The sequence below is a fragment of the Hemitrygon akajei genome, chromosome 17 (genome assembly GCF_048418815.1).
Source record: "Hemitrygon akajei chromosome 17, sHemAka1.3, whole genome shotgun sequence".
NCBI lineage: Eukaryota > Metazoa > Chordata > Chondrichthyes > Myliobatiformes > Dasyatidae > Hemitrygon > Hemitrygon akajei.
The window spans coordinates 70,186,993-70,331,171 of NC_133140.1; the positions used below are offsets into that span (position 1 = coordinate 70,186,993).

A 144,179-nucleotide genomic window follows, 5' to 3' on the forward strand; every position below is an offset into this window, starting at 1 on the left:
CCTTCCAAGTTTAATTTTAGCACCTAAAAGATGTTCCACACTTAAGGATGAAAGAGAGTGAAAGAAAAAAGTAATACTTTTCAAACCTAACACTTTTAAAGATGTTTATAATTGGCACTTAATGCTAATAATTGGCACTCAATATTCACTTTATTCAGCATCTTCCATACTGAATCATGTGCCTACTGATGATACGTTCATGGTATTCTGCTGCTGTAGCCCACTTACTTCAAAGTTTGATGCATTGTGGGCTCAGAGATTCTCTTCCACCCACCTCTGTTGAAACGTGTGGCTACTTGAGTTACTGTGGCCTTCCTGTCAGCCTGAACCGATTTGGCCATTCTCCTCTGACCTCTCTCATTACAGGGCATTTTCACCCACAGAGCTGACACTCACTAAATTTTTGTTTGTGCCATTCTCTGTAAGCTCACGAGATCAACAGTTTCTGAGATACTTAAACCACCCCATCTAGCACCAACAATCATAGACCATAAAACCATGAGACATAGGAGCAGAACTTGGCCTTTCAGTCCATTAAGCCTGCTCAGCCATTCTATCATGGCTGATTTATTACCCTTCTCAACATCATTCTCCTGCCTTTTCTGGGTAACCTTTGACACCCAGACGAATCAAGAACCTATCAACCTTCCAATGACTTGTCCTCCACAACTGTTTGTAGCAATGAATTCCTCAGATTCACTACTCTTTGGCTAAAGTAATTCCTCCTCATTCTGTTCTAAGTGGACATCCTTCTATTCTAAAGCTGTGCTCTCTGATCATGGACTCCCCCACTAGAGGAAGCAACCTCTCCACATCTGATCTATCTAGGCCTTTCAATATTCAATAGGGTTTAAGGAGATCCCTCCCTCATTCTTCTAAACTCCATCAAGTATATGATTAGTGCCATCAAAAGCCCCTCATACATTAACGCTTTCATTCCCAGAATCATTTTTGTGAGCCTTCTCTGGACCCTCTCAAATGCTAGCACATTTATTCTTCGAAAAGGGATCCAAAACTGCTCACAATACTCCAAAAGCAGTCTGAGCAATACCTTATAAAGCCTCAGCATTACATCCTTACTTATATATTCTAGTCTTCTTGAAATGAATGATGTCAGTGTATTTTCCTTCCTTACCACTGACTCAACCTGCAAGCTAACCTTGTCATGGTCCAGATCAGTTCCCCATTAAATTTAGTTAGGTTACGATCTGGACCATTGACGCCTTGTTCCCTTCTAATTCTATTTCACGCATCCCTTGAACTTGGCAATCAAGGTAATCTACCCTCGACCCAAACCGGCAGCTTATAAGCCCCTGGCTTTAGCCGTTCGGGGCGAGAGTGTAAAGAAGCCTTTGCAAGTCGCCGCCGCTACGACAAGCCAGAGTGACCCAGCCTGCATCGGAGTACCAGCAATTCACCTTCCGTCACCAGAGTGATCCAGCCCACATCGGAGTACCAACAATTCACCTTCCGTCGCCAGAGTGACCCAGCCCGCATCGGAGTACCAGCAATTCACCTTCCCTCACCAGAGTGACCCAGCCCACATCGGAGTACCAGCAATTCACCTTCCGTCACCAGAGTGACCCAGCCCGCATCGGAGTACCAGCAATTCCCCTTCCATTACCAGAGTGACCCAGCCCACATCGGAGTACCAGCAATTCACCTTCCGTCGCCAGAGTGATCCAGCCCGCATCGGAGTACCAGCAATTCACCTTCCGTCACCAGAGTGATCCAGCCCGCATCGGAGTACCAGCAATTCACCTTCCGTCACCAGAGTGATCCAGCCCGCATCGGAGTACCAGCAATTCACCTTCCATTACCAGAGTGACCCAGCCCACATCGGAGTACCAGCAATTCACCTTCCGTCGCCAGAGTGATCCAGCCCGCATCGGAGTACCAGCAATTCACCTTCCGTCACCAGAGTGACCCAGCCCACATCGGAGTACCAGCAATTCACCTTCCATCGCCAGAGTGATCCAGCCCGCATCGGAGTACCAGCAATTCACCTTCCGTCACCAGAGTGATCCAGCCCACATCGGAGTGCCAGCAATTCACCTTCCGTCACCAGAGTGATCCAGCCCGCATCGGAGTGCCAGCAATTCACCTTCCGTCACCAGAGTGATCCAGCCCGCATCGGAGTACCAGCAATTCACCTTCCGTCGCCAGAGTGATCCAGCCCGCATCGGAGTACCAGCAATTCACCTTCCATCGCCAGAGTGACCCAGCCCGCATCGGAGTACCAGCAATTCACCTTCCATCACCAGAGTGGGTCCGGGCAAGGTCAATCTACCAGGGGTGAGCTGAAGGCTGAGTCCTGACTCGACATTTATACTCCTTGTCCATGTCTACCCTTCGAAGAATCCCGGCTCGGTGCCTGAGTGGAAGGTGGAATCCTGACTCGACATTCATGCCGCTTGTCTGTGTCTACCCCCTGAAGAAGAGCCCCGGTTCGGTGCCTGAATTGGAGGCGGAGTTCCGGCTCGATGTCATGCCCAGTGTCTGTGTCTACCCCCGAAGAAGAGTCCCGGCTCGATGCCTGATCTGAAGGAGGAGTCCTAGTTCAAGATTCCTTGTCCTGTGTTTTGGTGTCCACGTTTCTGGCTGCAGAGATCCATGGTATCCAAGTGTCTGGCGGCAGTGAATCAAGGTCCCAGTCTCCAAGTCCAAGGGCCATGGCTGTCCATGTTTCCTCCTGTCCAAGTCCAAGGTCCACGGCTGTCCGTGATCCCCCTGTCCAAGTCCAAGGTCCGCGGCTGTCCGTGTTCCCCCTGTCCAAGTCCAAGGTCCGCGGCTGTCCGTGTTCCCCCTGTCCAAGTCCAAGGTCCGCGGCTGTCCGTGTTCCCCCTGTCCAAGTCCAAGGTCCGCGGCTGTCCATGTTTCCTCCTGTCCAAGTCCAAGGTCCGCGGCTGTCCATGTTTCCTCCTGTCCAAGTCCAAGGTCCGCGGCTGTCCGTGTTCCCCCAGGGTCCAAGTCCAAGGTCCACGGCTGTCCATGTTTCCTCCTGTCCAAGTCCAAGGTCCGCGGCTGTCCGTGTTCCCCCTGTCCAAGTCCAAGGTCCGCGGCTGTCCATGTTCCCCCTGTCCAAGTCATGGCCGTGGCGATCCCAGTTCCCTGTTTCCAAGTTCCAGGTCCGTGGCGATCCAAGTCCCTAGTCCCCTAGTTTGAGGTTCGTGTTCCTCTTTGTCCTCAATTTCCCAATCTTCTGTGTAGCGAGTAATAAATGCTATTTTATTGTACCTAAGAAAGACGTGTTTGTGTCCTGCTTGTGGGTCCTCTCCCAGCACACTTGTCCCCACCTCGTGACAAACCTTTAGGGAATCCTCCACAAAGTCTCTCAAGTCCCTTTGCACTTCTGATGTTTGAATTTTGTCTCCATTTAGAAAATAGTCTACACCATTATTCCTTCAAAGTGCATGACCATATGCTTCCCTACTCTATATTCCATCTGCCACTTCTTTGCCCATTCTCCCAATCTGTCTAAGTCCTTCTGCAGATTCCCTGCTTCCTCAGCACTATTTGCCCCTCCATCTATCTTTGTATTGTCCATAAACTTGACTACTCCACTAGTCACTGGCAGCCTACCAGAAAAGGCCCCCCCCTTATTCCCACTCTTTGCCTCCTGCCAGTCACCCAATCTTCTATCCATGCTGTATCTTTCCTATGTTATGATCCCAGCCCCCTCCTTCCTGGGAATCACAAGATCACTATTAATTCGGGTCTTGGACCCAGGAAATGAGAGAGAATCCTCAGAAAGACAACGCAACAGATATGACCATTGTTTCTTGGAGACACCTTTGTGGATTACGATCCTAGGCTACGTGTACACCCTCGGGCCATGTGGGGTGGGGATTGCATCACCCCACCTTGATTGACATCTACAACCCTGCAAGTCAAGATAAAAGAGGGGCTGCAGGGGGCAGTCCCCTAGCGACGCACCAGAAGGAGACACCATCGCTCATCGCTCCCGTGATAACGGGAAGCTATTCGGAAGCCACGTGTGGTCCGTTTCCCCTGGCCTGGGGAACGGGTGGCTGATAACACCGAAAAGGACTTCGAACTGACAACGGGGAACCCACGTTCCCGATTCAACAGTTTGCGTCCAAAAAGACTGGCAAGTTTCTTTTCTCACCAAAAATCTCTCTCTCTCTCCAACAAGTGAAACCCAGCAGTCCCCAAAAGGCAAAAGCCTGCATGAACTGGCGAGACTTTTATATTTCCATCGGACAATATTTTTACCCCTAGACAAAACGATAGAGCCACTTCTTATTGATGATTATTACTATACCCGCGCTTTAGATTGAGTATTGATGACGTAGATTATCTGAATGTTTGTATTAACCTTACTTTTGTGCCCCTTTATACATAAAAACGTTTAAAAATAGTACCATCAGACTTCAGCAGACCTCTCTATCTTTGCTGGTAAGTGACCCAGTTACGGGGTTCGTAACACCTATAATACCATGGGTTCTTATCTTGTTAGGCAGCCTTGTGTGGCACATTGTCAAAGTGCTTCTGAAAGTCCAAGTGAACTACATCCACTGATTCTTCTTTATCTATCCTACTTGTATTACCTCAAAGTCATTCCACTTGGATCACATTTATTCCTTGCTCAAATGTTTGGTCTAAGCAACAACTGAACCTCTTGACCATGCCTTCATGCTTTTATGCACTGAGTTGCCGCCACATGATTGACTGATTAGATATTTGCATTAATGAGCAGATATACAGGTGTACCTAATAAAGCGGCCACTGAGTGTAGGGATATTAAAATAATCTTTTGACAAACTAAAATTGTGGAACAAGCAAGTTCATTCGTTTCTACCTTGGTTTAAACATTCTTATGTTGGTAGTTGCTAGGCTAACACTATCTATCTGCATTTTGTGTCCTTATCTTGAAGATCATGCACATTATAACAGAAGGTTTAAAGGGTGATAATGAGAAGCTGAGTAATTTCCTACTGGCATCATTTAAATCTGTCCCAGGACTGGACATTCATTGTGGCTCAGTTGGCAGCATTCGTGGTTTCTTTTTTTGTAATTTATTTTTTATTGAAGTTTATCATCAAATAAACCTTTCCATAAAATGTATTTCATATATTGCACATATATATCATATAGTCATATTTGCCACAAATTTCCACATAATATTTATCTGAGGTATACACTTATAGAAAAGAGAGGAAAGAAAGAACAAGCAAAAGGAGAAAACTATGTACAAGTAGGAAGTGATCCTTTTTTTTTTACAACATATTCATTGATTCGTGAGAATAAAATCTGGCCCAGGAGGTGTTATGAATCAACTTGTTCCAACTTATGATTAACAGATGCTGTTATATTCTCCATTTTGTAAATGTCCATTGTAATTTCCATCCATGCATTTAAACTTGGGCTCTCCTGTGATAACCATCTCCTGGTAAGAGTCTTTTTACCAGCCACCAGCAATATATTCATTAAATATTTATCTCTTTTCAACCATTCTTGAGGTATCTACCCAAAATATATGTTCACAGAAATGAAGGGAGTTTGGATGGAAAATCGTGATATTTTATTACGCCCTCTCAAAAATCCCATTATGATAGTAACCTCCCTGTTTGCTGGAAAAATTGTGGAAATCAAAATGCAAACCATTAATATATTTTCTGGGAATGCCCCGTTATCAAAGACTATTGGAGTGGGATACACAATGCCCTACAAGACATCTTTAAATGTGAAATACCCTTATAAAGTAAGAGCATTCTTGGTTCTAAATCAAAAGATTCAGCACTTTGGGAATGCTTCACAGTCAAAGATGCTGCATTTTGGATGAACATGGCCTTCACGAGTTGATACCTAAGATCATATAGTGACGTATTAATAAAGAGAAGTATTCCTTTGTATTTTGGACAAAAATATTCCTCATGTAATACTTCTAAGATGATCTACTCATACCTCCTTGCCACATTTTGGAATTTGCATGTGGAAATAGGCAGCAGCGTTACCACCAATGTAATAGTGATTTCAAGAATACTTCATTGGCTCAAGGGTCTGCAGCAAATGCTGGAATCTGGAGCAAAAATAAGTAGCTAGAGGAACTCATCACATCAGACAGCATCTGTAGAGAGAAGTGGACAGTTTGCATTTGGGTCAGGACTCTTCATGCGGACTGAAAAGAGTAAAGAGGAAATAACCAGTATAAATTGGGGGGAAGAGATGGGTGGAGCAAGAGCTAGCAAGCAATAGGTGGATCTGGGTGAGAAGGGTTGATGGGCAGATGATCAGATGTGGGAGGAAAGAGTGGAGATATCAACAGAGGTTAATGAACCCATCCGACAATCAGCTCTTCCTCACTTACATCCAACTATTGTTGCCATTTCAGGGACTGAACCTCCAGATCTCTCCAACATGAAGAAACTTCATTGCAGACCCAAATGACCCATCCCTTATTTTAAAACCATGACTGCTCGTTCTAGACTCTCATTCTGCTGATACCACCTTGTTGAAGCCTCCCAAGTATTTTATATGAGAACTTAATTTATATACTCAATGGGTTGCATTCCATTCTCCTAAACATGAAAGAATAGAGCTTAGATTATTCAGTCCCTTCAGATAGAATCAGAATCAAAATCAGGTTTATGATCATTGACATATGTCGTGAAATTTGCTGTTTTGCAAAATCACACAGTGCAAGACATAAAAATACTATAATTTACAAAGTAAATAAATACTGCAAAAGATGAATAATGAGGTAATATTCATGGGTTCATGGACCATTCAGAAATCTAATGGTGGAGGGGAAGAAGCTGTTCTTAAAAAACTGAGTGGGACTTCAAGTTCCTGTAACTCCTCCCTGATAGTAGTAATGTAGAAGAGGGCATGTCCCAGATGGTGAATGTCCTTCATGGCTGATTCTGCCTTCTTCAGGCACTGCCTCTTAATGATGTCCTCCATGGCAGGAAGGGTTGTACTCTGAATCACTCCCACTTCCCATAAACTTGTTGAATCTTACTTGCACTGCCATTATGGCAAATAAATTCTTTCTTAAACAAGGAGACGAAAATTCTGTACTATACTTCAGGTGAGCCTTACCAAGCTCTGTATAATTAAAGGGAGAAATCTGTAAGGTCACGCTCACCTGTGAGTGTTACTGATCCAGTGTTAAATGACCAATGGAAGATATCAGTTCCATGGAGAGTCAACAAAAAAAATCAGGACAAATCCACTGAGAAAGGCTTTTACTGACAGCTGCAAAGTGCTGGAGTGGCAGATAATCTCAGGAGGACCTTATGCTGTGGGCAGTCCAGATTACATACTTCAAAGTTGTCCCATGGCTTTAGACTTTACTTTGGAATAGGAGTGATATCAGAGATCCAGCCTTTTGTAGCATCTGCTCAAATAACCAGTGCACCTAAACTGGCATCATCCAGCATCCCAGCAACTTTCCCAGTTCCCCATTGCATGCATTACCTCCTTAGAATGGCACTTGTGCGTGGGTATAATAAGCAACTGAGCTTGTTATTGTGGAGTGAGAACCTGGAACTTGTCTATCCTCATATTGCACACTTTGCAGCAGGTAGCAATTAAACTTTGCATGCAAATAATACCATATTAAATTTCTCTGGTTAATTGCTTCCATCCTTCCTTCAAATACTTAAATGTGTTTTCAACTATTATCTTTGCAAAAATTAACTTCATTAGGCATGGTATGAGTAGGTAAGGAAAATCGCTCTTTAATGTTTCTTTTCAAATTATCTTGCCATTGTTTTTGATTTAGTAATATCACTCAGCACTGAACTTCTGCATCACATGCACTTCAGGTCCAGGCAGTCCAATCATTTTCTCATTCAAATTGATGAATAACAGCTTGACATCCAGGCTTGAAATCATCTATCTTATTTCTGTGGTACAAATTAATTACATTCTTCAGTCTTTGGAATGCTGATCTTGCGTGACTCATCAACTGCATCCACACAAACATGAAAAAGTGCCTGTTTCTCATATGTTTGAGAAATGGACTCTGCAACATGCTATCTGGTGACATTTACTCCATTTCGGAATCATCTGTTTCCAAATACTACATCGCTTGTGGACATTCCTTTTGAACCATCGCCGTTGAAGAAGTTCAGCAGCAGAGCTATACCCATGAGTGTGCCTGTCACTGTGAGTAAGGGCCGCTCCCTGAGAGACAAGTTGGATTGCCTTCACCTGCAGCTGGCCCAGTGCATGATGAGGAAATGCTACTGCTTGTTCTTGCAGAAACATGGCTTCAGGACAACATCCCATGCATGATCAATCATGCTACTCGGGGACTTATGCTGATATTGTTTTGTTACTGTATGTGCTATCATACTGCTCAGATGCAATTACTTCTTTTAACAAAACTTTGAATTGCAGGCTTTAATGCCTGAAATGGAAATGAATGTTCCTCTTCTATTCCTCTACAAGCCAGGCCACTGATGTATGCCTGCATCATGTTAGTCTGGTATCGAAGGATATGGAACTTTGGGGTATCTTTGATGGATGTTGTAATCCTGCTAACCTCTAAATTTGAGCAACTGAGATGGGAAAGGTGCGAGAACTGTCTGATCCAAGGGTTTTTGGATTTAACACACGTACATACATAAAACATATGAATTAGGAGGTGGAACAGTCTCCAAAGCAACATCTAATAGAGGGTTGACCCCGACCATCAGAGGGTCTCATATGTAAAATGCCAGAGGAACTCAGCAGGTCATGCAGTATCTGTGGAAAGAAATGAACAATTAATGTTTTGGGCTGAAATCCTGATGAAAGGCCTGAAACGTCAACTGTTTGTATGTGTTAAACATAGAAACACAGAAAATAGGTGCAGGAGTAGGCCAGTCGGCCCTTCGAGCCTGCACGGCCATTCAGTATGATCATGGCTGATCATCCAACTCAGAACCCTGTACCTGCTTTCTCTCCATACCCCTTGATCCCTTTAGCCACAAAGGCCATATCTAACTTCCTCTTAAATATAGCCAATGAACCGGCCTCAACTGTTTCCTGTGGCAGAGAATTCCACAGATTCACCACTCTCTTTCTGAAGAAGTTTTTCCTCATCTCCGTCCTAAAAGGCTTCCCCTTTATCCTTAAACTGTGACCCCTCATTCTTGACTTCCCCAACATCGGAAACAATCTTCCTGCATCTAGCCTGTCCAATCCCTCTGGAATGTAATTGTTACATTAGCTTAATTAGTTCAGCATGATATTGTGGGCCGAAAGGCCTGTACTTGTGTTGTACTGTTCTATGTTCTAAATCAAGGTGTCAAATCCAACAAAAAGCTCAAGGTCTACCAGACATCACATCCTGGTGCTAATGTGTGATTCACGATGTGGACTATCTACACTAGGCACCTAATGCTGAGAAACAGTAACAGTTACCCATCCCAGATGAAAATTCCAGCATTGAGGCTCCAATTATATTCAGCCAGCTCCGATGGCCAGACTGCATTATTTACAATGCCATATTATTACTCATGGCCAGACTTCCAAAATTAGCATTCTGCTCTGAACTCCATTATAGTAAGAGGTTCCCGAAGAATAAAGGACATTTTCAAAGCCTTCCTGAAAACTGCTTAACATTCTCACAGGCTTGCGAGAATCCCCAACCCATGAATGTTCAAAATGGAGGACAAGCTCCTGGGGTGCCCTTGGCAAGTGTCAGCATCTTTGCTGAAAAAACACAGCAGCCCAGCATAAATAATGGAAGGAGCACACCAACCATCAACTAGTTCCCGAGAGTATGGTTGACACCCAGTCAGCATCAACTACCTCAGAAACATCTACTGAACACAGCTGGAAAGGAAGTAGATCACTCTTCCCCTGCAGAATTGACTAGGAAGGAAGAAGTGTAGAGAATGACATTTATCTTTTTGGAATATACTGAATCACTTATACCTAAATAAATACATTCTGAGGTGTAAATTGTGTTATTATATAGACATGGCAGCCAATATGCACACAATAAGCTCCCACAAGCAGCAATTTTAGAAATATTAGAAATGCATCACCATTTGGTATGGGGGGGCTGCAGAAAGTTGTAAAATTTATTGGCTCTATTATGGGCACTACCCTCCCCAGCATCCAGGATGTCTTCAAGGATTGATGTCTCAAAAAGGCAACATCCATTATTAAGGACCCCCATCACGTGGGACATGCCCTCTTCTCAATCCTACCATCAGGGAGGAGGTACAGGAGGTACAGGCACACACTTAATGATTCCAAGAAAAACTTCCCTTCTGCCATCAGAATTCTGAATGAACACATAAGCACAACCTCACTACTTTGTTTGCACTACATATTTAAATTAATGTTGTGATATATATTCATCTTACTGCAATTCACAGGTTTTATTATTATGTTTTGCAATGTACTGCCGCTGCAGAACAACAAATTTCATTCCATATGCCGCGGATATTAAACCTGATGCTGATTCTGAAGTAAAAGCTGAGAAGACTGGAAGCGTTGAGCTGGAGAGGCAGAACCGGTGGGCAAAGGGAGCCAACATTTGAAGATGATGATAGTTCATGAAAATGAGCAAAAGATAGCAATGAGACGCAGAGGGAGAATGGGGAAAGGGAGTGAAGAACAAGAGGGAAGGTGGGATTCACCTGATTAATTAACAAATGGGAATGATGACGTAATGGAAAAGAGTGTGGCATAACCTAAAGATAGGTCTACAGGAATCAGAAGTGGGACAAACAGAAGCAGTGGGCCAGATTGACCTTGAATTTGAGTACAGTACACCATTTATAGGGCTACAATTAACCTTTTGACAGTTTGTGCCATCAAAGGCCTTTTATTATTGCTCCTAAATGACCCCATGATAAGAGACATCTAAAGAAATTAAAATGGATTAAAATAACCTCAAAAAATGAAATAATAAAAATAAATGTGATCTGGTGTAAAATCATTGTAAACACTTATATAGATTAAAATTTTAAAAAACAGTCTACTTTCCTTCATTTAATCTTTTCCATGAAGATCAAAAGAATAGGGCAAAATTCGATATGAGAGCCATCAGCGTCTTATGTGTGAGGGACACAGAATTACAGGGGCATCATCCATCCCAGGCTTGCCTGCTTCATACAATGAGGAACATGCCCTGAACTGCGTGTTGAATAGAAAGGTCAAATGCTGGAAAAAAAAGCACTAAATATGCTTTTTCTTATATGGTACCGAACTATCTGAAATGATCAAAGCAGTAAGTATTTGGCGATGCTCATCTTCTGAAGTTGTTGAATTCAGCATTGAGATTGGGAGGCTGCATTGTGCTGAGCTGGAGGCTGTTTCTCAAGATTATGTCGAACTTACTTGAAGCAGTGCAAAAGGCCAAGGACAAAAAAAAAAAGCAAATTGGCATGGGACTGATAATTAAAGAGAGTTCAACATTTAGGAATGTTTAAGTAATGTTGACTTGAGAAATAAATATTAACCACATGCTAATATCCTCTATATTTTATGTGTAGATTCAGGAGAAATTGTCAGGATTATTGGCACTACTGAAGATTTATTTTCTGAAGTCAGCCTTAGCCTTTTATATTTATACTTCTGTGTGGGTTGTGGATAATGCTGCCAAGACCAGCATTTATTGCCCATTGCTAACAACCTGGTCACCCCACTACAGGAAGGATGTGGGAGCTTTGGAAGGAGTACAAAAGAGGTGTGCCAGGTTGCTGCCTGGATTAGAGGGTATGACGTATAAGGAAAGGTTGGACAAACGTGTTTTTTCTCTGGAGTATCAGAATCTGAGTGGAGACCGGATAGAAGTTTATAAAATCATGAGTAGCATAGATAGGGTAGACAGTCAGAATCTATTCCCCAGGGTCGAAATGTCAAATACGTTTAAGATAAGGGGAAAAGATTAAGAGCAACATGCACAAAATGCTGCAGATCAAGCAGCATCCATGGTAGAGAATGAATGGTCAACGTTTCAGGCCAAGACCCTTCATCAGAATGTTGACTTTTTATTTCCCTTCCTGGATGCGGCCTGACTTGCTGAATTACTCCAACATTTTCTGCTCAAGATTTCCAGCAACTGCAGAATCTCTGGTGTCAAAAGTTTAAAGGAGACGTGTTGAACAAGTTTTTAATACAGGGAGTGGTAGGCTATCAGGGACAGTGGCAGAAGCACATACAATAACAGAGTTTAAGAAGTTTTTGATTGGATGCCTGAATTTTTTTGCTTTTAATTAGGTCCTTTCGGGTTTCTTGCTTTGTAGCTACCTGTGAGCAAGCAAATCTCGAGGCTGTATAATTTATACATTCGTTGATAATAAATTCATCTTGCATCTTGAATCTCCTGAGTTTGCAGCAAATTGAGGGATGCAAATCAAAAGCGTGCAAGAAAGATATAGTTTAATTTAGAATAGCTCTTTGGCACAGACATCGTGGACTAAAGAGCCTCTTCTTTGCTGTTCTATGTACATCTGTGTATGTGTATTATCTCAGACAGGCTGGCTTTAAGGCTGTTTTGGAGGAATCCCAAATCATTCAAAAATGTAATAGAGTCTTGGGCCCTTTGAGTCATACAGTGCAGAAACAGACCCTTCTGCCCAACTCACCCATGCTGACCAAGTTGCCCTCCTGTGCTAGTCCTACTTGTTTGCATTTGGGCCATATCACTTTAAATCTTTCTTTGTCCTGTACACAGAAATTTAAATCTCACATATTTTGGAGATGTGAAATGGACACATATTATTAAAGCTTTGAATAAACTGAATGATTAAGGGGCGGTACTAACAGTGAGTCATGTCTCTTGAGGAATTAAATATGACCCAAGTGGGCATAGCTTTAAGACGAGATAACATCATAAGACTATAAGACATAGAAGCAGAATTAGGCCATTTGGCTCATTGAGTCTGCTCTGCCATTTCATCATGGTTGATCCATTTTCCCTCTCAGCCCCAATCTCCTCCCTTCTCCTCGTATCCCTTCATGCCCCGACCAATCAAGAATCTATCAACCTCCGCCTTAAATATACATACAGGTTTTGCCTCCAGAGCTAAGTGTGGCAACAAATTCCACAGATTCACCACACTCTGGCTGAAGAAATTCCACCTCATCTCCATTCTAAAAGGGCGCCCCTTTATTCTGAGGCTGCGTCCTCTGGACTAGACTCTCCCACCATAGGAAATATCCTCTCCATATCCACTCTATCGAGGTCTTCCACCATTCGATTGGTTTCAATGAGGTCACCCCTCATTCTTCTGACTTCTAGTGAATACAGGCCCACAGCCAACAAAAGCTCTTCCTGTAGAGTTTATTTCTGTAATCAACTATATGATGTAGCAATCTGCATAAAACTAATTCATTGGATTTACTGGAATAATAGACATTGATTATTTGTCAGATATTGCTAACTTTTTTCACATTACCTGGCAAAGTAGAAGTAATTTATTATCATTTGGCATCAGTAGATCAATCTTATTGGACTGCTGTAATGCACAATGTTGGTGACACTTCGGAAGGTTTTATTATTCCAGATGATGTATTCTAAAAGAATGCAGCTTTAATAAACTGATTTGAAAATTAATGTAGGTAGACATTATAGTAGAGGTAATTGAATCAGTGAATGAATTGAAAAGTGACCTTTACTGTACAAGTGTGAAACAATTAATATTATTTCCCAATCCTCCTGGCATATAGTTTTGTTTTCTCAACTTTGAACCCTACTGTATACTGCTTAAAATAGTTAAATATTGAGTAAGTAAAATAACATTGCTTGTCATTGCTTCAAAATTGAATTCTTGTCTGGTACCCCACATTTTTCCTTTGAAATTCATTGAGTGACTTGTTATATACCTGAACACCTCTTGGCAATCATCAGTTTTTCAGTTTTTACAATATGGCACTTCTAGTCATGCAGGATTGTACTTTTAAATGAAATGATTTGGTCTTTTGGGTTAGAACCACATTTCATGATTATGGGAATAGTTGGGGCAGTGGAAATAATGAGGGTCCAGCACAATCACCAAATGGCCATCTGTAAGATTCGGTAATGTTGATAAAAACGTAAGACTGTACATGTGGAATCTGGAGCAATAGATGCTGAACGCACATAGTGGTTCAGACAGTATCTGTGGAGGGAAATAGACAGTTAATGTTTTGGGTCAAGACTTTCCATCTGGAGGTCTGCTGTCCATTTGGACTTTTTCCAACATTGGGAGAGTCTAGGACCAGAGGGCACAGTCTCAGAATGGATGAACCTTTAGAACAGAGATGAGGGGGAATTTCTTTAACCAGTGTGTGGTGAATCTGTGGAATTCCTTGCCACAGACAGCTAGGGAGGTCAAGTCATTGGGTGTATTTAAAGTGGGTGTTGATAGTGTTATGAATGTACCACAGCTCTGAGGGGCCGAAGGGTGCGGGGGTAGCCCCCTCCTTTGTGAGAATCGCAAGATCACTATTGAGTCAATTCAGGAGACACAGGAAATGAGAGAAAGACATGCAGAATCCACAAAAGGGTTAGAATGTGTCCTGGCCTCCGAAAGGCGGACCCACTGATACCGGCTATTGTCTCTTGGAGATGGACTTGTGTATTGCATCCTGTACGATGCAATCAAAGCCCCAGGCAATGAACCAAGGAGGAGGTTGGTGGAGGGATTGCATCATCCCCAACCTGATTGACACCTGAGACCTTGTGAGTCAGGATAAAAAGAGGGTCTGTGGGAACAGCCCCTCAGACGCACCAGAAGAAACGCTAGCGATCCCGTAATAGCGAAAGCCGGTGGAAGGCCATGTGCATCTGCTTCCATTTGCCCGGAATCGGTGACCTTTGCCACGGAAAAACGGTTTTTAGCTAACAACGGGGAACTCAACTCTCAACGACTCTTGAAGGATTGACATCATAAACAGAATGGGCAAGTTTTAACCTGTCTCTCTCTCTCTCTCCAACAATTGCCACACAGGGTCCCCGACGGTGGCAGCCTGTATGAACTGAATGAACTATATATTTCCATCAGACAATTCATTATTCCCTAGACAACGATACAGCTTATTTCTTATTGATTATTATTATACCCGCGCTTTTAGATTTAGTATTGACGACGTATATTATCTGTGTGTTTGCATTGATATTATTTTTGTGTATTTCTATCAATAAATACTGTTAAAAATAGTACCATCAGACTTCAACGGACCTCTCTATCTTTGCTGGTAAGTGACCCAGTTACGGGGTTCGTAACAATAGATTCTCGAATAGTAAAGGACATCAAAGGTTACAGGGAAAAGGCAGGAGAATGGGGTTGAGAGTGTAAATAGATCAGCCATAATTCAACAGTGGAGCAGATATAATGGGCTGAACGACCTAATTCTGCACCTATGTCTGATATGACAAGCCATTCAATCCTGGAATCATTCTCCATTGAACAGTCTCCAGTTTCAGCACATCCTTTCTAAGATAAGGAGCACAAAACTACTCACGATACTCCAAGTGAGGCCTCACCAGTGCTTTTAAAGTCTCAACATTACATGCATGTTTTTATATTCCAGTCCTCTAGACATGAATGCTAACATCACATTTGGCTTCCTCACTACAGACTCAACCAGCAAGTTAACCTTCAGGGAATCCTGCACAAGTACTCCCAAGTCCCTTTGTGCCTCAGTTTTTTTTTGTATTTTCTCTCCATTTAGAAAATAGTCATTTCTATTATTTCTTCTACCAAAGTGCATAACCATACATTTCCCAACACTGTATTCCATCTGCCATTTCTTTTCCCACTCTCCTAATCTGTCTAGCTCCTTCTGTAGCCTACTTCCTCAAAACTACCTGCCCCTCCACCTATCTTCATCTGCAAACATTGTAACAAAGCCATCAATCCCATCATCCAATCATTAACATACAATGTAAAAAGATTCAGTTCCAACACAGACCCCTGTAGAACACCTCGAGTCACCGGTGGCCAACCAGAAAAGGCTCCCTTTGTTCCCACTCTTTGCCCTCTGCCAATCTGTCACTGCTTTATCCATGCTAAAATCTTTCCTGTAATACCATGGGGTCATAGCTTGTTAGGCAGTCTCATATATGGCACTTTGTCAAAGGCCTACTGGAAATCCAAATACACAACAGCAACTAATTCTCTTTTGTCTGTCCTGCTTGTTATTTCTTTCAAATAATTCCAACAGATTTGTCAGGCAAGATTTTCCCTTGTGGAAACCATGCTGACTATGGCCTACTTTAATCATGTGCCTCCAATTGCCCCAAAACCACATCCTTAACAATCGACTCAACACCTTCCCAACTACTGAGTTCAGGCTAACTGGCCTATAATTTCCTTTCTTCTGCCTCTCTCCCTTCTTGAAGAGTGGAGTGACATTTGCAATTTACCAGTATTCCCGATCCATTTCAGAGTCTGGTAATTATTGAAAGATCATTACTAGTGCCTCCACAATCTCTTCAGCCACCTCTTTCAGAACCCTGGGATGTACACTATCTGGTCCAGGTGACTTAGCTACCTTCAGACCTTTATGTTTCCCCAGAATCTTCTCTATAGTAATGGTAACTTCACAAACTTCATGATCCCTGACAGCTGAAACTTCCACCATACTGTTAGTGTCTTCCACAGTAATGACTGATGCAAAATACATATTCAATTCATCTACTATTTCCTTGTCCCCATTACTACCTCTCCAGCATCATTTTCCAGTGCTCTGATATCGACTTGCACCTCACTTTAACACTTCATATATCTGATGAAACTTTTGGTATCCTTTTTAATATTATTGGCTAGCTTACTTTTGTTTTCTATCTTTACCTTCTTAATTACTTGTTTAGTTGCCTTCTGCTGGTATTTTAAAGCTTCCCAATCCTATAAATTCCCACGAATTTTTGCTCTATTATATGCCCTCTTTTTGGCTTCTAAGTTGGCTTTGACTTCTCTTGTTAGCATGGTTCTGTCATCTTGCCTTTAGAATACTTCCTCTCTGGGATGTATATATCCTGTGCCTTCCTAAATGTTTCCTGAAATTTCAGCCATTGCTGCTCTGCCATCATCCCTGCCAGTGTTCTTTTCTAATTAATTCTGGCCAACTCCTCTCTCACGCCCTTTATTCGACTGCAATACTGATATATCTGACTTTAGCTTCTCCTCAAATTTCAGTGCCAATTCAATCATATGATAATCACTTTCCCCTAAGGTTCTTTTACCTTAAGCTCTCTAATCAATTTTGCGTCATTGGACAACACCCAATCTAAAATAGCTGATCCCCTAGTGGACTCAACTACAAGCTGCTCTGAAAAGCCATTTGGTAGGCATTCTAGAAATCCTCCCCTCTTGGAATCCAGCACCAATTGGAATTTCCTAATCTACCCACATATTGAAATCCCCCATGAAAATTCTAACATTGCATTTTTGGCAAACATTTTCTATCTCCTGTTGCAATTTGTAGACCACATCCTTACTACTGCCTGGGGGGGGGGGGGGTCTGTATACAACTCCCACCAGGTCTTTTTACCCTTGCAGTTCCTTAGCTCTATCCACAATGATTCAACACCTTCAACACCTATGTCACCTCTTTCTAATGATAAGTTGAGAGGAGATTTGATAGAGGGAGACAAAATTATGGGGGGTATAGATAGGGTAAATGCAAGCAGGCTTTTTCCACTGAGGTTGGGCAGAACTACAGCCAGAGGTCATGGAGATATTTTTGGGGAACACAAGGAGAAACTTCATCTGAGTGTAATTAGCTGCCAGCACAAATTGTGTATGGAAGCTCAACTTGAATATTTAAGAGAAGTCTGGACAGGTACATGGACGGTACGGGTATAGGGGTCTATGGTATGGGTGCAGGTCGATGGGAGTAGGTAACTTAAATGGGTTGGTACAGACTAGATGGGCTGAAGGGTCTGTTTCTGTGTTGTAATTTTCTGTGATTCTATGACTCTAGGAGACGAGAGAGATTTAATAGGGACCGGTGGTAGCTTTTTCACCCAGGTTGACAGGTATATTAAATGCATTTGTCTAGGTACATCAATAGGATGATTTAGGGGGTTATTGGCCAAACATGGGCAAGTGGAACTAGCTGGGATAGTCAAATTGGTTGGTATGAACCAGTGGGGCCGAAGCGTCAGCTGCACGGCTCTATGATTGACCCAGCTCTTCTCACGAACTTGGAGTCGCTTTTAAAACCAGACTTGGAGAGAGGTTTCCGTCCTACGATACAGTATTGTTGTGTGCAACTCACAGTGAAATTAACGACTGCATTGTTACGGGATTGTAACTGCTTAATAAATGTGGTATGTAAATAGGTGAGGGGTTTGGTGTTTGGAGGCTGCAGCTGACAAAGGCTGGAATTGTACCCGGGGGATACGCACCGTTTCGGGTTCAGCAAGTCTTACAGCGTGGAGGCGGAACGAGGCGGGGCGAACAGAGGGAGTCGTGGCTCTTCGCTGCACCGTAGCAGGGCCAGGGCCCGGTATGGAGTCGAGGTTACAACCCGGGTGCGCTTTTTGCTTCCAATAACTCTGCGTATCGGCCGTTCCTGTCCCCGTTCAGCAGCGCACAGCCGTCCGAGTGCGCTCGGTGACAGTGGCCAGACCCATGGAGCCTGCAATCAAGTTAAAACCTGGTATGGGGCCGCTGTAGCAACCTATATCTGTTTATCCTCATGCGTTGACACAAACGCTTGAAAAGCCTTATCGTTTCGTATCGCGCGAGCTCCCTCCCCATCTAGGAACCTGTCCATTGAAGTGGCCCAGTGTTATTAATCCAGACCCCACGTGGCCGTGTGAGTTAATTTCCAGCCTCCCCCCGCCTTCATTGCAGGGGAGAACTCAAACCAGCGGGCTGAAATGACCCTGACATCTCCTCGGCTTTAGACGCAATGCACGGGGATGGGAGGGGGACTGGAAATTTTCAGTTAGATCCCCTGGTGACTTTAACGTGTTATTGTGGATCCAAATTAAATCTGGAGAGTTCACATATGTGTACTCCACTTTGTAAGGCAAATAAATGGTTGTTCATTTCAACATTCAAATAGTTACTGAAGCTACAAATGCACTACAACAAAGTTGCAGCAATTTTAATAAAGGCCTTTTAATCTTAAACTAATGTTAACCCAAACGCATGACGTTCTGCAGATGCTGGAAATCTAGAATAACACACACAATATGATGGGGGAACCTGTGATTTACAGTAAGTGTATACAGTTTGTGAACACTTTGTAATTACCTGGTTTTCTGCATTAATTATTTATAATATGTTGTCTGCTCTTCATCTAGGTCACAATAATAGACAAAACAATCTGCATAAACTAATAACACACAAACAATTGTACTTTATCTGTCTTTACTGAACATGTTGTTTAATTATTCACAGTCCAGGCTGGAAGAAGTATGTGAACCCTTGTATTTAATAACTGGTAAAATATTCGTCGGCAGCAATAACCTCTTTCAAATGTTTCCTGTAGCTGCTGCTGCTTAGACTTGCACAACAGCAAGGAGGAATCTTAGACCATTCCTCCAGTCAAAACTGTTTCAGTTCATCAATATTTTTTGGATATCTTGCATGAACAGCTTCAGGCCATGCCACAGCATCTCAATTGGGTTAAGGCCTGGACTCTGATTTGGCTATTCCAAAACACTAATTTTCCTCTTTTTTTAACCATTCTCTTGTTGATTTACTCTTGTGTTTCAGATCATTATCTTGTTGCATCATCCACCATCTATTAAGCTTCAGGGGATATGACCGCTACCCTGACATTCTCTTGTAAAAATGTCTTAATACAATTTTGTATTCATTGTTCCCTCAGATTATAAGCTGTTGAGGCCCTGAGGCAGCAAAGCAGACCAAAATCAAGATGTTCCTTCCACCATGCTTGGGGTGAGGATTTGGTGTGAAGTGCGGTGCCTGCCCATTTTCCTCAAAACGTAGTGGTGTGCATTTCTGCTGAAAAGTTCGACTTTGGTCTCATCTGTCCACAGAAGCATTGTAGAACATCCAGGTTGTCTTTTGCAAACTTGAGATGAGCAGCAATTTTTTTGTTTTTGGAGAGTGGTAGTTTCCTCCATGGTGTCCTTCCATGAACCATTGTTGTTCAGTGCTTTTCTTATAGTGGACAGGTGAGCAGCGACTTCAGCAAGTTCTGGAGATTTCTGCAGGTCTTTTGCTGTTACCCTTGGGTTCTTTTTCACCTCCTTCAGCATTTCCAGTTGTGCTTTTGGTGTGATCTTTGCAGCATGTCCACTCCTAGGGAGAGTAGCAACAGTGCTGAATTTCCTCCATTTGAAGACAATTTTTCTTACTGCGGACTGATGAACACTCAGTTCTTTAGAAATGCTTTTGTAGCTTTTATCAGCTTCATGCATCTCTATAGTTCTTCTTCGAAGGTCCTCTGAAAGTTGTTTTGATCGAGGCATGGTGCACATAAACAGATCTTTCTTGAGAAGAGCAGTCTCTGCCAGTAACCTGACTTTGTATGTTGTTTTTAGAGGGCAGGGCACCTCTACAACCCACACCTCCAATCTCATCTCATTGATTGGAACACCTAACTCCAAAAAGCTTTTATAGAAGGCTTTACCCAGAGGTTCAGACTTTTTTGAACCTAGACTGTGATCGTTTAAATGATGTACTCAGTATTGACGAGAAGTACAATTGTGTGTTATTAGTTTAGGCAGATTGTTGTTTGTCTATTATTGTGACTTAGATGAAGATCAGACCACATTTTGTGAGTAATTAATGCAAAAAACTAAGTAACGGCAAAGGGTTCACAAAGTTTTTCTTGCAACTGTACATGTGAGCACAATCCAGTCCAATGTTACTGTGTTGAGAATCGATTTTGTTCACTGAATAGGGACAGTCTGTCGGAAATTTTAACAGATGCCTCTCCTCACCAACCAGCGAGTCGTATTGCTGTTCCCAACTCCCTTTCCAACTGAAATAAATTCCACAGTAGCAAGCACAACATTTGCATAAAAAAAAATATAAAGCAATTTCTAGAACATGCCAGAAATTGGTTGGGATTGAAATCTGAGCACCTTTTTGTTTATGGTTTGATATTCCAAAACTAAGGGGCTCAGGTACACGGTAAGAGGGGGAGGAGGAGATGTAAAAGAGACCTGACAGGTAAATTTTTACATAGAGGGTCACATATCTAAAATGAGTTGCCAGATGAAGTGGTCAAAGCAGGTACAATTTGCAGCTTGGGATTTCCAGTCTAGGATCCACAGACCCCTTGCTTAATAGTATTGGTGCATAGCATAAAAAAGTTCTGAACCCTTGTTTTAAGAGGTATTTGGATAAGTACATGGAGGGGAGGGGCTTGCAGGGATGTGAGTGAACATGGGCCACTGGGACGAGCAGGGTAGTCAGCATGGACATTTTGGGCCGAAAGGCCTGTTTCTGTGCTATATTACTCTACGGCTGTATTCTCAGGAGTGAAGAAAGATGAGGATACAACCCACAAGCAATTCCTCAATATCTTTCATAAAAGATATTGAGAAGCAGCGGGTTGTGATGTTTAAATTCATTCAAATTGAATATGCATACACTTCACATTTTGCTGATCATTTTCATGCTTAATGCAAAAAGGAGGAATAAGCACAGAGTTTCAATAACTTATACAAAATAGCTAATTTGCATAACTCATAAATAAGGTCTTTTCACTTTTCAGTTCTGATAAAGGGTCTTTCATTTGAAACATAGGCTTTGTTATTCTTTCCACAGATGTTACCTGACCTGTTGAGTATTTTCGGTTTTCATTTAAGGTGTAGTAATTACTGCATAAGTTTGCATAAGTCATTTGTCTCTTTGTGCAGTCAGATAAATATAAACATTATTTCTTTTGAGGACTTTGTCGGCATTGCTTATGAAGTAGCAGCAGGGTTACTGAAAGCTGTTGACTAGACTTTTAAAACGTAAATTTTCAAAAATATCACCCAAAAGTGGAGGTTAATGGAAGTATAAGGAACACCTCTGGGATCTCACGGTAGTGTAGCGGTTAGTGCAACACTGTTACGGCTCGAGATGTTCAGGAGTTCGGAGTTTAATTCCGATGCCATCTGTAGGTCACTCTCCCTGTGGACACAAGGGTTTCCACTGGGTGTTCCGGTTTCCTCCCATGGTCCAAAGATGGTTAGTAGGTTATTGTAAATGGTCTTGTGATTAGGCTAGTGTTAAATCAGTGGATTGCTGGGCAGTGCCCCAGAAAGGCCTATTCTGCACTGTATCTCTAAGTAAAATAAAATCTCATTATGTTTAAACCATGTTTAACAAGCATACAGCATAGGATCATGTAGCACAAAGGGAGGACTTTTGCCCGTCTTGTTAGAGCAAGGGTTCCCAAACTGAGGTCCACAAACCTCTCGGTTGGTAGTGGGGGCCAATGGCATAAAATGATTAGGAATCCCTGCATTTGAGCATCAGTACCAAATTCTGTTTCACAAAAAACAAAACCTCTTGCTCTTTCTCCATGAGCCTGCTTTATTTTTAGTCTTTCGGTTATAAATCCAGTTTCCATTTGAACCTTACAGCAGAGTTTTCAAGGTACATGCAGCAAGCACAGACGTTGCAAGAAACTGTTCCTTTGAGTGATTGGTTTGCTGAATTGTGAACATTAGGTATCAGAAAGGAACAAAACATTTTACCTGTCAATAGATTCTATTTCCAGGGCTACTTCTACTTATTTTTTAAATGGCTTTTTTTATGAGGCATAGTCTTAAGTATGCAACCTTATTAAAATCAGACTTGTCTTCTGCCTCATTTGTCATGTTTTGTTTTCATGATGTACGATAGCTGTGAGCAATATGATACTTTAAAATATTTATGTACAGCAATAAAAGTGCTGGATATTAATGGTAAATCAAAGCATTGGCCGCACTATACACTTTTTAAATCCAAGGATTATGGCTGCGTGTTGCAGACAAGGGTCTGAATTTGTACTTACTCCTTAGTAAGAACTACTTTGAACAACTTACTGCAATAAATCTTGCCTAAACATTTTGGAATGCAGAAAGAGGTGATAAATGGATGCTTTGATTTCCAAGGTTTAAATATTCTAAGAAGAATATTTGTGGATAAAATTAAGACTTCCAGAGTTGCAAATTGAGCCAATAAAGTATCTGGACATCAGGAACATTAAGAGACAAGGATGGAAAGAAGTGCCATAGCTATGGATCAAACAACCATTTGAATTAGGATTAGGAGTAAATTACTCAGACCACGGAGCTTGCTGTACCATTGAAGTAGGTCATGAGTTTTAAATCTGCATTCTGGTCTATGCAGGATAACCTTCTGCTCTTTGTTTATCACAATCTATTCACCTCTGTCTAAAAATATTCAGAAACTCTGCTTCCACAGCCATTATGAGCACAGGAGTTCCAAAGACCCACACACCTCATAGAAAAATATTCACCTTCAGTGGTTGACCTAATGTTTTTGAATAGTGACCACCTGTATCTAGAAACTCCTGAAAGAGGAAATAACCACTCCACGTCCACCTTTTGCACCTTATGAGTCGAGTTCCCTCTCGGTCCACTAGAAGCAGCAGATTTGAGTGTTGACTATCCAACAAAATCTTCCCACCGCTGTCTGCAAGGAGCTTGTATGTTCTCCCTGTGACCACCTCTGGGTGCTCTGGTTTCCTCCCACATTCCAAAGGCGTTCAGATTAGTAGGTTAGTTGGTCATACAGATATAATTGGGCAGTGGGGGTTCATTGGGCCAGAAGGACCTGTTACTGTGCATATCTCTAAATAAAATTTTTAAAAAAACAATCCACCCATTACAAGTATTATTATTCATAACTGTTCTCTGAACTGCTTCCGTGCATTATATCCATAAATCAGGGAACCAGTAATGTGCACTGTACTTCAGATGTGATCTCAATAATCCTGTATGTATCTAAAATATACTCTTCCTATTGTATTCGATTATCTTTATAATGATAGCATTCAGTCAGTATGTTTAATTGTTGTAGTGGGAAACCAACTATTCATGAATCTTAGTCCAAGGAACTGTTTCCTTCCTTCAAGTCATTTATATAATTTGTAAGATGTTCAAAGTAAAATTTATTATCAAAGTACATATATATCACCACATACAATACTGAGATTTATTTTCCTGTGGGCATACTCAGCAAATCTATAAGATAGTAAGTATACCAGGATCAGTGAAAAATCAACCCAGAAGACAACAAGCTATGCAAATGTATACATAAATAAATAGCAATAAATAATGTCAACATGAGATAACAAGATAAAGAGTCCTTAAAGTGAGATCATTGGTTGTGGGAACATCTCAATAGATGGGCAAGTGAGTGTAGTTATCCCCTTTTGTTCAGTAACCTGATGGTTGAGGGGTAGTGACTGTTCTTGAACCTGGTGGTGTGAGTCTTGAGGCTATTGTACCTTCTAGCTAATGGCAGCAGTGAGAAATGAGCATAACCTGGCTGGTGGGGATCTCTGATGATGGATGCTGCTTTCCTATGACAATATTTCGTAAGGGTGTGCTTAATGGTTGGAAGGACTTTACCTGTGATGTGCGAGGCCGAATCCAGTATTGGGGTGCCAGTACTATTTCCTGTGGTGTACTGTACCTGTCAAAAGATTCAAAGTACATATACAGAATACGACTCTGAGATTTGTTATTGCATCTTGCCAAGCAATTTAAAACAAAATATGGAAAATTAAAAAGCTGCACTTGCTAGAAATCTGAAATTAAGTAAAACAGAAAAGGAAAACACCCTTGGTAAGAGAAACAGTTACATTTTTCATGTTGAAGATATTAGAACTGGAAAAGTGAGGCAAGACAAATTGTGAAAAAGTTGGGGAGGGATGGATAGGATAAAAACAATATCTCCACACTTGGTGATGTATTGTTTATGAAGTTTCCTTCTTGAGAGAAAGAGACAGAACAAGCAAAAGGACATGTAAAGGCTGCAAAGTGCATCTCAGATCTGTTGGAGTGCATTGAAACTCAAAAGAAAATGTTTGGAATGCTCAGGAGACTGAGCAGTGTCTGCAGGGAGAGCAAATATTGAATTAATGTTATAAATAAATAACCTTACTGCTCCAGTGAAGCTCAATGTTGTTTATCTCTACAACAGCTTCTGCCGGAACTGATGAGTATTTCTAATAATTTCTGTTTTATTTCAGATTTACAACATATACGTTGCTTTGCTTCAGAAGCTTGTAAGTTTGTATTACAATTTTCTTGAAGGCATAATAGACGAACTAATTAAATATGAGAGCAGAATCTTTTGTTCTTTATTAATTAGTAATTTAAAGTCAGCATCTGGAGCTATTATTAGATATATTCATGTTATTTAGAAAAAAATAAGAAGGCAAAGTCAACATAATTTTGTGTCATAATTATACAACCAGAAGACAGAGGAACAGAATCATGTCATTTGTCTCTGAGTCTTCTGCTATCCCATTATGCCTGATTTATTTTCCCTCTTAACCTTATTTTCCTGCCTTCTCCCCATAAACCTTGATGCTCTTACTACTCAAGCACATATCAATCTCCACTTTAAATATATCCAATGACTGGGCCTCCACAGCCTCTTGTGGCAATGAATTCCACAGATTCACCACCATCTGGCTAAAGAAATTCCTCTTCATCTCTGTTCTAAAGGGATGTTCTTCAGTTCTGAGGCACTGCCCTCTGGTCCGAGACTCCCCATTATAGAAAACAGTCTTTCTATGTTCACTCTATCTAGACCTTTCAATATTTGGTAGATTGAGAGACAGACAGAACAAGCAAAGGGACATTTCAAAGGCTGCAAAATGCAGCTTAGACCTGTTGGAGTGAGAGGAAACCAAAAATAAAATGTTTGGAATGCTCAGGAGACTGAGCAGTGTCTGTGGGGAGAGTAAATATTGAATTAATGTTATAAATGAATAACCTTACAGTAACCCTGCACTGTTCCAGTGAGGCTCAACATGAGCCTGAGAAATAGCTTCCATCTGGACACCATGCTGCATCTAGCACTCAATGATAAATTCAACAATTCCAGGTAACTCACTTCCTCTATGTATCAGACCTGATCAGCTCTACTGAAAGGTCATTCAGTTATAGTCTAATATTAATTCAGTATTTTCTTTCCCCACAGACACTGCTCTAGCTCTTGGGCATTTCCAACATTTTCTTTTTGGTTTCATCTCACTCCCAACAGGTCTGAGTTGCTCTTTGCAGCCTTTTATATGTCCCTTTGTTTGTTCTGATTGTCTGTCTCTCATCTACTGAATATTGAAAGGTCCAGATACAGAGAGACTGTTCCCTATAGTGGGGGAGTCTCGGATCAGAGCTCACTGCCTCAGAACTGAATGACATCCCTTTAGAACAGAAATGAAGAGAAATGTCTTTAGCCTGAGGGTGGTGAATCTGTGGAATTCATTACTACAGATGGCTGTGGAGGCCAAGTCATTGGGTATATTTAAAGTGCAGGTTGATAAGTCCTTTGTTAGTTAGGGCATCAAAGGTTACATGGAGAAGGCAGGAAAATAATGTTGAGAGGGATAATAAATGATGAGATGGCAGAATAGACTCAATGGGCTGAATGGCATATTCTTCTCCTTTGTCTTATGGTCTTATAATCATGTCAAAAAATTATGTTGCCTTTGCCTTATTAGTTTTTCTAAGTAACTTGAACATCTGTAATAATAGCTCCAGATGCTGACTTTAAATTACCAGAACAAAATATTCTGCTCTCATATTGAATTGTTATACTGATATGACGAGTGTGGTATAAACTTAATTGCTTCTGAAGCTAAGTAATGTAGATGTTGTAAATCTGAAATAAAACAGGAGTTAATAGAAATATTCATCAGTTCCGGCAGAAGCTCTGTAAAGATTAACAATGTTAATGATTCAAGTCAATGGCCATTCATCAAAACTAGTGCAAAGTCAAACAGATTTTATTCTATAAAGAAAGTGTGAGGACAGAAGGAAATAAAAAGATAAGATTTGGCTGGGGAGAGTGTCTGTTGGATGTCCGTCGATTTCAATGATAATGATAGGAAAACTTTTAAAGTGGAGAAGTCATTGCACAGTGGCAGTTCCACTCTCTCAACCTCAGAAACCTTATTCCAGTGGTATGAGTGATCATCACAACCGGAGACCTCCTTGGTTGTAGTGGATGGCCATGACGTCTTCAGTGTTAATGCCAAAAAAAATGGTGGAACCAGGTGAAAGGGGATAATAAAACCACTAGTTAGTACAAAAAAGTACTAGACTGTTTAATTAAAAGACAAATGGAATTGCCAGTAGGATAAAGATAAGTCTTTAATGTTTCAACAATGAGTTGGCTAACTATGCAACTAATAGCTGACTGTTACTAGATCCTCGGTCAAATGGTGTGCTCAGTAGCAGATTGGTTGCAGATTCTGCTGCTGGTTTGCAGTGTTTAACAGTATTCAGTAGACAGTGGTTTTATATTAAATGTGTGATGAAAGAAATACCATGGTGTTTGGAATGGTGCAGGGAAACAGTGCATCTGTCATGTAAAGTACAAATGCCCATTTGTCACATCTACAGAGCTGGAACAAAAACTTCTAAGCAGTGAGTATTTAAAACATTTTATTTAAGACTTTATTTCTCATTGGCAAGAAAATTCCAAAGATTATGACTGTTAAGCAAGCTGTGTTAGTCATGGGCTGATTGGCTTTCGTGGTCAAATAAAAATGCCACTTTTGTAAATAAAATCAAATAATTAAAATTCTATTTTCAAGCAGATAATAAATTATGTGGATTATAAATATATTTTTTCTGTTGCCAAAATTGACATTCTACCTCTTCTCAAAGAGGAAATATGAATTCTTTGCGTAACAACGTTTGGATGTTCATTCAGTTTATTGAAAAATAATCGGCTTGTAAAATTGGAATGATATGATAGACCAAAATTTAACATAGAACATAGAAAAATGGAACAAATGATCTGGCCCCTTATTCCATGTTACTGTGACTAATAGTTAAGCTAGTAATTAAATGCCTAGGTAGTCCCTTCTGCCTACACAATTGCATTCTGTGCATATTCATGTACCTATCTAAGAGACTGAATGTTTCTTAAATTCGTCCTAGGTGTCACCAAGTGGGATATTCGGCAGAAGGTTTGGGATTATATGGAGGAAAACAATTTGGCAAACTTCCCAAGACCTGTTCACCACAGAATCCCGAATTTCAAGGTAAAACTGCAGGTTGAAGTTATAATTCTCTCTTTAGATTCATAATAGGCAATTCTGACTGAGGCAGATTATTAGCAAGTGGCATTTGTTTTGCTTAGCAATTCCAACAGACTGAAGATGAATCTGTCGGCAATATGCTACTGTGAATAAATTATCTTACAATTGTGTAAAATGGTCGAAGTCTACACAGTGTCAGCAAGCTGATTCAATAAATTTCCTGGATTAGTGGAGTGCTATCTATTAACCTACACAATTAGAGCAAAAAATGAACACTAAAAACATTTTCTATTTAAAAACTTTTACAGAATAATTAAAAGATTTTATACACAATGAATAGAATAGCCGGAAAGAAAATAGCCACGACTCTTTTCATTAATTTGAGACACTGTGCCACTTAATTAGGTCACGAGACTGTTGTAGAACATTTTCTAACTAGCATCAGTTGCATCTGTTTCTGTTCAAAAAGTGATTTTTGTTATTGATAATTGGTGAGAAATAACCACGGCGACAATTCAGAACTGTTTTGCTCACTGCGGTTTCAGGCATTGAGACTTGGAGATGCCGCCCACGGCCGGGAGTGAAAAAGAAATAATTTTACTACTTCAGCAAGTTTGGAACTACGAAGTATTTGAAGATGTCGACAATCACCTTGAATGTTACAATGAAAGTGAAGTTTTGGGTGATGCAGATGTTAAAAGCATTGTATGAAGCCAGTCTGTTATCTGTACTAGGTTACTGCACGGAATATGTTAATTTACAATCAAAAGAACATGGCAGTGTACACTGGATGAATTCCCCCGTTGAGAATTATTAGGCACTATACACAGTATTATAATACTGTAGTACTATTGCTAACATGGGAAAATCTGCAGATGCTGAAAATCCAAAGCAACACACACAAAATGCTGGAGGAAGTCAGCACCAGGCAGCGTCTATGGAAAAGAGTAAACAGTCGACTTTTCGGGCTGAGACCCTTCACCAGGACTGTTATTAGTAGTATTGGTAGTGTTCTAATTTGTTCTGTATTTAATTTAATTATATATTTAATTAGTTACTTTGTAGTTTGTCTTTTTTTAATACCTTTTAAACTATTTCCATGAAACCGGCTAGTTGGGCCAAAATGTGCTGGTCTCGATGTGCCACAGTTAATTGAAATCAACTGTTACTATATTTTTTCGGTGTTGAGGTGAATCAGGCTATTCATGCTGATTGAGGAGCCTGATGGTTGAAGGATAATAACTGTTCTTGAACCTGGCTTTTCCGTTCTTGGCCATCAGTGTTTGTTCATACCAGGCCATGATGTCAGGATACTCTTCTCTGTGCATCCATAGAAATTTGTGAAAGTTTTAGATGACGTGCTGAATCTGCGCAAACTTCTATGAAAGTAGAGGCACTGCCTTGCCTTCTTAGTATCGACACTCACATGTTGGTCCCGGGGCAAAGCCTCTGAAATGATAACATCAAAGAATTTTAAACTACTGACCCTCTCGACCTCCATTCCCCTCATAAGGACTGGCTTATGGACATCCAGTTTCTTCCTCCTAAACTTATTAATCAGCTCTTTGGTTTTGCTGAAAGAGACACATAGCCGAGTGCTGGTTGGATTGGGTGTGAGCACTGTTCTAAAATCTTAACAGGAACATTCCAGTCAGAGGTGACAGGCATCAAACTCCAGGAAAACCAGCTCCTAATTAAGCAATGCAGGAATAATGGCTTCTGTGTCTTGTTAAGGCATGTACAAATGAGCTTTAAGTGAGTAATGTCCAAATATTAACATTCGATGCCATTGTGATTGTCTGAAAGTTTATTTGCATGAACAGACAGAGGAGCAGAGTTCATTTGGTATTCTGTGATAACTCCAAGTAAATTTTGTTAATCTAATTCTCTAGATAATGCATTGCAAGAATGCACTTCAAGGCCATTGTTGTAATATAAGTAGGTCTTAAAAACTAGTTCTACTTTGTCCTAACATTCTGGTTCAAAACTAGCACTCCTACAGCAATACCATTGTGATTAACATGATGGAGACCAATTGTTCTATGGTCTTTCAAGTTAACTGACCAATCAGGGTTAAATGAAAAGGCTATTTCTGTGTTATGTACAAATGAATATTGCATCAACTCATGACCAGAGAAGTCTCAATCTGTACATCTGGTTCATGCTGTACCATGTCATATGACGTGGGTGATCAGTCTTTCCGTGATCATGATTGTTCTTGGCAACTTTTTCTACAGGAGTGGTTTGCCATTGCCTTCTTCGGGACAGTGTCTTTACAAGACAGCTGACACGATACTCTTCAGAGATTGTCTGCCTTGCGTCAGTGGTCACATTAGCAGGACTTGTGATATGCATGTGCTGCTCATGTGACCCCCCCACCACCCACTCAAATGGCTTCATGTGACCCTGACTGGGGTGGGGGGGTGCTAAGCAGGAGCTACACCTTCCTTAAGGGTGACCTGCAGGCTAGCGGAGGGGAGGAGTGCCTTATGTCCTTTGGAGAGACGTATCTCCACCCCACCACTCATCTGTACATTCTAGACTGGACTTTCAGTAAATCAGCCGTTCATGAACTAATCCACTATAACATCTGGTATATTCGATCACTTTTTCTTTCAGAAAGGATTTTTATTTTAGCAATATTCCTTTCTAGATGATGCACTTTTTGAATGTACTTTTTCCAAGTAATTAACATTGCTTGCTGCAAACAGCAATTTTAAGTGCCTGTGTACTCCAATTTTATTGCTTCAACCTTAGTGTTCAAAATACCACAGTGAAACATAATCCCTTGTGTAATCCAGATTTTTTCAGGATGTAATGGGTTAGGAGATTTATGTGGGTAAAAAGGTTAATGTACTGTAAGGGAGCACAAAGAGTTGAAAATGTGGGGGATATAATAAAGCATCCGCATTTTTGCTTGTTGTTAACTGCAATTCGTCACATGTTCTGGAAACAGGGGGCTGCTCAGGCTGCAGAAAAGTTGCCAAGTCTCCAAGAGTTCAAAAGCACACGGATTGTCAAAGTAAATCCCGACAAGCCACAGGAAAATGTCCGTTTGCTCGTGCTAGAAGTAAGTCTTCGTTTCTTATTGTCACTGCAGGGTGCATACGATGCCTGTAATAAAATCAAAAACCTAGATTGTTTCATCAAGGCAAGAGAGGTGAAGGTGGATCCCGATAAACCACTTGAAGGAGTCCGTTTAGCTGCTCTCCAGGTAATAAGTCATGCACTTAAACACAGCAGTTTTAACTCATGTGTTTTTTTAATTGACAAGCTTTTTTGGGTTAGGAAACAGATTTATTATAAAAATTCCCAAAATGGACACACACTTGTACAAGTCCCAATGTCTATTGCCTATTATTACAGGTTAACATTTCACCTTAAAAAATAAATTTATATCATGGATGTTTGACAGTCCTTCAACTGCAGTGACATTAGAAATTCATAATATATATAATTACTGTAATTCACAGTTGTTCTCCCTATATTATCTGGTATTGCAATGTACTTCTGCCACAAAGTTTACAAATTTCACGGCATATGCCAGTGATATTAAACCTAATTTGGATCCATAATGCAGAATTTTTTGAGCACGAGCATGAAAATTTATAATAATTTTCCACTATTGTGTAGATTTTTTGTGTAATACCATAATATAGCCTCTTTTTAAAACAAAAACTGCTAATTTCAACTTTTAATAAATCCTGTGCTAGGTCTTTGGAAATCTGTGGAAAAACCTTGTGCTGTAAAGGCCCCAGTTTGTTTAAAATATAACATTGTCTTATACATAGGAAGACAGTTTGGAGGAATTACTAGTTGAATATATTTTAGTCTGGTGATCAGTAAAGAGTAGTTGAAGGCTGGAGATTATTGCTGTTTGTTGGGCATCAAGCAGTTATGCCCCTAGTTGGAATGGGAAAATATCTGCTGGTCATCTCATCTAGTGAATAACTTGTTTCCTTGCATAATAATTGCACCCTATCTTAAAGCAGAGTTATGAAGCAATGTACTGTAAAGTGTTTTATGAAATACTATGCCATCAAGTTTCATTTTACTGTTACAACACTGAAAGAAAAATGTGTTCATTTTGTAGTCTGCTTTTTATACACTGTCAGGTGATGCCTTTCCCCTGCAAGATATCTCAGACACATAATTGAGAATAACTGGTAACAACCAGCTAGTGTGCACTTCCACAAGTGAAAATAATTCATCAGAGCACACCATTGGAACAACTTGGGTGGTTATATACACTGGTTTATTCCTATCAACAGTCTGACTACTGCAGGACTTGATATGTGATGATTTGACCTCGTAATAAAAATTAGCTCTGACAAGGGAAGTATTTCAGTATGAACTTACAGAGACCCCATAACTAGTTGTTTACAGCTTCGGCTCTTTCTCCCAAATTGCTTGCAGAGAGTTTTTCTTTGTCTTGGGGGATCAGGCTATCCCAATGCCATGATAATGCATGTGTTTATGTACAGGCACTGTGCAGGGAATCACCTTGCAGTTCACTAACATAATTACCATCAAATAATTTAGTTCATATTATATGGGGACCAGAAACCTATAAATTACATGCCATGAATTGATCTTGGGGAACTGCTTATAGAAAGGAGTACCACTGGTATTATATTGGAAGGTTAGTCAGTATAAGGAGCATTACACTGCAAATTGAACATGCTAAATGTTAAAACTAACTTGTTTATGCAGATGAGATATGGAATATGCTTAATTAAATCTGATGGGATAACTCACACTGACTGATAAAGCAACGTAAGCAATTTACATTTGCAATTTATTGTGCCGACTATCACCTGTCAGTGTAATTCTCCTTCCTACTCCCAATCTTTGTTAATCTGTCTGTGTCTCCTGACCATTTAGTAATCATCTTTAAAGAATCACGAGATTCTGGAATGGTTCTGGGAGGCTGCAAAATTGTGACTATCACTCCACCCTTCAAGAAGTAATAGAGGCAGAAGAAAGGAAACTATAGGCCAGTTAGTGTAACCTCAGTTATTTGTAAGGTGTTGGAGTCGATTATTAAGGATGAGGTCTCAGGGGAATTGGAGGCTCATGATAAAATAGGCCTTAACCAGCATAATTTCTACAAGGGAAAATCTTGCTTGACAAACCTACTGGAATTCCTTGAAGAAATAACAAGCAGGATTGACAAAGGAGGATCGGTTGATGTTGTGTACTCGGATTTTCGGAAGGCCTTTGACAAGATGTCCCCATGAAGCTGCTCAACAAGCTACGAGCCCATGGTATTCCAGGAAAGAATCTAGCATGCATAAAGCAGAGGCTGATTGGCAGAAGGCAAAGAGTGGCAATAAAGGGAACCTTTTCTGATTGGCTGCTGGTGACTAGTGGTGTTCCACAGGGGTCTGTGTTGGGACCAATTCTTTTCACATTATGTCAATGATTTGGATGATGGAATTGATGGCTTTGTTGCGAAGTTTGCAGACAATATGAGGGTAAATGGAGGGGTAGGTAGTTTTAATGATGTAGAGATTTAGACAGATTAGGACTTAGACAGATTAGGAGAATGGGCAAAGAAATGGCAGATGGAACACAGTGTTGGGAAGTGTATGGTTATGCACTTTGGTAGAAGAAATGAAAGGGTTGACTATTATTTAAATGGAGAGAAAATACAAAAAAAATCTGAGGTACAAAGCAATTTAGGAGTCCTTGTGCAAGATTCCCTAAAAGTTAATTTGCTGGTTGAGTCTGTGGTGAGGAAGGCAAATGCAATGTTAGCATTCGTTTCAAGAGGACTAGAATCTAAAAGGAAAGATGTAATATGAGACTTTATAAAGCACTGGTGAGGCCTCACTTGGAATATTGTGAGCAGTTTTGGCCTCCTTATTGAAGAAAGGATGTGCTGAAACTGGAGAGGGTTCAAAGGAGGTTCACGAAAATGACTCCAGGATTGGATGGCTTGTCATATGAAGATTGTTTGACTCTGGTCCTGTATTCACTGGCATTCAGAAGAATGAGGGGTGACCCGATTGAAACCTATCAAATGGTGAAAGGCCTTGATAGAGTGGATGTGGAGATGATGTTTCCTATGGTGAGAGAGTCTAAGACTACGGGACACAGCCTCAGAATAGAGGGGCGTCCTTTTAGAACTGAGATGAGGAGAAATTTCTTTAGCCAGAGAGTGGTGAATCGGTGCAATACTTTGCCACAGGCAGCTGTGGAGGCCAAGTCTTTATGAATATTTAAAGCAAAGATTGATAAGATCTTGATTGGTCAGGGCAGGAAGGGATATGGGTAGAAGACAGGAGATTGGGGTTAAGAGGAAAATTGGATCAACCATGATGAAATGGCGGAGCGGACTCACTGGGCCAAATGGCCCAATCCTGCTCCTGTGTCTTATGGTCTGATAATACCAAGACTCAGCACTAGCTTGAGGAAATACAAAAAAAATCTGAGGTACAAAGCAATTTAGGAGTCCTTGTGCAAGATTCCCTAAAAGTTAATTTGCTGGTTGAGTCTGTGGTGAGGAAGGCAAATGCAATGTTAGCATTCGTTTCAAGAGGACTAGAATCTAAAAGGAAAGATGTAATATGAGACTTTATAAAGCACTGGTGAGGCCTCACTTGGAGTATTGTGAGCAGTTTTGGCCTCCTTATTGAAGAAAGGATGTGCTCATCTGTGATCCATCTGTGCGTGTTGCGACCTCGCAGACTCAATATCAAATTCTTTGACCGCAGGTAATTTTCTTTCTTTCCCTGTACCAGAACTGGCCATTTCTATGTAAACTCGTCCACCTGTGTGTATGGGTCATGTTTACACTGTCCATTATCACAGCCTGATCTGCTGGCCATCTCAAGTAGACCTGCTTATTGTAACACAATACTCTCCTTGTCCACACTATTACCCCACATATTCATTTGACTGAACATCTATACAAGGCATCTCCACAGCAACTATGATCTCCCCCTTTCACAGCCTGTCCTATCCTATCTGACCTTTCCATCCCTCCACTGAACCTTCTCTGTAACTCAATATTAATTTGTATTCTGTTTCTCCTTGTTCTGATGTAAAGTCATCAACCCAAAACATCAACTCACTTCATTTTCTACAAATGCAACTTGGCCTACCATGTGTTCCCAGCATTTTCTGTTTTCAGTTCAGATTCCCAGCACCTTTTCAGTTCATTTGCTTTTCGTTAAATTAGAAAGGGCATCAAAAGTTATGGGGAGAAGGCAGGAGCACAGGGCTGAGAGGGATAATAAATCAGAACTGATGGAATGGTGGAGAATGGTATAGAAGTTTCGATGGACCAAGTGTCTGCTCCCATGTCTTATGGTTTTAAATGTTCGTGTTTTTGGCAAGATGGCTACAAATCCTGATGAACTACCCCTGCTGCCCCATTTGTTTCTTCTTAAGGGAACTCCAATTCTAAACAACATCCAATAGTTTGGTTCATGCCGTGCCGATCTTGGTTCTAATTTTCATAGCTGCTCGAGGAGCCCTGAACATACACTTGACTGGGGAATGAAGTAGTGACAGTAACCACCTCACTTGTGTGATATGTAACTCTTCTCTTAAGCCCAGCATCCTGCAGGAGCCTAGGCTTCCAATAGCAGCTGGCCAGAATCCACTGTCCCCTGGGCCAGTTTTTTAAGTTGTTCCCAGGTGTAGGCCATCTTCAAAGATCCTTTCACAAAAATACAACTGCAGATGCTGTGGCTCAAAGAATAAGTACACGACGCTGGAATAACTCAGCAGGCCAGGCAGCATCCGTGAGAAGAGAGTAGCCAACGTTTCGGGCCGAGACCCTTCATCAGGAATGGGGTGGGGGAAGAGACGGCCGAAGCCCAGTAATAGAGATAGGGGAGGGGGGAGGGCCTAGAGGTGCCAGGTGGAAAACCAATCAGAGGAAAGATAAAGGGGGGAGGGGGAGGGGATAAGCATGAAAGAACTGTAGAGATAAAGAAGCAGAAAGTTGAAAGGGGAGAGAGGGACCTGGGATAGGGGAAGGGGGAGGGTATTACCAGAAATTGGAGAATTCAGTGTTCATACCACCAGGCTGGAGGCTACCCAGACGGTATATGAGGTGTTGCTCCTCCAACCTGAGTTTGGCCTCATCATGGCAGTAAAGGAGGCCATGTATGGACATATCTAGATGGGAATGAGAGGCAGAGTTGAAGTGGGTGGCACTTTCCTCTTTCCTCTGATTGGTTTTCCACCTGGCGCCTCTAGGCCCTCCCCCCTCCCCTATCTCTATTACTGGGCTTCGGCCGTCTCTTCCCCCCCCCCCCCATTCCTGATGAAGGGTCTCGGCCTGAAATGTTGGCTACTCTTTTCTCATGGATGCTGCCTGGCCTGTTGAGTTCTTCCAGCGTTGAGTACTTACTCAAAGATCCTTTCCCTCCCAGGGATGAGGTCTTTGGGGCTTCTATTGGTGTTTCTGTAGCACTGGGCTTTTACAGGATGGGGCTAGCCCCATGCCCAACCCTCCTCCTGTTGCAACCATGGCAGAATTGATGATATGTAACACCATATGAAAATTCAGGTAGCATGGAATTGCTAAGTCAATGAAGATGGCCCTTTCGTTCATTGAGTTAGCTCTGTGTAGAACAATGCACTTGTCCCATTCCCCTTGCTTTTCTGCCCATCCTCTTTCCCTTAGCTCTGACTTTTTCTGATATTAAACACAGATTGCTGTGTATCACTGTGAGAAATGCTTCACCTCTACTTTGTTGATTAAGAGGTGATGAAGCACATCAGAGGGAGAGCCTCTGCACACTAGACAATTTGATGGAGATTGCTCTGGCATTGATACTAATCAGCTGCAATATATGGGTACCCTATCAAATGGAACAAGGACCTAAAAGAATAGAATATCTCCTTCAATCTATCCCCATCTGACATTGTAAATGTATTTCAAAAACACAAGTAGCATGCCAAATCTATGTTAATTTAGCATTATGTAAAATACGCCACTTATTGATGGCATCAGCTCTTGTTATTAATTACCAAGGCACTTAATATATTTGCCTGTATGTTATCAAAAATGTTAGAATGAGAATCAGGTTTAACATCACCAGCATGAAGTTTGTAGTTTTGTGGCAGCAGTACATTGCAACACATAATACTAAAAACTATTAAGTTACAAAAAGTACAATAAAATAAATTAAATAGGTAGTGCAAAAAGAGAAGGGGAAAACACTGAGGAAGTGTTCAAGGGTTCATTGTCCATACAGAAATCTGATGGCGGAGGGGAAGAAGCTGCTTCCAAAATGTTGAGTCTGTGCCTGTATCTCCTCCTTGATGGTAGCTATGAGAAGAGGGCATGTCCTGGGTAATAGGGGTCCTTAATAATGAGGGTTCTTAATGACGGAGGCTGCCTTTTTGAGGCACCACCTTTTTACGATGTCCTGGATGCTGGGAAGGTTAGTGCCCATGATGGAACTGGCTAAGTTTACATAACATATACTATAAATTATAAGAAATGCATAAAAATTAAATAAGTGGTGCAAAAAGAGAGGAAATATTAATGAGGTTTACTCATGGGTTCATTGTCCATTCAGAAATTTGATGATGGAGTGGAGGAAGCTGTTCCTAAAGCATTAAGTGTGTGGCTTCAGGCTCCTGTACTTCCTTTCTGATGGTAGCAGTGAGAAGAGGGCATGTTTTGGGTGTGGATGCCCATAACGATGGACATAGTCTGTTATTTATAGATACCGAACTTAAAGGTGGTATTTGTGCCATCTATAAATTGACTTTTTTTTTGCATTTCTGTTTCAACAATTACATTCCGGTGTTCTGCAAAACTAGATTTGATTCCCTTCTCTCCCCTAGTTGATATCCTGCATTACAGACCCAAGGTAAAAGTGAACTTAGCAATTTTATCCTTTAAGTCCCAAATTCCACAGAGCATTACAATGCATTGGTTGGGCATTGTGAAATCAAAAATCCCCTGTTGAAACAATATATGCAGAATCCATGTGTAAATATTTTAAAGTATGTGTAAGATACTATCAATATTTTAATAACCTTTCACTTTGAGGTACAAGTGCATCTGCAGCGTTATTTCAATGGAAAAGATTAACATGTTAACACCGTCTCATGTTAACGCAGTGCTGGTGGTTTAAGTTACCTGCAGCTTTTGAGGGCATTAAAGGGATTATTCCAAACAATCATGTTGTGACATCACCAATCATCACCCGATTTTAACTCATCCTTCAGAACCTTCCAGAAATTTCCTTGCTTCCAGAGTAGCTGTGTGCATGGCCTGAATTTAATGCAAGTCGACTTGTAAATTGTTTTGAGTTAATTGTTTGCCAGCGATCTTTCCCATTTCATCTGAAGTGCAGTTTGTGGAATGAGTTATATAACTTAACCTGACAGTCTATTTTGTTCATGTTTTTAAAAATGTTATTAATTCTTTTTAGATTTGTAACCATCGCCGACCTTTCTGGTAAAATACCAATACTCTCCACTGCACATAACAATACCTTAAACCCACTAACATGCTCACCAGCACAGACAAGACTCAGTACACATACCAACACAGCTGCTCCAACATATATAACTGCATTTTCAGTACTGTATATGTCTACACACCCATTCTCTTCTATTTATGCTCATTCCCACACCATTACACCTGCAACACCAGTTTATCCAGCAATATTCTTGACAGAGCCAACCAGCAGCATACAAACAAGACTTTCAGACCTGAAATACAAGACCAAAGGACCATAAGGCTTGAGAGCAGAATTAGGCTAATTGCCCATTGAGTCTGCTCTGCCATTCCACCATGGCTGACTTATTATCCCTTTCAACCCCATTCTCCTGCCTTCTCCCCTAACCATTGACACCCTTATTAAGGTTGTACATCAATTCAGGTATACAACACTTTTGATTGAACACCAGAATTGCACACCTGAATTATACCTTTGATTGCTCATCTCCTTCAGGAATAATATTCTGTCGGGTAAAGTGATGGACTTGTCCTCATTATGAACGTGATCAAGGGCCTTTCCCAAACATGTATCCCGAGTTTTCTTTGGGAACCACTTAGTCAGTTTTCTGAAAGCATGTTTGAGGTCAGAAGATCGAACTTGGCCATGCCTGCAATGATGCCTGACTCTGCTGGTTCCATACACCTACATTGCCCCCATTTCCCTCTAAACATGTGGAAAAGCCTCAAGAGAGTGGATGGGGAGAGGATGTTTCTTATGTTGGTGGAGTATAAGACCAGAGGACACAGCCTCCAAGTAGAGGGGAGATATTTCTTCAGCTAGAGAATGGTGAATCTGTGGAATTTGTTGCCACAGGCAGCTGTGGAGGGCAAAGCATTTGAGTATTTTCAAGGCAGAGGTTGATAGATTCTTGATTAGTCAGGATATGAAAGGATATGGGGAGAAGGCAGGACATTGAGGGGGAATGGATCAGCCATGATGAAATGGCGGAGCAGACTCAATGGGCCAAATGGGCTACTTCTGATCCCATATCTTACAGTCTTAAGGTCTAAACATTTTCTATATGTGTACCTGTCTATACATCTTTTAAACATTGCATTGCACCCACCTCTACCACCTTCTCTGGCTGCTCATGGTATGTATGGACCACTATGTTGAAAATGTTGCTGCCCAGTCCTCTTTAAATCTTTCCCTCTCACCTCAAGACAATGCTGTCTAGTTTTGAACTCCCCTACCCTCGGAAAAAGACTGTGACTATCTACTTTCATCTATGTCTCTCTATATTTATTTAGTGATGCAGCGCAGAGTCGACCTTTCCAGCCCTTTGAGCCTTGCGTCCCAGCAATCCCTCAACCCCAATTAATCCTAAACAACTTAATCCCCAGTTAACCTACCTGGTACATCTTTGGATTAATCCCCGGTTAACCTACCTGGTACATCCAGGGAAAACCCACACATTCCACTGGAAGGACAAACAGAGATTCCTTGTAGGACAGTGTCAGATTTGAATTCCAAACTCTGGAACGCCTTGAGCAGTAATAGTGTCACGCTAACCTTATAAACCATAACTTCAGCCCTCAGCCTCCTTTGCTTCAGAGAAAGTTGTCCCAAACTTTCCAGCCTCACCTCATACCTGAAACCCTCTTGTCCAGGCAACATTCCTGGGAATCTTTTTCATTTCCTTTCCAGTTTAATCACATCCTTTGCAGAGCAAGGTGGCCAGAACTACATGTGATATTCCAACTACAGCTTAACCAATAATTTGCACAACAGAAACCCGATGTCCTGCCTTATACACAATACCTTGGCCAATGAAGGCCTTCTTTATCACTCTGTGTACATGTGGCACCACTTTTAAACGACTGTGAACTTGTACCCTAAGATCTCACTGTTAATAACATTCTCCAGGGCCCTGCCATTCACTGTATATATCCTAGCCTGATTTAACTTCCCAAAATGTGTTACTTTGCACTTGTCCTTTCATTTTAATCAATGATCACAACTGTATTCTTCCTACATAGTTCAAAAGTTCGAAGGAAATTTATTATCAAAACCCATAATGTCACCATATCCAATCTTGAAATTAATTTTCTTGCAAGCATTCACAGTAAATACAAATAAACAAAAAATATAATAACAATAAATGAGAAGTAACTATCAAGAACATGAGATGAAGAGTCTTTGAAAGTGAGTCCATAGGTTGAGGGAACAGTTCAGACTTTGGGTGAGTGAAGTTGAGTGACATTATCCAAGAGCCTGATGGTTGAGGGATAATAACTATTCCTGAACCTGGTGGTGTGGGAGTTGTGGGTCCTGAACCTCCTTCCTGATGGCCGCAGTGAAGAGAGAGCATGGCCCGTTGTAAAGGGGGAGGGGGTCCTTGTTGATGCTTTCCTGTGACAAATCGCCATGTGGGTATGCTCAGTAGTGGACTGGGCTGTCTCCACTACTTCTTGTACAATTCAATTTCCACATGTCTGTTTGTTGCCTTTATTCCTTTAAACAGTTGTTATCATTTACCATTTTAAATAAAAGAGAATTAACTTTGTCCATAGCCAAAGCCAATATATGGCAAAAGTATAACAGCAATTATGGCATTGGCCTTCCTTCAGATAATCAATCAGTTGTCTGTGAGAACAAGGGCCAGATTGGCACAGCTCTCAAATAAGTTATATAGTCTTCTAACTCTCCTGAAGTCGAAACTTAATATAATTAACATTTTTTTTGTTAAATTGACAAAGAAGATACTGTAGATATTGGAGTTGTAAACAAGCACAAAGTATGGCTTGCAGGGGAATGGAAATTGTAACTTTAAAAAATGAATTACAAACAAAGAGAAAAGGTTGTCATTATCATAAAGTGTTTTATTGGTGGAGAGCTACAAGGAGAGATGCTTTGAACAGTGGAATGAGAAGAAATGTTGAAGATTTCACGGATTTTTAATGTTAGCATTAAATTTGTAGCAATGTCATGTAATGAGTGTGGATACCATAACTAGATATTGGCATTCATCAAGGGATTTGTATCAGGTTATAAACAGGTTTCTTTTTACTTCGCTAGGCTAGAAAAACATTGTTGGTCCCAACACCTAGGTTGAGAACAGGACTGTTCAATGAAATTGTTCCACCTCCTGGAGCCTCAAAGGAAATATTAAGGGTGTGTTCTACTGCTCAGGTATGTACTCTGCCAATGAATAAATCCCTTTCTTGTTTTAGTCACACTAAATTAGAAACTGGAGCAAGAGTAAGCCAAGCTGCTGCTAAAACGGGGTTCCCATTGTGGGGTCCATGGACCTCTCAGTTAATTGTTGAGGTCCATCGCATAAAAATGTTGGGTAGTCCCTGCCCTAGAGCTTTTACCACTGTATGGTAAGATCTTCTTCCTTTAAGATTTTCTTGCCCTAACCTCATATCCCATATTGCCTCAGTTATACAAAAATCATAGTTTTTATTCAGTCAGTATCTGAGATGAGAAGACTCTTGACCTCACAGTCTACCTTATTATGATCTTGCATTTTATTGTTTACATGTACTGCTCTTTCTATGTAGCTATTATACTTTATTCAGAGTGTTTGTTTTACCTTCTATTTCAATGCATGGTGTAATGATCTGAACAGTATGTAAGTCAAGTTTTGAGGCTGTATCTCGGTACATGTGACAATAACAAACTGTTACCCATATCAAAGCTCCTTGATCCATATCAAGATGTTTTCAATCTTGAATCTTTGAGTTAAAGATTTGCACATTTGTATCCTACACTTTATTTTGGGACTGTTCTGGATTCCTCAGCCAGAGGAAAGGTCCTTTCTGTACATAGCTTAAAAGATCTCTAAAATTTTGCTTCAATGAGAGTAACTCTCTTCTCCAGAGAGCAGAAGACTGGTTTATTCAGTTTGTCCTCAGATAACTTGAGGAAACAATTTGTTGAATCGTGGCTGCATTGCCTGTGTATGAGTATTTGCTTTCATAGGTACATTATTGGCATGAAAATTGTATGTTATACAAGTCTCACTATGACCATATATAACATAATAAAACATTTATATGCTCAAATCCTCTACCATTTATAAAAGGACAAGGATTATGTTACAGTATCACACAATTAGAATCCATGTCTTTTTATACGTTAATAAGTGAGAGAACGGGATCAAGCAATCAAAACCAATTAGTTGCACTTAGTCTAGTGCTAGCAGGCTCAATTTATAGCATGACTTTCTTATCGTCCCATTTCCTACATTCCTGCAACAAATTCTACAAATTTCTCCATTTGCCACAGGCGCTCTTAAGCACATCTGTGTTGGTGTGAGGATGTGTTGGTGGGTTGGCATGTCTCGAGTGTTGTAAGTCTTGGAAAACCAGTTTTTTGATCAAAAATTTCCAAATGTTAGGGCAGAAAATGGCCTATTAAGTATTAAGATAAGGAGACCATTGATCAGGTTTGGACTTAAGTTGTAGTTGTTCAATTGATGCTTGCACTAGTTCCTTGGTTTAGTCCATAGTTTAGCCATCATACAAATATACACATGGAAAAGTTTGAAAACTGACCTTTTTCCGTTGCCAAGAAAACACATCATACCTGGAGCTCTTTCACGGGAATCTAAATTGACTAAAGTAACAACTGTTTCCATTTTTCAATGTACCCAACTATGAAATCAAAAGTTATGAACTTTGGGTAATCATGACCTGACTGTTCCGGAGGAGCCTGCGTGAAAAATTGAGGCAATCCTTTCTGGCTTCTAACTTTCATATTTTTCTTAGATATGCTCATGCGATAACTGTTAGCTGAGTTATGACAAATGAACTCAAGAGACTTTTCATCGATAGTAACCCATGCAATTGTTGCCTTTTGACTTGCTGGGGCTATTTCTGCTCCTGGTTAACATCAAAAGGCTCTGTAGGTGCTGGAGCGCCATCTAGTGCTTATTTCTAAAACATCGATTGCTACTGCTTGGAAATGAGTTTCAAAGCCTGCAAATATTAACAGCTAGTTAAAGATTGGCAACTCATGTGACTTGGAACTGAGAAGAGTTTGCAATAGTAGTTACATTGATTCAAGATCAGGTTGAGTGTAAATGAGAGGACACAAACATAGTTGCCTTTAACAGAGGAAGAAGTTAAGGGGTAATGATAGAACTTCCATTAACAAGGTCACCAGCCATTTAAGGTTGTTACTGTGACAGGATATGAACTGTTAATGAATTAACTGAGAAGTGGACTTGAAAAAAAACGTGCAGAGAATCTACAGCAAATGATTAGATGCAGTTTTGTGGTCACACATCCAGGTGTAATGATATTGGTGACTCTATCACAGGAGTTCCATTATAAAGGTTAACTCCTTGGGCTAACACCATGTGCTATAGGAAACTAATCTTTTTGTTCAAAACTAGATGATGTGAAGTTAATATTTAAGTTATTTTTTTTTCTTTTTCTTTTGTTCCTCTGATGAATAGGACCGTTAATTTGAGAAAGTTAGAAGGAGAGTTGACTGTTTCCTAGTTTACAAAAGGCATTTGCAATTATCAGAAAGGTTATTGAAATACACTTCATTTGTTTTCAGGTAAACATTCAATTTTCAGTGTGTTTTAACAAGGGCACACATTTACCTACCAGGTGCACCAAATAGAATGTCTCTGTCTGGTGTTTTATATTCTGTGTTTTCCGCATATTTTCACGTTTGTTCTTTTTTTTTTGCACGTTGGGGGTTTGATGTTTCTCTTTGAAAGGGTTCCATGATTTTCTTTGTTTCGTGGCTGTCTATGGGAAAACAGATCTCAGGGTTGTATACTGCATACATAATTTGATAATAAATGTACTTTGAATCTTTAAATCTCAACTGGCTATTGAATCAGCATCTTTTGCAGAATCATCTAAGAATGCTAAATTGCTGACAGCTCTTTCTCCATCCCTTCACATCAACCAAAGGAAAATAATTAGCAACAGAAAGTTTGGTCTAAATTGGTATTATTGTTAGGTATTGAATTTTTCAGTTTTAAATAATTAAACAACAGCAAATCACTTAAAATATCTTGTTTTCACGTAGCCCTGCTTATTTCACCAGTGAAATTTTATGCCGATAATAAAGTTAGTTGTTGAGAATTGACTCTTTTTCATTTTGTTGTAAGAATGCTGGAAGTTTCTTTTAAATTGCACGTGGTAGGCTACTTTCCCTTTGAACCAATCACTTTGGTTTCCGAAAGCGGTAGTCTGCGGCATTGAATGTCATTCAATAGATGACGGTAAATTTGAATAAATGATGTACTTTGAATATGTACCTGTTGCTATTTTTTATCAATTTCAAGTTATTTGCACTTTATAATGAAAGATAATTGATAGGTTTCACGATGGAAGTTTTTTTATAATCAAAATTACCTTTTTTTTTCTTAAATGCTAAATAAAACTGAATGGAAAAGCCCTGAACCAAAATAAAAATTCAAGCCCTAATGATCATCTCAACAGAAAAACATATTTTATTTTATGTAATGGAAAATCTGTATTTATACAATCAATTCACGTTATCAGGACAACATTAATGCTCTATTGCTTCTTAAAATAATTATTGATTATTTTTGTAACGCTGAGAAATCGCACCCGTTATGTGCCTGTCAAGTTCCACTGACAGTAATGTATCAACAAAGAGACTTCTTTTCAAGTGTTCTTCATGTTGATTGACGGATAAATTTGACCAAGAGACAATGGAACTGCCTGTAGGAGCCATGAACAGTTATCTATTTTCTGTCTGTCTGTAGTCTGTTTTGTGTTGTGTGCGTTTATTATGGGTTGTAGTAATTTGTCACGTGGGTTGGGGTCTGGTAGAAGCAAATGAGTACAGTATAGTCATGCATTCATGCTTTGTCCTAATTACGGTAGTTAGTTTAGTTTGTTGATAGGGAGGTAGCCAGGGTTGATTTTCTTTTTTGTTGACTGCTAGTTTTGATTACGCTAATCAAAATATTAGATTGTTCTTTGTTGCTGGTTTCGTAATAAAGGATTGATCGTACTTTTTTCAACTTAGAACTCAGTAATTTGGAAGCACGTCATACAGTGTTGAGTCCCTCGCTCAGTGGTTTTGGTTTGTTTTAAAGTAACTGCTACACCGCCTTCAGATTAATGCCATTAGAACTTTTAACATCTTACTCAACATATTTCCCTGGTTATGCAACCTGTATATTATCATTTTTTTTCATTTTCTCTCCAGCCTTTTGACAATTTGTAGCAATTTCTGTGTTCTCATTCTTCTTCCCATCTTATACTTGATGGTTGGCAATCTCACCAACAGTGGCAAGACTGATCTGGCCTATGGTTACATCTGTGTAGAAAACCATGATGGTTAGATCACCCATAGTCCTCGTGTCCATCTGAAAGAAAAATGATGTTATAAGCTGGAATGCCCTCTGACACTAATATATTAAAAAAAATAAAAATCTGGAACAAAAAGTAATTTTGTAAAAAGTGCCTTTTGAAGTTGTTACAATAAATAATTTTTAGAGGAAAAAATGCATTTATATTAAGCAATTTCCATAACCTCAGGATGTCATAGTGGTCTGTATAGTTAATAAAGCATTTTCAGCAGTTATACTGCAAGGCTTTGACATATTCTCTCTGCCTGACTTTTCAGATTCCTATGTTCTGCAGTTTTTTTTCTTCTAAGTATTTTTGAAATGTAATTGGTCACTGTAGATTTTTATAATAATCAAGACATTATGTAAATGTTACCTCTCTGTTCATGTTTGGCTAGTTGGTGACGATTTCAACTGTGTGATATTATATTCCCTGTTACTCTCTCCAGGGAGTGAAGGACTTCAGTGTCCCTGTGAGACTTGATGCGAAAGTTCACATAGACCTGGTTGTGGTGGGCTCTGTGGCTGTATCTAAGGAAGGTAACATTTATAATGTAAATATGAAATATGCACTTGTAGATAAGTTGCACTGTACCACCAATCTGGACTTTTAGTATAAAAATGCGTAATTCACAAAATACCTTGAGGATCTTCACTGGGAAATTACCAGACAAAATTTAATAGTGAACAAGAGAAAGTCTGCAGATGCTGGAATTCCAAATCAACGCACACAAAATGCTGGAGGAACTCAGCAGGTCAGGCAGCATCTTTGAAAATGAGTAAAGAGTGGACGTTTCAGATGGAGACGGTTCTTCAGGACTGCGCGGTCTTTTAACAGTAGACCACAATACGAAGTATTAGGGTGGATGATCAAAAGCTTGGTGAAAGAATTTGGTTTTATGAAGTGTCTTAAGGAGAGAAAAATAGAGTCATGAAGCGATCTGGGGTGCAGTTTCCATAGCTTGGTCTCCTTGGCAACAGAGAGAGAGTATGGTCACCTGTGGTGAAGTGGAAGCAGCCAAAATTGGGGGTGCACAGTGCTCACGCTGGTTTGTACAGCTATGAAGATGAATATAAGTACTTAAAATTGTTGAGGAATAGTTTATCTAGCCACTCGGGCTTGGTCTTTCATTCTGTAAGTTGTGGCCTGCCTTCTACTTTTTTGCCTGATCCTAATAATTGACTTGCCAAAATCTAACTCTGCCAACCTTAAGGGACGCATCATCCACAACTCCCTGGGATTAGAGAATTCCAATGATTGAGGAGTCACCTCACTTAGACGCTAGATAGACTTTTTGTCCTGAGACGCCGTTTCTAGATCCCTCTACTAGAGAAATAGTCTCTCCTGTCAGACCCCTTCAGAATCGTACACATTGAGGTTATGCCGGAGAATGGGTCCAGTTTACTCGCATATATCCTCAAAGCAATTTGTAATTAATCCCAAGAATTGATCAAGTGAATTGCCTCCACGTCAAGTAGGAGGAATGATTAGTAAGTGTGGAGAAGGCACAAAATTTGATGGTGTTTTGTAAGGATGTCTAAGGCTGGATATAGATCAAAGTTCAAAATACATTTATTATCAAAGTATGTACAGTACTGTGTAAAAGTCTTAGGCAAATATATATAGTCGGGGTGCCTAAGACTTTCACAGTACTGTTTTTCCAGTTTTTGCACAATAACACTTAGTACCACCGAGCTAATACTAAGCTAATTACTCTTATTTCTGTTTCCCAACTACCTTCCTATTTTAACCAATATACAGTACTGTGCAAAAATCTTAGGCACCCCAGCTATATATTTGACTAAGGCTTTTGCACGGTACTGTATTTTATATAGATCTGTCTCCTTACATGCAGACGCAAAAAATAACCCCAACGGAACCCATTTAAAAAAAAATCGTCAAACACCCAGTATGCAGGAAAAAGAACAAATAGTGTAAGCAATAAAAAGTAAGCAGATAACATTCAGAACTAACGTTCACCAAGTGAGTTCACAGCCACGAAGCCAGTCATTGCTGCAGCCGGTCCTGGAGCCCGTTAGTTGCAGGCCACAGCCTCAGTTCAGCGCAGAAACTAGCAAACCTCGTGGAGCAGCCGGCTGCACACTGACCCGTCCCTTGCCTCCGATCCTGACACCCTGACCTTTTCAACCTGGTTCGGTGCTTAAATCGGCCAAAGATTGGTCTCTCAGGCCTGGGGTTCTGCCAACTTGATTTGTTCTGTGCCTGGCCTTTCCATTCTGGCCTGGTACTGGAATCAGTCAAACGTCATCTTGTTCCTCGCTCTCGGGCCTGGTCCCCACTGGCTTGTCTCTTCCTCGCCTTGGATCTGTCACTTGGAATTGGCTGCAACTCGGCTCCAGCAAAGGACAAGCATCGGCTTGCTCCAGATTTGAACTTTTGGACTGCCTGTACAATCTGGCATTTCTGCTGTGTGAACTGAAGTCTCAGAGGTGCAGGAAGGGTGTGACGTGGCGTGTACAGGCTGAATCAAGGTGGGTGGGCCAGGCCTGAAAGCGAGGAACAAGATGACGTTTGACTGATTCCAGTACCAGGCCAGATTGGAAAGGTCAGGTATGGGATGAATCGAGCTGGTGAACAGGGAAGTTACAGGCTATCAGTTGCAGTGATCGTTGTCTAGAAAAAGTGTGATTAGTAGATTTGTTTGCTACCAATAAGGCGTCACCGTATTTCACCAATGCCATCTTAAAGCAGAAGTTAGAAATCAGATAAAAAGTTGGTCAGAATATTGACAACTGAAATGTAATGCCAACAAGTGTGAGGTAGGTGCATTTTGAAACTCAAATTGGGATCAGACACATTCGGTGAGTGGAATAGCACTAAGAGATGTTGTTGGACAAGAACCATGGAGTCTAGGGACTTTGGTTTTCAGGAATATGGCTCCCTGGAAGTGACAATGCATGTAGGTTGTGTGAAGAAAGCAAATGGCATGCTTGCCTTTATCAGTACACAAGATGTGGAAGGAACTCAGTGGATCAGATACCATCTGGATGGAAATGGATAGTCAGCATTTCGGATCCCGTAATGTCAATTCCATTTTTTTTCTGTGGACGCTACTTGACCTGCTGAGTTCCTTCATCATCTTGTGTGCTGTCCCAGATTCCAGCATCAGCAGTCCCTTGTGCCTCCAGGCGTGCCTTCATGCCCGGCAGTGCTTCGGGAATTGGAGTTGACGTGAATTAGTACGCGGATGATAAGGTTTGATTGAACTCAAATTAATGGAGCTGATGCACATAAAACCAGGGTTTGGAAATGGACATCTAATTCTGTCATTGTTTAACATCCATTTTATGTTGACATCCTCACCATTGTTCATCTGTTTTCTTGTTGCCTGTTTGACACTTTATGCAATTTGCAAGGCTGGAGAATTGGAAAAGGAGAGGGCTTTGCCGACTTGGAGTACTCCATGATGGTGTCGATGGGAAGCATTGATGAGAATACAGTTGTCGTTACCACTGTACACGACTGCCAGGTTTGTTGAACTTAACTGTTAGGAAATATGAAGTGTAACATGAAGGAATTACTTTGTTTAGTCATATAAAATAATATAGCCAAATGCATTTTACTTTTGGAGCAAAAAAAGTGAGCCAAGCCATGAACATCAATCCTATATTCTGTAGCTAAGTGTAAGTGTCTCATATGTGATTGTATGAAAACGGCAAAAAATTAACTGCTGGTTCATTACGCTGGCCACAGTCATTCCGGTTCACACCTACAGCCATGTACTGTATTCTCCTGGGAAAGAGCTGAAACCACAAAAGAAAACCAAAACTAATAAAGGGGAAAGGCAGGGGGTGAAATCTGGAAAATTTTTGCACAACCCCCCTAAGGAAATTGAAACCAGTCCAGAAGATCACATTGACTAAATGTGTATTAACTGTTAATCCATTCACCTCCGACATGATGCAATCCATCGGCCGGCCAAACACTCCTCCGGCTTCCTTTTACAGGCATGAGGAGCATTGGAAACTACCACGTGAGCCAGCAACGCTTTCCAGACCCTCAGTACTCCTTTGAAAAAGTATCCAGCCCATCCGTACTTCTATACAGTTTAAATGTATGTAGCCTAGTTTTCCCCCAATGTCTCACACCAAAATATTCCATCAATTGGCACCCAATCCAATTTGGACTGCAGTGTGAATCTTTTGCAAATGAACAGTGTTGAAAACCGTGTTGTGATTGAGGCCATCAATAGAATATTTTCTTTTAAACTTGGAAAAATAAATATGAGCTACTGCAGAGGAAAAAAGAAAACCGCAAATGGTGAAATTTGAAATAAAATTTGCAAATACTGCGAAAGGACAGCGGGACATTTTGTTCTATTGAAATATTACACTCGGAACATTAACCTGCCTGTTTCAGTTGTTGGTCAACCCTCAGCGTACTTCTGGCATTTTTTTTAAAAAAAGTGTCTGTGAGTAATGTCTTTCATTTCAAAATCTATATTTTAATATAGCAGGATTTGTTTGCAAGGTTCAGAAAGGAATATTCAAATATAGCTTGGATTACAAATACAGAATGAGTTCATGATAATGGCTGAGTAAAATGGTGAAGGGTTTGTGGACAAGCGATCGAAACTAGGGTTATTGTCATTGGAACCAAGTTCAAGGGGTAAATTGGTGGACACATTCAAATGTAATGAGTTTTAATTGAGCAAATGGTAAAGTGTCCCAGTGGAAGGAAGATCCGTATTCAAAGACCACAAGTGGAATCAAATTTTATCACCTTAAAAAGAGAAACAATTGCATGTAGCAAAATGAAATAGAATTGTGGGTGTCAACGTACCCCGTGACCGGGTTACCAAACCAGCAGAAATGGAATGATATGTTGGAGTCTGGTGATACTGTAACTAAAGGTGTTTATTAGTAAACTAAGTAATACAGTATCAAAAATGCAAATATACATATAAAACAGGTTAGCAATGATAAATACAGAGGTGTAGGAATAAGAATCAAAACCAAGCTCAATCGTAGTCTAGGGGTAAATGAATAGTCTTAAGATAATGCAGAGTTCAGTTCAGTTCAGTTTGGATTGAGGTAGTTGCTGTTGTGACGGAGAGAGAGAGAGAGAGAGAGAGAGAGAGGGAGGGAGAGGGAGAGGGAGAGGGAGAGGGAGAGGGAGAGAGAGAGATGAGCAGCTGCAGCAGGCAAACCTTCCGTTGTCTTCTTGTTCCGTTGTACTGTTGTGGTCATCGATTATGACCCTTCCGTTCCCGGCTAGGCCGTTCTTCAGTGGTTTATCTCATCACCCAGGCGAGGAAGGACACACACACAAGCCCCCACCGGCCTGCCTTCACACACTGTGAGCTTCGGACCGATTCCCCCGAATTGATCCTCCAAGCCCCTACCTTCCTGTGGGTGTACAACACTCGTTCAGTGTCCAGTGGCGTGTCTGCCTGTGTCCCAGCAGACTCGTCTTTTATCTCCCCAGCCGGGGTACCAGCCATCCATCAACACATCATGTCCATCAAACTGACCACTCCCTCCTGTCTCAGCAGGCACCTGGCATCACTCTGCTGTGTCAGCAGGTACCTGGCATCACTCTGCTGTGTCAGCAGGCACCTGGCATCACTCTGCTGTGTCAGCAGGCACCTGGCATCACTCTGCTGAATCAGCAGGCACCTGGCACCACTCTGCTGTGTCAGCAGGCTCCTGGCATCACTCTGCTGTGTCAGCAGGCACCTGGCATCACTCTGCTGTCTCAGCAGGCACCTGGCATCACTCTGCTGTGTCAGCAGGCACCTGGCATCACTCTGCTGTGTCAGCAGGCACCTGGCATCACTCTGCTGTGTCAGCAGGTACCTGGCATCACTCTGCTGTGTCAGCAGGTACCTGGCATCACTCTGCTGTGTCAGCAGGCTCCTGGCATCACTCTGCTGTGTCAGCAGGCACCTGGCATCACTCTGCTGTGTCAGCAAGCACCTGGCATCACTCTGCTGTGTCAGCAAGCACCTGGCATCACTCTGCTGTGTCAGCAGGCACCTGGCATCACTCTGCTGTGTCAGCAAGCACCTGGCATCACTCTGCTGTGTCAGCAAGCACCTGGCATCACTCTGCTGTGTCAGCAGGCACCTGGCATCACTATGCTGTGTCAGCAGGCACCTGGCATCACTCTGCTGTGTCAGCAAGCACCTGGCATCACTCTGCTGTGTCAGCAAGCACCTGGCATCACTCTGCTGTGTCAGCAGGCACCTGGCATCACTCTGCTGTGTCAGCAAGCACCTGGCATCACTCTGCTGTGTCAGCGAGCACCTGGCATCACTCTGCTGTGTCAGCAGGCACCTGGCATCACTCTGCTGTGTCAGCAAGCACCTGGCATCACTCTGCTGTGTCAGCAAGCACCTGGCATCACTCTGCTGTGTCAGCAGGTACCTGGCATCACTCTGCTGTGTCAGCAAGCACCTGGCATCACTCTGCTGTGTCAGCAAGGATTCACACAAGCAGGCAGAGTCCTTGGATGTACAGTCAACAATCAGCGAAGAAGCCATAATTTTAAATCCTTGTGTCTCTCTCATTATCAGCATGTGTAGCAAGGCACCTCTCCCTCTCTTTATCTCTCTCTCTCGTTAGCAGCATAGTTCACGGGGGTCAACTCTGGACCCCATCTCCCCATGGTTTTCTCATCACACATAACATGGGCATTGGAAAAGAGCATAGGATTGGATCTAATTTAACAGTCTCATTGAGCCTGTGAATGGCCTTGCACTATTCTTCTCACAGTAACATCAACCTCCAACACTTATAAGAAAATTTACCTGTTGTGTAAATAGTCCAGGTTGCTGTCAAACACAGCCTCCTGTCCATTTCAGGGTCCCATGTGATTGGGCAGAATTAAGATTAGCTTTACTTGTCAGGTGTACATTGAAACCTACAGTGAAATGTGTAGTTTGCATCAAATCAAATCAGCGAGGATTGTGCTGGGCAGCCCACAAGTGTTGTCGTGCTTCTAGTGCCAACATAACACTCTCAATTTACAAACCCCAACCATACACCTTGCTCGGAGGTAGGAGGAAGCTCACACAGTCACAGGGAGCACATACAAACTTCTTACAGACAGCTACAGCTCGAACTCCAATCTTACACCTGGAGCCTAAAGCATTGTGCTAATCCCTACAAATCTGTGCTGTCCCTTTAGTGGATTCAATATTCAGGAGGATACTTGAAAAGGCAGGCACATGTTTTTCCATTAATTAGATGTTTACATTAATTATAAAGTTAAGCAACACCAAAGTAGCCATGTTAATTGGAGACACAAGAAACATAGAAAACTACAGCACAATACAGGCCCTTCAGCCCACAGTGCTGTGCCGAACATGTACTTATTTTAGAAATTTCCTAGGCTTGCCCATAGCATTCTATTTTTCTAAGCTCCACGTACCTATCCAGGAGTCTCTTAAAGGACCCTATTGTATCCGCCTCCACCACCGTCGCCGGTACCCACTGCGTGCACTCACCACTCTCTGCGTAAAAACAAACAACACAAATTACCTTCGACATCCCCTCTGTACCTACATCCAAGCACCTTAAAACTGTGTCCTCTCATTTTAGCTCTGGGAAAAAGCCTCTGACTATCCACACAATCAATGCCTCTCAGCATCTTAAACACCTCTATCAGGTCATCTCTCATCCTCTGCCATTTCAAGGAGAAAAGGCCAAGTTCACTCAACCTATTCTCATAAGGCATGCTCTCCAATTCAGGCAATATTCTTGTAAATCTCCTCTGCACCCTTTCTATAGTTTCCACATCCTTCATGTAGTAGGTGACCAGAACTGAGCACAGTACTCCAAGTGGGGTCTGACCAGGGTTCTATATAGCTGTAACATTACCTCTCGGCTCCTAAGCTCAATCCCGCAGTTAACCACAGAGTCAACCTGCGTAGCAGCTTTGAGTATCCTATGGACTTGGACCAAAGATCCCTCTGATCCTCCACACTGCAAGGAGTCTTACTATTAATACTATATTCTGCCATCATATTTGACCTACCAAAAAGAACCACCTGACAGTTATCTGGGATGAACTCCATCTGCCACTTCCCAGCCCAGTTTTGCATCCTATTGATGTCCTGCTGTAACCTCTGACAGCCCTCCACACTATCCACAACAGTCCCAACCTTTGTGTCAGCAGCAAATTTACTAACCCACCCTTCCACTTCCTCATCCAGGTCATTTGAAAAAATCACGCCGAGTAGGGGGTCCCAGAACAGATGGTTGAGACACACCACTAGTCATTGACCTCCATGCAAAATATGACCCATCTACAACCATTCTTTGCCTTCTGTGGGCAAGCCAGTTCTGGATCCACAAAGCAAGATCCCCTTGGATCCTTTGCCTCCTTACTTTCTCAATAAGCCTTGCATGGGGTACCTTACCAAATGCTTTGCTGAAATCCATATACACTACATATATTGATCTACCTTCATCAATGTGTTTAGTCACATCCTCAAAAAATTCAATCAGGCTCGTAAAGCACGGTCTGCCTTTGACAAAGCCATGCTGACTATTCCCAATCATATTATGCCTCTCCAAATGTTCATAAATCCTGCCTCTCAGGATCTTCTCCATCAACTTAACAACCACTGAAGTAAGACTCACTGGTCTATAACTTCCTGGGCTATCTCTACTCCCTTTCTTGAATAAGGGAACAACATCTGCAACCCTCCAGTCCTCCGGTACTTCTCCCGTCCATATTGATGATGCAAATATCATTGCAAGAGGCTCAGCAATCTCCTCCTTCCCCTCCCACAGTAGCCTGGGGGTACATCTCATCTGGTTCCGGAGACTTATTCAACTTGATGCTTTCCAAAAGCTCCAGCACATCCTCTTTCTTAATGTCTATATTTTCAAGCTTTTCAATCCGCTGTAAGTCTAAACTGCAGATGCTGAAATCTATGCCTTTCTTTGTCTGCCTCCATCTATCATTCACCTGCCAAAGCTTTCCAACTCCAATCCCACTCCCCACCTGCCTATCGTCATACACTCTCAGTCCACCAGTCATCTTTAGCTTCTGTTTTACCACACCCTATTTCCCCTACTTCGGCCATCTCTGCTCTTCACTCTCAGTCCTGAGGCAGGTATTGACCTGAAACATCGACTGTTCCTATAGAAGCTGTTCAACCTGCTGAGTTCCTAGAAACATAGAAAATAGGTGCAGGATTAGGCCATTTGGCCCTTCGAGTCTGCACCACCATTCAGTATGATCATGGCTGATCATCCAACTCAGAACCCTGTACATGCTTTCTCTCCATACCCCCTGATCCCTTTAGCCACAAGGGCCATATCTAACTTCCTCTTAAATATAGCCAATGAACCGGCCTCAACTGTTTCCCATGGCAGAGAATTCCACAGATTCACCACTCTCTGTGTGAAGAAGTTTTTCCTCATCTCGGTCCTAAAAGGCTTCCCCTTTATCCTTAAACTGTGACCCCTCGTTCTGGACTTCGCCAACATCGGAAACAATTGATCCAACAGATTGTTAGCCATGTTAATTACTGCATTCTTTGGAAATACTATAGGTCATGAATGTGTAAGCAGAATTGATTTTCTGATTAGCAAAGCGTGGAAAGTCACATTATAGGAATGGTTTCTCTTCAGATGAGAAAATAAATGAAGATTCTGTGAATGTACTTAAAAGATTGAATGTTCCAAGGCATTTTTTTAAAATCCTGGAACAAGAGAGACATGATGGGTGTGCCAATGGCACTATTGTGCCAGGATCTGGGAAAGAGTTAGATGTGCATTGGGCTTATATTTTGAGGTTGGTGGAAATGATTGTTGAGCAATACACTTATAAAGTAAACCTACCTGCAATTTGATGGACATCTCAGGCTCCACAAAGGAGAAGTTGGTGAGGATGGCCCTCTTTAATTGCAGAGTAATGTTCCACTCTCCTGTCAAAGCCCACTTTATCTGAAAGGTCCATGCCATTTCCGATCCCAGCGTGCACAAATGAATTTAGTGTAAGTAATGGCAAGGTAAACTCTACACTCAGTTTGACATTGTAGTGCATGAAGTATCCAGCTCTAATCTGCAACTATGCATGACTCAAATGATTGAGTTTTAAATGAAACGTTGTTGTCATGTGCAAAAGTGTTGTAGTTGGTAAAAAAGTTATTCCGAGTGACACTGATTCACAGATTAATATTAGTCTAAGATCTTTGTCAAATGGCTTACATCTCACCTGAAAGAAGAAGAAAACCAAGCTATCATCTACAAATGAGAACAGTAGGCATATCTTTAAAATGGGGTTTCAGCTGTTTCACTGTACTGTAATCCAAATATAATTATTCTTCTGAAGTTTTGTCATTTAAACACTCTTGACTTGCAGTGTTGAATGTCAGAGGAAATTACCCAGCATTCATGGGTGGCTCCCCATCATCCTCTGTATGAACCTTTAAATCATGAGATTTTAAATAACTGCTGCAAAGCTTTGTTGTAATAGCAGTAGAATCATATCTAGCCATCTAAAGGCATTTTTTCCACACACTCTTATGGTGCAAATGCAACAAGATAACGGCTGCCCCTCCCATGGTCTTTGTACAAATTGTTCCCACCCTCGATTCTGAACTGCAATTCCTGAACAACAGTAAAGTCAACATGTGAAAATATGGCAACTGATTCTTGAAACTCACAAAGCACAAGTCTGTTTATTGCTTCTTAATCACTGATTGTCTTCCTGAAATATATTTAATAAGCATTATTTAACAGTAAAAATATGCAACAGGAACACTGAAAGGCCACTACTAAGTACTTTCAAGAGGACATTGACCCTTCTGCTGACTTCTTTCTCCTCAATTACAAGCCGATGTCAGATTCATTTGCTTTTAGTGCCAAATTAATTCAGATCATTTAAAACACCACCATAAATTAAGTTGTATGGTCAGATTCTCTGGAGTGAAAGAATAGTTCTTCATGGTATTTTTTGCATATATCCATCCATCATTGCTGTCTTCGTGGTCTTGTATTAATTGCCTACTCAAAGTAGATAAACATTCAATTGAAAATTAGTGATCAATATTTCTTAATTCATGTCTGCACATTAATATAATACTTGGACAATTCTGCTCATCAATTATAACCAATTACATGGCTGTTTTAATGGTGATGTTTGGCACCAGTTAGAATTTATGAATTACAGTATGATGATTACTTAAGATTTGATCCCTTGTTTATTCATTTCAATAAATGATTAAAAGATTGATCATGTACCAAAGGACATTCAAAACATTAGACCAGATTTTGGATGGGAATATCTGCAATTGTAAACGTACCCCTACAAAACATTGAGCATAGTATTATTGTGTCCAGTGCTCCCAATGCAGCCTCCTCTGCATTGTTGAGACCCGTCATAAATTGGGGGATCACTTTGTCAAACACCTTTACTCCACCCGCCAAAAGCAGAACGTACTGGTGGCCAACCATTTTAATTCTAATTCCCATTCCTGTTCTGTCATGTCGATCAACACCTTATATTCTGTCTGGATAGCCTCCAACCTGATGGCATGAATATTGATTTCTCTTTCTGGTTAAAAAAAATTCCCTCCCACTTCCCTGTTCTTCTATTCCCAACCCTGACCTCTTACCTCTTCTTGGTTCCCTATCATGTCTCCCTGGGTCCTCTCTGTTTTCCCTTTCTCCTATCAAATTCCTTTCCCTCCAGCTCTTTACCTTTCCTAGCCACCTGGCTTCACCTTCTAGCTATCCTCCTTCCCATCCCCATTCCTTTTCATTCTGGAGCCTTCCTCCTTCCTTTCCAGTGCCGAAGAAGGGTGTTGGCCTGAAACATTGACTCTTTATTCATTTTATGGATGCTGCCTGACCTGCTGAATTCCTCTACCATTTTGTGTGTGCTGCTTTGGATTTCCAGCATCTGCAGACTTTTCTTATGAGCATGTTATTAAGGTTGGATCATCACTATTTAGCCACCCCTGTGGGAGTATAAAGCTGTTGCAAGCAGGAAATGTCTGAACATCCTCGGCCTGCTTAGACCTGGAGCTTTTCAATTTTTTTTGGAAGGGGTGGAGAGGAACTATAACTGTTTATTAAGTATAATTTAGAATTTTTTGCAACACACAGAAGACGCTGGAGGAACATAACGGGTCTGGTAGATTCTGTGAAGTGGAATTATTCCTGCATCTGCAGAATATCTAGTGTTTAGATTTTTTTGCTTGAATGTGTTTTTGAAGATTTTATATTTTAAGTTTCTTTATTATTTTAATATGTTCTATATTTTAAAACAAATTCAGGAAGTTTTACCATTACTTACAGATCTTGTATTTTTTTTTGAAAGAATGCTTTGAAGGAAGATTTGAGCTGTAGGCTTCCGTGGGTCAGAGTTGAACATGGATATTGCGTCCGAGCTGTAGATATGTAAGCCAGGGCAGTACAATATGGAGAACAAACTGTTGTCCATGTTGCAAGCCTTCCCCGCCACGTTTCTGATGAACCCAGACGAACTGCAGAGACTGATACAGTTTGGTACCAGAAGTGTCACAGGAGTTGCTAGTCTGCATTGAACTCAACGTAGACTGCCTTTGGGACTCCAGCTCTGGATTTTGCCCTCTAAGTTTATTCCACAAACCCTCCTCATGAGTGGGTATAGCCACAAGGCAGAGAAGGTTTAAGTTCACAGCTTCCTTCTCGGTGAACTGCCAACCACAGCCGATGAGCCCATTTGCCTGAAGCGACTAGTTTAAAGGCACCAATAATCTGCCTTTGGCCCTTCTGTCAGTAGACGTGGTTCTGCCGTCCTTAGCAGCAACACCACTTGTGAAGAGCATGAGCTGGACTTGGTTGTCAGAGGTTATTTGGCATGCCATTGGAAGCACTTACAGGTAGAGCGAGCTTGTTCCCATTACCACCCCTGGCTATAACAACCTTGAGGAACCAATAGACAATTTAATAGTTATAACTAAATAGCAATGAACCGACCCCATCAACTTCCTTGTCTTGCATCTTGATTTAGATGAAAAAATATTTGCAGATAGCTAAGTTGAATGGAAACATGAGATATGAAGAAGATGCAGTGAGCCCTCAGTATGATTTGAGTGAGTTGAATGGAATTAATAAATGCACAGTAGATGGAGTATAAGGGGGATAATTTTTTGGCAGAAACAGCAAGGCAGATTATTTTCTGAATTACAACTGATTGGGAGTGGGGTAGTTTCCTTATGCATTAGTTGCCAAAGCTAAGCTTGCAGATCAGAATCGTTCATTATCACTGACATGTTGTGAAATTTGTTGTTTCGTGGTAGCAGTACAGTACAACACATAGAAATTACTATTAATTATAGTAAGAATATATAAAGAAATAAATAGTACAAAAAGTGAGCAAACTCGTGAGATTCAGGTGGATGGTATGTTGGTCTTCCTGATCAGAACAGTTGATTACAGGAGCAGAAATTTTGTTCTGGAAATATATAAGGCCATGGTGAGGACACATCTTTGAGCGTTGTGCAGTGTTGTTTTCATATCTGAGGAAATATGTTCTTGCCCTAGAGGGAGTGCAGTGAAGATTCATTAGACTGATTCCTGGAATGGCAGGTCCATCTTCTGAAGAGAAATAGGAATGATTAGGCCTATATTTACAAGAATTTGGAGGAATAAAAGGGAATCTCATAGAAACAGCAACAAAAAAAAAATCATACTGAGCAGATCAAATGCAAGTAGGATGGTACAGTACAGGGGAGTCTAGGATTCAAAATCACAGTTGGCCGTGATCGTGCTGAATAGTGGAGCAGGGTCAGATGGCCAACTGTTACTCCTGTATTTTGCATTTCCATAAACCCTACTGTGATTCTCCTACTGTCTGCCTACACTAGGGGTAACTCTATAGTAACGAATTAACTTTTCAACCAGTGCGGAGATAGCAGAGGGAACTGGAACATTCAGAGACATGGTCACAGGGAGCATTTGAAACTTCATGTAAACAAGACAGGATGTCAGGAATGAACCCGGAACCCTGAAACCACGATGCCGCTGCACAGGAATGCTACCCTGATGTGGAACCTGCTGGTGAAAGGAGAGGACAAGAGAAAGATTAGGACAGGAAAGTGAGAGTGAACCAGTGGAAGGAAAGGAAGTGAGAAATGGGAAGAGAAGGGAGTAAGTGCAAGAGGGGCAGAAAGGCTGAAAGGAGAGTGGGATCAGAGGTAGGGAGATCATGCCCTTGGGGGATTTGAGCACAATGCAAACCTTAAACTTCTTTCATCAGAGTTCACAAAGACAAAGCACTTTCCTTGGCCCAATCAAAAATATTGGAATCCTGTCCTTGCTCAGCAGGCAATTTTTTAAAATCCAAGGCAACTCTAATAGCTCATGTTCTTTTGTGTAATTTTGTTTGTGGAGTAGCTGATGAAAGCTGCTTTTGGAACCATCTCGAAAAAAGAAGTTGCTAGTATTGCAACTCAGACTTTTTCCCTCTTTACCTCTTCTGTTCTTTCACTCATTTGCAAACAGTTGGGCACAAGAAATTCTCTGCTATTGATGCAATCACAAAGATCCGAATTCACCAGCAACTTGTTTGATCTGTTCACTCTTGAGAGCTACTGTTCATATATTTTTGTTACTTAAAAAAAAATTCCAACTAGCCATCAAATTTTTGCATTTGTTGACTTAACAGAAGACTACAAAAAACAGTGGTCATTTTGACATAGCTAAGGTTTAGAGCAGGGGTTCTCAACCTGGGGATCACTGACCTCTCAGTTAATGGTTGGGGTCCATGGCATCAAAAATGGTTGGAAACCCCTGGTTAAGAGGGATACCAGCTAAATGCAGGCAAATGGGACAAGCTCAAGAAGATGCCTTCGTTGGCATGGATGAGTTAGCTGAAGGATCTATTTCCATGCTGTATGACTCTGTGAATCTTTGGTTTTTGGGCTGAGCAAAACATTTCTGAATGTTACTTAGTTTATATCAAATCACTTTGCAGTTACCTGCCAAGCTCTCCCTTATTACTTAAAATTAATTTCCAATTACTACAGTTTTGTGCTACAGTCTTAGGACACATATGCATAGCTAGTGTAGCGGCTACTCGAACAAACCAACACTGACAGGTTTACCTAAGACTCATGCTCAGTACTGTAGTAATTTTATGTATTGCACTGTACTGCTGTTACAAAAAAAACATGAAAATACATGAGTGATGATAGACCTGATTCCAATATGGGTCTCTATTGTGGACTGAGAGTGGGAAGGGATCAGGGAGAGGGTATCATGGTTCAAAAAAGTGAAAGGGAGAGGGGAGGAACCAGGAAGCTGTAATGATCTATAAGCCAATTGTTTGGAAACAAATTACCTTGCCTGATGTTTCAGGGCAGGGCGTGTCTGCAGCCACACAACCCCACCCCAGCACTCGTCTTCCACATGTCCCACACCCCTCCCACAGTGCTTCACCCTTGGCATTCCCAACATCCTTTCCTCCCACCTTATTTACAAAGTCACTCTCTGCTCCATATTCACAGCCCTCTAGCTGTGCCTAAGACTTTTGCACAGTACCATATATTTTGAGTTAGTTGACATCTGAACCAGTTCCCTCAAGAGTGGGTCCTTCTGCTCACTTGTTTTGACAAGATCATTCAGTATCCCAGATAGAAGACCAGGTACCCCTGCTGTTTGAGTTGAAATTCTTATTTTGGCTCTTCAGTTTCCAATTAAAAAAAAAATACTGGGGAACAAATATACAAGCATTGTATAAAGTCTGTGTGATCAGTTCGTCTTTCTGCTTTCTCATCGGGATGTTCTTCTTCCTTTAACAGTAATTGCTGCTTGCTTGATTTTAGCCAAGCACATTCAGAACTGCTCTTCGCTCATAGTAAATCTATCACATTTCAGTGCAGACTGTGATTTTTTTAGTAGGGTCTAGTCAGGAGGAGTCAAGTTGCAAGGGAGTAAAGCTGAGGGTGATTCCTCTGACGCTGAACAATTTGAAGAATCTGACAGCGCTTGCCGAACTGGTGATTCTGTCAGCAAGCAGGGCAGTGGTAACAGAGCACATTGGGACACCATCAACTGCAGGGTACCGTCCACCAACCACCCCCTGCCTCTCCCCCAATCCCTCCTCCATGTAAATCACACACTAGCCTGACTTGGAGATATATCACCATTCCTTCATTGTTCCTCACTCCTCTAACTTCTTTGTGGATGAAGAACTGTATCTTCCCCAGAAGAACCGCACAGTTTCAAGCAGGTGGCCCAAAACCACCTTCTGAAAGGCAATTAGGTGTGAGCAATAACTGCTGGCATTGCCAGTAATATCCACATCCTAAGAATGAATAAGTAAATCCCGTCTAGCCAGGGGGTGGAAGCGCTCTGTACAGTGAGAGCTGACAGAACTCAAAACAGTCATTTTTAACTTCAGATGGAATAAAAACTTGGGAAGTTCTAGTTGAGTTATTTTGTTTATTCCCTCCTGGTGTTTCAGCGTTTACATATAAAAAGCATCTGTGAGCATCCTAGCGGCCCAGGGCAATACCTTTTTAGTGGAAGGGAATGCCCTGCGGGTCTGAGAATTAAGTATCATGCTTCACGGTTTAGCATGGGAGGATTGTGCAAAAGTTGCAGCCCCAATCAGGAAGCCAATCATTGGCAGTGCCAACATTTAAACTTGGGTTTAATTTCTAAATAAGTTTAGAAAAAATAAACACCAGCATGTATATTTACACGAGGATAAGGCTGCTTTGCAATCTGATCCTTAAGCATTTCCTTTAATTCATTCATTGCTAAAGGTACCATTTGGCATGTCTCACACTACAGTTCCCTGATTCCAAGAAGGTGCCAGAGGGTGCTGTTGATGCAGCTATAAAGAGCAAATGCCAACAGTGGCAAGTTTGGCACCGTGCAGTAAGTGACATAATGTGTTTAGTACTGAATAGCATCGGCTAACTGTTGAAAAGTTCTGTTGATATTCTGTCAAAGATTGTGAAGACTATAAGTAGTTTCTGTACATTTATCTTTCTAGTTGCTTGACATCCCAGAAGAGTTGATGGACGACCATGATCTAATTGTAGATTACATCCTGACACCTACTCAAGTGATCAAAACGGATTGCAAACGTTCCAAACCTCAAGGAATTATATGGTCAAAGGTATAGCAACATTATTTATTTTCAACGCAGTTGTTTTTCTTTAGGAGAGAATATGTCAAATTTGATGTTATTTGTCTCTCCATTTCTGCCTTTGGTATTTCTGCATTTCTCCACATTTGTCATCCATCTACAAATTGACTTTATTGTTAATGGTCACTAAGAGGGGCAAGAGAAAAGGGAATCTCACTTTCATAACCTCTTTCAGCAACTCAAACCCCAGCCTTCCCTGAATTTCTCCAATGCACAAGATGTTCATTTCCCTGCTCTTGTTCACTAGAGATATATTCCAGCTCCCACAACAATGCTAGCCCAACTTTAATCACGCAACATTATAGCAATGTGCAATAATAAATTCACGTGTCACTATGGAATAACCTTACTCCTTGTAAGGTTATGGAGAAAAAAGAGTTGGAAAGTGGCTAAGTGGTACCATAAGAACAACCTTTTACTCCATGTCAGCAAGACCAAGGAGCTGACTATTGACATCAGGATTCAGAAACCAGAGGTCCATGAGCCAGTCCTCATTAAGGAATCAGAGGTGGGAGAGGGTCAGCAACTTTAAGCTCCTCAGAGTTATTATTTCGGAGGACCTATCCTGGGCCCAGCATGCGAAGAAAGCATGGCAGTGCCTGTACTTCCTTAGGAGTTTGCGAAGATTCAGCATGACATCTAAAACTCTGACAAACTGCTATCGATGTGTAGTAGTTGACGTGGTAGACTTCCGGTCTAAGATGGAATGGGTGAAGCACTGCAACTATTTGCTGGCAATCAATAGCCTGTAACTTCTCTTTTGGAGCTGATCATTTGACCCACCTGCATGACTTGGCAAAGATGCAGGAGGGCTGTGGTGGGGCATGTATGGGCTGACTCGAGGTGGCAGGATCCGGGCCTGAGAGTGGGGAATGAGCCAATGTTTGGCCGTTGCTGGAGTGGATTGCAGGTGCCTCAATGCAGCAGAACCGAGGAGACGCAGAGTTGAGGCAATGGGACCTGGGCCCAGGCCCGAGTGAAAGGAATGACCAGAGGTTTGGACGGTTTAAGTGCCAGGCCAGACTGAATTTACTTCTATTGTTTGCACAATTTGTTTTTTTTTTGCATGTTGGGTATTTAACGGTCTTTTTTTTTAATGGGTTCTACTGGGTTTATTTGTTTTGTGGCTGCCTGTAAGGAGATGAATCTCAGGGTTGTATTTAGCATAAACATTTTGATAAATAAATATACTTTGAACTTTGGAAAGTATATTGACTGGCAACATCACAGCCTGGTATGGAAACACCAATACCTCTGAATGGAAAATCCTACAAAAAGTAGAGGATACAACCCAGTCCATCATGAGGAAAGCCTTTCTCACCATTGAGCACATCTACACAAAACACTGTCGTAGGAAAACAGTATCCACCATCAGGGACCCCTACCACTTTCTTCTCACTGCCGCAATCAGGAAGAAGGTACAGGAGCCTCAAGAATCACACCACTAGGTTCGGGAACATTTATTACCCCTCAACCATCAGACTCTCAAACCAAAGGTGATAGCTTCACTCAACTTCACTTGCCCATTACTGAACTATACCCATAACCAAGGGACTCTTCATCTCATGTTCTCGATATTTATCTTCAACCCATTCCAAGGCTAAAATGATAGCAACCATTTCAGACTTAAATACTGGGTAGTTTATCTGATAATCTTTTCTTAATCATATCTGGCAACTTTAAAACATAAACAAAAGCATCTGAACAACCTGTCACAGGATCTTTTGGACCATCTGTTTAGATACGTAAGAAGCCATAATATGTGCCTTGCATATATTGCTGAACTTCCTGTGTCACTGATACACAATCATTCTGCACCTTGATCTTTTCTTCAAGGCTTAAATCAACCAAAGGAAAAGGGAAAAACCATGAAGGAGTGACAGAACACTGGGTCTGTCTTCCATGTTAAACAACCCAAGATTTTGTGCCCATTCATTTCCCATCCACCCAAAGCTTACGAGTGCTCCCAACAGTCTATTAATGTTGACAATATTGAATGGCCAACTTTATGTCCTCTTCTGTTAACCCAATGAGCCATTGCTAATTGTAACCTGGTGTAGATGTACAAGTTACTTCACAATTAATGCCAAAATCTGGATTGATTTAATAGCACCACAACATAATCTCAATGCTTGAGTTTGAACTTTATCTAGGAGTTTTGGGACTGCTGCTGAGGCTGACCCATAAGCAACAACGGAATCTCTTGACCATGACTGCATGCTTTTATGCATTGAGTTATTACCACATGCTTGGCTGGTTAGATATTTGCATTAATGAGCAGGTGTACCTAATAAAATGGCCACTGAGTGCACATGGAACTGGTCTGCAAATGAAGGATTTACCCAAGCTGTAGACAGAAATTTGCAATTTACAGATGTAAATTGAATGCATCTTTTTCCTTCCCGGTTTTGGATCATGTGTTAATCATTCTAGGCACATTTATTTCAATAGTTAGAACCATAGAACACTACAGCACAATACAGGCCCTTCAACCCTACATGTTGTGCCGACCCATATAATCCTTTTTTAAAAAAAAGTACTAAACCCACACAACCCCATAACCTTCCATTTTTCTTTCATCCATGTGTCTGTCCAAGAGGCTCTTAAATACTCCTAATGTTTTAGCCTCCACCACCATCCCTGGCAAGTCATACCAGGCACTCACAACCCTCTGTGTAAAAAAAAAACTCACCCCTGTTGTCTCCCCTAAACTTCCCTCCCTTAATTTTGTACATATGCCCTCTGGTGTTTGCTATTGGTGCCCTGGGAAACAGGTACTGACTATCCACCCTCTCTATGCCTCTCATAATCTTGTAGACCTCTATCAAGTCCCCTCTCATTCTTCTACGCTCCAAAGAGAAAAGTCCCAGCTCTGCTAACCTTGCTTCATATGACTTGTTCTCCAATCCAGGCAACATCCTGGTAAATCTCCTCTGCACCCTCTCCATAGCTCCCACATCCTTCCTATAGTGAGGTGACCAGAATTGAGCACAATGCTCTAAGTGCAGTCTAAGTACTCTAAGTTGTAGAAGGCCATTCCTGAAGCATCCCACAACCTTTTGTGTACGTAAGAAGGAGGGTCATGCAAAGGCTGCTGCAGGTTAATGCCCTCTCTTGCTGCTAACACAGCTTGGCTCCTATCAGAGTCATTGGATAATGGCCAATCCTATCCAATGCCATGCGGTGATCTACTGCCCAATTCCCATTGAGCTGCATTGGCAGGTCACCTAGGTTACGGTGCTGAGGCCTGAGCCTGAACATAATGACACAGGTTTTTAGCTACTGAACTCGCGATTCTTCAAACCAAAGTCTCCTGCGTCAGAGACAAGCTTTTGCTCACACTAAACATTCTGTGACCATTGCATCGGTTTTATCATGCACCTTTTCTCTTGGACAGGTGGATTCAGGGATGATGAAAAAAATTCCTATCCTAAAAAGCTTTCACTTCAGGGAAGAGCAAGCGGGCAAGGATGTTACGCTGAAGGATGAAAGATGCATCGATACAAAAGAAATGATAAGGAAAGGTGCAACCACAACACTAATGGAAAAACACCCATCTGGAATGGCTGAAAATTGCGATGAGTGTGAAAAACAAACAGAATTTGACTCTAAAAGACAAACTAATCCTCCAGGCAGAGTTACTACAGTGTATATGGGTAATATACCTCAAGATATGAGAGTCAGTAAATTGAAGAACATTTTGAGAGATCACAATGCAGTTCCATTACGTCTAAACTGGCAGGGTGCACAACACCGAGCTTTTCTTGACTATCAGGATGAGAAAACTGCAGAAGCTGTTGTAACTTCACTCTCAGGCTTAAGTTTAAGTGGGAGTACCATTAGAGTTGAACTTGCCAACAAGAAGCGTGACAACAGATTGAGAAGTCAAACAAATGCACATGTGAACTGACAGGATCACATCATAAAAATGTTAATATCAAACTTTAAATGCCAAAAATATTATTGTTCTTACTCAAATGTATAATTAAAGTGGAATCAGTTCTTGTACACATCGTCTTTGCTTTTGTTGTCCTTTTTATGACGGAATTCAAACAAGTGAAAGCATCAAGGAGTATTTTCAATTCACTGATAGTCAATAGAATAAGACATCTTAATCTGTATAAACACTGTACTACAATGACATTTAGAAATAGTATTTGAAGTATTCTGCACGCTTCTGATAATTCTCTAATCCTATGAACTCCTTTTCCAGAAACATTATATAATCAGAATCAGGTTTATTATCACCGGCATGTGACGTGAAATTTGTTAACTTAGCAGCAGCAGTTCAATGCAATACATAATCTAGCAGAGACAGAAAAATAATAATAATAAAAACAAAACATAATAAACAAGTAAATTGCTACTGGCTTATAGCTGTCCCACATATTAACCTTTATAAAATACAGTATTGAGTGAATATTCATGGCTGATAATTGATATCCCCAATTTATATTCTCCTTTACAGAATGATTGTACTAATTTCTCTTCTGCTTGGATTATTAACTGCATTCATTCCATTTTGTACATGAAAAATTAAAAGAACTTGTTAAATTTGATCCATTTCATGTTAATTGTAATGACATCTGTTTCCAACGTTTTAAGGAGTCTTATAAGTAACTGAAGAATTGGGCATGGACCATTCCAGTAGCTTGCTTTCCAACAGAATGGGACTCGGGAAAGATGGCATGAAATCTGCTTCGTAGGGAAGGTCTGTGCTGACCTGTTTATCTGCTGAGTCCCATCTACCTGGACCCAGACCATAGCTGCCCATACCTCTCTCATCCATGTACCTAACAAAATTTGTCATGTGTGGCAATTAAACATGCATCCACCATTTCCGCTAGCAGCTTGTTCCACACTCACACCACCCGATGAGTGAGGAAATCCCCTCTCAGGCTCTCCTTAAAGTATTACACCTTTCACCCTGAACCTTTGGCCTCTAGTTCTAATCTCAGCCAACCTCTGGGGGAAAGCTTGCACATAGTTACCCTATCTATACCACTCATAATTTGTATATCTCTGTAAGATCTCCCCTCATCCCCCTACCGCCAGGATATAAAGTCTTAACCTATTTAATCTTTCCCTATAAGTCAAATCCTGGCAACATCTTGTAAATTTTCTCTGTATTCTCTCAAGCTTGTTGGTATCTTACCTATAGATACTGGAGGTGATCGTAACTGCACGCAATATTCCAAATTCACATCACAAAAGTCTTATTCAACTTCAACATAACATCCTAACTCCTGTACACAGTGCCCTGATTTATGAAGGCCAATGTACCAAAAGCTCTCTTTATAACCCTATTTACCTGTGATGCAACTTTCAAGGAATTAGGGATCTGAATTCCCAGATTCCCTTATTCTACCACACTCCTCAGTGTCCTAACATTCACTGTGTAAGCCCTACCCTGGTTTGTCTTGCCTAAGTGCAACACCTCACGCCTGACACATGTCTCCATTAAATTCCATTTGCCATTTTTCAGCCTATTTTTTTCCCAACTGGTCCAGATCCTACTGCAAGCATTCATAGCCTTCCCTACTGTCCACTACTCCCCCCTCCAATCTTGATGTCATCTGTAAATTTGCTGACCCAGTATAGGCCATTAGACATAGGAGAAGAATTAGGAAATTTCATCTGTCTTCTCCCCGTAACCTTTGGTGACCTTACTAATCAACAACCCAACAATCACTGCTTTAACGGCTGTCTGTAGCAATGAATTCCACAGATTCACTAATCTCTGACTAAAGAAATTCCTCCTCACCTCTGTTCTAAAGGGGTGTCCTTCTGAGGCTGTGCCCACTAAGTCCTAGACTCTCCTATTATTGAAAACAGCCTCACCACATGTATTCCACCGAGGCCTTTCAATATTCAGTAGGTTTTAATGAGCTCTCCTCTCATTTTCCTAAACTCCAGCAAGTACAGGCCCAGGAGGTTCAAACGCTACTTATACATTAACCCTTTCATTCCCAAGATCATTCTTGTGAACATTCTCTGGACCCACCGCGATGCAACCCTCTCCAAAATTAGTCATAGTACTCCAAATGTGGTCTGACCAATGCTTATAAAATCACAAGCATTCTAATAAAAGTCATAAATTCTTTAAAAAATGTAGTTAGTGCTCAGTGAGAAGCCAACACAAATTTCAAATCCTATTAAAATCAGTCTGATTTTATGCAGCGTTATAAAAGCAATCCAGGAACTGTCCTAAGTGCCCTAGCTTTAAGTAAATTAATTCTGTATAACAGAGCAACAAGGTCTGTTGCAGACATACAGTCTTTGACACATGTACATGGCTAGGGTGCCCAAGAATTTTGCGCAGTTCTGCAGTAACTTTATGTACTGCTACCACAAAAAAACAACAAATTTCACAACATACATGAGTGACGATAAACCTAATTCTGGTATGGGCCTCTATTGTGGACTGAAGAGTGAGAAGGGGACAAGAAGAGGGGAAATCATAGTTGGGAAAAGAGGAAGGGGGAGCAGGAGGAGTGGGAAGCACCGGAGAGGTATTCTGTGATGATCAATAAACCAATAGCTTGGAATCAAATGGCCTTGCCTTGTGTCTCACGGCTGGGCGTGTCTGCCCCCACACCACCTCTGGCTCTGGCACTCCTCCACATCCCCTCCCCCAGTGCTCCACCCTCGCCATTCCCAATATATTTTGCCCCTGCCAGATTAACAAACTCGTTCCACACTCCGTGTTGATAAATACAGGACTGTCCAAAAGTCTTGAGGACCCAAACTATATATATAAGACCGAAGACTTTTGCTCAGTGCTGGAACAGTTCTGAAGCAACAGACAAACATCCAGTTCACATTCTTATGAACCTTCTTTGCCAGCACATTATTTCTTAGATACGGGATCAAAACTGCTCACGATATTCCAAGTACATTCTGAGCATTGCCTTATAAAGTCTCAGTGTTCCACCCTTGCTTTTATATTCTAGTCTGTTCAAATTGAATGCTTATGTTGCATTCGCTTCACTTACTACTGATTCAACCTACAAGTTGACCTTTAGGGAGTATTGCACTAAGACTCCCAAGTCCCTTTCTACCTCCAATTTCTGAATTAGCCCCTCACTTAGAAAATAAACTATGCCTTTATTTCTTCTACTAAACTGACTACATTTCCCTATGGTGTATTCGATCTGCCACTTCTTTTCCCATTTTCATAATCTGTCCAAGTCCTTCTGCAGACTCCCTCCTTCCTCAACACTCAACCAGCTCCTCCGCCTATCTTTGCATCATCCACCAACTTAGCCACAAAGCCATCACCCAGATCATTGACATCCAATGTGAAAAGTAGTGGATCCAACACCAACCCCTTCAGAACACCACTAATCATTGGCAGCCAACCAGAAAAGCCCCTTTTATTCCCACTCCTTTGTTCTGCTAGCTAGCACTGGTGCTGTATAGCAATGCACCAAATACAATGCTACTGTGCCACATTCAGAATAAAACCATGCTTTGGGCAAATAGGAAGGAAGAACAAATAAAGTCTTTGTCCTCAACCTAAAATTAAAATATGAATATATATTTTCTATTCTACAGCAAAACAATGAACAAATGGATATAATATTAAACAGCTAATTGACTGGACTGAAATCATATTGTCAAAGCAGTGAAGACATTTTTTTCTGTTGCAAATACTGAACAATCCTGAATAATTTGCTCAGTTTAGATGTTGCCATGTTGTCACTGAAACATTCTTTGTACCTACTGTTCAGAGACATGAGAGAGACTGCAGATGCTGGAAATCTGGAGCTTTTTATCTTGAACCCTTCTGTTTAGAGGCTGATTCATGAATAGGTGCCAAACAAACAACATTTGCCTGAAATTCCTAAACAAATTAATTAAAGGCTATTTGTTGTAGCTATATTTAGAATGGCAGCTGCTCTATTGAAGTTTAAAATGCTGATTTTTTCCATCGATTTGCAGGAAATTTGAACCTAGGAACTATACCCCAGAAAGAGGCTATTTGGCCCATCGCAGATCTGAAGAGTGCTTCCTGCTCTTGAATTGAAGCTAATGTTGCACACCTGTCTTTTCCCCAGTTTCCATTTCAAATATTTATCCAGACTCTATTAAAAAATGTTTAGACTTTGCCTCAATAGTCACTTGTGGCAAACCATTCCATTTTTAATAACTCTCTGTGTGTAAAAAATGTTTTCAACCTTCGTGTTTGCTCTTTGGAAAATCCTGAATCTATGCCCCTTTTTACTGACTTGTCAACCAGTGTAAATAATCGCCTTCTCTTTTCCCTACTTAAAAATGTCCATCATTTTGATAGCCTTTGATTCACTTCTCAATCTTTTCTGGATTTTTTTTTTGTGAAAAAGTTTGCCTTTTCTAGGCTTTATTTTAAAACAGATTACATATTGCAAAACCTGTGTCAGGCAAAGATAGAGAGCCTGAGCAGAGTGTATGACTTATAGCAAGCAATCTTTTATGGCAAAATTGATTTTGATCAATCTGCCACACACATTCGGAAGTGTTCTTACCAAGCACAGTTAGCATCCAGTTGCCTCCGTTCTGGCCAGTTGAGGTATTGTCCTGTGCAATTGATCTCACTTTTTCCCCCACAGTTAGTAATACCAAATACTACCACGAGGGGGAGTAAGTTAGAGGGAAGAGTCAAGATTCAGTCTACATTACTCAACAGCTCTTAAGTTTTTAAAAGATTTTATTTCTTTGTAAAATGTATTTACCGTTGTGTGAAATCTCCATTTACAAAACAAACTGAATGTATATAATCAAATTGTTAACTCTAATATCAGAAATTGTGTATGTTTCAGAATCAAAATTAGATTGGGAGTGTACCGGAGCTGAACACAAGGTAAATCATTCAAAAAGAAAAAGTCATCTAACTTCTTTAAGAGTGCTCGCTTGAACTTTAAATCAAATTGATGTGAATTCCATTGAGGGCAATTCTATCACTCTGCGATTAATTAAATCCTTTCCTACCGAAGTTCAATGAGCTATGTCTGTGTCTGAAATTTTTGCTCTCTACTGCTGCAACTTTGGCAAATGCCCCAGAGAAACAGTTTAAAAATGATATAGTTTGCTTAATGCCAAAAACAGCCATTAACACTGTTTCACCAACTTGAAGTCACTATTTGGTACACAGCAGTGAACCACGAGGGGGCCTCGTGCAATTGCATAGAGTACTAGAATCATGCAGCATAGAAGCGACCCTTAAGGTTCACCACGTCCATGCTGATTGCTTTGTCTGTCCACACTGATTTCATCACAGGTTATAGAAAAAAGAGATTTAAAGACAAACCAGACTAGATGAAACAAAAATCTGGAGAGAAAACCTCAATAGGGCAAAAAAAACCTCAAGATTCTCCTTGAATTCTAGAGTCAAAAGAGTAATCCAACATGGGAACAAACCATCTGGCCCAACTCATCCATGCGAATCAAGGTGCCCAGCCAAGCTTGTCTTATTTGCCTTCATTGGGTGCATATCCTTCTAAACCTTTCCTATCTATGTACCTGTCCAAATTCTACTTTCATTCAGGTTGGCACTGACTTAGGATAGTTTAACACTTTAGTAACCCCTGAAGCATTGACTGATGAGATGTACTCTCTAACTACAATCATAGAATCATTAAAACATGGAAAGAAGTCATTCACTCCATTGAACTGGTGCCATCTCTCTATAAAAGCAATATAATCAGCTCCGTTTCCCAGTTTTCGCTCTTTAATATAGAACCATTACATTGTTACCTTTACAAAATCCTGACAGCAATTCACAATCCTTTTAAAGTGAGAGACAAACTGAGTTTTAAGTCATATCTATAGGAGCAATAAATGGCATTGGGCAAGGCTTAGAGAGAGAGTGAAGTGCCAGTCCAAAGCACAGTGGTGTAACCATGCTCCGTGCCCAAGGGGTATACTGGCACTTGATGCTCTAAATGATCCTCAGTAACCACCTACACATTCAGAGGGCAGTGTATAATATTTAATCACAGAGAATGAACAAAGAACAGAAGTATTTTTGCTTCTACTGATACCTTTTCCTCCAATTTAGTGAAAGTGAGTAGACAGCCATAACAAGCAGAAGGAGCCTTAACATCTGTTTGTGGCCTTTCAGTATAATTTTAAACAATTTCTTACATTTTTCTGAGTGATTCTGTATAAGTAAAATTAAATAGTGCATTCAAATGAGAAATATTGTCAATGTCTGTGACCAAGACATGGTTGATTGTGTAAATGCATTAATTTCTAAAGAATTTAGACATTACAATGTTAGTTATTTTTGAGGCAGTTTACCGATGATGCAAACATTAGAAGATTTACTCTGTTGTATATACAGCTAAACTTTGCAGGCACTATTAAACATGATGCCAAGTGGTAATACCTCTGCAAAAATTCCTTCTGTGTTTATAAGAACAGATTTCATGTTATATTATACATAAATATGTTTTATCCAAAGGAAAACAAAGGATTTCAGACATTCTAAACACAGACTATTTTTTACACAACTTTTAATAGTTAAAATACAATCATTGACTGAGATAAAGATTAATATCTTGGGCACAAGACCTTTACTGGGTCTGAAAGGTAACCACAACATGTTTACAGAAGTGAACATGGATGGAAAGGTCAATGAATAAATCTTAATGTCTTATGCTCATTATGATCACGGAAATGCAGCTCGTGAGCTTAATGGCCTGTGAATGAGTTTTTATAAAGGTTTCAAAGTGATGAAAAGGTGTTGGATGACATATAAAGTTCATCTCAGTCAAGCAGCCTGAAGGCATTTGGAAGTAAGAAAAAAATTTGGCCAGCCAAGTCATGTCATGACGTATACGTAACTACTGTAGTACCAAATGCAAACTGTGGGAATATTTTTCCAACCTTGGCAACCTTGGTTGCCACTTTGACCTTCATCAGTTTTACAGTCTTTTGCCTGTTTGTCCTGCACTGGCAGCAGCTCCTGGAGATATAAGCTAAGCCAAGCACTGTGAGGTATGGGATTTCCTGGCATTGTGCAAGGAGAAATGGGAACTCTCTCCCTTCAGTGCTTGACCTAGGGATGGGATATGAGAACAGATACTGTTGGAATACACAGTTTGGATGATGGGTAAGAGGAGAATAAGATGAGAACAAGAAAATGCTGGATAAATAAAAGAAGAATGAGATGGAAATGGATGGCTAAATGTACACTTGTAATGACACAAGGCAATTTAAGACTTATCGGGTGTCTGCCCACACATTCATCCCTTCCTCCTCTTCTCTCCCCACCCATCTACATACAGCCTACCTCTCGCTTCACCGCTCCCCTCACCACTTCCCGTCTCCACTCTATCTTTCAGTCCAGATTATCCATTTCACCAATGCTATCAGATGCTCTGAGTTCCTCCAGCAGTTTGTTTTTGTTCCGGTTCATTTATATAGCCAATGGACCACAGCCAAGCTCTGTGGGCCTGCTGTATCTATAAAGGTTTGCTGGGGCACAATTAAACAGTTAGTGGTCTCAAGAGTAGAAGGGCTCAGTGTGTGAGAGCATTCCGAAACAATATCACAAACGTCAGATTTCAGTCAAATTGATTCCTTACACAACGTATAACGAAATGACAGAGAGCACTGGATACAGCAAAGGCAAAAAAAGGACTGGACAACACCCTGGCCGTATTTCTGAAGCCTTGTGTGCGGTGCTGGTCATGCCTGCAGCCCATCTGTTCAAAAGTACAGACACAACTTTGCCATTGTTGGATCCTAAGCAACACTCACACAATGCAGGAGGATCCCAGCAGGTCAGGCAGCATCAAGGGAAATGAATAACCAGTTGACGTTACAGGCCGAGACCCTTCTTCAGGACCGGAAAGGAAGGGGGATGATGCCAGAATAAAAAGGTAGGGGAAGGAGGAGGACAGTAGCTCAAAGGTGATAGGTAAAGCCAGGTGGGTGGGGAAGGTAAAGGGCTGGAAAGGAAGGAATCTGATAGGAGAGGAGAGTGGACCATAGGAGAAAGGGAAGGTGGAGAGGACCCAGGGAGAGGTGAGAAGAGGCAACAGGCCAGAGTGGGGAATAAAAGAAGATGGGAAGGAGAAGAATTTTTTTTACCGGAAAGCAAAATTGATATTCATGTCATCAGGTTGGAAGCTGGCCAGACAGGATGTAAGCTGTAGCTCCTCCACCCTGAGGGTGGCCTCATCTTGGCACAAGAGGAGGCCATGGACCAACATGTCAGATCTGATGCTTTTGCAATCCAAAAGTTCTTCCGAAGTCAAGAATGAGGCATAAAACATGTTACTTAAAGTTGTTTAATTAAATGTTACAAGGACAAAGAGAATCAAAAGAACAAACAAGAAGACCAGACTAAAAAGTAGTCATGATCTTCTACTCAGACTTGAGATAACAAAAATATTTCAGTGATAACTATTAAACAAAGTATAAAATTGCCAGATTTAAGATTTAATACCTGCTATTGAAAACTAAGATTTGTTTTGCTTGCTATTTTGAATGTGTTGTGTATGTTTTACACCTTGACCCCAGATGAATTCGGCTATGTCTAAGTATGGTTGAATGACAATTAAACTTGCATTTGAAGAATACAGAAGCAACAGTACCGTAATTACTGGGAAATTCACTGAACAGTATAGGTGATTGTATAAAAATACAAACGAGCACAGGAAAGTTAAACTACAAAAAAAAACAATTCTACAGCCCCAATACAACAGCCTCAACCTGACTTTGTGAACTTTGACCTTGTAATGCAGGACTATTCTGTCTAATTACCACTCTCGAATAACCTACTTTGGGTTTCACCAAGACCCACCTGGCTCCAAATCTTGACAAACATCATTCAATCACATACCAAAAATGAATTTTAGTGGGGATGAGATGTAACTTACCTTGATGTCAAATGCAGTATTTCATGGGGTGTGGTAATATGGAACTATAGTAAAAGTGAGTTCAAGGAGCATCAAGGGGTAAGAACTCTAATGGTGAAAGAACAGAATACAGTTCTGTGCAAAAGTCTTAGGCACATATACAATATATAGCTAGGGTGGCTAAGACTTTTGCACAGTACTGTATTGTCAACGTGAAGCAGAGAGCAAGTTTGTAAATCTGGCAGGAGCAAATGATGTTAGGAATGGGGAGGGTGGAGTGCCACAGGAGGGGTGTGGGGCAGGTGGCAGAGAAGGAGTGCCGGGCCATGGGTGCAGCAGTCACACCCAGTCCTGAGGCCGTAAAACCATAAGACATAGGAGCAGAATTAGGCCATTCAGCCCATCGAATCCATTCTGCCAATTCAGCATGGCTGATCCCAGATCCCATTCAAACTCATACACATGCCCTCTCACCATATCCCTTTATGCCCCGAACAATAATCAGGAACCTATCAACTTCAGCTTTGAATATACCCATGGAATTGGTCTCATCCACAGTCTATGGCAGAGCATTCCACAGATTCACCACTCATCGGCTAAAAAAAAAGTCCTCTTTACTTCTGTTCCAAAAGGTCACTAAGCAAGGTCATTTGATTCCAAACAATTGGTTTATTGATCATTACAGAATGTCTCTCTGTTGCTTCCTGCTCCCTCCTCCTCCCTTCCCCTTTTCCCAACTATGATTCCCCTCTCCCTGCCCCCTTCACACTCTCAGTCCATAATAGAGACCCAAATCAGAATCAGGTTTATCATCACTCACATACCCCATGATTTTTCTTGTGTGGTAGCAGTACAGTAAAATACATAAAATTACTGCAGTACACACTAGCTATATATGTGCGCCTAAGACTTTTGAACAGTAATGTATATCACTCCAAAGAGCATGGTGGTTATTGTAGGTTAATCATCTAAACCCAACCCCCCTCCCACATCAGTTCTTCTTTACTGTTGACTGGGCCCAATCCTGTTCTGTTACATCAATGACCTTCATCCCATTCAAGATCAGAAGTCATAGTGTTTGCTGATACTTGCACCATATTCAGCATTGTACTGGGAATTCGGCTCAGTACATCATGGCTAAGGCCCCCCCAACCGTTCAACATACCTACATGAAATGCTGCAACACACACAAAATGCTGGTGGAACCCAGCAGGCCAGGCAGCATCTATAGGAAGAAGCACTGTCGACGTTTCGGGCAGGACGAAGGGTCTCGGCCTGAAATGTCGACAGTGCTTCTTCCTATAGATGCTGCCTGGCCTGCTGTGTTCCACTAGCATTTTGTGTGTGCTGCTTGAATGTCCAGCATCTGCAGATTCCCTCGTGTTTGTGTACATGAAATGCTGTTGTAGGAAAGCGTAAGAGATCCTCACCACCCAGGCCATACTCTCTTCTCGCTGCTGCCATCAGGTAGAAAGTACAAGAGCCTCAGGACTTGCACCACCAAGTTCAAGAACAGTTATAAACCCTCAACCATCAGCAAAAGACGATAACTACGCTCATCTATTGAGATGTTCCCCCAACCAAAGATCCAACATTGTGTCTTGTTATTTCATGCTGTCATTATTTCTTACTATTTATTTATATTTGCATTTGCACAGTTTGTTCTCTCCTATGCTCTGCTTGATCTTTCAATGATCCTGTTTATAGTTAATATTCTGTAGATTTACTATGTATGCCCACAGAAAAATGAATCTCAGGATTGTATGTGGTGACATATTTGTACTCTGATCATAAAATTACTTTGAAATTTGATTGTGCTGTATGTATTATGCTTCAGGTTCAGTTGAATATCCAGTGCTGCCACAGACATCCATTGTTTCCTTCAAAACTTACACTGTGTTATGTAATTCGCCATTGTACAACACTAAAGATAAGGATGGTAAAGCAGAAAGCTGAAACCCCAATTCTGAGCAAAGGAGGAGCATATGGAAATGGTAACAGAAATGGCAGTAACAGGATGTATCAGAAAACTCAGTTTTCTGGATGCAAATAGTGCTTAGCATTTTCTTTATATGAATGGGTAAGTTCTTCAGACAAAATAACATTATGGAAGCAAAAGGTGCAAATGTTGCAAAACTGTGGTGATCACTGAGCAAAAGGAAACCGTTACATTAATGGAATGGGCACAAACTTTACACAACATCAACTAACTTATTAGTGCTGCATTACATGCTTGATAACCTAATTAATGAGATGGCGAGACACTAAAAATTCACCCTGACTGACTCTGGCTTGGAATATTTCAAAGCCACCAATTTGGTAGGTGTAATCAAATGCCACCTTTGGGCACAAAGACCATCAGCCGAGATGTTGAGGAAAATATGCCCGCTGGCCTAATTCTTTGTGTTCCTGCTGGTGGAGGAGCTCTAAGAGCTGGAGCAGAACTCTTTGTAGGTTAATTTCCACTACAGTGAGTGTTTTCCTGTTAGCATTGCTGAAGTATCTGTAAAGCAGCATTAACCGACTGTAAGGTCATGCTGAATGCAAGTGCTGATAATAAGCATTTGCTAGTGCGCATGCACGTGGAGAACTGAGGAACGATACGTTTCATTGAGCTGGATTTACCTCACATTTATGCTGAAATTGAATAAAAACCCAGAGGTTCACTGCTATGTAACAGTGAACACATGCCAATGGCTATTTTCAGGTGACTAGATACCAAATAAGGGGAAATCAACCTTCAAACAAAAGGGACCAAATGTTACAGGAATTTTGGTGGAATTTCCAAGTTGTAAACTCAGCCTGCTCCATCATGGGTACTAGTCTTCCCTGCAGGACATCTTCAAATGGTGATGCCTCAAAAAGACAGCAGCCATCAGTAAGGGCCCCCATCACCTATGACATTCCACTTCTCATTGCTTCCATCAACAAGGAGGTACAGGAGCTTGAAGACACACACTCAACGTTTCAGGAACAGCTTCTTCCACTCCACCATCAGATTATAGAATGGACAATGAATGCATTACCTATTTAATTTATATATATATATGACCTTAACAACATATGCCTGTGATAATAAACCTGATTCCGATCCTGATATGGTAGTGGTTCCCAACCTGGGGTCCATGGACTCCTTGCTTAATGGTATTGGTGTATGGCATAAAAAAAGTTGGGAACCCCTCTGATATAGTAATTGCAAGGACAGAACAACAGGGCTAGACAGCACTGGAAAAACTGTTTGAAGCTATACCATGGTAAAGCTTCTTTGAAACAGAACAAGTGTTCTGGACTTAAGAACTTTTTAAAAGCTATTATTAATGCTTTTTGAGATAGTGATTTAGATGCATATCATATTTTTTACTGAGTTAAGTATTGTATGTAATTAGTTTTGCTACAACAAGTGTATGGGACATTGGAAAAAAAGTTGAATTTCCCCATGGGGATGAATAAAGTATCTATCTATCTATCTATCTAAGTGCACCCAAGTAGTCTGAGGTGAGGTACTTGGACCTCATGATTAATAAAGAATGGCTACAGTGGAAGGTCACTGTCGTACGAGATGGGAGGGTAACAAGCAATGTTACAGAGCTCCCAATGGTGCAGCTGGTCATTAATTGATCTCCCCTTTACTCTGGCAAAATGAGCCTTGATATTGGGATAAAGGACATCAGATGTCTTAGATGATGGGTCAGGAAAGTGTCAGCAGAATCCCCTTCCTTAGTCATTGTAATGTCGTGTGACATCAGTTCGAAGGTGGACAAGGAAACCTACTACTGATTACCATCTATCATCACCCCCTCAGCTGATCAGTCAGGTTTTCTCCATGTTTAATAACAGCAAGAAGGAGCACTGAGAGTAGCAAGGGCATAGAATGGGTGTGGGGGGGGGGGGGGGTGTGTTTAATGTCCACCACCAAGACTGGCTTGGCAGCCCTATAACAAACCAATCTGGCCAGGTCTTGCGGCACCGAACTGCCAGAGCAGGTTACCCATGGATCAACATGAGGGATAAAACAACTTGACCTTATCCTAATTGTGAACTCATGATTCAGCATTCCCTTCACCCTACCATTGCCACCAAAGATCAGTGAGCAGTCCGGGGAGTATGTCAGCACCAGCGATACTGAAACAGGGGCAGTTGCCAGTCTAGTCTCACTGCAACACCGGACTACTTACTTATTCAGTGGACAGAGCTAAATGAGCTCACAGCCAGTGGGCCAGTCGGGTCAACATCTACAGCTCTGAATGGTAGTGAATAACTGAGCAACTAGTGGGAGGAGGAGGCCTTATTTCTTCACCATCCTCACTGGTAACAAGGCCCAGTGAGAACAAAAAAAGTCTGAAGCATCCTTAATCATGCTTTTTCAGTACTTTATACCCTAATTAGATCATCACTGTCACAGCAGCCAATTCACTTACTTTCATATGATTGCAAGACGCACCTGAATGTACCGGTTGCAGCAAAGGCCACAGGATTGGACTGCATCCCAAATGGAGTATTGAAGCTCTGGACAAGCTGTTCCTGCAGAGTTACAATACTAACTTCTACTTGACAATGTGGAAGATTATTCAGGTATGTGAAGAACTTGCCCCTGAGGCCGCCTTTAAGTACTTTCTCTCTCAGCTCTCCCCTCTAGTTTTCGACTTCTGTACCTTGGGGAAAAGTCTGCCACCATCCACCAGTTGGTGTATCCTTTGCCGCATTTTGGGTAGATGGGGCTCATCAGCTGTGGTTAGCTGCTCATCTAGAAGGAAAACTCTGATCTCAAACCTGTGCTGCCTGGTAGCTATACCCACTCATGGGGAAGACTGTGAATAAACGTCAAGGCGAAAATTCGGAGCTGGAGTCCTTAAGGCAGTTGTACATTGAGTTCAGTGCTGACTGGCAACTCTTGTGATGCTGCTGGTGCCAAATAGTATGAGTCTCTGCTGTTCCTTTGGGTCTATCAGATGCATGGAGAGGGAGAGCTTGCTACATGGGCAACAGCTTGCTCTCCGTATCATACTGCAATGATTGTGTATCTAGACAGCTAGGACGCAACATCCATGGTCGACCCTGACCAGTGGAGCCCTTGTGCTGCATGCCCAGGCTGGTAGCTTTGTCCTTCAGTATTCAGGCAGCCTTGGTTTTACCAGATCCTTCTTGGTGATAGGTATTGATGTGACCAGCTTCTGCCCGAACTCCACTTATAAGTTTGATGGTGATCATCATCATGTGCCGTACTCTGCCAGAGCCTCAGCGAAAACTTTCTTCCACTGCGGTCTGTCGGCAATCAAACCTCTTGCACCTCTGGTGGTGAGGCTGGTCCACTTCTTGATGTTGTCGATCCAGGCTGTCCTCTGTCTGCCTCGGGAGCGGCTTCCTTCTACTCTGCCTTCAAGCACAGTGCGTTCCAGTGTGTCATCAGTTCTTGAGATGTGTCCAAAATAGCGAAGTTTCCTTTGGGTAACGGTTTCCAGAAGTATTGGTTTCGTGCCAATCTTTTCTAGGATGAAATAGCAGGATCTCCTTTCAATGTATGATACCCTGAGGATCCGTCTGTATATCCACATCTCAAATGCTGTCAACTTCTTTTCAACAGCTGCTTTTACGGTCCATGTTTCACAGCCATGTAGGGCTACTGGCCAGATGAGACTCTTGAGGAGGCGTATCTTGGTGTCAGTGCTAACAGATCTATCTTTCCAGATGTTCCAGAGTTTGGTAGTGCTTGTGCATGCCATTGCTAGCCTTCGCCTTATTTCTGTGCTGCATTCGTTTGTGTCATTTAGTTCTGCTCCGTGGTATATAAAGGAGAGCACTTGTAGGATCTTGTCGTTTCTGATGTAGATGTCAGCTCGAATTGCAGTTTTGCTTATCAGCATAACTTTGGCCTTTTTGCCATTTATCAGCAATCCAAATTCAGAAGAGACTTTTGCAACATTATTGAGTAGTGCTCATAGGTCTTCTTCTGTTATGGCTAGCAGGACTGTGTCATCTGCATACCTCAAGTTACTGATGGTTCTTCCTCCTATTTTAATGCCAGTGTTGTCTGGAATTACCAGTCTCATGATCATCTCAGTGTAGATGCTAAAAGGGTGTGGAGAAAGGATGGACTCCTTTCCCGTTGCAGAATGATTCAGTCTCACCAGATGTGGTCCAAAGGCTGGAGGATTGCTTAGCAATCATACCACCGAAATATACTACATCTCAAATAATGATGAGTTGGAGTGCAAGAAGGAGACAAAGAGCTTAGTGACACAGTGTCATGACACACAACAAGGCCACAGGATATGAATCCAGAACTTCTAAATACTGCAGGGTCATTAAAATTATATTACACAAATACTACTTGAATACACATTTCAAAATGGGGGAGGGGAGAGAAGGATGAGAGAATTTTGAAGATAGCTTTGCAGTGAAAGTTTTTTGAAAAATAATATGTCAGTTTGTTACAGGTTTACAAATGGTGTTTGTACTGATCCATGGCCACTGGTGTAATTAGACCGTGATTCATAGGTAAAACGCAAACAGTGAAACTACTTGAAATTCAGTTAAGAACTTTCCATTTGAGCAGTTTATAAACTAAATCTTTATTTATCGGAGCTATTGAATTTAATAAATGGTGTTGACTTCAGCAAATGAGAGGTTATAATTTCTGTAAATATTGCCACGTAAAGACAGCTTTCATTGAAGCATAGGGATAAAGTTAAGCATTGCCATAACTAATGGTTCAAAATGACTGAGTAAGTGAAATTCCACTTTTACAAGGAATTTCGGGACTTTTTTTGACCTGATGTTTTTGGGATTTAATTCTACAATTCGACCCAGTTATAAAAGCAAGTCAGTAGCTCATCTGGGTCAAATGTGCAACAGTGTCGATTGCACCCTGTTTACAGTGTTAGAATCATAGAGTTAGCAGAGAATGCGGACATTGTGATGGTGTCAGAGCTAATTTCTCCATATTATTTCATAGCCTCATCCTGATATCATCCCACTATAGCAGGGGTTCCCAACCTTTTTTTATGCCATGGACCCTTACCATTAATCGAGGGCTCTGTGGACTCCAGGTTGGGAATATCTGTACTATAACATCCTCACTGTACCCTCTTCCGGGCATTGACTCTCTTTTGTAGACTGGGTGCTCTGAACTATATCCAGTACTCCAGTTAGATGCTCAAGTTCAAGTTTAATTGTCAGTCAATTTTACATGAATATCCATGAATGCAGCTAAAAGAAACAGTGTTACCCCAGGGCCAAGTGCAAGACACAGTACCACCAGTCATAGACAAAACAGGGCACACATAGAGCATTTCAGATATGAAGCATATAAGGCAAAAATAAAATACTGTAGTCCAAGTCCCTGAGTCCATGAATGTTGCAGCTGTCTGCAGTCGAACACAATTCAGCTAATCTTCTGCTAAGTGAATACGGGGGGGGGGGGGGGGCAGCACTGACTGCAGCACGTACGCTGTCCAACACTGCCTCTTGCACTCTAGTGGAGTGCCTGATTCTGTTGCCTCTGGGCAGCTGCAAACAGGTGACACCACTGCTTGAGGCCTAGTCCTTGCTACGACTGAGGACCACTCCCCTGCCATTCACCAATGAACCAATGAAGTGGGCTTGCAGCATTCCACCAATGTCCGGCAGGGTGCTGCGATCACAGAAAATGTGACTAACACTCGCTGTTCGACTGCACACCTCCTTCGTACATCGATGCCTCTCTGTCGTGGGCAGCATCACGGACTGCACCAGGTCGAGTTGGTTCAGTTTATCCACCAATGAGCAACTCATTGATGTACCTGCAGTACTTCAAGTTCTTAAAGTCCAGCAGGGACTTGCAATCGTAAAAAGTTACATTTAAAAAAGACAATGACACATCTGCTTGACCCCACAAAAGCCACTGTGTCTGTGTGCACCACCATGCTACTGGACGTCTGTTTCTAATTCTTAATTTCCGATGAAGAACAATGGAAATGTTTAATGTGAGTACTATATTCTTTATTTTATCTCCTTAGTTACAGCAACTCACGTTTTCTTATATCAATCAGAACGGTCACCTTGAAAGATTTCTGGATGTGTTATCACAGATTCCTCTGTTCTTGTACCCCATTAAAGATAAAGCTGTTTAAGATTATGGTGCCTCTCCACACATTATTTTCCTTCATATTTATCTGCTTTGAGTAATGCTTGTTCTCCACAGCCTCATATTGCCATGCTACATTTGCAACTTTAATCTGAGTATTTGCAAACTCTGTTGTACTGCTCAAAATCAAGATTGTACACATCGTAATTTCATCAAGTATACAGTATCTTTCTCCCCAAACAGAAAAGCATCATGACTATCTCCTTTCCTTTAGCTAATTACCTATCAATATTGCCAATCCTTCATTAATACAATATGCTTCTACTCTTAGAATGTATATTGTTATCAAATACAAATCTACAGCTAATATATCTAACATCTACTGCAAAACTGAAGTAACTAGGATTGATAAAGACAGGTCTACTGCCTGTGTAGTGCATTGTGTACAAAGCTAGACAGGCAGTTCAACACCTTCTCAAAAATCACCTGAGCTGGAAGATTTCTTCAGGGTTTTAATGAGAAAACTTTGTGAAATTGCAGAAAGTTAAGTAAAGCACATATTAGATTCAATACAGAATCTTAGCATGTCTGAATGTACTAATATTGATTATTCTCATGATCAGTATTAAACAAGGTACCACACACATGCAATATTCTATAGCTATGCCATGGCTAGAGTGGACTCATGGCACAACAATTGTTTAATAGTGATGAACAATTCAATCGTTCATTTTGTAACATGTCGTATGACTTGGGCAATCGTGGTCATTATCTCTTCAGAGATTGTCTGCCTGGTGTCAGTGCTCACATAACGCCAGCAGCCGATATGCACCACCTGCTCCCATGGCTTCACATTACCCTGATCAGGGTCTAAGCAGGGGCTGCATTTTGCCTAACGGTGACCTGCATGCTAGTGGATGGAAGGAGTGCCTTACACCTCCTTTGGAAGAGATGCATCTCCACCCCGCCACCCAGAATGAACGATAAACCTAATATTTACTTCAAAGTACATCTACTAATATTACTAATTACTAAGTTTACTAATATTAAGAAAGCTTAAGACTCACAGATATTGCTGTTTCAAGGGCAAATACAGACTGGCTGGAAATGGATGCCTTTCTAGTATACATGCTCCAAGTCAAAATCCAAAGTAACCTGCATAGGAAATGAAGTAAGAAGCAGCTTATGAACAGGAAGTGATGTTTGTACAAAAAGAATGACATACAAAACAAACAGTGCCTCTAGAGGCAGAACAGGGCATTTAGCTCTTTGAATCTTCTCCATCATTCATTCATACCTCATTTATTTTCCCTCTCAACTCATTCTCCTCTCTTCTTTCCAAAACCTTTGACACCCTTACTAATCAAAAACCTGTTAACCTCGATTTTATATATACCCAATGACTTGGTCTCCACAGACGTCTGTGACAATGAATTCCACAGATTCAGCACCTTTGGATAAAGAAATTCCTCCACATCTCTGTTCTATTCGGAGGCTGTGTTCTCTGGTCCTAGACTTGCTCATTATTAGAAACATCCTCTCCACAACCTCTCTATATAAACCTTTCAATATTTGATAGGTTTCAATAAGATACTCCCTTATTCTCCTAAACTCCAGCAAGTAACGATTAGCTGTATTTGTCACCTGTACATCGAAACAGTGAAATGTGTTATTTATGTCAACGACCAACACAGTCCGAATATGTGCTGGGGGCTGCAAGTACCGCCATGATTCTGGCACCAATATAGCCTGCCCACAGCTCACATCTCTGGGATGTCGGAGGAAACCAGAGCACACAGAGGAAACCCATGCGTTCACAGGAAGAACATTTAACCCAGCACAGATGGTGGCATGAATTGAACTGGTGCTGCAATAGCGTTATGCTAGCCACTCTGCTACTGCGCTGCCCCGAACTATGGAAGGCTTCATGAATTTGCATGTCATCCTTCCACAGAGGCCATTCTATTTCTCTCTGTATCGTTCCAGTTTTAGCATATGTGCTGCCAAAGTGAGTGCAGGCCCCAAGCCATCAACGATGAACTGCTGCTAACGTGTTAACACGCCATCATTTTTGTAAAATTCCTCTGCACCCTTTCCAATACCAGCATTTCCTTTCATAGAAAGGTTTCCAAAACTGCTCACAATTCTCTAAATATGGTCTCACCAATCCCTTATAAAGTTTCAGCATTATATCCTTGCTTTTATATTCTAGTCCTCTCAGAATGAATCTTGGAAATGCATTTGTCTTCCTTACCATCAACTCAACTTCCGAGTTAACCTTTAGGGAATCCTGCACAGGACCCCCAAGTATGTTTGCTACTCCAATTTTTGAAATTGCTCCTTATTTAGAAACCAGTCTACACCTTTACTCCTTCCACTAAAGTGCATGACCGTACACTTCCTTACACTGTATGCCATCTAACAACACACACAATATGCTGGAGGAACTCAGCAGGCCAGGCAGCATCTACGGAAAAGAGTTCAGATGACATTTCAGGCCGAAACTGTTCAGCAGGACTGGACAAAAAAAGCTGAGGAGAAGATTTAAAAGGAGGGGGGAGGGGAGAGAGAAGCACAAGGTGATAGGTGAAATCTGAAGGGGGAGGGATGAAATAAAGAGCTGGGAAGTTGATTGGCGTAAGAGCTACAGGGCAAAAGAAGGGGGAGCCTGATAGGAGAGGATGGAAGAAAAGGGGGGAGGAGCACCAGAGGGAGGCAATGGGCAGGCAAGGAGATAAGGTGAGAGAGGGAAAAGGTGAAGGAGGTGGGGGGGGGTCATTACTAGAAGTTCGAGAAAATGACGTTCATGCCATCAGGTTAGGTGCTACCCAGATGAAATACAAGGTGTTCTGTGGCCTCATCGTGACAGTAGAGGAGGCCATGAATAGACATATCGGAATGGGAATCGGAAGTTGAATTAAAATGGGTGGCCACTGGGAGATTCTGCTTTTTCTGGTGAATGGAGCGTAGGTGCTCAGTGAAGTGGTCTTCCAATCTATGTCGGGTCTCACTGATATACAAGAGGCCACACTGGAGCACCGGACACAGTATGTGACCACAACAGACTCACAGGCGAAGTGTCACCTCACGAGGAAGGACTGTTTGGGACTCTGAATGGTTGTGAGGAAGGATATGCAGAGGCAGATATAGCACTTGTTCTGCTTGCAAGGGTAAGTACCAGGAGGGAGATAAGTGGGAAGGGACGAATGGAAAAGTGAGTCATGTAGGGAGCGATCCCTGCAGAAAGTAGAAAGTTGGGGGGGGGGGGGGGGGTGGGAGGAAAAGATGTGCTTGGTGGGGATCCTGTTGGAGATGGTGTAAATTGAAGGGAATTATGTATTCGACATGGAGGTTGGTGGGGTGGTTGGTGAGAACAAGAGGAATTCTATCTCTAGTAGGGTGGCAGGGGGATGGGGTAAGAGCAGACTACATGAAATGGAAGAGATGCAGTTGGGGGCAGCATTGATGGTGGAGGAAGGGAAGCCCCTTTCTTTAAAGGAGGACATCTCCTTTGTTCTGGAGCCTCATCCTGAGAGTAGATGTGGCAGAGACGGAGGAATTGAGAGAAGAGGATGGCGTTTTTACAAGTAACAGGGTAGGAGGAGATATAGTCCAGGTAGCTGTGAGAGTCTGTGGGTTTGTAATAGCCATAAATAGATAAACTGTCTCCAGACATGGAAACAGAAAGATCGAGAAAGGGGAGGGAGGTGTCGGAAATGGACCGGGTAAATTTGAGGGCTGGGTGGAAGTTGGAAGCAAAGTGGATGAAATCTGAGTTGAGGTTGGATGTGGGAAGCAGCACCAATACAGTTGTTGATGTAGTGTAGGGAAAGTGTGGGATGATCACCAGTGTAGGCTTGGAGTATTGATTGTTCCATGTAGCCAACAAACAAGCAGGCATAGCTGGGACCCAATGCTAGTGACCATGACTACACCTTTTGTTTGAAGGAAGTGGAAGGAGCCAAAGGAGAAATTATTTAGAGTGAGGTGGAGGAGAGTGGTGGTGGAATGGAACTGATTGGGTCTGGTGCCCAGGAAGAAATGGAGAGCTTTGAGCCCTTCTGGGTGGAGGGTAGAGGTGCATAGGGACTGGACATTCATAGTAAAAATAAGATGATGGAGCCAAGGAACTTGAAATCATTGAAAAGATCCAGAGCATGTGAGGTGTCACAGATGTGTGTAGGAAGGGACTGAACTAGAGAGGATAAAACAGAGTCGAGGTATGCAGATATGAGTTCTGTGGGGCAGGAACAAGATGAAACAATAAGTCTATCTGGATAAACCGGTTTGTACATCTTGGGAAGGAGGTAGAAACAGGAAGGGCAGGGTGTGGGAACTTCGAGGTTGTCACGGTGAATGGGAGATCTCTGGAGTCAATAAGGATGGTGATGGTGTAGGAGACAATGGCCTGGTGTTCCTTAGTGGGGTAAATATATTTACCTTTCCTGTTCGAAGGGTAAATAAGAGGAGGTGTCTGAGAGTTGGTCCTGGGCTTCAGCAAAGTAAAGGTCACTACACCAGACTACTACAGCACCTCCCTTATCTGCGGGTTTAATGGTGAGGTTAGGATTGGTTTCAGAGGGAGTGGAGAGCAAAGCGTTCAGAATGAATGAGGTTGGAATTGGAGAGAGGAGTGTTGAAGTCTAGATGGTTGATGTCCCATCCACAGTTGACAGTGAAAAGGTCCAGAGCAGGCAGAACAGGTCATGGTGTCCAGGAAGAGGAGGAAGGTTGAAGACAGGAGAAGGGTTCATTAGTGCAGGGTGGAAAGTCCTTGCCAAATAAATAGGCATGGAGATGGAGGAAGAAGAGCTTAGCATCATGGCCGGCATAGAACTCACTAAGGTGTGGGCACAGGGGGACAAAGATGAGGCCCTTACTGAGGACAAAAGAGAGGGGAAGGTCGGAGGGAATGGTGAAAACACAGTGTGGCTCAGAGGTGTCACTTCTTTGCCATTCTCCCAAACTCTCCAAGTCCTTCTGTAGACTCCCTACTTCCTCAGGATTACCAATTCCTCCAACTATCTTTGCATTATCCACAAACCGAGCCACAAAACCATCAATTCCACATACAGGTCATTAACATATAACATGAAAAGAAGCGTACCTCACCCCGACTCTTGTGGAAGGCCATTAGTCACAGGCAAAATTCATTCCTATTCATTGCCTTCTGCCAGTCAGCCACTTTTCTGTCCATTGCAGCATCTTTCTGGTAATACCATGGTAATACCATCTTGTTTAACACCCTCATGTTTGGCACCTTGTCAAAGGCCTTGTAAGCAACATCCACTGACTCTCTTCTGTCTATCCTGCTTGTTATTTCCTAAGGAATTCCAACAAATTTGTCAGGGCAGGTATCCCCTGAAGGAAACCATGTTGACTTCAGTCTATTTTATCAAGTGCTTCCAAGTACTCCAAAGCCTCATCCTTAATAATGGACTCTAATGTCTTGCCAACCACAGAAGTCAGGCTAATTGGCTATAATTTCCTGTCTTTTGCCTCCCTCCCTTCTTAAAGAGCGGAGTGACATTTGAGATTTTCCAGTCGTCCAGAACCTTTCCTGAATCTAGTGATTCTTGGAAGTTCGCTTCCAAAGATCACTACTGTTTTGAGTCTCTTCGTAAACTGTGACTTGTCTTCCAAACATTTCTCGAATTGGATGCCTGTCCAATAGTGTCCCATCTTGGCACTTGTTTTGGATGTTTCACAAAGAAGCACATTCACTGTGGACAATTTCTTTCACCTCATCATCAATCTCTATTTTGAGGATATGTTTCTTTCCTGAGGTTGGAAATTAATCTATGTACAGCTAAGTTGACTGTATTCCAAAGAGGACCATGAGGCTGTATGCATTCATTTTAGTTCCACTTCATTAGTAACTAATTAGCTCATGGGAGAGACAGTTTATTTTGAGGCTCATAAGTGTAGCTTGTGTTACATTCTACATTGAAAAATATGCTTGAATTCTCAGTACAAATCCTTATTGCCTGACTGCCAAAGTATTTACTTCAGCTTGTTTATGTTTTCAATTAGTCAATTAAGTTATTCTCCTTATTACAACTTAAGAACATTCCTCTCCTTATGCCTGCCCGGCACCCAGTAAAGCTGAAGCTGAACTTAACCTCAGTGCTATTTTCCAATGTTAGTCTTGATTCCCTTAATCTCTCTTCTATGCAGTCAGTGGCTGAACACCCACAGACTGCTTTGGGCAGAGAATTCTAAAGATTCAATGCCATTTTTTGTGATGAATTTTTCTCTCTACTTTTTCCCGTCTGTCTGATGCTTTATTTTGATACTGTAAGATGTATTTCCTGATACCACAACAAGAGGATGGACCCTGTCAAGTCTGTATGTATTCTGAAGGCTTCAACCTCTTCCTTTTCAAAACTCAAGATCTTCAAAATCTTCAAAACACAGGAAAACATTGTGGCCCAGGAGTCAATGTGAACCTTTGTTGCATTCACTTTATCACAAGAATATCTTAGAATATAAGGTCATAAGACATAGGAGAAGAATTAGGCCAGTTGGCCTATTGAATTTGCTCTATTATTTGATCATGGCTGATTTACTTTCCCTCTAACCTCTCCGCCATTGTTTACATCTACAAGGAATACTGTTGCAGGAAGGCAGCATCTATCATCAAGGTCACCCACCATACAGGTCATGCTCTCTTCTCACTGCTGGCATCAGGAAGGAGATACCAGAGCTCAGGTCCCACACCACCAAGTTCAGGAACAGTTATTTCCCCTTAATCATCACCTCTTGAACCAAAGGAGATAACTTCACTCCAACTTTCAGCATTTGATACCTTTACTAATCAAAAACCTATCAATCTCTGTTTTAAATATACCCAATGACTTGGACTCCACAGCCATCTGTGGCAATGAATTCCATAGATTCACCTCTCTTTGGCTAAAGAAATTCCTCCTCATCTCTGTTCAAATGGGTTATTCTTCTATTCTGAGGCAGTGCCCTCTGGTCTTAGACTCTCCCACTACTGGAAATATCCTCTCTGTATCTTCTCTATCAAGCTCTTTCAATATTTGGTTTCAATGAGATCCTTCCATCATTGTTCTGAAGTACAGGCCTAGAGCTAGCAAATACTCATTAACCCTTTCATTCCCAGGATCATTCTCATAAACCTCCTTTGGACCCTCTCCAACGTCAGCTCATCTTTTCTTAAACATGGGGCCCAAAACTGCTCATAATACTCCAGATGCAGCCTGCCCAATGCCTTATAAAGCCTCAGCTTTATATCCTTGCTTTTATATTCTAGTCCTCTCAAAATGAGCTAACATTGCACGTGCCTTCCTTTCCTCAAGTAAGAAGGTTTTCATAGCTATATACCCAACAATTCTTTAAAGCATCCATTCTTGCCATTGTAATCCTTGTAAGCTCAAAGGACCTATTGAACAACTCCCAGCAGAGAAGGCCTAATCTGGAAGCTGACTTACAGAATTCCATTGTTGGCCCAGGTCATCTGTCTTGCCCTTGGGTGGGAGCCATTTCAGCAATCACGACTTTACAGTAATGCTTCATCCGCTGGAAGGTCAGTCCTTGGCTCCCTGTATCAGCCTTTGTACTTTCTGCCAAGCTTTTGTTCTACCTTTTTTGTGTTTTTCCTTGGATGTCTTGGTATATTTAACATATAAAAAAGATGAAGTATCATCAGTTGAAAACATACAGTAGCGAAGCAATTTTCCAGTATTATGTCGCAAGAGTGGTGTTGAACCAGAATAGGAAATATTAATTTTTTTTCATTGTTTTTAAAGTTCGGCTAAAGTTTACAGGCTTTTTTCAGGTCATGAAACAATGGGATACATTACATATATCATATTACATGCAACTTTTAAATGCATATGCTGACGGCTTAGCTAGTTAACAGACAGACTTTCCTTAAACCCCCTACATTTGACCTCAACCTCTGGCAAGGATTAACCCTGGCGTTGCCAACTAGGAAATATTCAATCGATAAAACTTAGCACTTGCTGCAAAGTTTATATTAGCATGAACCTAGCCAAAATTTCGACCCAGGAGTCTTTTTTCTAAGGTAGTGATTCTTTCCTTTCTAATTAAAACATATATTTTTCTGCCTTCAGCACTACACCAGAAACTCTATTTCTGTTTGTTTTCTTTGGCTTCATAACCTGCCATTTAATTTTAATTTACAGCCAACACAAGCAAACAGGTAGCAAATCTTGGACTGTGCTGTGTAACTGCTGCTGAAATCATTTTCTCTGGGATTTTCCCTCATGTACATAACATAAATTGTACTTATATAAAGTTTAAAATACCCCAAGGCACATTGGTAATTTTAGGCAAATTTCACAGTTCACTTTCCAGAGTGCCCTTATAAAATTTTTATCTTTTTCAAAGAGTGTGCAGTGTAGGCTTGATCTGTTAAGTATTTAGATATGTGCTTTTCAAACAATCTGATGTTATACATTCCCAACAAGAATATTGTTGGGAAAGGGACCTGTTATCTCCAGGCAGCTTCCATGTGTACCAGGAGATGGCAATATTGTTGCATGTTTCAAACATGAGATATAGAAACTCAGCTGTTCAAGAATCATAAATGGAAGAGAATACTGTATACAAAGGAGCTTGATTTACATCTCCAGTTATTTGTATCTAAACTTTATATGAGAACTTATGGAGGGACAATAATTTCCCCAGTGTTGTAATGGAGGGGGGGGGGGGGGTCCTGTAACTGAGAGGGTATTAAACCAGTCAGAAGAAGCCAAGGAAGTTCCCAGTATAATCTATGATCATTATAAATTCTAGGGAAATTTAAGCCTTGACCAATGAAGAAACGCTCAATTTCCAATTTCATTTATTAAAACAGGAAAACCACCCACTTAGAGACTGAAGCCATTTTCCAACTGAACTGTCAGAAAATCAGTCATGGTGTTAAAATCATTTTAACGTGCATAAAGTGCTGGATGTTACTGAAGGATTTTTTAAAAATTAAAAAATTAACATTATTTATAATTATCTCTTTGCTTCGCATTTTGTTTTAGACCAGTCACTGCAATAAATAAAACAGGAAGACTTCAGTCAGTCTGTGTTTAGTCTGTCATCCATGGATTGATATATAGAAGATTATTTTGTTGCATTTTGTGTGTGTGTGTGTGTGTGTGTGTGTGTGTGTGTGTGTGTGTGTGTGTGTGTGTGTGTGTGTGTGTGTGTGTGTGTGTGTGTGTGTGTGTGTGTGTGTGTTTGTGTTTGTTTGCGTAAATTTTAATTGCATGAGACTTCCTCTGCTAATGATATTAGCTAAAATGCAGTCTGAATACTTCACTAATTTACCACCTATACTTTCAGAGGGATGCTTTGTTCAAACTACTTTATGTACATATAGGGCCAAACTCTGCTGACTGTGGCAAGCAGTTCCAAACAGAACCACCAACATTCAGCCATTTAAACTGAAGTTCCGGACTTCCGCACGTGAACTGTTAAACACAGAAGGTCAAGACTTACTGAGAGATTCAGACAGCCAGGTCTGTACGTTTTGGGATTTCTCATGTAAAGTTGAACATTGGGAAACTGCCACAAGGATCTTTCATAGGATCCAATTTTCCCTTGATTTCATGAGGGATTGTGGAGCAAAAGGAAAAGTAAGCTATTTTTCAATTTTTTTCCCTTCACATTAAAATTTTAAATGATCTCTAAGTCATTCTTTTAGTTATTTTGAACAAATTTTATCTCTATTTCTTTCTTTATTTTGATCCAATAAGTTTTTTGAACTAACCTTAAATCTCAAGTGGATGAAAATAAAACATTAAAATCAATGCTAAGTTTCAACACAGGCACAACCCTACTTCAACCCTGGTTTACTAGCTATGAAAGGTTGGCAAGGCTGTCTTGGAGAAGGGCACTTTTCAAAATATCTCTGTCTATTTTGAAGCCAAGCAGAGGACACAAAGATGTGGAGATTCAAGAGGGTAAGGCTTCCATACCTGGCCAGGTAAGTGGAGGTGTGGGCAGACACTGGGCATTAATTCCATGTGATGGAACCAGATCACAAAGGTCCAATCCAATGGATTATTTTTAGTTTAAGAACATAACAGCATAGTACAGACCCTTTGGCTCATGACATTGTGCAAACCTCTTAACCTACGCTAGGATCAATTGAATCCTTTCCTCCTACATAGCCCTCCATTTTTCTATCATCCATGTGCCTATCTAAGAGTTTTTTAAACCTCCCTTGTGTATCTGCCTCGGCCACCACTTTTGACAAGGCATTCCATGCACCCACACTTTTGTGTAAAGAACTTACTTCTGACATCATCCCCACCCCAATGCTTTCCTCCAATCATCTTAAAATTATGCCCCGTTGTATAAACCATTTTCTCACTGGGAAAAAAGTATCTCTGGCTATTCACTGAGTCAATGTCTCATATTCTGTTGTTACACATGTTTATGAATAGAAATCCGATTTTAGATTTCATATTAAAGAGAATGAAAAATAAAACTTAGAGGGTTGTGAAGAATGGGAGTTGAGAATGTATCATCTGCTTCATTAACTGAAACAGAAATAAAGACTTGGCTTTCTAAAATGCTTCAGAGGCTTCATACTATCCCAAAGTTGTAAGGCTAATGAAGTATTCTGGATTGTGGTGACTATTGTAATGTACAGCACTGTGCAAAGGTCTTAGGCATACATATATATCTATATATATATATATATATATATATAGATAGATAGATAGATAGATAGATAGATAGATAGATAGATAGATAGATAGATAGATAGATAGATAGATAGATAGATAGATAGATAGATAGCGAGGGTGTATAATACTTCTGCGCAGTATTGTAGTAATTTTATGTATTGCACTGTACTGTTGCCAGAAAACAAAACAACTTTCATGATACAGTATATGTGTGTGATGATAAACCTGATTCTGACATGGGTCTCAATTGTGGACTGAGAGTGGGAAGGGGACAGGGAGAGGAGAATCATTGTTGGGAAAAAGGGAAGGGAGAGGGGAGGGAGTGGGAAGCACCAGCAAGACCAATTGTTTGGAATCAAATATCATTGCCTGGTGTTGCAGAGGTAGGTGCATCTGCATCTGCACCACCACCTGCTCTTGGCACTCCTTCTCTGCCACCTGTCGCACACCATTCCTGCAGCACTCCATCCTTGCTATGCCCAGTATTCTTTGCCCCTGCCAGATTTACAAATTCAATCTCCACTCCACATTGACAAATACAGTACTGTGCAGTTTTGGGCTAAGGTGGTTAAGACTTACGCACAGTACTGTAGAATGGATGGTAATCAATGTGTAAACAGTAAGCTCCCATGAACAGTAACGTGATATTGAACAGATTGTTTTGTTTTATAATCATGACAGAAGGATAAATATCTCTCAGAAAAGTCAGAATTAACTCACAGTCATTTAAAGAATCTACTATACTTACATGAGACGGAAGAAAGCCCACACTTTTTTCATACTAAAACCTTTTGTTTCACAGAATGTGAATGTTGCCAATGTGGTCATCATTTTGCTGTCTACCCTTTGTTATCCATTGAACAGAATGTCTTTCCAGGCCATTTCAGAGGGCATTTAATGTTGGGTCTCGAGTCAGACATAGACCAGACATGATATTGAGCGCAGCTACAAAGAGCGCTGCCACAAGAAAGCAGAATCAATCCTAAAGGACTCCTGAACCAGCATGGATAATTTTGTTCATCTCAACCACCTCAACATTGTACTGAATCCACACTATAGGTAGGTACTTTATTAATTCCAAAGGAAATTACCGTGTCACAGTAGCATTGTAAGTGCATTGATACACAAATATTAGAAGAGAAGTAACAAAGAATAAAAATAATTTACCTCAAATAGTCTAACAGGAGGGGGTCACACTTCTGTACCCCAGCTATAGGTTGATACATTATAGAACCTAATGGCCAAGGGTAAGAATTACCTCATATACTGCGCTTTGGAGCAGCACAGTTGTCTTAGTCTTTTACTAAAGTGCTCCTCTGTTCAGCCAAGGTCGCATGCAGAGGGTGAGAAAAATTTTCACCTCGTTTTCTATAGGGCCCTTTGTTCTACCATAGCCTCCAGTGTGCCTAATTTGACTCCTATAGAGCCAGCCTTTCTAATCAGTTTATTGAGACTGTTGGCATTACCCATGTTGATACCATTGCCCCAGCACACCACCACATAGAAGATTGTACTGGCGACATCAGACAGAGATGCCTGCATACTCCAAAGGACCTCAGTCTTCTCTGGAAGTAGAGGTGACTCTGGCCCTTCTTGTACACAGCCTCTGTGTTGGTGCTCCACTCAAGTCTGTCATCCAGGTGAACCCCCGGGTACTTGTAGGTCCTCACACATCCACGTCTTCACCATCAATTTCAAGGGTTCTACAACTTATGTTTCAGAACTATTTATTATTATTATTATTATTATTATTATTATTATTATTATTATTATTATTATTATTGTTGTTGTTGTTGTTATTATTATTATTATTATTATTATTATTATTTTGTATTTGCATTGTCTGTCTGCAGTTCTGATGAAGGGTCTCGGGCTGAAATGTTGACGATTTATTCCCATTCATAGAGGCTGCCTGACCTACTGAGCTCCAGCACTTTGTGTGTATTGCCCATCTTTGTGTGCAGATTTTCACTGACTCTATTGCATTTCTACCGTGAATGCCTGCGTGAAAATGAATCTCAGGATGGTATATGGTGAAACATACGGATTCTGAGAATAAATTTGCTTTGGACTTTGAGAACAATTGCAGATTTCCTCCACCAAAGGGCACCCTTGAACCTGCAGCTTATTTGTTACAATGGAACTTCCCCATATATCAACCCACTAACCACAGACTGAAGTAAATCAATCCTCACATCCAACCCATGGAGCGTACTACAGTGCAGAGGCCTGAGAAACATCGCTGAAATGAAAAGCAAGGCCAAGGTCCATTAAGTAATGTACCACCGAATCTCAAGAGTGATGATCAAGTAAAGTTAAAAGCTGAATGGCATCATGCCCAAGTTCTTTAAATACTGCACACTGTGGGTGGAAGGAATCTGGAGGGATAGGAAGTTCATGGTATGAAGCGTTAGGAAAGAATGAGCAAAGGACAAGCAATTGTGCAGTGCTGAAGGGAGGAAGGATGTCCTGGATAGCACACTATTTTGTACTTTGAAGGAACAAGACAGGAAAGTTCAGAGGAACAATGGCCATTGTGATAAATTAAGTCATGACAAATATGAAGATTCGTAATAGAGGAAGACTGCTAGTTATAAATAAAAGATTGCTGGGCACACCCCTTCCATAGGTATGAGAGGAATGTTTGAGCACACTCTCCAGGTGTGGGGGCAGGGAGCCTGCAAAGGATTTAAGGTTGAGCATTTCCACAGAGGTGTTCTAAAATACGCACTCACGGGCAAACACACGTGTGCACATCCGCATCGTTAAACTGCTTGATGCTTGTGGAGGATCATCGAGAGGGGGTGTCTATATCTGTGCTTGCCCCACTCCTTCACCCAAACCCTGGTGGGATTAGAAATCAGTGTAGGAACTCATCGATCACTGATTTAGGATGTATGAGTGCCAATGTATGCCAGATCCCTGCAGCCTAACTTGATCCACAATTAATTCTCAGACCTCCTCTGGAGCAATTTGGAGGAGATAATGTTGTCTATCATACCTCCAAGGCCCAAAGAAATCAGGGCTACAGGCCTGACCAAAGGAAATCCTGTGGAAGTCCCAGCAGAAGGAATGTGGAGTGGTGGTAGAAGAATGCAGTGTTTCTCAATCACTGTAAATTCACTTTCAAAAAGGAAACTTTCAAATAGACTTTCAACCTAATTTATCCAATTATTTCTTTAAAAACTGCACTTGATAGTATTCAAACAAGCCACTACATTTCAGAATCAGAATCAGAATCAGAATCAGACTTTAATCGCCAAGTACCTATGCACATACAAGGAATTTACTTCCGGCAGATGTTGTCTCTCTGCTCATAACAATAATAATGATAGATATAAATGAAAATATAAATTATACATACAGGTAGTGCAATCCAAGTAATAGTTAGCCGACAGTTAACCGGCAGTTAACTGTTCAGCAAAGTGACCGCAGTAGGGAAAAAACTTCTCCAGTGCCTATTAGTCTTAGTCTGGAGGGATCTGAAGCACCTACCAGACGGAAGCAGATCAAACAGTCCGTGCGCAGGATGGGAGGAGTCCTTTATGATGTTCCCCGTCCTCTTCTTCAACCTGGAAGAGTACAGGTCCACAATTTTCCTATATATATAATTAAATCTGGGTGTTGGGGTGGAGATACACCTTTACCAAAGGAGGTGTAAGGCACTGTTTCCCTCCACTAGCCTGCAGGTCACCCTTGGGCAAGGCGTACCACCTGCTTAGCACCCCCACTGCCCCAATCAGGGTCACATGAAGGCATGGGAGCAGGTGGTGAAGGGTCATATGAGAGGCTGGTGAATATCACAAGTCCTGGTTATGCGACCACTGACAGCAGACAGACAATCTCATAGAATATTGATAATGGCTGGGGTCACCTGTCTTGTAAAGACACCGCCCAGAAGAAGGTAACGGCAAACCATTTCTGTAGAAAACAAAATTGCCAAGAACAATCATGGTCATGTATAGAACATGATTGCCCATGTCATTCGACATGACATATAATAATGATGATGATGTTGATGACAAGGAATCAAGGAACTTCCATTGTCAAAGTACTGAGGGTCTCTAATCACTGGAAAATTTACATCACCCGGCACAAAAGTAGCTGGATACAAGATGCTACTGTCATTATGTTCAGATATGGAGCAAAAGACATCATAGTGAGTTGATAGTTCACAGACTTTAATGCAAACAGAGTTAGAAGGAAAAGAAAACAATAAACGCTAGGCCAAACAGGGCTGTTAACTAAAACTCTCAAATGGAAAACAAAGCCAACACTGCGGCTAAAAGGAATAACTAAATATAAAACTAATAGTGCTAGACTCCAGAGTTAGTTAACTCGACAGTCCAAATTCACAGGAAGGCATGTTGCAAGTAGGCAGCGAAACATTGCTGTACTTTGCTCAAGTCTCAACAAGTGCTAAGGCAACAAGAATGGAGTTAAATACCATCACAATGAAACAATAATTAGCTGACACATGCATATTTACAAGTGCAATTGCCGTATCTGCTGCGCTGCTGAACCTGTGGTTGTGACACCTACAGTCTTGTATGGTCCAGTTCATCTCCTGTCTTCTTTAAATCCTTCCAATCCCCACCCTGCTGAAGAGAGTACACAGTATTTCTCACTCGCATGACATTTTATTCCACTGTAATAACACTCAACACTACTGGGGGGCAAGGAGGCTGTTTGATAGGCCTCCATTCATTTCAGTAATCTTTCACTTGCTTCGCCACTGGTACAATGTGATTGTGGAGTGCACCTTCAAACATATTTTTATGACAACGTTCACCAAAGCCACTCTGATCATACATCTGAAATCAGTAATCTTCAGTACTTACAGTGTTGTTCAGGGCACCAACAAAGGCCCTCCATCTCTGGGAGGGTTCAGGGCTTGTTATTGAAACAGCAATGAGTAATCTTCAGTATCAGGAAGGATAAAAGCAACAGTTCACTGAAGCATTCTCATCTGGAAGGCCTTATCAAAGTCAAACATCATCCTCCCTTCCTTCATTGTTAGCATATCTAAATTCTAAAACACTCTACTGTACAACACTGGTTCTGCAAAGACTGAGGTACAGATCATCATCACATCTTGCAGGATAATTAAAGATGGACAATAAATCCTAGCCCAGCTAGTAGAGTTCTCATCGTGTAAGTAAAATAAATATGACATACAATAGCTCTTATTAATGGAAAGTAGCCAGTAGTACTGAAGGGTCTCAGCCCAAAATGTTGACTGTATTCTTTTCCATAGATGCTGCTTGGATTTCCAGCACCTGCAGATTTTCTCTTGTTAAGGAATGATAATGTATTACATACTCAGTAATATAACTGGGCTTGTAATACAGGTCTACTCATTACAAATGGATAAGTTTGTGTGCATTTCATAATTAATCTTATTAGGTCTTCCTGATATTTTTTGTTTCTCCATCTTCCAATTTGCAATTTAAAATCCCTCTTAATGTTCGGCATTTTCCACATGGCCTTGGGTATCTGTGCTCACTCAGCTTGGGCTGCTTTTACTGTATGCCTCTGCAAAGCTGTTTGGAGCAACTACTATGTTAAGACTACCATGGAGAAGTGAGGTTCTGATTATTTTTAGAACAGCACCAAATGATGTCTCCCAGATCATCCTCTTTACCCTTTCAGAACACGGAGCCCCTCCTTAATGTCGAACAAAATGCAACCATCTATAACCTCTCACACCCACACATTGCTATTGCGAGAAGTTAAAATTGGAGAAGTATGTTCCCTAACCTACTTCCCATAATTCTGTTCCTTCGAATGTTGAGCAGCTTTTTTATGGGAAGTATGTTAGGATACATATTTCACCAAGTTTTAACCCTGATTATAAAGAAATCCCTCTAAGAGGATCATAATCTTGTCATAGAGTTTGGAGGCTTGCATGCCTCAATGACCCAGAGAGCCATGTTGGTTGGAGTCCGGGTATTGTGCTTTGGCTCTTGGTAGGTTCATCCTTGTCAAACAGGTCAAACGGTAGAGGCCAGACTAAGAGTGGCCCACCGGTCTTCCAGGTTCGGGGGTGGGGGGGGTTCAGTTCAGGGTTAACAACATTGATGGGTAAAACATACTTTTACAGAAACAGTCCTTCTACATCTGTATGGCATCTATTAGTCTCGCGAGACCATGGATCTGCGCTGGGAAGTCTTCTCCAGGGCGCAGGCCTGGGCAAGGTTGTATGGAAGACCGGCTGTTGCCCAAGCAGCAAGTCTCCCCTCTCCATGCCACCGATGTTGTCCAGGGGAAGGGCAAGGGCCGATACAGCTTGGCACCAGTGACGTCGCAGGAGTTGCCAGAACGAGGTTGAAGACAACGTCAGACTGCCTTAGGGACTCCAGCTCCAGATTTGTCCTCAGGGTTTACTCCCGAAGCCTTTCCCATGAGTGGGTATGGCCGCAATACAACGGAGGTTTGAAATCAGAGTTTTCCCTCTCTTAGATGGACTGCCTTCCCAGGCTGACAAGCTCCATCTACTCCTGAGGGTGATGGTATTCCTGGGTCTCCAGCTGGGGCTTGTATGACACACAGTAGTGAAAACCCAGAGGAACCTGTTGACATGATGAAGGAAGGTCTGAACACTGCCAGAGATGGAGGACCTTCATCACTGCCCTAAACAGCAGCAGGTTAATAGGCAGCAAGTAATAAAGAAATCACAAGATATAAGACATTGTGTCATTTGGGATCAAACATATTTTCACAAATTCCAAATAGTGAACTAGATTTACTCTCTAGTTGGCTCCCATTTATAACTAATTGTAGAATCCGAACAGGAAATATTCATTGGAGACAAAAGAAAATTACAGTTGCTGGAAGATAAAGGAACAAACAATCTGCTGGAGGGACTCCATGTGGGGTGGGGGGAGGAATTGTTGACATTTTGGGTCAAAATATTACATCAGAAAATATTCATTGATGATTGCAGTTCTATGCATAATACTGATTAGGTGTTTAGCTTAATCATCTCTTATAAAATTAACAATTATTCTAGGACAACAGTAATATCTCAACACAAACATCACCGGTGACTTTCTGACCATGCATTTAAAATGAATGAAAATCTCCTGTGGAAAATCAGTTATCAAACAGTATCGTTAAATTGCTTATCACCAGCAATTTCTAGTTTTTGTTGCTGGGGAGGAATACTGCTTTAAGATCCTATTTTATGCTAAAAAATCCAACCTGCTCTGAGGAGAGGCTGTCTTCAATCTGTTCCAGAGTGAAAGGGAGTGATCCTGACAATTGGAAATACATTCTGTCAAAATAACTAATTAATACTCTTGATAAACATTGTGCCAAAATAATTAGTTTTTGTTGGAAAAATTATTTGTTCAGAATAGGGCATCACTCCACTTTTCCTTTAAGGAAATGTTCAGAGGCCTTCTAACATATGTTTCAGTAAGGTGCAACAGTAAAATTTCTGTCAGAATGAATTCTTCAATCCTTTGTACTGTGTGATCAAAGTTCAAAGCAAATTCAAAGTAAATTTATTATCAAAGCATGTACATGTCACTATATACTACTTTGAGATTCACTTTCTCAATAGCCCTAATATTGTATTTCTTCATTACTGGTAGGATGCCAGCATTAACTCATAGTTTGAAACTGTTCTCAGTCCTGTTTGGTTGTTAAACAACACAGCTTTCTGGTGAGTCGAATGGCCTGTAGGTCTCAGCTCAAAGAAAGGGCTTTCCATTTGACAGCTGTCCAGCAGAGCGTTGTTCCATTTATTTCTCTGCGTTGGCAGCTTTTCAGTTGGCTAACAAGCACAAACAGTAAGGAGCGTACATTTATTTCATATAAGTTTTAGCAAATTGAATCTGAAGGATTTTAGGATCTTGGGAGATACTTGTTTTCTGTTACATCTTGGGAACTCACATAATTATCTCCCCTTATCTTCTTCAAACCAACCATCTCCCAACCTATTTTTTTTTTCTCTGTTGACTTTAATACAGGAAAGTTAGAATCTGGGGACACAATTACTGAAAAACACACTGCTGGCATGTGCCAAAAGCAATGTAGCAGAATATTTCTTTATCTCCAGATGGTTTCTAATAATGATTTTAGGCATTACAAAGTGCAGTTAAAATGTTGTTGTTCTCAATGAAATGTTTTTTGTAAGAGAAAGTAAGGAGGCATGGGATTCAAGGGGACATTGCTTTGTGGATCCAGAACTGGCTTGCCCACAGAAGGCAAAGAGTGGTTGTAGATGGGTCATATTCTGTATGGAGGCCAGTGACCAGTGGTGTGCCTCGGGGATCTATTCTGGGGATCTTACTCTTCATGACTGTTATAAATGACCTGGATGAGGAAGTGGAGGGATGGGTTAGTAAGTTTGCTGATAACACAAAGGTTGGAGGTGTTGTGAATAGTGTGGAGGGCTGTCAGAGGTTACAGCGGGACATTGATAGGATGTAAAACTGGGCTGAGAAGTGGCAGATGGACTTCAATCCAGATAAGTGTGAAGTGGCTCATTTTGGTCGGTCAAATATGATGGCAGAATATAGTATTAATGATAAGACTCTTGGTAGTGTGGAGGATCAGAGGGATCCTGAGGTCCAAGTCTATAGAATGCTCAAAGCAGCTGTGCAGGTTGACTCTGTGGTTAAGAAGGTGTACGGTGTATTGGCCTTCATCAATCGTGGAATTGAATTTAGGAGCCGAGAGGTAATGTTGCAGCTATATAGGACCCTGATCAGACCCCACTTGGAGTATTGTGATCAGTTCTGGTTGCCTCATTACAGGATGTGGAAGCCATAGAAAGGGTGCAGAGGAGATTTACAAGGATGTTACCTGGATTGGGGCGCGTGCCTTATGAGAATAGGTTGAGTGAACTCGGCCTTTTCTACTTGGAGCGACGGAGGATGAGAGGTGACCTGATAGAGGTGTATAAGATGACGAGAGGCATTGATCGTGTGGATAGTCAGAGGCTTTTTTCCACAAGAGGAAACAGGTTTAAGGTGCTGGGGAGTAGGTACAGAGGAGATGTTGGGGTAAGTTTTTTACTCAGAGAATGGTGATTGCGTGGAATGGGCTGCCGGCAACGGTGGTGGAGGCCAATACAATAGGGTTTTTTAAGACACTTTTGGATAGGTACATGGAGCTTAGAAAAATAGAGGGCTATGGGTAAGCCTAGTAATTCCTAAGGTAGGGACATGTTCGGCACAGCTTTGTGGGCCGAAGGGCCTGTATTGTGCTGTAGGTTTTCAATGTTTCTATGTTTTCAAAGCATTAAATTATTAATAATGCTTATTTTAATATAGAGTGGCATTGACTGAGAAACTTTCACATCACAGCTCTTGCTAATAATAGTGTAAACAATCTTAATTAATTCACTCAGCACAGGTTGAGGACTATGTCAGTATGGTGTAAGATAAACCTTGCTATCTAATATCTTTATGTCCCATAATGTTCGAAGGCCCCATTACAGAGTAAAGCAGCCTTACATTTGGTTCAGCTGGCTGTTTTCCTCACCATTCGGGGCACCAGACCACCTTTGGGCATTATTGAAGGGACCAATATATTTACACAAGTGATTCAGCAAATACTGGACATACTGAGCATCATGCACAAAGTGCTGGAACTCTGCAAGTCGGGCAGCATCCATGGAAAAGGTTCAAAGTAAAATCTATTATCAGAGTACAGTACATACATGTCACCACATACAGCCCTGAGATTCTCCTTCTGAGGGCATACTTAGCATATCTATAGAACCACAACTGTAAATTGGATCTATAAAACTGTAAACAAACTGTACAAATGCAGATATAAATAAATAGCAATAAATAATGAGCATGAAATAACAAAAAAGAGTCGCTAAGTGTAATTATCCACTTCTGTTTAGGAGCCTGATGGTTGAGGGGTAGTAACTGTTCTTGAACCCAGTGGTGCGAGCCCTGAGGCACGTATACCTTCTGCCTAATGGCAGCAGTGAGTAAAATGCATGGCCTGGGTGGTGAGCATCTTTGATGATAGATGCAGCTTTTCTACGGCAACAGAGGTGAATAAACAGCTGGTGTTTCAGGCTGAGGCCCTTCATCTGGATCAAATTGATGTGAACAAGTTGCCCCGTCCCTGCCCTTCCTCCCACATTCAATGTTAAACTCTAGCCTGCTCAGTACAGGTGGCCTGTGAGTTGAATTTTATCATGCCTACCCCATTCTACCTTGTGACCAACCACAACAAAGTCTTCCATGTATATAATCACCCTTGTATGGCAAGGAGGCCTAATGATGTCTCAGAGGAACGTGCAAGCAATTGATGTCGTGTGGCAATGAGAGATATTGATGCTCTCTTGATCAAAAGTAAAATCAGAATGTATGCTTTTAAGATAGTTAGATACTCTTTAAGTCTTAAAGGACAGAACTTTAGAGCTAATTGCCTTGTTCGCTAAAGGCATGTACACCAATGACTTGAAACAATGCATGAGAATAGGCGCATTGCTCGGCCAGCCTAGAGGAATTCCAGTTACAGTAACGTTTCAGATGAGCTTGTAAAAAGCTGTGCAAAAAAAAAGGTTCTGTAGGCCAAAAGGCTGTTTATATCCTGTCATTTGAACTCTTTGATCCATACTCATATTTTTGGCATCTTTGTGTGAAATTTGTAGCAGCTAGTTTGCTGCTATATAGGGATTCACCAACATCAGAAAACTCGTAAGCAGTGCAATTATGTTTACTTATAAAAAAAACATTTTCAGACAAATTTGTCAATAAATTCCATGGAATGAATTTCCTTGTTGAGGACAGCTCAGTCAGCTTGCTTACGCATTTAGTTTAAAAGGTTGTTGGCAGGCCAGTTAAGTGAAAGAGTCTTCTCAACTACTGTTGGTCTTTTCCACAGGAAGAAACTTCTTCTGACAGCATTATTATATGTTTACTTTGTTCTATGCTTAGTGTTGCATCTACCGGCCATCAGTGTGTGCAGACCAAGCTGCTGTGATCTTTCATGGATTCCATTATGAGTATTATTTATGTATTTATCTATTTATTGAGTATGCCTACAAGAAAATGAATCTCAGGCTTGTATATGTACTCTGATAATAAATTTATTTTGAACTTTCAATTTTGTGTGTATTGCGGCAATTACGTATGATTATTTAATTTATCCAATTACCCTGGGTCTTCCTCCTTCCTTTCCAATAGCATCTGAGGTAGGGAACTCCAAAATGCTATGCAGACCCCAGTATCTTTTTTTTTATCAACCATTTTAAAAAACGTTCTCATGTTGTAATGGATAGGATTATCTACAAAAACTTTTATTTAAAGAGCATACTTACTGTGCTTTAAAAGGTACTTCATAGGATCATTATTGGGACAAAAGTAGGCACACTTTGTCAGCAAATTGCATAATATCAGGAATTAAATACTAAGTTTGTAGAAATAATTCTGGAACTTCTTCATAGGTCCACGGTCTGGTAAATATCTCACACACTGTTCATGTCTTCTCTTAGCTATTGATAAAAGTACTACAATATGTGTTTCTCAGTGGCAAAAGGTACAGGAGATAGCACTTCAGTTCAGTAACCTTTGATCAGAACTAGCCATGATAAAAGGTCATTGATTTGAAATATCAACACTCTCTGCAGATGCTGCCCGATTTGTACTTTATGGCTTTATTTCCACTGTGTTGAATCTATTTTTTCAGCGCCATTATGTAAAATTTAGTTTTTTTTAATTATTATTTGTTCTTTTGCTTCTCTGCTTTTTTGAATCATTTTGTCATTAAGAATTCTGCAAACTAAAACTAACAACAATTAGAAGACAACCCATGTTGGGGCGCTGTCTGGAGTGATGGGCTGGATATCTGAACAGCTTCTTGCTCCATTTCAAACAGTGTTTTGACATGCAGCACACCAGCTTGAGCAAGGGCATTTTTAATCTTTCATTCAAGAATCATCATCTTTGAAATACAGTGCTCCCTAAGCGCTAGAATAGCAGCTTCCCATCATATACTTGAGTCACTAATTAAGACCCTCAAATTCCCAAACTGACAATTGTGAGTGAGGTAAGGTTGTTGCAGGAGTCTTATGTAAAATCAGACAAATTAAAAAAATATAGTAAATATTGTAATGTATGATCAAACTAAAGGGTTATCTTTAAACACAGTTTTATAGCAACTGAAATTTCAATTAGTATATTTAATAACTGCAATTATTGTACTTCAGAAGCAAATCATTCCAGGTAGCAGAAGCCTGAATTAACATTTTCAGTTCAATGACCTTTCAGAATTGATAATAGATTATTAATTCAGAATGTTAACTTCACAGATGTTGCCTGTTCTGCTGAGTATATCTAGTATTTTCTCTTTAATTAAGTATCCTAAAATTTTACTTAGTATTTTAGTTTAAACTGTACATTCACTAAATCACTTTGAAACTATCTGGGAGGAATTAGTAAATTGACAATAAGACGTTGCAAATGCAGTTGAAACAGATAAATTCCCCGAAGAATCCTTAGTGCAAGATATAATCACATTTACTGATGATATTGAAGGAGGCAGCGTCGGCCCATCGAATCAATGCTGGCTCACAGAGTATACTCCCTCCCTCTACTGTTTTCCGGATTTGCTCTCTCCACGTTCCTGTCAACTTCCCCCACCCCAGATTCTACCACTCACTGGGTACAATTAGTAGCCAATGAATCTGTGTGACCGGGAGGAAATGGAAACACCCAAAAGACAAACCCGTGCAGGCATCGGGGGATCTGCAAACACCGTCTAGACAACATTAGAGGCGAAGATTGAACCCCAGCTGCTGAGCTGCGTCACTTCCGCCAATTCACTCTCGCTATCAATATCATCAGATCCTAGGATTCAGGTGGGCTGATAGAATGCATCGAGAGGTTTGCAAGGGGTCTAGCAGGCCTTGACATATTTTGTACATTTATATGTGAGGGTTTCCTACTTCGGTCCTGGCTGGTTCTCGATTTTCATCCCAGTATTATGATGGATAAAGTAAAGTGGGATACATTGAATCATCCTCTCTAAATGCCGACAAAGACAGCTTTCAGAAACTCTGCTGAAGAGAAACCAGTCGAAAACTGCGAACTGGCGAACGCACATGCATAATTTTCTCCGCCACTTTTGCTTCGAATACAACAGCCCAGTTAAAATACTGCTTTCAAACAGTACTGAGTAACAGCAAACCATTTACCTTATCACATTGTCACCCGCCTTCCCATTAAGAGCAGAACTTAAAAAGGAACTTAACATAACAAACACATTCAAGGTCTTTCTGATTCTTACTGGGTGGATTATGTGATTGCAAGTTTTCATCAGACGCACACAGATTTGACACATATAAGTATCATTTTACAATCTGCCAATGTTAACTTGATTTCAAACCTGTGCAATAGTAGACTCGCTTATTGGATATATACCTTCTGCTACGGGAATTCCACTCGCTAAACTTATCCCTTCCATTATGTCTGTTTCCTCTTGAAAACCTTCCTCTTCAATCACACCAATGACTTCTTCAGCTGTATGCAAGTTACTGTCTTATAATATTCCTGCGCAGCGTCTAGGGATATTTTACCCTATTAAAGGTACCATAGATGTATAAGTGGTTGAAGATGCCCATAGATGAGAAAAGTATAGGTCAGAAGGGCTAACGCGTAGAGCCACGCGATGGCGCTGCAGAACAAATTTTCTCCAGTTCCGTACATTGATTGCCTCTGTTCGCACTGAAAGTTTTGCCTCAAACCACAGGGCTCCATGGTTCGCCCGTTGTGACCCACTAATTTACAAAGTTTTGTTTCCAGTTTGTCGGGGACGTTTCTGAACATTTTAACTCTCAGATAAGCACCATTTTATAATTTTAATTTCCATATATATACAGATTACATTTCTCCTCAGAAGATACACAAATGTACGGAAATAAATGTAGATATAAATTCAAATGTGATGTCAGCAACTTAGAACAAACGATGAATAATCCGTTTATAAATTTAACAATCTATTTACATCAGTAACTTTAAAAATATTCAATACTTAAAATACCTTCAGTACTGTCACCGATGTGTGACCAGTACTGCAAGAATATTGGAAAATATTGGGCAAAAGTTGAAGAAACGATGCTAACTCACATCGAAGTGGAACTGGAAACAATGATTACAACGCTTTTAAGTTTAATACAACTACATCCACATCCTTGGAAAGTATATTTCTTAAATGGCACATTTTGTTCAAAATAAAAGCATAAAATACATACACATCAACGTTCTGTTGTGTACTTAATAATAGTTACAGCTCTGTGACCATAGACCTCAGAGATATTTCAGTGTTATGCAAGAGTCACACTAGAGTGGGTGTAAATGACAATAGTGCACTGTCTATGTTCCGCACATATAGAAATTTCTAGCAACTGTAGAGACAGTCTGCATCAGGATTTCATTTCTACTTTGATTTAAAATAGACGTTCCAAATTTTTCAATCTTCCTAATTAAATAAAAATCTCGGAACTTTCTACTTAAGAGGGTTGTTTTTGAATCCGCTGTTTATTTATGTGACAATTACAGATTTAAATAACACTGATAATCCGTGAGGAACTGGCTTTCAAATAAATTATGCCCGTGTCTGAAATGTCAAGTTTGAAGCTCTACAGTTTTAGTTACGCAGCTCCTCAGGAGTACAGCGGACTGTGGTGGGTCCACACACGCACCGCTTGTGGTATTAACTACAATACTCATTCCAGGCTATGAAAACTGCATGCCAGGTTTTATTTTATTTTACAGAATTATACAATATCATGTAGACCTCTTACACGGAATAAAAGGACACATCCTTTAGGCCATCTACTTTAGATACAAACCTCTATAAATTCACATGAATTACATTGTATACAGTGCATAAGATTAGGTTAAAAATGTGTCACAATACTGCTTCCAAATCCTTCCAAAGAGCAAAAAAAAGCTAAATATGTATTTTCCAATACATATTCAATTTTTTAAAAAAGAATGTTCCTTTTTAGTTAAAATTGTTATGTTCGATTTACATTAAATGACAAATCTATACAAAACAAATATTGCCAGCAAAATTCACGGTTTTGGAGACTATTTAGTGTCCTGTATGAAGGTTAGCTAACATTTAGAATAAATAGTAACTATTTAGATTGAGCTTCGCTGAAAGTGCCTTCACAGATCGTATCTCTCTCTCTCTCTCTCTCTCTCTCTCTCTCTCTTTCTCCCTCTAGCAATAATCCTGGATCCACTTATTTCTTTAAATAAGGACCAAAATAAAGTTTATATAGACAGGAACACACTGCTGCTGCAGATGAAGACCATTGCAGTGCAAGGCAGGGGAAATCTATTCCACTGAGTATCACATTACACAAGGTTTGATATCTTGGTAAGTCATTTGCTGATGATAGTAAGATCCATTCGTTGACGGATGCATCGAAGGGGACGTCATGGCGTTGAAAGAGAAGACAAATTCTTTCCTATCGCACACGCTGGGAGACTGCGAGTGATATCGCGGGATTCCTGCTAAATAAAACAGGGCAAAACACACCAATGAGGAAATGGTTTAAGTATAATACTTCTGTTAATATAACATTTGTAGTCTTAAGTTTACAAAAGAGCGGCTCTTCCAAATAAAGTAAGTACGCCAAGTATAGAATTAGTTGACCAAGACAAGCAAATCCATTCCCAAAGCATGATAGGCCCTGAACTTGTTAAATAAGGGTTTGCTTTTAAAATCGCGTATTTGCAGTTTAAACGTTAACTGCAAGACAGAACTGGTTGGCAGATCTCACCACTTGAAATTAGTGATGAGTTATTTCTTAGAACTATATTCATAAGCTTGAAGGTCATCATTATTCTGACGGTTCAGTGGCGTTCAACACACTGGTAATTATTGGAATGCTGCACTTGGCATCTTCGTTTCTCCCGCCGTTTTCTCGCGGTTTATGTCGACGCACACTTTATAACCGAGCCAAACCTCTCCCAATTATTGACGATTTTTTTTTACTGTCATAGTCACCGAATCGGTGAACTTAATTTAGCCTGTTACACTGTTTTAGTGAACCATGAAATTATGTTATATTCCTCCAAAAATATACTCCAAATTAATTGCAATGACTTCTGTAGGCCTTAACTGAGTTCCAATTAGCATGTAGGCAAGATTTCTGAAATATATGTTTAACCGAACAGCTACTTAAATTCATATTATTCCATTAACTGTAATATTTTTAAAAATCGTCATGCTCGAAATTTTAGCGGGCGCTTAAGCTAATTAGCTTTTAGAAATTGCATGTAGCCGTCTTATCTACATATTTGCTCATTTTAGTGCAATCGCGCCACTTGTTAATTTAATTACGCGGCTCTAACGTGACATCACGCCGATAATCACTGTAATATGTGCAAGATAATTCACAATATAAACGACTTCTGGATTTAATTTCATCTCACTGCACTGATTCACAAGTATCTACAGCTAAAATCAGCAATTGACTGTAGGCTACTGGGAACTGTATCCTCCTAGTGCGTGGGTTAATATGGTGCCTGTCACAGGCAAATAAACCGGTTTGGTAGAAATGCCTTTCGGTTGGATTTTGCAAGCTGCAATTAAATAATCTTTAGGTTTATAAAAAAAAACTTGGAATCTGTTTATTTGCTACCAGATTTTTGCTGCTTATTTCAGATCCACAGCACAGGGTTTTTTTTACACACAAAAAAGGGGTCTGTTCTCGGGGTGATTGGGAACGGGATATTGTGCAACAGCAGAGTGGCTTTCCCCCCCGCACCACCCCCATCCACCCACGACACTGCAGATTCACACAGTTAATCGTGCTGCAGGCAGGGTTACTTTGGCGCTGAGCTCCAGGCTGCGAATCCCCAATAGACGGCTTCTGCGGCGGGGAGTCGGCTCTCTGCATTCTGATGTTGTTATTGCCGTCGAGTTGGCACCGCAGTAAACACTGTCTCTGCGGGGATGGCATCGAGATGTTTTCTTTGACTAAGTTTTGGAATTTGTTGGAAAAACAAAGGGCGGTTTATTCTTGTTATTTATTCCAGCCAATAACCAATTACGTGTGGGGAGAGGAAGCAAAAACAACTCACTTCCTTAACTTAATGACACTTTTGAAACTCTTCTACAAGAAAACAACTCAATCCCAGGCTCTATCATTTTCCTAATTAATCTTACTGGCGCATCGCCAACCAATAATACTCGGGAGTAAGCCTGCGTTCGAAAACTTCTTAAATTTGTGTTTCGCTCAGGCTGATTTTTGACCTTTATCAGAGTGACCAAATCTAACTAGACTTCAAACAACATCGTGTTTTTTTTCCAGCGATTTGGGGAAATCTTTTGAGCCTTGGAATTACCTTTCACAGAAACAAAAAAAAATCTTTCAGTAACTACTGGTTATAAACGAAGCCGAGCTGTAGAATTCTGATTTAACCCCTTACATTCATTAATTTAATGTTTATTAATAATATTTTTCTGTTTTCCCTTAATATTTCCGCTCAAGATCTTCCTCAAATAATGATTTATAATGAATATTTATAATAACCAGGAAACGATTATATTGTACGTATGTGATTCTGATGCAGATATTCCATATATTCAGGTTAACCCGTCTCGCCACAATAGTTAAATAATCTGCTCTCTTTCACAACTTTGATCAGACTGCAACAATGTATGAACATTCTTAAATACCTGACTCAAATTATAGACACAGATTACTGTCAGTCGCAATAGATCTCGTTACAGTAACCTTTGCACAGTAAAGTTTATATATCTGCTATTGTTTAGCTATAACACAATGACTTTGTACCTTGTATATCGGCAGTGTTGTGGCTATTCTGATGTAAATAGGACTGATCTAGAGAGTGCGCTTGCAGGTTTGAAGTTAGATTCGCCGACGGGTTGCACGGCGAGAGGGGCTGCTGTTTGATATATGAAGGCCCGTTGTTGAGGGCGGAGGCCGACGGAGCCCACGCTGAAGTCGAGGTAGTGTACATGGAGTGTGAGTCCATCACCCCGCCGCCGGTCAGCAAGGGAGACGCGGACACCGAGCTGTCGGCGTGGTTGGGGTAATCTCCTACGGAAGATCCCGTACAACTTCCCATATAGTGACCATTGTTGGAGGAGAGGTGAGAGACAGAATGTCCGGGTAAACTCATCCCGTCGACGTTGCTGGGCAGATGTCCATTCATCATGCTTATACTGCTATCTAGAGAGAGTCCGTTTGGAGCACACGAAATGGGTCCTCTTGACCCCTGGAAGTTATAGGTCTCTGGGATATGGTTGAATCCCAATCCGTTCACCATGCTGTACATTGGTTTAAGAGCTTGGCACTTCCTGCGAAAACCCCTCGGTCTCCTTCTAAAGGAGCCCTCCTCAAACATGAACTCGCTGGCGGGGTCAATGGTCCAGTAATGGCCTTTGCCCGGTCTGCCCAGACCCTTGGGCAGTTTAATGAAGCACTCATTCAGGGAAAGGTTGTGACGTACCGAGTTCTTCCAGCCTTGGTAAGAGCCTCGAAAAAAGGGGAACCGGCTCTGAAGGAACTGGTAGATTTCGCTGAGCGTCAGCCTCTTGGTTGGAGAGCTTTGTATGGCCATAACAATCAGGGCTATGTAGGAGTACGGCGGCTTCTCTGGGCGCCGTACGCCCGCGTTTGTTTTCTTAGTTTTGGTGGTGGAAGTCGCTGATTCCATCACAGAGCTCTGATTGTTGGGCTTTTCCATTCCCGCAGACATGGGACTGCTCTGGGCCGTGCTGTGAGCCGGCGGCTGCTGAACCTCGGCCGTCATTTAAGAACAATTCTCAGCAAGCAAGTCACTTGAAACCGAAATCGCGGGTCCGCCAAACTCTTGACTCAAGCCGTTTCCTTCGCTATTTCCAAATCTTCAAACTTCTTGCTCTTAAAATAAAGCTTCCTCTTGGTTCGGAAATATCCGGATTCCCCCGAAAAATAAAAAAAATAGTATCACTGTAGTTGTTGAAAGCGCGAAGGAGGAAGCCCTTCCCCCGGCACGGTTATTTCTTCAGTTCTGAAGCCCTTTGCAAAGGTCGCCGAGATGTGGAGTAGCTTTTCATCGCAGTTGTTCTGGGATCTGCCACGCCAAAGAGATCGCGTTTACTTATCTCTTGTCATCAGCGACTCGAGCCTCTCGGCTGTCAGACGTAAGGAACAAGAAACTCCACGCCCCGACCCCCACCCCCTCCCACCTCGGTCAGGACTGGTGGGCTGTTAAAGGATTCAACACCCGCCTTCATTACCGATTTGATCTGGTATCTACGTAGACCGAACCAGCTTTTTATTGGGGGTGGGTGGGGTGAGGGGAAAAATCAATCTCTGTGCCTGACTGTCCTTCTTTGTGTGTGTGTGTGTGTGTGTGTGTGTGTGTGTGTGTGTGTGTGTGTGTGTGTGTGAGAGAGAGAGAGAGAGAGAGAGAGAGAGAGAGAGAGAGAGAGAGAGAGAGAGAGAGAGAGAGAGAGAGAGAGAGAGAGAGAGAGAGAGAGGGAGAGAGAGAGAGAGAGAGAAAGTAGATGGATATATATTAAATGCATTAAGGAAGTGGAATAATACACATTTGTGCGGTTACCAAACCAAAACGACCCATATTATTGCAATATAATTATTACATTTAAAACATCAATACCTAATTAAATAATCTTAAACCAAAAAATAATGCTGGAGAAGGTAACAAAGTAAGGATGTAGTAAAAGTTATTTAATACATAAATAAAATTACTTCTAGCTATTGCAATGAGTTTTGCACTTTAAGAATACGATTGCCTGTTGTGAAAAAAAATCGCTGATAATGTACTAGGTTTATATTTTCAATGAGAATTAGAGATGTCCTCTTTATGAAAGCTGGAGTTTAATAGACAGGAACATGTACAGGATGTTTATACAAAAACGATGTAAACATCTGCAATCTGCTCCTTTAAAGAAAATTGAGCGAAATCCCATCTAATCTTTTCTGTTACTTATAAAATGTTTTTTTGTAGCTTCAGCCTGACGGTTTGGATATTCTCTTCATATATGTATTTATATATAAATAAGTCAGTTCAAGCAGGGTTGTGCCCATTTGCTGGCCCGCAGTGTTTGCCACACACACGTGTATACACACACACACACACACATACACACATACACACTGTCATTGCAAGAGAGAGAGAGAAAAAAAGAGCGACATGAACGAACAACCTCGGCGCCTGGCATCGTTCGCAATAACGTGTCGCATCCCCACAAACATTAACCAAGGTAAGGGACATCACAAATATTTCTGCAAGTCTTTCAAGTGAAAATGAAAGCTTTTTAGACGATTAGAAGGCAAGTGTGAGAAACCCGTGCTTTGATTCAGCGTCGTGGCTTAGAAAGTGCCATTCTTATTGTTAGTTGCCATGTTTTATAAAGATGAACTACAAAAGCAAATGCACAGGGTAAATCCAGACGGCGCCTGCATCCCTAAAAATACTTCCTCCGGTAGAATAGTGGGATTTTTGCTAAAGTTGTACGTGTATCGAATGTCTGTGAAGGACGAGATTCCCTGGAAAAGCCGAATTCTGCAATCGTTTTGCAGTGAAGGTAGGATTAAACAAAATGTCAGTGACTCGATATTAATACAATTGAAATAAGTTTGCAAATAGCTAGACTGTTAAGGATTGGTAAAAAAAATTGAGATGTTCTTTAAGTTCCAAAGCTATATATTCTTGCTGCATTATACGGTTAGGAGACGGCAGAGAATAGATATTAAAAGTAATACCATTGCATGATAATGCGGCTCGTTGCAGAGCATTTTTATAAAGAAAACAGCAATCAATAGCATATTGTTGTTCATCAACTTGCGCCAGTAATCCCAGCTTTTCTACAATAATAAGGTCGTTGAAAATTAAGCGTATGGCAACGAACACATGCCTCTTGCAAAAACATATAAAACGCTTAAACCATAACGTTAATAAATGCATGGTGTTTTCTTTGTGCCTGGTGGTGACGAGTATGAAGCTAGGGATTTTGCCGAAGTCATCAATAATCAACAAGCAGACAGAGTTCTGTGCTATAAGACAAATTGGAGCATTATAAATATAGGTGCATTCGAGTGACATACTTGCCCAAACAATTTACAGATCCTTTTGTTAATACGGAAGGCAGATTATCGAAAGGTATTTTGTTAAGAAGTTTTTCGATACATTATAGTTTCAAGATTTAATTTCATTGCTTTGATAGAATGTCCGCCTGTGCCCCCTTACACACACTCCTTTAATTTCTTTGGTAAGATTCGCAAACGTTTTCCACCTGCCCGCAGCCAGCCCATTCTTTAGGAAAATTACTATAAGTAATTTCTTATCCGTAACTGAGGAGCATACCTAGATATCACGTCCTAAAACAACTCTGAATGTTTTATTGCCATCACGAATTTATAATCCATTGATATAATAATATTTAAAATATGAATATGCAAAAATAAAATAATGTAGTTATATGCTTTAATAAATCAAGTGCCAAAGGTGGATTTGGCATTTTTGCTCGCATGAACAGAAGAAAAACCTATCGTTATGGCTGTCAACATTTCTAATATTTATATAGAGTTAATCAAGTTATTTTTGATCCTTCGGAACTAACAGTGTCCTTTTCTGTTGAACATTACAAGCGATTAGATATCGTACATAACTTTTCTGAGATGAATTGAAATGACATATATTAGATAAATAAAAATACTGTTTATTGGAAAAACGGATAGTAATTTGAAAACTTGATATGGATCAATTCGGTGTCCACGATCCAGCGTTAGGTGCATTTAGGCAAAAGGAGCCAGTAACAATTGTTGATGCCAATTACATACAGAATTACTAAAACAAAAGATTATTGATTACAAATTAAATAGTTTCAAGAGGCAAAAAATATGACTTCCATGGGTAAAATTCTGATGGCTGTGTTCATTATAGTGACAATGTTACGTTTACAGCATTTAAACAGCATCAGACCATTCTTCTTTATCAATAATATCCTTCAAAATATGCTCGTGAGACAACTTGACCTCCCATTGATACGCAGAGTTTTTAAGGATCAAAATCAGATTTGACAGAGTCGTGTTGATTGTATGCGGGATGCAAATCAAATTAATAAAAAGGGAATACACGTAAACGAGTTTTGGGGTTAAGTTATTGTAAACAGGCTGCGCAATCAGTGACCCTGATTAGGCCCGCGCTCAGCATTTATCAGCGCTCAGGGCTGAGGGAGAGCGCAAACCGAGACCACCCACGGTTGGAGTTAAGGCACGCGTGTGCCCCTGCTTTAATTAACATCAGCCGCCCCCAAGATCCCCCCACTCTCTCAACAAGGCGCCCCCTCTCCTCAACATTCATCACGTTAAATAGAGAAAAAACAAGTTTTTAAAAATGTTCCGTCATCCCAATAAAAATTCTGGGTAATCACGGGCAATCCCAAATCCAAGGGGTGGGGGGGGGGGTGGTAATGTCAGAAGTAATTTCATCAACTGTTAATAAAATATCCATCAGTCCCTTCCCCTAAAGTGGTGACAGAGTAATATAGTGTCTTCTTAATTGTCACAGTGACAGTTCGTCAACCCGAGAAAAAAAATTTCAAATACCATCAACTAAACACGACTCAGAAAGTGACGATGATCTGGTTCTCCTCTGGCCCCGCTCTATAGATAATTTTTGACTTGCCTTGTCTTTGTTTTATCTATCTCCATATCCCGCTGACGTACGCAAAACTCAAAGTAGTATAGAAAGGAAGGAATCTCATAAAGTAGGAGACAGCACTTGCTCCGGGCCTATGACCCTAAGATGAGCAGCGAAAGAAAAACTCGTTTTAAATCATGTCTGTGTTGAGATAAAAATATGATATGCAATTCGCAGTTGAAAAATGTGCACAACGCAAACAGTAAACTTACATTTTTCTTAAGCAAGTATTGGTTGTAGTTACCAGGAGGTTGACTAAATGAATTCATACACTGTATGGAAGTCTTGATGGCACATGATATTCCATTAACTAGACTTTATGAGATGAGAGAGATTAAAGTTTGCGTTGGCGTGGACTTAACCAACTATGTTTTCTGTGGCAGCTATGTTGACAGGGGGAAAACCTACTGAAGCGTTAGCATAATTTAAGTTGATGCCACAATATATTATAGATGGGTAACTGTTATACTTAGGACAGTGGTTAGAAAGGGACAGGCACTTGGAAAACAATATCAATATCTATCGCTTAAACTGAAGTCTCAAATTGACCAGAGCGACGAAAACATACCATATACGTATATATAAAAACATGCATCCGGTTACTTAAACATTAGGGGAATTAAAAGCGCCTCTGGACGAACTGGATGAAAATAAGCGGGACAGATTTTGGATGACAGTGTTTTGTAATAAACTCAGCACTCATCGTGTACCCGTAAGCTAATAAAGCTTTCCTCTGGATAGCAATATGCAACTTTGCCTTCAGTTTATGGTTTGAATGACAATTGTGAGCAGGCCAATCCCCAGTCTCCAATAACATGGAGGCTTGGACAGAACCATGACTTCCGAAGAGAAGCAAGCGTTTTTTTTAACACAACCTCCAATTAGAAAAGCAGGGGTGTAATTTTCAACGTCAATACTTGAACAGAGCCCAATATTTTTTTAAGAGATAAATCTTTTTTGATCCAGAAGATATCAATTATTTTTGTGGCGTCCCTATCTCGACCCATTTCGGCAGGCTCTTCAACTAAAGACACAGATTTTCCATGACGTTATTCCAGTGAAATATGTGACAACGATGTAATTGAGGGAATTTATTGCCCCCTCCGCAGTTTAGTGATGTATTTTTTAATACTCGCACCGCTGGTTTTTTAAACAGAAGTTCCAATTCGACTCTGAATTAAAGTAAACAATAGGACGCCAGTCAACAAATAATCATGTTCAGTTTTTGTATTAGAAACTGCATGGGAAATAGTTGTAACTATATCATTTATTAACCGCTTTAGCCATATGGGTACTTTGTTACAGGATGGCAATTATTTGGGATTGCGTGACACCTTGGTCGTAATAAATAAATAGAGACAATGTATAAGCGGATGTACGTTAACAATGTAAGTTAATTGCATTTATGAACTTTTTTTTCTCTAAGACACATTCAATCATCTCCTTTTTAGATGCTCCGAACCACGGCGATATCTTTTGAAGTTTTAACGGTATATGCTGGTGTATGTGTTTATTGCCCACTGATTCTCGCTGGCTTCCTTTACACTATGATATTGTTCAAGTTCTAGCTCCCATATTTATTAATTGAACTATAGAGCTTAATGACTGGCAATAGCAAATCTAGAATGAAATTCTCCTGCAACTGCATACAGTTCGAAGGAGGACACTTGCGTTTGTCGCAGCTACAACACAAGTAACCATTCTTTTTAAATGAACAAATTCCATAACATCAGATTTGTAGCAGTTGAACACGTTTTCTCAGATTTTCCGAATCAAATAGTTGTTACAAGTGAGCCAATTCACTAGGTTTCAGTCTGGTAATTATTTTACTGTTAAATTCATCTGTAAATGTGAAATATTTTAATATATTTATTGTTAATTATATTTCTTCTGGGTGTTAAATATAATTGTTTTTCAATTATAGATTCACATTTGGAATCATTATAAGAAGCCAAATCTGTGTTACCCTGTATATATCAAGGCTTATGATTGCACACGGTGGGACGGGGGCGGGGGTGGTATTTTGTCCAATTGTTTGATGAATGACCTAAATATAATAGCGTATCTAATATTTTGACTACCTTTATCATAGAATACCTTGCAGTAACATAGATTATTTTCTCAACTATTAAGCGAAGTATGACAATTTTTTATGGTCCCTACGTAGCAGATTGAGTCATTCAGGATAGTTGCCAGTCTAAATTCAGTACGATTCTACATTTTCTTTTTGCAAATCAACAAATTAGGAGAGCAACAGAACGAGTAAAGTGAAATTCAACAAACAACCAAGTGTTCGTAAGAAATAGAGATCGAGGCACGTGTCGGCTGTTTAATGTTTAAGGGCTAGCGGTATTGTAGTGAACAAAATCACTAGCTGCTGTAATTCCTACAATATAGGAATTGGCAACGAGCATTCTCAAAGCAACTGTAGTAACGTGTAGTGAAGGAACATGCGTTTGACTGAACCATAATTAGTCAAAACAAATCAAAATCTTGAATGTAATTATAACTACAGTTACATCAACATGTAGATCTGTTATCTACGTTTTTTTCGTAAATAAACATCATTATATTAAGTGGTAACTAAATTTTGAACTGCAAACCTGACATAGACTTGCCTCCTAAACAAGTTTGACCAGTATCAATGTATTCCAATGGTTCACGTAAATATACGAAGAGTGCCTTCCTATTTTCTTATGAATTATTGGCCACCCATGTATGACTTTTTTCCTCATTCCTGTTTAATCATATACCAAAATGCAGACTCCCTGTTTCACATTGTCACTTGTATCAGCTTTGGTGAACTGGTGAAGAATTGCTTCGATAGGCGTCATGTCTTGTATCGAAAATCGCGGTGACACATTTGACAGAGGATTTAGTAAAACAGCGGTGCTGCTATAATTATATATCTGGTCGTTGTGTGTTGTGTACATTGATTAGGTAATCCCGCATTGTAGGGGGATGGGAGTGCGTTAAATGGGCGCCATTCCATGAAGCGGCGCTAGAGGGCTCACTTCGGGGTTCTTCATTGGTTGAAAAGTGCACTGACACAGCTTAAGTAAACATATTTGATAAGGGACTATCACTGTCAAGTAAACATAATTAGAAACAAATGTATATCTGTAACTATTTCACAGATGGTGGTTTGGCCAGCTCAAAACTCAATCTGTGCTCTGCCTTATGACGATGGACACAATCTGAATAAAATAAGTGGGGTATCGCCCTTCCAATAAATGATCTCACAAAAATGTATAAAAATAAGCCAAAAGAAGAACGAGCACCCCCGATATCGTTAATTGATACCTCCTAATTGATATAAAAATCAAATTTGCATCTCTTCAAATCCTTCCTTGACCTATCCCAGTATCTCCTTGCAGCCTCCGATGTTTCTCTTTCTGAACTCTTGTCTGATCCTCATTTCACTCGTTCCACTACTGACAATTGCGCCTTCAACAACCCAGGGCCGAAGCTCTGGAATTCCACTCTCCACCTTATTTTCCTTTGAAGCGTTCCTTAAAACATGCTGCGTTGACAAAGTTTAGGCCACTCTTCCCAATAGCTTCTCATGTGGTGTGCGGACCGCTTTAGTCTGATGTAGAAACATATAATTTTTCAACTGGAAACACAAGCCAAAAACAAAAATGGACAGCAAATCAATCAGCATTCGGCATAGAATGAGTAGCATTGGATTTGCCCATCAAAAGAACAGAATAGGTTCTGTATTGAAAGTCTTTAATATCAACAGAATATATTATAGGTGAGATAAAAGTGATAAGCACCTGAAAATTCAATTGCCATGAACGTAATATAATAGGATAATCGACTGAGGGATGTTTAGTACAACATACAGTAAATAGAACCGGCACAGAATGATGGAAATTAAATTAAGTCAATCACAAATTGACGCAATTTCGAAATTACCCGAATGTTGATATTTAATCCGAGTTTTCACTTTATGGACGAATCAGTTTACAGGAGAGCATTCTTTGCACCGTTTAGATTGTGTACTTCACTTAAACAGTTTCTCAATAATAATCCCTGTTGTCAGAAGGACATAAGAATGCCCTCAGTGGGTCCAGAACGAATGCTTGTCGAATATAGAGTACCGAAAATCCATTTATAACCACCTGCATGCCAAAGTTTTAATACATACGGATCATTTCAAACTAACGAATATATTCCTGACATAGTCAGTGATGAGTGTAATCAATGCTGTTCTTTGCAAATTATGCGCCATTTTTCCACCTCTCTCTGGCGTGAATCACGTTTGTACTGTTTGAAATCCGATTTTCCCAGGTACGGGAAAATACCAGACAAGTTCATCTATGGGCAGGCGTGAGAATCCGACAAATATTATCTAACATTAATAACTTGATATTTGTTGCCCTAAACGCCAGCGGAGTGACAGGCAGTGACTAACCATGACTAGATACGTCGGCACAAGTGGTACGTAGAGCAAAATATTAAAATATGCAGGAGGCTGATGCTGTGGGATGCAATGCTAATTTAATTAACCCGTAATCCAAATACACGTGAAATGCATGATATTTCTGCATGACATTCCTCTCAATTCGGCGAAGGAATTAAAAGCAGAGTAACTGCGCATCTCAAGACATGAAACAATTATGTTACGTATTGAGATCTGAACAATTACAGTAGAAGCACATTATCACTAAGCGTATCCATCATTCGCGGTTCAATTAACTTTCAGACTGGTTTGTTGTTATTTTCGAAGACACTCAGGATATTATGCTGCCTGACCCTTCGAATATTTCCAGAATTTTCTATTCTATATATCTTAAGCAATTAGATTTTGTTTTCAAATCAAAGTCTTCCTTCTGTGAAAATAATTAGCGGTGGTTTCTTGGGTTCAATTGATTTCATCGCAAGTTCTCTCTCCTCATGGAAAGCTCACTCTTGTTACTTATTTATATGTCTATGCATCCATCCATCGATATCTCAAATATTGCTCGGAAGTGATCCAAACGGAAGAAACGGGGGAATTGATGAATGTTTCCGAATTATGGAGCGATTTAATTAGAATGAGCTAAAAACTCAACTATTTATTCGGCTGACCTTACATTTTCCTTATTATGAGATTGTATGCCAGTCCACTTATGTTTTTTTTTTGTTTTCATGCAGAGGTAAACCTTTTCAATCCAATACAATTCACAAGAATGGGTAGCACTGTCCATAAAGCGATGTTTAGTGCAAGTTGTCTGATAGTCCAATAGCGGACAATTAAGCGGCAGTATTTTGATCCCAGGTTGTTCTTTCGGATTTGAACTGCGCACGTCATTACATACGCAGATATTCCCTTGCTGTCTCATCCACTACAATTATTTTATATTTTCATTAAATTAAAGAGTGCTTCTTCAAACAATAAGTGTAAATTGACAATATTCTTCCATTTCTAATATTCAAATTGCATAGCACAAAATTATATAGCGTTTGGAAGTTTATTATGGGTGGCTTAAACAATGACAATTTGTTTTGATGGTCGCACATTAATTCGCTGTAATGCATGTGATACATGACGCCGTGATTACTTAGAGTTGCATATTCGTTTCAATAAGGCATTTTCAGGTACTTCCAGCTGACTTGTATGAGTCGAGCCAGTTCTATAGTTTGCATTTTTCATTGTCGGCTTGTGAAATTCTCGTAGAAACGCGGTGTATTGAGGATAAATTGCATTGACGATTGTAAACTGATTTTGGTTTATACCGTTTTCTCAGGCTTCCCTGGTTAGGTTGTGTTCGGGCTCATAATATAAGTTATGGAGTATACAAGCAGCCCCGGTGTTCCCAACCACGTCTCACCCTTGGGTTTCCCAATCAACAAGAAAACACTTCGGTCACCTCGGAAACGCTTCCTCTCTGTGCTCAAAATACCCTTAAAATGTCCTTATATAGTACACAGGAATTCCTTCCAGAGATTGATCGTTATCAATTGGATTCTGGAGTGCGTGGTATCTATATTCATAAATGTCATTACGTCAAGAAGCTATAATTTGATAATTAGATCAAATCGACTTTATGTTTATTATCTACTATCTTTCTATCTCTCTACCTAGTTATCTATCTATCTATCGATCTACTTATCTACCAGTGTACATAGAGTTTGGTGACATTAGATCTGAACCATCCAAAGTTTGGTGGTGGATATTAATACAGTCTTCAAATCTAATCACGTGATTGACAAGTGTAATTAAACTAAGGAATATCACATGCTTCAAATAAAGCCAAATAACCCCCCCCCCCGAGCATGAAAACTAAATCTCAGCAAGTTCCAACACCAGAAAAAAATAACGTTTATTACAATAGCCACATAGCATTTGCAATGGGATTTGCCAGTAAAGACTGCCTGTAAATAGTGCACGTATCTTATTAAACTTACTGAACGTTACATTTTCTTTTTGATGATGTTTATAAGATAGAAAACATATCACAGTGAGAACGCCAAAGATTTGGAGATCTCCAGGATGTTTTCTCAAAGGTAATTAAAATGTACTGAACGTATGCAAAAGACATTTTTTTGTTTTAACCAGTCGATTGATCGAAGCAACTACCATACATCAGATAGGGCACTACTGGTGAATGTGGATGTCACTGCTTGGTAGGCGTTCTGAGATATGCTATCTGAACCAGTTGATAAAGACGATGTCTTAGATTGAATGGGATTCCCCCTGTTCAGCAATATAATCTGCAAAATATTCATGTCTTCATTATCTGTGGAGAATAGTGACAATTTTCCCGATTACCTGAAGAAAACCAATCTTAATAAATGCATTCTGCTTCCCACACACCCACGGTTACTATATTCTGAATTTTAACCTTTTAACGGCCGGTGGAGTATCCGGGCACCGCACTGAACTTCCAATTCCCTTCGTGCAAGTTTACTGTTTTTGCTTCTCACTGACATGAGGTTATTTTCCTCAAAGTGTCTTGTTTTAAAAAGTAAATAGCAAAGAGGGGTTATTCAGTAATGAAGGCTCGTCGGGTCTGACAACGTTCATTATTTCCAAACCTATACTGCTGAAAGCTAAATAAGCCAATCATTTTCTCGATGGGTGGTATCTTTGTAACTCAACATAACTATTCTAAATTCTCGCTTTGATAAATTGATGCTGTGGTCAAAAAGGGCATCAATCATAAAATACACATTCCATTAATCACGATCAATTCTGTCAGCAGACACAGCTAGCAATTTGGCTTGCGTTCAATTTCTGCATTTGTTGAACTAAACGTTTCTCCAAAAGTAGTATGGGAGGACGTGAAGGTTTATAGGGGAGGGAGTCACTATTCCGAGCCAACTTTTTTTTTTAACATACTTTTCCACGCACTTGATTTTTTTATTCTCCGATAGGACATATTTCAAAACACATGTGTTGCGAACTGAATCTTGCATTGTGTGTTTCTAATATTGAGATATCAATCTATTAGACTGAATGCAATACCAGTCTCTGAAAAGAGCCCACATCAGAATGGATGCAATTACCTTTTGGGCCACACAATCAACACTAACGAACGCAGCTGTTCTGTGCAGCATCTGAGACTTTCTGGGGTTACTTTGATGTTTCTTTCATATTGGTTTACTATGTACAATTGTTACCACTGCTGGATTGTTAAACCTTTCCTCCGCCAATCCATCCTGGGTAAATTCATCGAAACAAATGTTCTTTAATACACGGCACCACAGGTTAGCATGCACTTATAATTTAAGCACATATAGAAAAAATAGTATTTTATGTACCAATTCTTTACTGATTATTAACTAGATATTTTTTGTGGACTCATAAAATAGACGTTCAATGCGAAAGGCGCATCGTTATGGGGTTCAATTGAACCTTTAATATATATCGCAGCCTTGTTAATGCCCGTTCCCAGTAATACCCAAATTCTTGTCCTCGGGATAATCGTAAGAGTACTTGATGATGATGCGGATTCTGGTTTATGACCAAACACAATCAAGTCACGAAGAGGGTGGACGAACACAAGATTAGAGAGAGAATTATTATTAAAGACTCACTGTCGATGAATTATTGATGACGAACGATTATTACAAGGGTACGGAAAATAACGTGCATGCGATAGAATAAACTATAGATCCTGTTTGATTATGTATCAACTATTCAAACTGTGACTGGCGATGATTCATTGTAAAAACAGCGGTTTATTTCCTTTTAGAGTCTATATTAAGTAAAAAAAATTGGTTATATTTTGTTTTTGTATTTATATTTATTCATACGTACTTGCTTGGCTCCTTGATTAGTTCAAGGTCTTTGAGACAAGTTTTTAAACGAAGTCAATAAACTTTAAAGCAAATAGTTAACGGATGTCCTAAAGGTACCCAGGAATATGCAGTGTTGTGGCCACATAGTAATTTAAATTCTTTTTTTGGGGGTAAGAGTCACATTATATCCGACAATATTCAGAAGCTAACTTAGTTTTCTGTTCATAATTTTTTAAAAAAAACTTCAGTACTAGTATAGTATAATTAAATAATAATTTTGGAAGAAGTGTCCAGCCTGACATCTCACTTGTGATGTCTCATAGCCTATCCAAAATGGCCTCATATATCATGAATAGTTTTCAACGTCAGAACGTAATCTAAAAATTAGCCAAAATCTGAAACATTCGATTTTGATTTGATAATCACAGAATGTTAACTCTTCTACTTCAATGGAGCAGAACTCCATTTCGGAAAAACCTTCACGCTTTTTCTGCAACGGTGCATGCTCATAGTAAAGTACCCAGAATCTGATTAAATTTGGAAGATTTCCTTTCTGTTAGATTTTCAGCATATTTATTTTACAGTTGACCCAGAAACTGTACAAAAAAAGTGTTTACATTTCAGTAAAGTTGACATTCCTTGACATCTGCACGGATTCTTGCTCTAAAGCAGGTCAATAAAATTTGAGACATGTTGATTTATTTGAAACCTTAATACACAAATCCTTCAAGTTTTCCAAGTTAGACTGTTTATATGTAGCTTGGTGCAACTTAATATCATGAAAATTATATGACTTAAATTTATTCCTTGGGTTTATTTCAGCATATATGCATTATTCAGGTTGGTGTTCACCCATTTACAGGTATGTGATATAATCTGCCCTGATTGATTCAAATTTACATGGAAAAACTGCAATAATGTGCAAATTTCAAATGTTTATTACAGAAAAACCCCATTCATTTAACAACTAATGCATTCCCACACAGTCTGTTCACTTCACATCTCGCACAAGTTAAATTGACCTGACTAGCTCCGATAATTACTGATAGGTAGGACTTGAATATGGGATATCAAAGATTGCAAAAGTTAGATGAGCATTTGTACTCGAAGTATATGATAGTTGTTATTAAAATGAGTAAACCAAGATATTGCAGTGAAGTTCTGGTAGGGAATAAGAAAATGGAAGGTTTGTGATCTATTGAAAATTTTATGTCAGAGAATTATTCAGAATTGGATGGTATTTCAAAGAGAACATTAGTCTATTTCTGCTCCTGTCTCACTGATGACAAATCAGCATGCTCTTCCTGAAGATGATCTGTAAAACAAACCAATGCCTTTTTGTGATGAATTAGGGTTGGAAAAAGAAGTAAGTTATTTGTTTTTAGTTTTATCAGGTTTAAGAATAAATGATGCTGTTTGTTCTGAATGGTGTGATTGAGATCATAAGGCTTCCGTTCATCAATTTGTAGAATTATAGTACAATAATATGAAGAATGAATAACACATCAAACACACCTAACCCCAATATAACAATTGCACCCCATCTATAAAATCTTGCTTACCAGCTAAAATAAACAGTTATTTCATATATGCTGCAGTGTGTTTACTTCACAACAATGTTTGACATTATGATTCAGCATGCAAGAGTTCAAAAGGCATCACGGGTAACAATGCGTGCTCTGGAAATTCATGATGAACAAATCACAGAATTATTTCCTTGCTTTTACTTTTGGCTTAAATGAGGAATTGTTTTGCAGTTATAAAATAAGGTGGAAATTTAGTACACCTACTTTGTAACTGCCTGCTATGCCGCAGGCATTTAGTGCATCAATGAAGGTCCTCTATTTTTGGAGGTGTTCAGGGCTTCTTTCATTGTTTCAGTAGCTTGGTTTTCACTACTGTCAGTCATGCAAGTCCCGGGTGGATTCTCAGGAATACCATTGCACTCAGATGTAGAAGGATTCTTCATTGGTGTTTCTGTAACAATTTTGTTTGACCGGTCAGGGTTGTTAGCTCTGAGTTGAACTCCTGAACCTGGAGAACTGGTGGACCACTCTGAGTTTGGCCACTACCCTTTGGCACAAGTGAGTGACCCTACCAAGAGCCAAAGCATAAAGGCCTGACTCCAGCCAAAATAGCTCTCCAGATCATTGAGGTACTCAACCCTCCAAACCATGACAAGTTTGTGGTCCTCTTAGATGTTACCCCTCTACTTGTTCATATAATTAATTTATTTTTGAATCTGAAAATGAATATGGCACAAACATTATTTTTATCTTCTGTAGGGTAAGTTTGTTATATGAATGAGGGTAAAAGTTACTATTTAGACTTCCATTGCAGCTGCAATTGATATCTAGGAGAATGGGAGGTTTTCAAATGATGCCATAAGTTTAGGTGAGCAGTGTGGAAAGCAATAGCCTGGATGCTTTCACTGCTAGCATAAACAATTACCATAACGTCTTCAGTATGCGTTGATTTTAATAAGTAATATTACTTGTTATTGGAAACCAAATGGATTAGAAAATTTGGGGAAAAAACCTTGGTCACTTACTATTGGGATATTGCAAATGCATTAACATATGTTTAAGCTGTCCCTGTGCATAGAGGAGATGAACTAACTGTGGCTCACATTCTCAGGGTGTTACAGGGTTCTCCAGTTTTGAAGGACTTTGCTTTTCCTTATAGCTACTAAAAAGGTCAGTAATATGTGCAGATGCAACTTTGAGGTAATGATCAGTGAATCATACTTGGCAATAATGTTTGAGGAGATATTATTACTAAGAGAAGTGTGAAGGACTTACTTTTATATTATAATCAAGAATTTCTTCTTTACGTTCCCTGAGCAGATATGAAAGGTTTTATGAGCATTCATCAGAAGTATAAAGCATCCAAAGAAGTGTAAAGTTATAAACCGTAGTGTGTCGGAATGCGCTTGTCCTTTGCCTGATAGGAGAATCACTAGAAGGATGCTCCTCATGAGTCTATGCAGAAAATGGATTGCTAAGTCAATTGCCAGTAAGTCTGACCTCCCGCTTCTGCACTTAGCCAGGAGTTTAGGAGAGCAGCTTTAATGTGCAGCGCTCAGGACCTGTGTGCATTTTGTATCTGGTCTCTCAGCTTCATGGCTGGCCTGTCAAACACAATCCCATTCTTTGGAATGGAGTCACGAACTTGAAAACCAGATAGGTCTTAATATTGTTATTAATGTTTTGTAATTAATTTATATGATTACATATTTTGGAATCATGTTATTATACTTTGAATCATAGAAACATGGAAGAAACATAGAAAACCTACAGCACAATACAGGCTCTTCAGCCCACAATGATGTGCTGAACATGTACTTACTTTAGAAACTACCTCGGGTTACCTATAATCATTTAACCAGAGTTAAATTTCCTATAAAGGAACAGAAATAAACAGGAGCAGGGGTAGGACATCAAGCGTTTCAAACCTGTCCTGCCATTCAATCTGATCATGACTAATCTATGCTGGCCTCAACTCATTTTTGGTGCCATTTCAATAGGTTCAACAATACCTTGTTCCCCACTGCCAACAGGATCTTGAATTGATCAGAAAAGTAACCCTAACACTAACATAAAAACATAAGAAATAGAAATTGGAGTAGACCACCTGGCTTGTCAAGCCTGCTCGGCCATTCAATAAGATCATGGCTGATCTGACCATGAGCTCACCTCCACCTACCTGCTTTAATTCCCCGACTACGCAAAAATCTATCCAACCTTGTCTCAAATATATTTACTGAGGTAGCCTCCACTGCTTCATTGGGCAGAGAATTCCACAGATTCACCACTCTCTGGGAAAAGTAGTTCCCCCTCATCTCCGTCCTAAATCTACTCCCCCGAATCTTGAGGCTATGTCCCCCAATTCTAGGTCACTACCTCTCATTATAAAATTTTGTTTGTCTCTCTCAGCTTGCAAAAATGTCATTATGTTTGTCATACAAGTTATGTTTAATTTATGTTAATTCAAGTTTATGTTAACTTATGTTTGTCATATTTGTAATGCACTGTGAATGTAAGGCTATGACAATAAACTTGAACTTGAAGTTCATCATATCCCTCTATTCCTCAATTGATCAAATATTTATTCTCCTCCGTTTTAAATACTTCTAATGATTAAGCTTTCTCCACCCGCTGAGGCACAAAATTCCAGAGATTTATTACCCCCTGCAAAAAATTGATATGGAGCTCAGTACTAAATATCCAACCCTTTATCTTGTCGGTAAGCTCTCTTGTTTAAGACTCTCACACTAGTGTAAACATTCCAACATCTCGGCCCCTTTACAATCTCATAAATTTAAATAAGATGACTTATTTTAAACTTCAAGCAATGTAGGCCCAATCTATTTAGTTTCTCTTGGTAATTAATTTTGAATTAATTTTATTCATTATTTAAATTTCAACCATTTATAAATGTCTCTGATTGTCAGAGGTCTGTTAAGAGGTCAAAAGCACAACACAAAGGGTGGGCGGGAGTTGGAGGGGACCTCAGTTTCTGGCTCCTGAGCCCTCATGGCTACTCATAGACTCATTTGCCTGACTGGGCTGTCAAGGGAAGACTTAAGTGTGATTAAACCCATAGGATATCAAAAGGCAAGAGATCCCCTAGAGGATGATTACAAAACATAAGCTGGATCAATTGTTTTCTGTGGTGATGAAGACCTTCGAATCAACTGAAGAATTGAAAGTTATGAGGCAGATTCTAAAAGCAGTACACTTTGTCCAAAGATCTGCAGAATTAACATCTGATTCCCATAAAAATGCTCTCATCGTTTTCCAAAGGAATAGAATTAGATTTAACTCAATAGAAACAGACAGTGGACCAATCTTTTATGTCCTAGTAAAAACAAAGCTTAAGTACCAGGAAATGGGGGGCATGGGAGATGAAAATTACAAATTATTTAACTGTGCACGTCTGCTCACTTTATTATTCTAACAGTAGAAATGGAATCAAGTACGTTCTAAATAAAATTAGGGAAATTCTCTAGATACTGCCAAATTTAACTTCCACCTGGACTCTACAATTTTTAGTGGAAGTGTACACTGCATTACGATTTTCGTTGGATTCTCAACAATATGTTTAATGATTTTCCATTCAAGCACTGTGCTTAAATTAGAAACTTTACCAGAATAACAATGAAAGGAGAGTGACTTGAACTATTACAACTATACACAGATTGATGGTTCAGCTAATTCAGACAGTAAATAGCTGAGACCACGAAGGTGCCAGGTTTGATTACCAGTCTTTGCTATGTTAATTGATCCTATTCAAAGTAGCACGAGGAATGTTATATTTAGCCTCATAGTCTAAAGTCATATTTTAATTTGAACTCAAAATGCCTTTGTTATTTCTGGAGTAAATTTGTTCATTAAGATTCTGCTAAAATTAATTTGTGCAATGACAATACAAAATCTATGAGCAATACAGTTAGTCACTACAGTAGGATGTGTTTTTTTTTGCTCTTATATCATTTTGTAAAAATACCCTAATTGACATATGAGAAATGTGGAAACCTGGAGAGGTTTTACTTACACTGCATAAAGTTGTTTTATTATCCCAAATATTTGCACTTAATAAGACTATCCAGTAATTTTTGCACAGTACTGCCACCTCAAAGCAACAAATTTCACAACATATGTCAGTGGTAATAAGTTTGAGACTGATTCCGGAACTGCTGGAGCAGGTGTTTCTCTGTTTGGAGATCTTTCAGCTCTGCAGTCTCTGTGAGGATTCTGCGAGGCAGAGACAATGTGAGAGAACCTTGTGGCGAGAAGACTGCAGGATGGAGTGGGGTGCAAGCCAATGTTTGGCTCCATTTTATAGCTTACGTTGTTCGCCAATTAAAGCGATGAGGGCAATTGAATCATCAAGGCGAGTGTGGAAGTTTGGAAATCGTCTGGGTGTTCCAGTGCTCTTTTGTCTCTGAGAGGATTCCGGTGAGTGAACCTCATGATGAGAAGGCTGCAAGGTGGGGTGCAAGCCAATGTTCGGCTCCATTTTGCTGATTATAGTTTCCATTGATCACCGAGTGACGAAGGAGATTGAAGCCAGAGGTTCGGCGCCAGCTGCTTGCCTTTTGATCAGTTGCTCTATACCAGAGAGGGACAACCTGCTGCCATGCCCAGAGAGTATTGCCCAGTTTTTTCTGCACTTTGGATGTGGACTTTGGACTATAGACTCTTTTTTTCAGTCTTATAGCTTTTATATTCTGCTTTTTTTTCGCCCGATCTTTTTCACCCGATTTTCTGTGTGGGAAGGGGGAATTGTGGGTTGAAGTGTCTGATCCATTTTGTTTGTTTTTTCTTGTGTGGGAAGAGGGATTTGGTGGCCGATGTGCCTGATCTGTTCTGTTCATTTTATTTTGTGTAGGAGGACGGACTTGGGGGGTTAAAGTGTCTGACCTAGGGGTCGAGGTGCCTGATCCATTTTGTTCAACTTTTTGGGCGGTGTGGAGGGATTTGGGGGAATTGATGTGCCTGCTCCATTTTTGTTCATTTATTTTGGATGTTGATGATTGTGCTGCCTTTCTTTTCTTTCTTGGTTTCAAAACTCTAACACAAAAACAGCCATTCAGCACAATAAGAGGCCATTTTATGCAGCATAATAGAACAACATCATTTGGAAGGAAGAACAAATTAACAGAAATAAAAAAAATGCGTGTCCATTTGTAGCTGCCAAAATTGGAAAATGGCATCCAATTTGCACACAGCAGTATGATCATGATGAGATAGTATCATAATGTTTCTGGAAGGATAAACATTGATCAAAGTACCAGGATATTTCCTCTTACTTCCATCATAATGGGAAACCTCATATCCAAAAGATGGTGTCTCCAAAGGTGCAAGAATATCTGAGCACTGCATTAATCTTAAGCCTTTGGAATAGCAGGTCATTTAATCATTGATCAATGTATAGTAAATTCTCCAATTGTAATGTGCTTTTTCACTTTACCGCTGAAATATAATCTCATTATGGAATCAGGAGCACTATTTTCTGGTTTGCTTTCCCTGTAAGCTTATGTGTGCATTTCATGAAACTGAAGTGATTTATACATTAAATGTATCTTTAATCATATGAAATCTTGTTGTGATTCAATCATTTATTCGGTTGTCATCTACCAAACTAACCTATCCTCTCACATTCTCATTTACAGTATATGAATCATTCTCTGTTGGTACATGGCTGAATGTTTTTAATTTTCACTGCATATAGGTGACTTCAGATTATTATTGTTTTAAATTTAAATTATATATTGTAAATTGATGGCTTTGATATATATATTTTTAATTTAATTAACTTTATGAAGTGATTCATAGACCAAGTGTAGTACATAAATCAGAATTGAAGATTGACCACAGTGTAAAATATTACACAAGGTTGTAGGTGAAGGGATATTTACATGTTTTGGTTATTATTCGGTTTTAATCAAAGAAAAGCTATTTCCTTCTATTATCATTTAAAGAATAATGATGATATAATTACATCAAACAATTCCCAATTCAGTTGGAACTTGCTATTTCTACTAAAGCGATCTGATAACCGCCCTTCACTGAAGCTATGTTTAATTAAGCAGAAACAAGACTATAAGCAAATAAATTCATGCAAATCCATGACTCCAACCAGCCACCTTCTAACTTCTCATCTTCTTTTACAGTCCTGATGAAGGGCTTCGGCCCAAAACGTTGACTGTTTATTCTTTCCCATAGATGCTGCCTGGCTGCTTGAGTTCCTTCAGCATTATGACAGATGGGAGAAATCTTAAATGGATTTTTGCATCTTTATTTACTTGGGAGATGGCCACAGTCTGTAAAAGAGAGGCAAAGCAACAATGTGGACACTATACAGATTATAGAGAAAGAGGTGTTTGCTGCCTTGAGGCAAATTAGGGGAGATAAATCCCCAGGGCCTGACAAAGTGTTCCCTCAGACCCTGTGGGAGGTAAGTACAGAAACTGCAGGGGCTCTGGCAGAGTTTTTTTAAAACATCTGTAGCGACAGGTGAGGTGCCGGAGGATTGGAGGAGACTAGTATTGTTCTGCTGTTTAAGCAAGGCTCTGAGAATAATCCAGAAAATTACTGGCTGGTGAGCCTGACATCAGTAGTGAGAAAGTTAATGGAAGGTATTCTAAGGGACTGAATATATAAGCATTTGGTTAGACATGGACTGATTAAGGGTAGTCAACATGGCTTTGTGCATGGTAGGTTATGTCTAACCAAGCTTACAAAGTTTTTCGAGGAAGTTACCAGAAAAGTTGATGAAGGCAAGGCAGCGGATGTTGTCTACATGTACTTTAGTAAGGCATTTAACAAAGTCCCGCATGGGAGGTTGGTCAAGAAGGTTTAGTCGCTCGGCATTCAAGATGTGGTAGTAAATTAGATTAGACATTGGCTTTGTAGAGAGTGGTAGTAGATCATTGCCTCTCCTATGGGAAGCCTATGACTAGTGGAGTGCCACGGGGGTCAGTGCTGGGTCCATTGTTGTTTTGTCAATTATATCAAAAATCTTCATGATGATGTGATTAACTGGGTCAACAAATTTGCAGATGACACCAAGATTGGGGGATGTGGTGGACAGTGAAGAAGACTATCAGAGCTTGCAGTGGGATCTGGACCAGCTGGAAAAATGGGCTGAAAATCTGCAGATGGAATTTAATGCAGACAAGTGTGAGGTGTTGCACCATTCAGGGTAGACCTTACACCGTAAGGGCACTGAGGAGTGTGGTGGAACAGAGGGATCTGGGAATACAAGTCCGTAGTGAAAGTGAAAGTGGCATCACCGATAGATAGGATTGTAAAAGTGCTTTTGGGACATTGGCCTTTATAAATCAATGTACGGAGTATCAGAGTTGGGATATTATGTTGAAATTATATAAGAAGTTGGGGAGGCCTAATTTAGAGTAGAGTGTCCAGTTTTGATCATCTACCTACAGGAAAGACATAAATAAGAGTTATTTATGCAGAAAAATTTTTCAAGGATGTTGCCAGGACTTAAGGACCTGAGGTATAGGGAAAGGTTGAAAAGGTTAGGATGTAGAAGATTCAGAAGGAGATTTGAAAGAGTTATACAAAATTATCAGGGGTATCAATAGGTTAAATGCAAGCAAGCTTTTTCCACTGAGGTTGGGCAAGACCACAGCTAGAGGTCATGAATTAAGGGTGAAAGGTGAAATGTATAAGGGGACCATGAGGGAGAGCCTCTTTACTCAGAATGTGGTGAGAGAGTGGAATGAGCTACCAGCACAAAGGATGGATATGGGTTCGATTTCAACATTTAAGAGAAATTTGGATCAGTCCATGGATCGGAGGGCCATGGTGGGCTATTGTTCAGGTGCAAGTTGATGGGACTAGGCAGATTAATTGTTTGGCATGTACTAGATGGGCCAAAGGGCCTGTTGCTGTGTTGTAGTGTTCTATGATTCTGTCATGTTATTGTGTTTTCACTCAAACTTGTTCATACTGTGCATCATGTTGTAGATATAAAGGGCACGTTTAGACCAGCAGCAACTAGGGAGGATAAGCCTGTTTAGAAAGAGAGACATAAGATGAACTGGAAAAGCAACAAGTAGTCAGATACCCAGCAACATCAGTGAGTAAGACAAAGGTTAATTCTAAGTTCAAATGTTTGAATAAATTTATTACCCACTATATACTAACCTTGAGATTAATTTTCTTGCAGACATTCACAGCAGAACACAGAATATATGAAAGAATCAATGAAAAATTACACACAAACAAGGACTGACAAGCAACCTATGTGCAAAAATGGAGGCTTAAGGTTTGCAAAGGACCTTCTGGTAAAGCCATAGGAATGTAACCACATGGAATTAAAGCCCTTTTTTACATGGAGGCAAATAAATTTGTTGTGAATGTGTGTTCAAGTTGACAAAATTGCTATGTAAAATCAAATATCAATTTGGAGATGAGATTAAATAACATCTGTTGCAGATTTTTGTATTAACATAATCATTGCTTCTGCATAATTACACTGGAAAATTGTGTTTATTTAGTTTATTCATAATTAATAAATTTACTTAATGGGTTACAATTAATTGTTGTTGTATTTTATTTTACCATTTTTAATTTGTTTTTGAGGCTGGAATTCCATTCCAATGTATATTCCACATAGTAGAGAACTAAAAATATTTGATTTATGTGAAAACATTTTTTCTAAAAAAAAACACCAGAGCAAAATATTTACTAAGCTGCTAAAGCAGTTTCATGGCTAATAATTTTTCAAAAATTTTGATCATGAAATTTGCAGCAAGTTACATTAATGTATAAACACTAAAGTTTAGATTATTAAGCATTATACATCTTCATTATTGGGCCAACTGAATTTTAACTTTTTTTGCTTAATTTTGCATTGGAATACAAAGTAAACTGTATTGTATAAGTTCAAGGAACATGAACATTTCTAGATTGTGTGACAAGTAGTTAAAAAACTTGTTGCTAAAAGTAGCTGAAACCCATTGCCTCATTTGTCTCTTAAATCAGACTGAAAAGATATAACTTAGAATGCAAAATGATACCATGTATTTAGACCAAATAGCTCCTTTGTGATTGGTTTGTTTTTGTTTCTACCATCTGGCCCTGTATCACTCTGCCACTGTAGAAGAAATTCATAGTGAGTTAAGGTTGTATTCAACTCATAACGTTTAAACAATTTCATCAAATACGCGAGAGAACTCCAAGCCATACATGGATGTCATTTGAAGCCTCAGACTGCATTACAACTTTACACTCACTGGCCACTTTTTTAGATACACCTATGCACCTGCTCATTAATGCAAATATCTAATCAACCAATCATGTGGCAGCAACTCAATGCATAAAGGCATGTAAACGTGGTCCAGAGGTTCAGTTGCTTTTCAGACTAAATGGTGTGAAAGACAAAGAACATCCAGCTCATTCACTTCATGGCTCAGCCTGTTGTGTGTTCAGAGATGCTTTACTGCACACCACTGTTGTAATGTGTAGTTATTTGAGTTACTGTCACCTTCCTGTCAGCTTAACCTAGTCTGGCCATTCTCCCCTGACCTCCTTCTATAACAAGGTGTTTCTGCCCATTCTTAGTAAATTCTAGAGACTGTTGTGTGCAAAAATGCCAGGGGTTCTCCAGATTCTGAGATACTCAAACCACCCCATCTGGCACCACCAATCATTCCATAGACAAGGTCACTTAGTTCACATTTCTTCCCCATTTTGATGTTTGGTCTGAACAACAACTGAACCCTTTGATGGTGTCTGTGTGCCTTTATGCATTGATTTGCTGCCGAATGATTGGCTGGTTAGATATTTGTATTAACAAGCAGGTGTATAGGTGTACCTAATAAAGTGGCCACTGAGTGTATATTATTTAATCGATTGATTGATTAATTTATTTACTTGTGGAGATATAGCATTGAATAGGCCTTTCCGGCCCTTTGAGCTGTGCCACCCAGTAACTCCTGATTCAACCCTACTCTAATCATGGGACAATTTAAAATGACCAATTAACCTACCATCTGGCGTGTCTTTGGGCCATGGGAGGAATTTGGAATACCCCGTGATAACCCACATGGTCATGGGGAGAATGTTCAAAAGCTGTAAGGAGGGAAACAAACCTGGGTTGCTGGGTACTGTGAAATGTTGTGCTAATCACTAAGCTACCATGCCACCCAATTAGAAACATAGAAAACCTACAGCACATTACAGGCTCTATGGCCCACAAAGCTGTGCCGATCATGTCCTTACCTTAGAAATATCTAGGGTTACCCATAGTCCTCTATTTTTCTAAGCTCCATGTACCTATCCAGGAGTCTCTTAAAAGACCCTATTGTTTCCACCTTCCCCACCACTGCCAGCAGCCCATTCATGCACTCACCACTCCCTGTGTAAAAAAATTACCCCTAACATCTCCTCTGTACCTACTTCCAAACACCTTAAAACTATTCTTGATATTCCTCACACTTCTTAATCTGGGGGATTTTTAAAAAAACATTTTACATCCAAAGCATCCATAGCTGCTCAACATGATGGAAGAAAATCATAGTTGATTGGATCAACATGAAATATGCATCACTATATGATAAGTTCTTTATTCAACTGGGTCTTCACCAACTCAAACAACTTCAGTATTAAAAATAATCTCCATGCTTAATTCATATAGTTAGCGCATTAAGACATGGATATCAAATTGCTCTAATTAGTAAACAACAAGGGTTTTTACTTTAATATGCAGTGTGATGTCTCATTCCTATTGTTAAAATACTAAATTTACTCTTCTGCATAAAAAGCAGTGAATTGCCTTGGGGCAAAGATGTGGTTGCTTTTTTTAATAATTGAAGTTTGCTGGAATTATTTTTCCATGCATGTTTAGCTCTTATTCAATATGCAAATATAGGGTTAAAGTCAGGAGGGACCAGCTGGCTTCTCATATTCTTTCCTCCTTTCAGCCTCTCAAAAGCGATGTTATTCAATCAAATTTTCCATGGGAGGTGAAGATCACGCAGGAGAATTTCTCCATGGTAATGTAACAAAGGTTCAAGAAGTGAAAATTATTTCACACAGATTGACTACAATGGAGCACAACACTGAACCACTGTGCTACACAAACTTTTGTGAAGAATCAGTGTTACATTAAAATAAAATATTATAGTTATCATCCAACATTTGTTCTCCTTAGTTTTTCAAGTTCGGACTAAGATATAGTTTCAAAGATTTTTATCCTGTTATTTTGCTGAGGTCATATTACAAAAATTAACGTCATCATCATGTGCCATGTTGTATTGACGTGGGCGATCACGGTCTACATGACCATGATAATTCTTGGCAAATTTTTCCACAGAAGTGGTTTGCCAATGCCTTCTTCTGGGCAGTGTCTGTACAAGATACATAGGGAACCCAGCCATTATCATTACTTTTTGGAGATTGTCTGCCTAGTGTCAGTAGTTGCAAAACCAGCAGCTCATACAACCATCCACCACTTTGCTCTCATGGCTTCACGTGACTCTGCCTGGGGGGCTAAGAGGTGCTACACCTTGCCTGAGGGTGACCTACAGACTAACAGAGGGAAGAAGTGCCCTATATCTCCTTTGGTAGCGATGCATCTCCACCCCGCCATCCGTATTACAATACCACTTGGAATTAAAACAGATTAAGATATTTAATTTATTGTGAAATAAACTAAAATTTCCCCATTACTGTCTGTAATTCTTAGAGCACTATTATGTCATTGGTGTAAAAACTTCCATAACTTATGCCGTAGTTATCCTGTAGGGCTTACTCACTGTTTATCCAAAGATAGTTTACATGTCTGTTGACATAAATAGTTGAAAGAAATCCAAATGAAGAAATGTAAGCAGTTTTTCCTGGTAAAGGCAAACTCCTAATCTAGATAGTAAACAGAAAAATATGTCACTAAAATGGCCAAGCAAGAGAAAATTCAGAATACATTACATGAACAATATCAAGGTAAATAATTAATGTCTCTGTAAGATAACACTTAATAGATTTGGTGGTAAGAAATGACTGAAAGCTTATGTGTAGGCAAAACCATGGAAAATTGTTGGACTTTGCCTGTTATCGTGCATATATTGTGATGGAGCATGTACTGTACAAGTACAGCAAACTTCCATGAATCCGATTATGTTATTGCATTCCTCATTCGTTCTTCTGGTGAAATGCTAATTAATTAAAGCTTGCCGATTATTCTGTCAGGTTCCAGAAAATGTAAGACGTCAGATCTGAATACGTTTGCATTATTTTTGAAATGTACTCTAATATAAGTAGTTCTGGCTGATGGTTAAGGCAGAAATCTATACAAGCATAAATAGAAAAGTTTCCATAGCACTGAATGTACACTGAAGTCTTTCACCATGTATGAATATAGAACGTAAGTAGAACACTATAGTACAGCACAGGCCCTTCAGCGCACGACATTGTACCAACTTATGCTAAGACCAATCTAACCCTTCCCTCCTAGCTAGCTGTCCATGTTACTACCATCCATGAGCCGATCTAAGAGTTTCTTAAATGTCCCAGATATATCTACCTCCCCTACCAGCCCTGGCAGGGTGTTCCACGCACTTACCACTCATTGTGTAAAAATCTTGTCCAGCACATCTCCTCTGAACTCTCCACTCTCATATTAAATGCATGCCCTCTGGTACGAGTCATTTTGACCTTGGGAAGAAGGGACTGGCTGTCCATTTGTACCTCTAAAAATCTTAGAAACTTCTATCAGGTCTCCTCTCATCTTCCATCACTTCAAGAAATCAACCCAAATCTGTCAAACCTCTCATTGTAGCACGTCATCTAATTCAGGCAGCATCCGGTAAAGCTCTTCTGCATCCTCTCCAAAGCTTCCACATCCTTCCTATACTACAGCAACCAGAACTGAATGCAATATTCAAGGTGCAACCTAATTACAGCTTGATAAAGCTGCAACGTCACCTCCCCACTCTTGAGCTAATTTCCTTGATTGATAATTGCCATACGCCTCCTTTACCTCCCTATCAATCCGTACAGCCACTTTCAGGGAATTATGGAGTTGGACCCCCTTATACATCAACTCTGTTAAGGGTCTTGTCATTAACAGTGTATTGTCTCTTTGCATTTGATCTCCCAAAGTGCCTCACCTCATACTTGGACAGACTAAGCTCCACCTGCCATTTCTTCACTCATATCTGCAAATGACCCCTGCCCTGCTCTGTGCTTTAGCAGTCTTCATTATCCACAACGCTACTGATTTTTGTAAAACCCACTGACTTACTAACCCACCCTTCTATTTATCCTGCTATTAAAGTCTAAGGAATAATTGATTTCAGTGTTCATGAACTCCACAAACCTTGGGAACAACACACAATAAGGTGCATCTCTAAGTAAAAATAACATCACATATTGCCTTAATTTAGCATTCAGTATTACTGGTGGCCACCCATTTTAATTCCACAGCCCATTCCCATTCTGAAATGTTGGTCCATGGCTTCCTCTATGACCACGATGATCCTACCCTCAGGTTAGAGGAGAAACACCGCATAATCTGTTTGGGTGGTTTCCAAACTCACAGCCTGTACATTGATTTCTCTAACCTCTGGAAATTTCTCTGCCTCCTTTTTTTCCATTCCCCATTCTGGTTCCCCTCTTACCTCTTCTCTTCCACTCATCTGGCCATCACCTCCCTCTGGTGCTCCCCAACCCTTCACTTTCTCCCATGGTCCAGTCTCCTCTCCAAAGTAGATTCCTTCTTTTACAGACCTTTACTTTTACCAATAATCACCTCCCAGATTCTCACTTTATACCTCCTCTGCCACCCACCTGTTTTCCCCCTTGCCTGGTCCACCTGCCAGCTTGTACTCCCCCTCTCTCCCCCATCTTTTTATTCTGCCTTCTTCCCTCTTCCTCTCCTGTCCTAATGAAGAATCTTAGCCCGAATCATCGACTGTTCATTCCGCTCCATAGATGTTGCATAACATATTGAGTTCCTCCAGCAATTTATGTTTGTTCCTTTGGATTTCCAGCACCTGCAGAGTCTCTTGTGTTTATTAGTTGAATGCTCTTAGTTTATTCAGTGTGCCTGAGATTTATTAGAATATAGGAGTGTAGCAGCCTGCACAAGTCCATTTCAAATGTTTATAAGATTTAACATAAGTGAACTATATAACACAAACTCAGTATAAAATAATTGTCAGTCTATAGCTCAGAGTGATATTATTAGCTTATGTCAATGTGGAATGATTAGTCGCAGTATCAATACTTGACGTGTCAGACTTGAGTGTGTTGATTTTTTAAAGATAGCGTCTTATTGGGACTTAGACTGGGTACTGAATCCCCTAACATATCTCTAGAAGTCAACAGAAATCTCTTTTGTCAATCTGTCAACACTAGAGTGCCCCTGAACGATTTAGCAACAGGTGCTTTATAATTCTGTCACTCACACTTCATATAATCAGTCTGCACATGTGACCTGACAGTGAGCAGTCAGCTGAGACTGTTAATACGGCAGGAACCATTAAAAATTGTTCCAAAGGTACACTGATCTTCTATCCCCCTGTCCCAGAGGGAAGTCATGCTTGGGTCAAGCGATGCATAGATACTCAGTTTGTATGACATTCTGTAATGATTTGGAGGAAAATATAGGACTAAACACACAAGCTTCTTCCTGGCTTTTATAAATGATGTGATGTTCATTTGTGTAACTCCATACATCATTATCATTACTTGACTTATATATAATCATACAGCAAATGACAATAAACAATAGAGCATTGATTTAGCTCAGTCATGGATGTAGTTATAATAATTGCCTCATAAATATTCAGAACCACATGCTTTTGATTCTCCAAATTCAATCTACGCTGCTTCAGTCGCTTTTCTTTCATCCTCGTGTTCTCATATTTTCAAGATGCTTTGTACACACAAGCTTGTGTTACTTGTAGTTGTTTCTTGGACATAAAACTTGTGGAAGTCCTTTAACCTTCACAAACAAAAGAGAATCTGCTGGAAATCCAAAGCAACACACACAAAATGCTGGAGGAACCCAGCAGGTCAGCAGCATCTATTAGAAAGAGTAAACAGTTGACGCTTTGGACCAAGACCCTTCCTTCGGGACTGAGAGGGAAGGGGGGGGGGTGGGTGATGCCTGATTAAAAAGCTGGGGGAGGGAAAGGAGGACAAGCTGGAAGGTGATAGATGAAGCCAGGGGTGTGGAAAAGGTCAAGGGCTGGAGAAAAAAGAATCTGATAGGAGAGGAGAATGGACCACGGGAGAAAGGGAAGGGTACGCGGGGGGAAGTAATAGGCAGGTGAGAAGATGTAAAAGGTCAGAGAGGATGGGTGAGGGGAGAACTTTGTTCACCGGAAGGAAAATTCAATATTCATACCATCAGGTTGGAGGGTACCCAGATGGAATATAAGATGTTGCTCCTTCACCTTGAGGGTGGCCTCATCTTGGCACACAAGGAGGCCATGGACCAACCCGTCAGATTCATGCCATTCATAATACTAATCACTATTTTCTTTTCAAAGATACTTGTAAAGTGATTTAATAGTCAGTCTTGATGATGGCCTCAGGTATTACTTTTGATTTCAAATGTCTTCTTTTCAACTCTTCACATTTTATGACATTTTAGAAACATATCTTCACATGTTGGTTCTCAGTAGTAAACCAAACAAATCTGATCATGTATCCTCACACATTTAGCTGCAGCTACTTCCACAGGAAACGTTTGTTTCCTTCCTACATACGAGGGGTGATTAATAAGTTTGTGCCCTAAGGTAGAAGGAGTCAATTTTAGAGAAGCTAGCACATTTTTTTTTCAACATAATTGAAGTTAATAACACATCAGTTAATAATGCATCGGGGTGATTGATACGTTTGTGACCTAAGGTAGAAGGAGATGAGTTATTAAACTGTCTGCATAATCACTCAAAGAGTTGACCTGCATGCGCATGTAACGAGAGCTGTATAACTCATCTCCTTCTACCTTAGGCCACAAACTTATCAATCACCTCTGCTATGGACCGACCGCTGGACTAAATGTATAAATGGAACAGGGGACGATGTTGAAAAACAAATGTGCTAGGTTTTCTAAAATTGACTCCTTCTACCTTAGGCCACGAACATATCAATCACCCCTCATAATCCTATCTGAATAATTCCTGGATACTTTGTCAGTGAATGGCTGGCCGATTTGTCACTGCTTACATATTTGCAGCAATGAATTAGTGTCCCCTTGCGTTTCTCAGAGCTTAGAGTTCTTTATCATATTGCAGGCGATCGCTTACTGTTCATGAATCCTTGAGGAAATAGGGACTGGTTGCTGAGGAACTCTGATTGCCCACTATTGCCCTGCATACCTGATGAAGTATCTCAGCCCAAAACGTTGGAACTTTATTCCTTTCCACAGACACTGCCTGACCTACTGACCTCCAGTAATTTGTATGGCTGTTATTCTAGATTTCCAGCTTCTGTAGGCTCTTATGTTATTTCCCTGCATATCTATTGTTCATAGGACTCCTGACTCACCTGAGATCATCACCTGCAACATTCGAACTTGAAATAGTTTAATTTGCTCCCTGACTTTCAGGCCTGCTCATCCATCCCACATGCCCCTGGTCGTGACTTTCTGATTATCTCCATCACTTTTTGTTTAAATTTCAGATTCCCAGCCACTGCAATTTTATTTTGCTTTTTGAAGAAATATCATATATCAATGTTTGTGTACTTATGATCATTGTTACTTGGAAGTTTGTCCAGGAATCCGACTTACTTCTAAGAATTCGTACAGTGCACCACAGTTTCATTGATGTAAAAGTAAACTTTAGACAAGGAGCATTAAACTCTCATACTTTGTCCCATTGACTCTCCTGAATATTTGTCAGTCTCCTAAAATCTCCTCTCAATAACTATAACTTCTATGTATATCTGACTAGCATTTATTTTCATTGTTTTTATTTCACATTGGATTAGATTACACTCGATTTTGGTCAAGCCTTGCTTCATGGTAAATGGACACAGCTGTTAAAGCCAGAACATTACAGCTCCAGTGCCCTGGGTTCAGCCCTGACCTCTGGTGGTGTCTGTGCTGAGTAGGTATGCTCTCCCTGTACTCACTTGGGTGTTCCCCAGGTGCCCTGGTTTCAATAGGTACATTTAATGACAGAGAAAT

At 40.4% G+C, this 144,179-nt stretch overlaps 2 protein-coding genes and 1 non-coding gene across 8 annotated transcripts; 1 reads left to right on the forward strand and 2 right to left on the reverse strand.

Moving 5' to 3' along the window:
• The first annotated feature begins 18,368 nt into the window (after positions 1-18,368).
• mthfsd (methenyltetrahydrofolate synthetase domain containing) lies at positions 18,369-67,029 on the forward strand. 5 transcript variants are annotated; one of them, XM_073070353.1, is made up of 8 exons: positions 18,369-18,564; positions 28,013-28,116; positions 31,070-31,183; positions 41,613-41,726; positions 46,338-46,428; positions 49,267-49,379; positions 62,861-62,986; positions 66,414-67,029. In XM_073070353.1, the coding sequence occupies exons 1-8, from the start codon at positions 18,537-18,539 to the stop codon at positions 66,924-66,926; spliced, it is 1,203 nt and encodes a 400-aa protein (XP_072926454.1). In that variant the 5' UTR covers positions 18,369-18,536; the 3' UTR covers positions 66,927-67,029. The 5 variants fall into 5 exon arrangements, with proteins under 5 accessions (XP_072926454.1, XP_072926457.1, XP_072926456.1 ...); XM_073070352.1 differs by lacking the exon at positions 31,070-31,183 and adding an exon at positions 31,214-31,327 and having other exon boundaries at positions 18,372-18,564; XM_073070354.1 differs by lacking the exons at positions 18,369-18,564; positions 31,070-31,183 and adding exons at positions 27,476-27,493; positions 31,214-31,327.
• An 18,806-nt stretch (positions 67,030-85,835) lies between these two features.
• On the reverse strand, positions 85,836-85,942 carry LOC140741018 (U6 spliceosomal RNA). The gene has a single exon (XR_012101993.1). It is a non-coding gene; the product is annotated as a U6 spliceosomal RNA (small nuclear RNA).
• Positions 85,943-108,417: 22,475 nt separating this feature from the next.
• Positions 108,418-113,794, reverse strand: foxf1 (forkhead box F1). 2 transcript variants are annotated; one of them, XM_073070358.1, is made up of 2 exons: positions 112,394-113,794; positions 108,418-110,099 (listed from the first exon to the last, which is right to left on the reverse strand). In XM_073070358.1, exons 1-2 carry the CDS (start codon positions 113,373-113,375, stop codon positions 109,939-109,941), a joined length of 1,143 nt encoding a protein of 380 aa, XP_072926459.1. In that variant the 5' UTR covers positions 113,376-113,794; the 3' UTR covers positions 108,418-109,938. The 2 variants fall into 2 exon arrangements, with proteins under 2 accessions (XP_072926459.1, XP_072926458.1); XM_073070357.1 differs by having other exon boundaries at positions 108,418-110,102; positions 112,394-113,789.
• Positions 113,795-144,179: the final 30,385 nt, after the last annotated feature.

Bases quoted from the DNA above. Each gene is read 5' to 3' on its own strand.
- mthfsd (XM_073070353.1), top strand. From the start codon at position 18,537: ATGGAGCCTGCAATCAAGTTAAAACCTG. The intron at 46,429-49,266 runs GTAACATTTATA...GCAATTTGCAAG, and splicing joins TGTGGCTGTATCTAAGGAAG to GCTGGAGAATTGGAAAAGGA. The intron at 62,987-66,413 runs GTATAGCAACAT...TCTCTTGGACAG, and splicing joins AAGGAATTATATGGTCAAAG to GTGGATTCAGGGATGATGAA.
- foxf1 (XM_073070357.1), bottom strand. From the start codon at position 113,375: ATGACGGCCGAGGTTCAGCAGCCGCCGGCTCACAGCACGGCCCAGAGC. The intron at 110,103-112,393 runs GTACAAAGTCAT...TGTTTTATTTAG, and splicing joins CAACACTGCCGATATACAAG to CAGGAATCCCGCGATATCAC.